The following is a 142,384-nucleotide window of genomic DNA, read 5'->3' as shown; positions in this document are numbered from 1 at the left end:
TAAATATTGATGATTATTGCCTTTTGACTAAAAGAGAGTGTCCAATTGATGAGTAAATTAAAGATAATGACTCATCAGTCCAAAAGAGATGGCTTTGTGTCATTTATCTTTTCCTTTGGAACATCTTTGGCTTTAGAGAAAATGGTGTTGTGAAGCTTTTTATTTTCTTTATTTCCATCAAAGTTAGGCTTGTTTTAATCAAAGAAAAAGGGACATGGGGGGAGCATCTTTGGAAGGTGGCATCTTGTTTTGGGTCCTATTTGTTTTGCCTTTAGTAGTAGCAAAAGAAAAAAAAAATGGAAAATAATGTGTATCTCTAAAAGAGAAACCTTATATATAACTGAAAAATTATAGGCAAAATTAAATTAGTCCAAAAATATTTTTAACATGATATAGATATAATATTATACAATTTAGTTATGTTAAGTCCGCGTGTTTCTTTTCAAAAAAAGGCCTTGACCCATTAAAGAAATATGTACCCTTATATGTAGCTCTTTTTTCTTTTATTTTTTTCACTTACATAAAAAATATATATATAATTTGTTTGTTCGAATATCACATATTACAATTTTCACCTCAAAAGCTCGAATGAAGTTCCATACGGCCAATCGCTAAAGTCTTTTTTTCTCACAAAAAAGATGGACCATGCCAATGTGACAATTCTTTTTAAGATTAAAAAGAGAGGAATCACCACCTAACGTATTAAGATGTCAACACTAAGTTCATATGTACTCATCAAAGTCCTTGAACTAAAATTTACGCTTAACTCATTATCAATTGAAGATTTATTGTGTGTCATCTATTGTTCAAACCTCACTTCTTCTAGTGTGTGTCACTCCAAACAATTGGTAAAAGATAATAAATCAATTAAGCTACATGCTAAGTCGAGCGCTAACATGCCATCATTTTAACATCTATATATTGTTTTTGAATTAAAACCTACGCTCTCATATCATTTTTTGGGCTAAAGCAATCCTCAAACACTTTTAATATTATGTGATATTATTTGCTTGGACAACATCTCATAATTTCTTCTATTCTATATAACACTCTTTCATTTTGATATACCATATATATATAAATATATATATATATATATAATATTTGTTCGTACGTATAACAACAAACTAATAAAGCTAAAAAGAACTTTAGTAATTTTGATAAATAAATTAACGATATTGCGGATGACGATAGAGATTATCCTTATCAGTTTATCCGGTTAACTAGTGTCTAGTAGTGATTAGTGAATGCGACAATTAACATTCATTAATTATAATAATTAGCAAAATAAACCAAAATAATGAATCAGGAATCCAATATTAATCATCGATAATCCAATTAAATTCTGTAGTGACGTACGTTTGGTGCAAATGTGCAATATATATTAGTTATATATAATTGGCCAAAGTCATCTGTAGCCCCTTAAAGTTGTCCGCATAATTCATTTAGACACCTCAACTAGGGGTAGTACCTATTGAACACTTTAACCTTAAAAAATTTATATCTATTAGACACAAAATGTCAATCAGTTGAAAAATAAAATTGCGTGTAGCTCAAACGCAAATACATAGCAGGTGTACCAATGAAACAACGACACGTGGCGGTTGAATTCAATTTTTTAAGAGTTCTATTTAAATAATCCAAAAGGAATTTTAAGAATATAAAAATTAACTTTTTTAATTAACGCCCCGCACCCACCCAACCCAACCCTCTCATCTTCTTCTTTACCCCTTTCCGCCGGCGTCGACACACAAATAAAACATCTCCCCACTCTTTCATTCCCTTTCATCGGCATCGACAACACCTCCTACCCATTGCCTTCATCTTCTTTCGATAATAAACATTTATCACAGTTACAAAAAATAATAACAAAGTTTTGTCGAAAAAAGAATTGATTCAGTTTTCTTTCATCAAAATAAATGGAGTTTCGCCAAAATATTTACAACCTGAAAAAAGAGGAAAAAACTGAAGAATAGTTGGAGAGGGTGAGAGAAAGAGAGAGAGAGAAAGTTGGTGGGGTGGGATGACATGGGAGGTAACCGGTTAGTACAAAGATGGTGGATGGAAATCGTTGAGGCTGTTCCTAGGAAGAAGACGTCCTTCTTTTTTTATTCTTAGTTAATTGTTTTTGGTTTCTTTATTAATTAATGTCAAGGTCAATAAATTTTAAAAAAATGTACTTTTTTTAGGAAAAATAAAAAGGAAAATATTTTTTCGGCATCTTCACGCGCCCATGGAAAGTGATTCACAAACGATTTGTCATGTAGGCAAAAAATGCTTAGACGGTTCAAATTTGGGATGGTAGAGGTGTTCAATAGGTACTAGGTGTAGTTGAGGTGTCTAAATGAATAATGAGGACAACTTTGAGGGGCCGCAGATGACTTTGGCCTATATAATTTGATTGTGATGGACATAGTCAATGTCACAATTTATGGAATATTAGCATGCATATGCAAATATTCAAAGAGTTGATGATAAATATATGAATGTCATTTTCAAGTGGAAAGCTACCATTTTCTTTTCTGATTTTGTGAATCTTTAACACTTTGTCTAAACGGTCCCTAATTACTACATATATCCCACTTTTAACTATTCCTATAAAAGTTAAATCAAGTGATTAACAAATTGATTGTGCTCATCAAAATTGCTGATTTTTTTCTTTCATCATGCTTTCGTTGTGGTTATAGCAAAAGACAAGAAAGGTTTGTTCAGGTGGTAAATTTGATTTTCTACCTTCAATCTTGAGATTGCAGGGGTTTATACACTATAGAAAAATAAGAAATTAGCTACGGTTAAAAATTTATAGCTAAACAACAAAAATCTTATATCAATCTCATTTAGAGATGGATAATAACAAAATTCAGAGCTATTTAGCAACGGAATAGCTAGGAATTACCGATACATGTCATAGCTAATTTCATATTTTCCAGTAGTTCAATTTGAGTCACAAAGAAAGTGAAAAGATGAGAGCTCTAATTAGGAGATCATACATATATTTCGGACAATTTCCATTATTAAGATAATATCCTATGGCAATTAATCTTTTGTTATCGTGTATACATCCATAAGTAACTTAGTGTATATTATACATAAAAATAAATTCATCTGGAACAGTACAAGGAAAAAGAAATCGGTCAAACATCATCAATATGTGTGAGAGATTGTCATGTATGTATATGGAAAACAAAAAATTCTTGCTAATGAGTGTCAACATATATACTTCACATATTTAATTTCTACTTTAAAATTATATTACAAGACACAACTCCAGGTTGAAAGTTGAAACAGTAAGCTGCTCAACATGGAAATATGTGTGTACAAATTATAATTAACTATATATAGTAAGTTGCTCAATATGGAAATATTCATTTTTGTTGAACTTCATTGTATATGGGAAAAGTTTAACGGGGATATTTTGGTAAAATATAAGGTCATTGAGACGCGGTGATACTCATGATGGAGGTCGGAGGGTACACATTACACCTTAGACTAATTTCACATCGAAATGAGAGGATAAAATTAACGATCTTCTTATAAAAATGAATAAATCTCAAAAATAAATCTATACGGACCTGTATTCAAGTGGACGTGGTCATTATTATCCTATTTTCTATGTGAAATTATGGACAAGCGTGCAAACCTTAAAGTCAGAAGTTTAGACTACATTTATGTGAACTTCATTATCATTATGATAACATAACTAGGCCCCAATTTGACGATTACCTCACATGTATCCCATTGTTATGACTAAATTTTGCAGAATATCTTTCATTTTCTATAAAGATTATTATAAATAAAAGTTAAAATATATGTGAGTATAACTACTTTATTATAACTTAATTTTATGGTATTTCGTCGAATTGATTGGTTAGTCAAGATATGCATAATTGTCAAAAGTGTTACTTAACTATTTTCTGAACTATTTATTATTTTTGTCTTTCATATGAAATTCAAAAACCCTTCATTCACTTAACAGTAATAAAGGATGCAATTGAACCCCTTCGTCAAAAAATTATACTCCACAAATAAACTTAATTGTAATCAACTACACGTGTGCATTGCACACAAAACTTAAATATACATGAAAAAACAAGATTATTACTGTCTTAAAAGGATCACATTATTGGTAATTTTATATATGGCTACAAGACAAAGATTCATGTCTTTGATGAAAATCTCTTTAAGATTCTTGTCGTTATGTAAGCACTATCTCATAATCGTAGCACATAAACCTCTGCAAAATCTTTGTCCTATACTTGTATGCAATTCCAATATTAATTCGATTTATCTTACTTTATCTTGATAAAGGTATTTACACATTTGATCACTCGACAAAAATAATTACATTTTCTAGTCAAATATACAGTGAATATATACTACTTCATATTAAAAATGTATATTTTACGTATATCATATAGTAATATGCATAAAAAATAGGGAAAATTAGCAATCTAGTCAACATACCTAACATAATTAGTCAAAACAATTACACTTTAAAATATTTATTTAAAATGTCAAAATGTCAATACTTTACAAAATAATTGTATTCAAATATTATTATTTATTTTACCCTTTTTTTCCCCAAAATAGTCCATCATTGGACCAAATTCTAAACCAATAACAGATAAAAAAGGAAAAAAGAAAAAAAGAAAAAAAAAACTACCGATTAATCTTCTTTCCCCATCATTCACGTTTCTTTTCCCCCATCATTTAAGTTTTATATTTTCTCTTTCTTTAAATTTCTTTGCAGGTCAAGAAATACAAATTATGAATGGTTCTCCTAATTTGTTCAACAAATCTCTAACTTAACTCAAGAAATATCTCAATTGTTAAAGGTAATTTCGATTATTTAGTGATATTTATGTTGATTTTGTTTTTAAAATCACCGATTATCTTGTATTTTGGGTTTTATATATTATGAATTTTCTGTCAATTTTTTCGATTTTTATGTGAGTTTGGTTAGATAATCATCAAATATTTATGTGTTTCAGATTTTTAGTCTTTTAAATAAATTTTTTTGATTTTCTTGTGATTTTGTTTTAATATTTCAGATTTAGTAGAATGTGAGTTTGGTTAGATAAATCATCAAATATTATGTATTTCAGATTTTTAGTCTTTTAAGCATTTTTTTTTATTTTCTTGTGATTTTGTTTTAGGGCTCGGGAGGTTTCCCTGTCGGGTTCCAGATCTCCGCCGCCGCCGCTCTATGGATGGTTCCGAAAAGACTCTTCTTGAATCTATGGAACTTGATGAATCAATTACCGGATAGAAGTTCTTAATTGTCCATTCATTCTCAATTCTAAATTATCAAATTATAGTTTATTTATGTATTCATCCTAATTGCATATGTAAAACAATGTTTTTATCTTATTTTGCTTATTTTGTATTTACAATATCACTTTGTATACCAAATAGTTTGTATTTAGATTTGATTTTGTATTCGTCCTAATGGTATACCATCAAGTTTTGTATTTATATTTGATTTCGTATTCATTCTCATCTAAATAACCAAAATACAATTTATTTATTTTATATAGGTATTCATCCTAATTGCATCAATAAAACAGATTTTGTATTTTATTTTGCTCATTTTGTATTTTCAATATCACTTTGTATAGCAGATAATTTGTATTTAGATTTGATTTTGTATTCATTTTCAATTCTAAATAACCAAAATACAATTTATTTATGTATTCATTATATACGTATTCATACTATTTGCATTAGTAAATAGATTTGTATTTTATTTGGCTCATTTTGTATTTTCAATATCACTCGCAATTATATTTCAATTACATTTTAAAATAATGACACACAAAATCATATTTAAAGAAGTCCATCCGAATGCATTTAAGATAAAATCGTATTTAAAAAAGTTCAAACAAGTAAGGATAAAAAACTAAGGAAAATATTTTTACTTTTTTTGAAATATTTTTTCTCCCATGATTCTCTCCATTCTGTTATTAAATATTAAAAAATTGTATTCTTTCAAATTAAATAAATACAATCAGCATTATAACAAACCAAAATATTGACATTTTCAATAAATATTGAAAGTGTTGACAATGGGCCCTATTAGATGATAAAATATTATTGTTTTAAAAAAATTTCCTAAAAAATATATATTTACTAATTATAATATTATTTTGGTGAGCGACTATTATGGTCAATTTCTCAACAATAAAAGGTGCTTATATTACCTCCAAATTATTAAGACATGTGTGCAAAATCATACCAGGAAGAAATTAAAGAGTATAATGTAGTAATAATCATTACTCGATGCAATAACAAAAACATCAAGCCGTCAAGTGTCTATTTCAGAGTACAATAATTAATTTAATGTTTGCTTCTAATTAATGACTAGAGATTCTGCTGTTTTGCTTTTCGAAACAACTTTAAATATTTTTTAAGGAAAAAAAAGACTTTGTACTAATTTTTTATGTCCATTATAAATGTTCCATTTCAAGAACATTGTTTATTTCTTCACGTCATAAGTAAAGATAGAATATATTCGACTAGTAGAAAAAAAGTCATGAATATTGAATAGTGGGGATAAAGACTAAAAGAAGCTTAGCTATATTCTCACAAGTCATATTATTACAACAATAACATACCTAGCCTAGTTTCACGAATGAGGTTTGGAGAGAAAACATTTTATCTTGGTAGAATAGAAATATTATTTTCAATAGACCCTCAATTTAAAAGTATTAAAATCAAAGTATTATTATATTAAAAAGAAAATAACGATAATAAAATAGCAAGATAGACAGTGCAAAAGAAGCTAGAGATAATAGTATGTAATAAAATAAAATGATGAGAATACATATTGTCCCCATTTGACATTATGGAAATTGACTTTGGTTTTTGTAGGGTTCATTAGCCTCTGTCATTGGTGGAATTCCAACTCATGTTCAATTGTTTTTGTCTACTCCTTGTCTTTTACAAGTATCATTGCCACTCATATCCCCCATTCTCCACTTACCTTACACCCTCAATTTTTTATATATTTTTTTAAAAAAATTTGTCCCAAATTATCTTGTACTATTGTTTTACATAAATATGATTTTCTTAAATTCTCACTCTAATTTTATCTTTTTTTTTATGGATTAGAAGAATATTGTGCAAAATAATCGTCTATTACACGTCTCAGTTTCTTATTACGCTATGTAAGTACCTATAGTACATTCATCAACTATACAATTTTTATATAATATATGTTAATTTGATTGAAAATCTTTTTATCATCTTCAAAAAGTGAAAAAACTATACAATTATAAAGGGAATAGGAATATTGACTTTAAAACATTTCTTCATCAACAAAGCAAGGAATATATTCACTAGTCTTTTAAATTGCTCAAAACTTTTTTCCCTTCTTTTTTCATCAAAGTTAATGAGCAATACTCCATAAAGAGTAAAAGAAGAAAATAAATATAGGGGAGGGGGGTGGTGTCTCCTTTGAAAGTTTTATCAAGTGGAGAGAATAGTATCATCAATTAAAGTACTCTTTTGTAATATTTCTTGGCTATTATTGCAAAGTGGATGACTCAAATTTATTTAGTCAATGCCACTTGTTTATCCTACAATTTTTAATTTGCCATATGGTTTAAGATGCAAATTGCACATGCTTTATAATTATCTTAAATTACTTCTCCACTCATTCAAACAAGCATCTCTATGAAATAATAATCATACCACGAGTATCTTGGTCTTTTATTGAGTAAAGAATGTCAGAGAATTCCTTATTAGTTGAGATAATTATTAGTCCAATTTCTTTAGGAGTTTTAATTTATAAAATAGCCAATAAATGTATAAGTTTTGTATATATTTCACTATAATATATATATATATATATATATATATATATATATAACCAATGTATGAGTTTTGTATATTTTAATCATATTGATAAACAATTTTGTTCGAACGGTACTTATTGATTAAGTTCCCTATCAACTATTCCCTCTATTTCTCTTGTTAGAAAAAAAACAATGGGAAATTTGATTGAAGAAGAAGATTGTTTTGAGGCGTGTAACCACTTTCTTTAAAGAGACATTGAGATGTGAAGAAAAAAAATTGCATGTATAAATAAAGGACTCTGTTGTAAGAAAAATATGCATGTATAAACAAAGGATTTTGTTGTATCCTTGAAGAGTTTAATTTGTTCTTTTACTCATAAATGGACTTCATTTAATTCATTTAAGTTGCCATTTCTTTAAAATACAAGTTCCCTAGGGTAAGATTTTATCTATAACCAAAACTAAGTGTTGATAATCAATTGAGCATCTTTTTCGAAGTAGTGAAATTGTTCGCGCTACACGCAAGATTTATAAATTTATTTAATTGGTAAAAAATTACAATTAAATATAAATTTAAGATATACATACGTAAAATATAAAAATCAACTGATAAACATATAAGAAAAAATACATGTAAAAAAACAAAAATGAAAGTGTCACATAGTTCTTGAGGAAAAATCCTTTCATAGGAAAAAGAATGTGTAACATACAAGTCTTGTAGCATGTCCTTTGTTACGTATATTTTGTCCATAAATAATTTAATTATTAAAAAATATAACCATTATTTAGTTAATATATTTAGACGTAATTTTATTTTTACATAATAAGAGACATTTGGTCTCAAAAGAATTTAGAGAATCTTATTGATTTTTAGTCCAAGAGAAGGCAATCTTAAAATCAAAAGTAGCAATTAGGGGAAGATTAGAAATGGAAGAAAAGAATTACATGTCATGTTTAAATAAAATCATAAAAAAACTAATATCATAGAAATCTATACTATAAAAAAGAAAATGGAAGTCCGGAGATTGTTATAACAACTAAATCAAAGTTGTGTTAACGAAAATAAGATGTAGATTTAGTGATCACAATAATAATTTATACTTGTAGTCATTTTTTAAAAAATTAGATATTCGTTCATTCAATTATAGATATATGTCCACGCATTAGCTAATTTGTATTGTGAAATGCCTTTTAAAGAAGGAGATTGAATCAATATATCATGCTCCCACCATAGTCCTTGAAGAATTGTTTGGATTGTGGATAAAGTTATTTTGAAATTATAATCCTACCTAAATTTATATCTCAAATAAATAAACTATAAATCTAATTTCAACTTTGATCCTAGATATATATTTTACCTTAATCTTGTAACAAACGAATGATTTATAACAATTGTCAAATAAGAAAGGAGAGTGAAATCCAAATTCTCCAACTTTGCACTTATAAGAAAGTCTAATCAAACATAAAACTTTACACATTAAAACTAATTTACACATACAAAGAAACATATTAAAACTAAAAAAAAAGAGAGGAGAAAAACAAATCATAGCTAACAGTTCATTAATTACAAAGGTAAAGATTAAAAAAAATGTATATAGATTTCTTCGCCACGCTAACTTCAAAAATTTATATATCTAAACAAAAGGCTTAACTAAAATGCTACTAAGCATAAGAACTACGTTTGTACCATATTTTTTTTTATAAAAAAAGCATAAGAACTACGTTTGTACCATATTTTTTTTATATAAAAAAGGCATAAGAACTACGTACAATAAATTTATTGAAAAGGAGAAAAGAGCTATCATGAGAATAACGACTAAACATTTAGGCATGTAAATATCAATATTGAATTAATGTGTATAACCTACTTCAAAAACTACCTTAAAATTACTTGTACTTGAATTGAAACAAAAAATAACCAAAATTATCTCAACCACATGAAATTCATTTTTTCATGTTTCTGGAAAAAAATTCAAAGAATAGGAAAATAATCCACAAGTCCTATTTCACTAAAATAAATCTGTGGAAGTTTTGGTTGAATTTATTAACTTTGAAGAGCTTCTCGGCCCTTCGCCTCTTTTAACATAACTCTCAGTCGTTTTTTTGTCAAATACTAATCAAAATCATTGTTCGTCGAACAAAATCACTCTTTCTTGATCGGAGATTGACTCGCACAATAAAGATCTAAAAAATTTAGCAATATGAAGAATGTTGTTATGAATTTGAGTTTTGAATAGTGACCTTGCAAATTTATGATTTTCAAAAAAAAATATATATATACACAATTAAATACCACTAACTCTTAATTAAAAAATGAATAATTAAATATTACTATGTAATACAATAAATAACTGTTAGTCCAAGACAAAATAAAACGGTAGAAGGTGATAATTAAGCAGGTAAATGTGTTAATTGGATTTGGGAGAAGACCAAAATACATGTCATAATTGGGTTGTTACAAAGAAGGTGGCAAGGGGTTGTTATAACTTATGATGTACCGTTTTAAATTAAGCAATGAATATGTGGTAATTACTTTCAATTAGATTAGATGGTAAAAATAGTTATTTTATTTGATTGGAAAAACATTTAAAAAAATGTTAAAAAAAGGAGAAAATAGATAAGTAGGTTTCTTGGCCTTAGAGAGCGTCACATCAGCATGTTTGATATCCACCTTTATATATATATAGATGTGTTGAGTTTCACCATTTTGCGATCCCTTCTTTGCTTGAAAATTGTTTGAAACATAATACTAATGAAGAGATATAGAGAAAATTAAATATAACATAAGGGAACAATTTTTTATTTTTCAATAACTCAATTAATATTGTGTAAATGCTTTTGTGAGTTGTTAGTATTTTCTTGAGTGATTTGGACAACACTGGGCTTAGGCAGATTATGGGCCCGCCATTCACATGATTGTTATCGGAATTGTTATTTGTGTTGGGTTGAAAAATTGGAAAAATGGGCTCTACCTTATTTGGGCTTTCCCAAACATAAATCTAAACTGAAGTTCATTTTTCAGATCACCAACTCAACAACTGGGCCTGGCCCAATGTTTTATGAAAGTCGTCAAGTAAAATGACCACATCCAATCCAAAATTCTTTCATAGTTAAAGATTTTCTTCTCTCTTTTGGGATCATTGTTATTAGGATTTTTTGCACGAATCTAAAGAAATAAATTCAAGTTTATCGTATTGACTGTTTCGTTTTTTCAAAAAAATAGCAATAAAAACTATACACATACATGTAACCTCCAACATGACTACTAAATTTGACCTATGTCATCGGCCTTTGCATCACAAATAAAATGCCAAAGCTTCACTTTCATATCTTTTTTTCCCTCTTTAACGGACTTTACCTTTTTAAGAGTTCTCTCCCGGTGTTTTTCCAATTTCTTTTCTTTATTTATACTTGTATAGCGACATATGTTGTATGTCAATTTATATACTTCATATACACGGGCTCGGTCAGTAGAAGGGACGACTTTGTCTCCCCGATATATACAATGACATATACTAACATACAAGACATACATGTGATGTATATGGTGATATACACATATGAGTGTGAGCGGTCATGTATAAGACATTGTTCAAGTATCAACTATTATTTTATAGTTATTGTCCAACTCTAATGATAGATGTTGTCAATGTCATTTCACAAAAATATATATGGCGTATTATATTCTATTAAAAGTAAATACTATGGATACTAATATATGATGTATCAAATGCGACTCAAACATATTTTGGTATGTATACACTAAAATGATGTCAAGTTTAAGAATATCACATACAATCTCAATACGAGTTCACCATCTTAAAAGCTAATGGAGTATCCATTTAACTTCTTCTTCAAATCATGAGATCAATTTCTATCTATCTAATATTTATATTATGTGTTAGTTTGTTAAATTTATCGATAAAAAAACTTATCAATTATTTATAAGATTAAGCTTTTCAAAACAAGAAGGTCGCATTAGTGTGGTTCTAATTCTCTGAAGCACTAGCATACCGTAAACATATTGTTTTAAAATACCTTTTCACATTTTAAATGTAATAATTCCTTAACTTGTGGTTAGATTTTTCAATACTAAGCAACTAAGTTTTAGATTATTCACTTAAAAATTACATGTCAATTTCACTTCAGAACCTGATTAAATTTAAAATAGCTTTTAAACATCAAATGCCAAAAAAACACTTTTTAAAGTATTAAAACTTAATTTATATTAAATAAAAATAGGATAAATTACCTAACTACACAATCTTTCTTTCTATATTTTCTAAAATTCCCTACCATTTCAAAATATTTAAAAAATCTCTCTTTTTCTCTTCTTTTCCGGATACATTATTCACATCCCTTCCAATCCAACGATTTTGTTCCTATTTTACGCCTAAAATCACTCCCATATATCAACAGTTACATCAATCACTCAATTTTTTTAATTTTAAATCTATTCTCTCTCAAGTTCATCGATTTCAAGTTCCTAAAGAGGTAGAACTATTTTTTCATCATTTTTTTTATTACAGTTCTTCAGATGTCGTTTTTTTTTAAATTATCTTTTTCATTTACAATTTTCTGATACATATGAATTTTGTTCCCTCTTTTTAGTATGGTACCTTGTGTATTTGATTTTGATGATGAAAATTTTCATGAAAATAGATCTAATCAACTCATTATGATTCCGACGATGATGATAGGGCTGAAAATAGATCCAAAAAGTTGTAGGATCCATTAACAATGGCAAATCACAACATTTAGAAGACGAAGTCGAAGAAGTATGTAACTTCATCTTTTAAAGTTAATGTGGAACCCCCCCCCCCCCCCCCAAAAAAAAAAAAGGGTAGAAGAGTTGTATCTGCTATGTGGTGTGTTATCTTTGAAGAAAATGATCTAGGATTAACAATCTTTGAAGAAAATGATCTATTGGTGGGCTCTGGTAAGGACTTCGGATCGAGACCCATGGGTGACGTCATTGTTAACAGTGAAAAAATGATATAAGAGTGAATGTTGAGAAGGAGAAGAAGGATGTACATTCGTCTTTTGAAGTGAATGTAGAAAAGAATAGATGTACATCCGTATTCTAAAGTGAATGTTGAGAAGGAAAAGTCAAAACATATTAGATTGTTGACTTTTTTTTTTCAATTTTTTCTTGTTCATATTTTTCTGATATATATGGGTTCAAATTGTTAATGTATCCAGTTGTTTTTGTTTCTTAAATTAACGTATAATTCTTTCGTTTCAAAATTATGATACATTACAATTTCATCATGTACAATGTATCGTGTTCAAATTACCAAATTATATTACAATTATAGTTTGGGATACATTAACTAGATTTTATTGTATTAAGTTAATTTTGTTTCTTAATTAATGTATAATGTCTTTCTTTCAACACTACGATACATTACAATTTTATCATGCATAGTGTATCATGCTCAAATATTAGTTTTGATACATAACCTTAATTAGTTTTGATACTTGATATAAAACTTCTACCAAATGTATCATTTCTCATGTATCTAGGTGTGGTTATGTATCTTCTACCTTATTCAAATTTAGAAAGATGTGTATTCGTACACACTACCAAATCATATGCGGGATACATAAACCTTACTATTTTCATAGCTAAATATGTGTGGTAAAAATATTTGTAGCTGAATCCGTCGATACCGTCTTTTTCTATTATAGATAGATATTTAATAAAGTGATTAACAAATTGATTCATAACAACGTGTCATAACTGCCTAATAGTGATCTTGGCACACAACAATGCCTATGATACTTATTATCACTTATATATGATATATCTATTAAAGTGCCATAGAAGTTTGTATCAAATTCATAAATGGTGATACAAAAATGTTATTATCAAAAGTTTGTTTAGTTTGAGGCAAATTGTGAAGATCTTGCAGCTATGTATCTGATACAATAAATATGAAGCACATTGATACATAAATTAAATCTGTCCAATTGATATTAAAAAGAAACACAAGTGTAATTTATGAGATTTAATTAAAATTTCAGATTTATTTCCTATTTTAGCGCAACAGATTGACACTTATTGTAAGGCAACATTAATGTATCCGGACAATCAATTATGTATCCGAATGGCTGATATTTTAGGAAATTTTTGTAAAATAGAAAAGAATAAGGATAAAATGTAATTTAAGTCTTACGAAATTTATGTAAGTTATACATAAAAATAAGGGAGGGTCAAAAATACCCCTCAAATTTAGTTTATTGTTTGACTTTACCCTCGCCGTTAAAATGAAGTTAATTTTACCCCTCCCGTTACTAATTTCACCAAAATTACCCCTCATTTGACAGAATCCCCAAAATTGACCCAAATTGACCTGAATTTTTAAAAAAAAACCCTATTCCCTATTTTTAACCCAATGCCCAGACCTGCCTCGACCCCTCTAACCCGTTGTTCTTCATTTCTCTTCCTTTTGATTGTTCTTCCATATCAACTGTGCCAGCGCGTTCATTTTTCGGCAAAATTGACCAATTTGAAGACTGCACTGCTCTTCACCACTTAAAATCATCTACATTCGACCAATTCCCTGTCTCTTCACCAAGATTAGCTTCCTCAAGATCCTTCTCAATCCCTTCATACTTTAAGCAATATGGTGCAAACCTTACACCATCACTATCCTCGATGATCGGCCTACTCCTCACTCGAAGATAAAAATCACATTTTTTAGCTTGATGAATCCGAATCTGATGTGAAGCCATAACGAACACACAATTCGTTACTTCTTCAATCAACACTGACCCAAAAACAGGTCCAACATATACCTTACAATCAATCAATTTATGCACAAACAATGCCCTCACACTCCCCCATTAATCTCACATCTCAACCCTTTAAATCTGATAAAACAAATTCCTTGATCTATTCATCATTACCCCTACCGAATTCCTTCACTAATACCTTATTTTCTTTGCCCCTAAACCTTGGCGAATCCAAAACTCTTAACACTGAATCCTTTGATTCCATATTTGAAACTTCTGATATGATGTTGTTTTGCGTTGTGATTTTCTTCGTTGATTCGTTTTTGAAAGAGAATTTCTTCCTTGGGATTACTTCGCACGTAACCTGTTCGACTAATTATTTTAGATCGGTTATAGTTTTGAGGCATGTACGGACTTCGTAGGACGGTAGGGGAATGGGTTATCCTCTAGAGGGTCGGGTCATTGGGTTAAAATAGGGAATAGGGTTTTTTTTAAAAAATTCGGGTCAATTTGGGTCAATTTTGGGGTTTCCGTCTAATGAGGGGTAAATTTGGTGAAATTAGTAACGGGAGGGGTAAAATTAACTTCATTTTAACGGCGAAGGTAAAGTCAAACAATAAACTAAAGTTGAGGGGTATTTTTGACCCTTTGCCCTAAAAATAATTAACAAATTAATCAAAACAAATTTTAAGCCCATTTAACCCTTCTTCATCATTTAGCGGCACACAACGGGGGCATATATGTCAAAAGACAGCAACTAGGGAAACCCTAGTTCTATCCGTCCGTTACTATATAAAGTGTCATAGGGCTGAAGCTCATACCCATTTGTATCCGGCCGCCGATTCCGTCAGTTCTCTGAGGTAACATCGTTCAGTTTCCGATCGGTTAATATTGGCAAAGTTCTCTCAATTATGTTTCCTTCTTAGCAAATTGTTAGCACTGTTGATTATACATGTTTGATTCTAGTTATCACATATAGAGTTAGAGTGATGTGATTAGCTACGTCTGATTAACAAATTTTGTGCAATCGTTCGGCAATTTAATGTTTTATAACTGAGATTTGTTCATCCTCATCTAAATCTTATCCGTTTAGCTTTGATTGCTCATACGTTTTCAACCACTTCTGGTAAACGTTTAGCATGTTTGTCCTTTTTTGAATCTTCAATGGAATAGTTCCGACTGGTCTGTAATTGATTTAAATGTTCCGTATAATCCTATAGTTTTAGTTTGGTATTGAGGTTTGGTTGATTGATATACGTTTTCCAAATTCAAGTATTTTTTTTATCTCAAAGAGTCCTCGTTTTAATCTTATTGATGTAAATATGGATTGCACTAAATTTTGAGTGATTTAGGTGCTTATTTCCTAAAAATATTTTTATAAACTTTTTTCCGGTGTTGTTTACGTTGTGGTACAAGTAGGTATGTTGGGTTTGTCCAGAATTCTTAGGAGTGATAGAAATGTATTCCCTTTAACAACTTGAAAAAGTAATCAAGGCTGGAGTCTCAGAAGGGCTCTTTCACCAGGACACCATTAATTTGGGTTTTTGGAATGAATGACAGTTGAGTCCTGAGAATTGGCATGTTCTACTTGCCATAGGCCTTTGGTCAGGGAGCTTTTCTATTCATCTTCTAGAATTGGTGTTGGATCCACATATCTTACTTGACTAGAGCAATACAATATATTTTTTTCTCAATTTGTATATGTTACTTGGTCTAAGGTTTATTTATTTTATTTTTTGAAACAAATTACTTCTATGTATACCTTGTGCACTTTTTAAATAACCCTTGAAATATTTATACTTTTTTATTGTTCTTCACTTTGTTTTGATATTTAATTTACATTTTATTAATTTTTTGTATTTCAAATTCAGTTCTTTTCTACGTTGCATTTTCTTTTTGTTGTTTTGATTGATATTTTCTTTTAATGTTTATTAGTTAATTATCCGAAGTGATTTTAAAGATGTTTGTAGATTTGTGTCTATTTTATTGAATTAGATTACAGACAGCCTGTCCTGCAGAGATATGACATTTATCGGTTATTGGTTTTCCCTACGGTAAATATCTCACTTCATGTGGAGATTCTGATTTAATTGAAACCAACTTTTTGTTTGACTTGCAATACTTTTTTCCATTTTCTTAGCTACAAGTTTGTACTCCCAGATGTTGTCTCTTGCACTCTCCTTAAAGGTTGAGGCCACTTAGCCTTTTATTTTTCTAGCTATTACAGGTAGGAAAAATGTCGCATCGTAAGTTTGAGCACCCAAGGCATGGTTCTTTGGGATTTCTTCCAAGGAAAAGAGCTGCACGACACAGAGGAAAAGGTTTTAATTCTAATCCTTTTCTTTACTAGTTAGATTTGCATTATTGCTGCTGATAACAGTGTGTTACTTATTTTGGAGGTAAAATATGGTAGTGTGTTTTCCCACTTGATATTTGTCTCAAAGTTTTTGAGTTTGTTTAATGTGAACTAGTAACACCATTGAAATTCAACTTTTGATTATTTAACAACGGATTGCAACTTCAAAGCCTATTCATATCTTACCTACTATGTAATGGACAGAATTCTAAGAATGTGCTGTCTTTGGTTTTATTCCACAACTTTTAGCTCTCTTGTTTTAGGGGTGACAGACATTTCTGATCCAACAAGTCTATTTATCAAACAACCTTTAAGTTGGGAGTGGATGTAATGTTTAAAATATCTTAGTGGAACCTAATACTTTGATCAACTTTGTTTATGCAGTGAAGGCTTTTCCCAAAGATGATCCAACGAAACCTTGCAGGTTGACAGCTTTCCTTGGATATAAAGCTGGCATGACCCATATTGTCAGAGAAGTTGAAAAACCAGGGTCAAGTAAGTATTGCTTACAACTTACAAGATTCTGCTGTCAATATGCCAATGCAGTACTGGCATTAGGGTTAAGAAAATTATGTGTCATTAAAGATCTAGGTTTATACATGTTAGATGTTTCTCGACGCTACAAATCTTAAGTTATATTGTGAATGTCTTGATAAGTAACTATGTTCGTATGTTGGGCTACTTGGAAAATGCCCACATTGAGCTTTGTTAACTGTTGGTAGAACTTTAGGCAATAACATGCATCTTTGAATATACATGTCTTTCCAAGTAAGCAAATACAACATATATCTGTCATTTATGAGTTGCATTTGTGCAGAGCTCCATAAGAAAGAGACTTGCGAAGCTGTTACCATAATTGAAACACCTCCAATGATTGTTGTTGGGGTTGTCGGTTATGTGAAAACACCACGTGGCCTTCGCTGCCTGAGCACTGTCTGGGCTCAGCATCTTAGTGAAGAAATTAAAAGGAGGTTCTACAAGAACTGGTGCATGTCCAAAAAGAAGGCCTTTGCCAAGTACTCAAAGAAGTATGAAACTGATGAAGGCAAGAAAGATATTAATGCACAGTTGGAGAAGATGAAGAAGTATTGTTCTGTGATTCGCGTTCTTGCCCATACTCAGGTATTTGCTCTTTTTTTGTGTCATTATGTTTACCTTATTATACTCTTTTGAGACACTAAGGATCCTCTATAATTTTTTCTTTGCAGATTAGGAAAATGAAAGGTCTCAAGCAAAAGAAGGCACATCTGATGGAGATTCAGGTTAATGGTGGGGATGTTGCCCAGAAGGTTGATTATGCTTATGGCTTTTTTGAGAAACAGATTCCCATTGATGCAATTTTCCAGAAGGATGAAATGATTGATATCATTGGTGTGACTAAAGGTAAGGGGTATGAGGGTGTGGTTACTCGTTGGGGCGTGACCCGGCTCCCACGTAAGACTCATCGTGGTCTTAGAAAGGTGGCTTGTATTGGTGCTTGGCATCCAGCTAGGGTGTCATTTACTGTTGCTAGGGCTGGGCAGAATGGTTATCACCATCGTACTGAGATGAACAAGAAAGTCTACAGGCTGGGCAAGGCTGGACAGGAGTCTCATTCTGCCATAACTGAGTTCGACAGGACTGAGAAGGAAATCACTCCAATCGGTGGATTCCCTCACTATGGTGTTGTGAAAGAGGACTTTCTGTTGATTAAGGGCTGCTGTGTTGGACCAAAGAAGCGTGTTGTGACTTTGAGGCAGTCATTGTTGAACCAGACATCTAGGGTTGCATTGGAGGAGATCAAGCTCAAGTTCATTGACACATCATCCAAGTTTGGCCATGGACGCTTCCAGACTACACAGGAGAAGGCAAAATTCTATGGACGCCTTAAAGCTTGAGAATTTGTCAAGACCATATAGGCACTTCTTTTTTGTCAGAGATGAACTACATTTATAAGTTGCTATGTCGTTTTTTATTTATTCTGAATACTGTGACAATTTTGTGAGATTAAAGTTAATGCTTGTTATTTCAATAAGCATTTTTTGGACATGTATCTTTTTTGTGTTCCATATCTCGCTAGCCTACTGCCCAATATTCACTGGGTTGCTTCCTCCTTTCTCTATGATCCTTCCCTTTTAGACACATGCTTTACTTGAGCCGAGTTTCTATCTTTATCTTCACAAGGGCATTTCCCATGGGGCATGAGTGAAATTTATTTCCTTGAGCTCTCATTATAAGAAGGATTTCCGTGTTAACCCGTTTGGCTCCTCTCACTCTTGAGGCATGTAATGGTCTTGGTGATTCTTCTTCTGTACTGAATTGGTGTTGGTAAGCAATTACACAATTCTCTTTTGTTGCGTCTAAGCTATTCTTGACATATTATGAACGATTTATAATCAGTCTGGAGACCAGCATGTTTAATGATTTTCATATTTAAAGGTACATGTACTCATATACCATTAAATTTATTGATGTGTTGATGGTTAGTTTTTGTTCATAGAAAAATGGGATCACACGTTAAAGCTCAAGATAATAAAGGCATCATTTCACATGGGAAGCAAGAACGTCAACATAAATATCATTAGAAAAGAGAAAAATGGAAGGAGAGTGGGATTTTATGCCCCCCTATAAAGCTAACAAAGGAAACCTACGATGTGGAAAAGAAGCAATTGATATGAATCTCTCTTCTATGAATAATAAAACAACAATAACTTCCTCTTGGTTTACTAAGATGGTTTGGAGTCACTTTTTGTACATCTCAACTATTACATCAAATACTATATTTCGCTAATAATACGCTGAATATCTCAATCCATCAAGACTCGAGCAAAGCTTTTGTACACTTCAAGGTAAATTGTACTACTTTGTAAGTGACAAGTTTGTTTTATTGGAAGACTTGAGATGAAAAATTAGAGTGGGGGGTGGGGGCACAAAGGAGAAAAACTGAGAAAGCAGACAATGTCTGAACATTGCTTTATTCTTCTAAACATGGGCCAACTGGACCCCCCCAAAGATGTCTTGTAGTAAAAATTTGTGCTCTTTCCTTGAAATGACCCCAATATAAATAAAGCAGAGGCATTATAATTTCAAAACCAAAATGAAAAAAAACATAATCTAATTTAGGTAGTAAAATCCCCCTCTCCTTTTTCTCTTTTTTTGTGGGCTGTTTTTTAACACTATGGAAAAGATCAACTCGATAAAAAGCAAGAAAAAAATTAAAACAAAATGTTTCCTTCCCCTCACTTCCTATTGTCATATTTTGAACCGTACCTACATGATGCGAAATTAGATTAGTCTGACTAATAAATATGAGATATCATAAATTTGAGCGTATTTTGCGAGAAATTAAATTAGTAGAGTCAGTGAGTGTGAGATATAGTACGATTGAGCCTATTTAGTGAGAAATCAAATTAGTCAAGACTAATGAGAATGAGACACATGTACTATTAACAAAAAAAGAGAAAGAAAAACTTTTTCATTTTTTTTTTCATTTCTGCTTCAAGTAAATTATCATATTTTAGACCATTCTCATAGAGAGGAGCCAGAATTGACGTGGGGTGGATGGATATAAAGCTTCAACATAAAAGTGGACTTTGTGCAAATAATTCAAGAAATTTAAGCTACTATTAGTGCTTCTGACAAAAAGTTTGTGGGGTTTATAAGACAAAGATTTTGGTAGGTAAAATTGAGGAATAAATCAAGAAAATGGTATACCACCTCAAAGATGTGGTGGAGTGTATGTGGCCGCTTCTCTCTTAACTAGATATTTTGTGTTCGAGCTCGAGATATGGAAAAATTCTTGATAGGTAACCTTTCTCCCTGAATAGGCCCTACGCGGTATAAAACCACTCCAATGCAGATACCGAACACCGAGTGGGGCAATCAAGAAAAATGGTCGCAATCACTAACTTTTTTTTCTAGCTTTTCTCCTTTTTGTGTTGAGAGATAAAAAAAAAAACTTTATTTTTCTTTCTTCAATTGAATCATGGCTCTTCTGGTATAGCATTAGCTGTAAGATTGTCAAAAATTCCACCTGCTGCAGCTTTTTTTTTTATTATAAAAAAATAAAATTGTTTGGCAGCTTTTGCTTATCCTGACTATCTAGTGGGAGATCATGTTTTTTTTGTTTGTATGTTTTTTCTAACTTTGAATAATGAAACCTCATATTTGTTTTTTGTCCATCTATTTCTGTGTAAACTTCATAAAAAGAGACTTTAATTGACTATACAATATCTTCTTGATTAATAAAATTCATAATTTTATGCCTTTTATATTAGATTACAACTTCTTTTTTGGATGTCTTAATTTTTTGAAATTAATAAAGATTTCTATCTATTTCACCCCTCTTAATTTTCATTCTTGGAAAGCTCGAGCTTCTAAGTGAGATAATACTTACTCTCAGCCTCTTTGATTAATAGGCGACTACATGTCTCAATAAAAGGATAATAGTGAAAGAAAATAAAGAAGTCAACCTATCATGATACGTAAAATTATACTAGTGGTATAAAAAAATATTTACGCTCTCAATAAAAAAAAATTATATTAGAATTGAATTTAGCTTAAGAGAAAGCCATGAATTATGGTATCTTGAAAATGAATGCTTTTGCAAGCATCAAAGAGGGGTCACACTTTGCTTTAGGCTCTACAGACAAAGAGGGCCAACACATTTGATTTCTTTAAGTTTGCTTCCCTAAATGTACAAACAAAGGTATAGTACTGATTAAGTTTGGCATCAAGATCATGTACAATAAACAACATAAGGCAAAAGAAAACAAAAAGAGTTCAACTTTTGTGTACTGACGGTGTATAATTTTTTCTTATATTATTATTTTAACGTTACATATAACACTATATTTAAATATACTGATAATGTAAAAGTTTTTTTTTTTTTTGTACTTATATCCAAAGAAAAGTCTACTAACTAAGATTATCTTATAATTTTGTCTTTATATTTCTTTCCAACTAGGTATAAAGCTACCTAGTTTGAGCTGTGATTTTCAATAAAATTGGAGTCATATGTCTGTCTGTTTCTTTCATCACATGAAACTATAGAATATATAAAGTCCTTAATATTGGGGCTTAATCTTTCTCAGGATTAAATTCTCTTTCAAATTTATGTTTATTCATCACATTCTTATTTCCAAGTAGATAACATCACAGAGCAAGATTCAAGGTATTTTTTCCTCTATTTTTGCAGCTCATGATTTTTACCTGCATTTCTTATCTGATATTATTTTAAGTGTGTTACAAAAATGGGAAACTGATATTGCTTGATGATGAAGTGAAATTGTGTGTGTTGAACTGTTGATAAATGTTAAAGGTATTCATAGTTTTTATTAAGCTATACTTGTTTCTTGGAGATCATCATTTGTATAATAATAAATTAATAAAAACAAGAAAACATGATCATGATATATTCAGAAGCAAAATAAACCTGTTGATTTCTCTTCACTTCAAAGCTAAAAACACAACTTTTGCTACCATGAAGTTGTGATAAAATAATGAGAGTTGTAAATTCCAAAGATAGATATATTTGTGCATCACTTGTGAGCTGTGAGCATTCTTTCGTAGTTTGGATTTTTTCTAATGAGTCTTTTAGTCCTATTAGAGAACTTGTTGTCCTTTTGTTTGTTGTTTTGATTTGATTTTGATAAAATATTGGACTGAGATAAGCTTATATGGTCTGACATGGACAGTGAGGATTCATATAAACTTGGTTGATATTGATCAATGAAACAAGTGGATACGAATATGAGTGAGCTTGGTTCAGAAAGATCAAATCCATGGAACATTATTCACACAAGTTCAGAACCTAGTCCTTCCCAAACACAAGTAAACAGAGAAGGACAATGGAAGAATTTCGGGACATCAATGGATGCTATTTCTTTTGGCTTTGTTGCTACAGCTATACTCATATCAATGTTTCTCATCATGGCCATATTTGAACATCTCTTCAAGCCTAGCCCCCCTTTCTCTTCGCCTCTAGGTAGTAGTAGACACAGTTCCTTGGAGTTGGGGCCTATTCAGAAACGCGCAAGTTCACAAACAGTAAGTGTCATTTCTTTCTGTAATTGCATTTTTTTTTTGGTTCAAACATCATTCCCTCCACTTGATTTAATCTTAAATGATCATCTTTTGTATGAACAGGTACCAACGCGATATTCATCGGATTATACAGTTATGATGCCAGGACAACAGTATCCTACCTTCATTGCCAAGCCAACCCCACTGGCTTGTCCAAGGGAAGGGGTTTATTGGCATTCCCATGAGCATAGTTTTCCCTTCTCTTAATGATCCTAAAAGACTAATTATTGTATTATCATATTTATGAATCCTAATGTGACCATCAAAAAAGTTCACCAATTGCAGAATCTATTACTCTCTCACCATGCTCAGACCTGTAAAATTAGCTGTCGGGCTAAAACTGAAGTTTTGCACATTGGGAAGAAGGAAAATGAGGGGGTGACATTCATTGTTTTTGTGTGATATATTTGTTTTTTTTCTTTGTATATTGACTGAGTTCCCCTCTTTCTGTATTGTCTTTTCCAATATGTGAGATGTGGGGATGATCAGGGAAGTTCAGTAGGCTAAGTTTTAGTTTGTTGCTTTGAAGTAAGCTTATTTTACCATGTATTGCTTTACCAGTCTTTTGACTATTGAGCTATGCACTTCTTTCTACTTCCCGCAGTTTTATGTCACTTGATGCTAATTCTAGGAAATATGGCTAATGTTTTGTGCATTAATCTGAGATATTCCAACAAGGTGAAAATTCAAGCAATTACCCGTGGCTTGACTTTTTTGGAGCTAAAAACTCCTGTTCTCATATAACCACTCAAGATTCTTGCTGGAGTTGATCTCAATCAAACAATTGTGACTTTCCCTAATTGGTTAAACATCACAGTGAGCATAGGACATAGGCTCAAAGAGATTTTTGGAGAAGTGAGAATTATATTACAACCAATATTGTCATGATTTACATTAAGCGCAAACAAAATCAGAACAAAGATTAGAGACATCTCAAAGTACAGAACAGTTGCTTCATCCCCTTTTTTGGCACTTTCGCCAAATTTTGTACAACAGGTGTTTCAACATCAAGAAAACTGAGCAACAAACTACACTGCAACTTCTCCCTGTAGCTTTTGCATTGTTTTGAGTATAAATAAAAGAGAACCTCTTCTAAATTACTCTGATATTTCATCATCGGGTTGTATTACAGTTAGCAAGGAATATTTGACCCTCACAGAGATCCTTCCTTTCTCAACCATAAGCCTTGCACCTGAAACAACCCAATAACCAGGAGGTTCCTGTGGTCCTCGAGTCATCTCAGTAGTATCGACAAATTTCAAGAGCTTAGGGGCTTGCACAGGAACTGGAGGACCACCAGGGTAAATGGCAGAATTTATGTTCACATCATCTGGCCGCGGAGGTGGCTTCTGAACTGATGTGAAGTGCTGGCTAATGAGAGTTGATATCAGGCCAGATTTGCGAGCCAACCCAGGAGAACCATCCCACTCAGCGTGCTTTACCATAGTAGCTCCCATGACAGTCGAGAAACGGAGCCTCAGAAAGAGGACCTTTTTAAACCCATAGTCCCCTAATTCCAATTGTGCTCCAGTAACTATGTTAAGATCTTCATCAGATTCAACAGGTGCGGTGCAGACGTGAGAAAAGTTCTTCCATTGAACTTTTTCATAGTATTTGCGATCATATGATTCTCGGCGAAAATTGCCATTTGGATCATCTTCAAGTTGGAAGACTTTAGGAAGAGATGAAAGATGCTGTAAATGGACAGCTAAGCGGTTACTCCTTCTACCTTCAAGGTACAAACGAAGTCCAGTCACCGGCCTCTTGCCAACATCAACCTGCAAGAATAATATGAATCACATGGACGGCTGGAAAGAAGGTACTAAGCAGACTAGTCAGCAATATTTTCCCCTCCTTTTACTTCCTTCCCTGATCCCGAGCATTTGGTGCAAGACCAAAAGAAGCTAGTGGGAGTTTCCATCTCATTTTGCACAGTGAACTCAATTATAAGCTGAAATGGAAGTAAATGGAAACAGTCTTCCTAAAGATCGAAAACAGTTAGCTATGCACTCCGAGCTGCTCCTCACCCATAATAATTCACAAGGGCACACATTGTAATTTAAATGAAGAAGCAAAGATGTTATTGTCTCGCATCCTTAGCTGAAAACATTATTTTAAGGATCATGTGCACAAGTATTTGGAGAAATACAGCCAAATCCTTACAAAATCCAAAGACGGCATGGTATGAAGTCAACCTAAGTAACATACCCACAAATAGCATGTCTTTTGTTTTATATTCCATGAATTGTTGCAAACTAATTGGAGATAATGATGAGAGATTTTTTGTTATTAGGAAAGAAGAGGGAGAAAAAATTTCATTTGGAAGATTGGAAAAGTATAAAAACCCCCAGTTCATTTGGAGATAGAATTTGGATTGTCCTCATTTAACATGGTGCTGCCAGGAGCATAATTAGATTTGTCTGAGAGGAGAAAACTTTATGGAAAAAGATAATAGCTATTAAGTTAGGAATTTCACAATAGATGTTCTATCGGGTGAGGTGACAAGCTCTCATGGGGCACATTTACTAAAAAAGAGCAAGAGATGGAAGGAAAAGTAAATAGGATACACTTCAGGGAGGATGTAACTGATCCTTTCAGAATGATAACTTGTTAAAAAAATGTATTATTTAAGAAGGATGACAAGGGACCACATGGATAGAAGCTTCAGAAAAGACATCTAGGGTTGAAAATTAACTAAGGTTGAGGAGTATCGGACGAATACTATGATAGCTAGTAAGGTGAGACTGGAAGACAAGATGATATAGTAAGGGTCAAAAACGGAACCCTTGACTATGGGATCATATTACATGGAGTTAGCTGAGATGGGATAAAAGGCGGCGTGGAATAATATATGGAACACCAGCCCCAAAGAAAAAAATAGATCTTCCCTTGGGGTGGTGTTATATGCAATGTTAATGACTTCAGGAAGATGACGGGATTGCTTTGAGTTGGTGCCGCTACATAAGGAGCACAAGGAGAAAATAAACCACCTTTTGCTCCATTGCAGGTCTTCTATAGAAAATTGAGGTGTTAAAATTAAGGGAGCTCACCGGAGTGGTGTTCACATAAAGCCTGGGACCCAGTAAACTGAACTGCAAAGACGGAAAACTTAAATGCCTTCTCTGTGGACCAAGCGGAAGATCACCGAATACTGGTGCCCATTGCCTTGGCAGCTGAAATTCCAAAAACTGGTGAAGCTCTTCAATTGGTGGTTTATCTGCATAAATAGACAACACTTCCATATAAAAGTGAAGATTTAAGGACAGAATTTCCAGGTAATTACATAATAAAATATCACATGCAATTAATACATTATCAAAAAAATCTTGATAAAGGATATCTGTTTGGACAACATTTGAGTTGAAATTGGGGGGAGGGGAAAGAATATTTAAAGTTGAAGTCAAAAGAAAAATGTTTGTGGAAGTTGAAGTTGTGGACATGAACTTCACTTGGAAAATAAATTTACGAGAGTCGAAGATTTGTGGCTAAAAGTGAAAGCTAGTATTTTCATTTGAAATACACACCTTCAAATGAGCACAACAGTAATTATGCCCAAACAGGCCAGCCTAACCCCCTCTTTCGAAAAAGTTTTTGCAAGATTTAAAAAATATTCCAAGATCAGACAACACATTAATATTTTGAGAAAATGCAGACATATTTAAATCAGCCATCTTCTTTTAGACCCATAATTAGCAGGGCTCAGTAAAGGTGCAAAATACAAGAACTTAACAGGACACCTCCTCCACCTTATATTTTGCCCAGAACTATTAATTGTAAAAGGTTCAAAATTAACATGAACTCAACAGGCCCTCCTCCGTCCTATTGTTTGCCCATAATATATGTTGCTCGGACTCTTCAAAATTGACAACGGGTGCATGTTGGATGCTCCAAAACTAGTGTATTTTTGGAGGATCCGACACAAGTGCAGCAACATTTTTGGAGAGCCTGATGTCACATCCCGCCACTTCGCAGTAGAATTTTGCGTCCGGATAGGGGCGGAAGGGTCTAGAGTTGTGGAGAGGTTTCCGGAAGATTCTAGAACCCTTTAGATTATTCAAGAAGGCTAGAGAATTCCCTAGAATTCTCTAGAATAACTTAGAAGGCAATGGAAGGTCCTAGATAGTTTCCAAGAAAGAATTCTCTAGAATGTGTAGAGAATTCTAGAAGAGGGACTAGATATTTTCTTGGAAAGCTTTAGAATTTCCTAGAATTAGTAGAAGATTCTAGGGAGGGACCAAAGTGTAAATAATTTAGGGACTTGTAAAGTAAATATTAATTACATTTTAGTCCCTAGGAGTTAGTATAAATAGGTGGTGCCATTCATTTGCAAGGCATCCAACCAAGAAAGCAAGCAAGCAAGTTGTAAGCATTCTCCAAACAATACAAAAAGCCTTCTTCCAAAATTCTCTAAGTCTTCCTTTTCATTCTCTTAGCGATCCTAGTTTCAAAGGGCTAACTTGAGCTTACAAGATCGTGAAAGATTCGTGAGTAAGTTGTCAAGTGCCGCACGGAGCATTAGTGAGACTCTAAGTCCGTGACACTGAGCACCATAACTATTAAATGGAAATGTTACATTTAGCAATGTGCATTGTACATGGAAGCTTAAAACTTATATCACATACAAGATAGAAGAAAGAAAATAACAAATGATATGCTCTAACTTACAGCGTAAGTACAGATTTATAGCATGACTTAAAAATCCACTTCCTGAGATGCCATTCAACAGTGAAGTTATAGGAATGAAGGACATTGAGATCACATCAGGCTCCTGATCAACACTTTGTAACCACTGATTATGCATCAGGCCTCTGCTATCACTTCCACCTCTCCTCTTGCAAATACAAACAGTATCCTGCAATTTCAGTAGCCAATGGGCAAGTTGACAAACTTGTTTCAGAACTCTAAAGTGCACAAAATTTAACAGACCTAATGAAAATCCTATACCACCTACCTCCTTATGTGCATATGAACCTGATATATTGGGATCGGCGAACCTCAGTCGGTGCTCCCTGATTTCAAACTGAGGCAACATTATCAAATTAGAGACAGAGACAATAGATTCATAATAATTGTGACGTAATAAATAATATATGTCATGAATTTTTTCTCTAGTAATCTAATGGTTATGACAAAAGACGTGATATAGAACTTGACAGTAAGGATTTCAACTAATACCCAATTGTAAGACAAATGACCTACAGAGTAAATCCATCTGCAGATATTGATTGACATTGTCTATGCGGCCATAGAAGATCTTATAAGCCTTTCTGATTCAGCCAATATTGCAGAGATTTTAAAATAACAATTCAAGGAGAGAGAAAGGACTTTGCAAAACAACCAGGAATAAGGAAGGTTGGCAATTATGACCATTCAAGCAATAGCGATGACTGATGAGACATAAAGACCCTAAATTGTTTGGGTCAGAATCCCTTCTGAGTCATAAAGGGATAAGAGAAACAGAAAAACATAAGCTTCAGATTATCTTGTTTCTGAATCCAAAAGGGTTGGTACATCCATCAATTTGGCCTTCACCATCCCTTTTTTAAAATCGAAAAGTGTAATTAGTGCACAGGCTCCAAAAGCTTCATATAAGAACATAATTCATGTGTTTGTGAGTGTTTGTCATGATTATGGAAATTGGAGGGTCAGATGATATCCTTTACCTTCTCATTCTGATGTGCCTGCTGCGATTCTATTCTGCCTTGTTCATTTGCACCTGAAAACCTCTTATCTGCCATTGTCTTCAAACGTTTTTGCACGTCAGCAGGCAGAAGCGATGATGAGTGCTGTTGTTTCATATATATTACATCTTTTCCCCCCATCTTTATACCAACAATGACATGAGTACCAAATTTTTCAATAAACCTGGAGAATGAACACAACTTCAGAACTAGTATGACAAAGTCCTAATAGACTAGAACTTTCCAGTAAACAATGTGTTGCTTGTAATTGACCAGTTTATAAGTAAAATGAAGGTGGATACCAGATAGTGTCCTAACAAGCAGTTGCTTCAAAGCCCAGAACTCAAGTTTGTAACTTGGAGAGCTCTAAGATTCTGATCAACTAAAATGCCTCGCGTAAATAAAAAGGAATACACAAAAAACTCAAAAGACATTGACGTACAGTTATTATTTGAGGTGTCAAGCAGTTGCATCAAAGCCCTCTTACTCAAATTTGTAACTTGGAGAGCTCTATGATTCTGATCAACTAGAATGCCTCAAGTAAATAAAAAAGAACTTCGCGAAAAACTCAAAGGACGTTGACATACAGTTACTACTTGAGGTGTCATTAACTGTTTACTTTCCCTTCCTTTCTCTCATATAAAAAGGGAACAAAGTCAAAAAGTTGATTAGACAGTAAGGGAAGTAAAAGCGAGAGCCACATAGAGTATGGATCTAAAGTTGTTTTTAAAATTGGACCTCCTTCAGACAATGGAGACTATCTTGAAATAGGAAGGAAACAGTTGCCAATGTTTAAGAGTTTAAATATGCAACAAAATATTACCTTGCTAATGCTGCAGGATCCCATGTTGACGGAACTTCCTTTTTAACATAATCACACAGCACCATTTGAGATTTTTCTAGAGCAACAGAGTACAATGTGATGAACACACCATCAAAAGCGAGGGTTTTAGTGTATGCAGCATCCTTCTGCCAAGAACCAGAAAACTCGAACATAGTATTGAAGATCCCTGAAGGAATTTTACCATTCACGGATACTTCCTGATTGAACTGCTCTGACATCTGCAGGTAAAAAAGGAACTCTTAGATTGACACAAAAACAAGATGGGAAAATTTGCAGAGAATAGCTACTCTGACCAACTTAATAATCAACAGCAGAGGAGAGATTACAAGTACATGCACAAAAGTGAATTATATTCACATATATGTTTTCCTCAAACTCTTCATAGTGATTAAGGAACAAAAACCCATTAACATGGAGATAGCATCATTCTTCCTACTGTAAGAAATTTTACATAAATATATTCCTAAACTCTTCATATAGAAAACAGTTGGCATCATAAAATACAGATAAAAGAACACATCCACGCGCTACGGTAACCAGAAAAGATTCTAACCTCTTCATATTAAAGCAAATAACATAAGCAAAATGATATCACTATAGCAGCTTAAAGGTGTAGCAACATAAGACCCAATGACCAAAGAAAAGTAGAAACAAAGATACCTGCTGGAAAGAAAGAACATCAGAGCGAAACCGTGTGTGTTCTCCTTTATCACATTTGATAGATTTTGACACATTAGGTATTGAAATTCCACCAGGAAGCACAACCTCCCGACCCTCATTTTCATCAATTTCAATTAAACGACTATTAGATGGGTGACTTTTACAATACTTGAGCCTCAAATCCAAGGATATATCATATCCACATCCTATAGACTGAATCGCAACCTTAGCTGCTTCAGCAGCAGGTAACTTCAACGCCATTCGTCACAACATCCTTCTTCTATCGAAAAACGACTTAAGTTACAGAAATGTTCAACATTACCATACACGCAACCTATAAATGAACCATGTAAAAAAAAGTCCCTCCGTGTTCCTAGACTAGTCAAAATACAGCTGTAACTAACAGAAGAATAATCAAAACTTTGGAAGTATCAATCTAGAAATTTGAAAAATTATATCCAGGATACTCGATTTCTCGTTTTCCACCAAATCAACTACACAGTATAATCCTAGAATCACGCAAGTACTCGAAAAACCTCCGTCATGAATCGGCGAGCATTTCAGTCTAGTACGGACTCGAAACCCTAGCTGAAGTGTGTATCGAAATGGGGAGTTGGAGATCCGAAGATTTGGTATTTGCCTTTGAAGTGAAGTGAAGCTCAGATCTAGAGAAGAGCTTCGAAGACGACGGCGATGAATTTCAGAAGACGATTTTGAGGTTAATGCGCTTGATATGGAAACTCTGTATTTTAATGTTTTTAACTCTTTTTAGGATTTTTGCTTTTTGTATGAGAATGGAGATTTTAACAGTGACAGGAGTTGAGTGACGACGTCAACCGAGTTGACTAACATTCTGCGGTCTAAATACAGCCAATCAGCGAAAGAAACGTGTCTGGACTATAATCTTCCCAACAAAAGAGGGAAATTTAGCATATACGGCAAAATGTTTGTACTACAAATGATAGTGAGTGTTCGTGATTCGGTTTAAATCGGTTATTGGTTAAAATTAAAATCAAATCAATTTAGTTGGTTTTTAAAAATTTTAAAATCAATCCAAATCAAACGAAAAAAATAACCGTCAATTTGGTTCGGTTTGATTCAATTTTTCCGGGTTTTTTCGGTTTAAAAGTAATAATTTTTTTGAGAATATACGTATCTCGATAGACACAAACACCTAGTACATGAACAATCTACATGAAAGCTAATGTCGGTTCAATTAAGCAATACTAGAGTTAATTACACGAACAAGGTGATTCAATTAAGAGAAAATGTGACTATCTTATGTGAGGTAGAATAGGTAAATATTAAAATAATGAATTTTGATGGACTTGGACTTACGAATGTAATAATTGGACTAAAATTTAAGTGTTGAATGAAAAAATGATAAAGTTAAATTTCTTAAGTTAATTAAAATTTAACAAAATTATTTATATTATATTAGTAATTTATCGACTCGATTTGATTATTTTTGTAGTTTTTTTTAGTAAAATCAAATAATATCGGTTTTCAAAATTTAAAACCAAACAAAACCAAATATCAACTTTTTTAATCAGTTTGGTTCGGATTGCAGTTCGATTTGATTTTTTAACCATAACCATGAACAACCCTATTGACCATAACTTCATAATTATTGCAGACACTTAAAATTGTCGTAAATGATACACCCTTTAACTCGTTCAAGTTTAACTTGACACTAACAACTATTGAAGTCTAGTATTGAGGTGAGGAGTGTGCTAGCTAAATGAATTTTACTTTCAATACTACTTTTTTTCCTTTCTCTCTTTGCTATTATTCAATCTGAATTGCTCACAGAATAATTGACACTCAGTCATTCACATCTCTATCATTTAAGTGATTTTGCTAAAACTTAGTAATACATTCCTAAACTTATGATTACTACATTAAAGAAGTGGAAGTTAACTTGTTAACTGAATTCCTTAAAAGAATCAATGTTGGAGTGAGAAACCAAAATACGGAAAAGATCGTGACCCAAGATCCATGATACGAAAATCAAAATCAAAATAACGAAGAAAAAGACATCGTGATGTAAGTCTGTTATTCCTTGCATTATAGGTGTTGCTGCGTCTTGAGATCCTAATTGTCATGGTTCCGCTGCATCACAAGGAGCAATTGTAAAAATATCTTTGTGAAATAACTCTGACGAGAAGAAAAAATAAGGCATTGAGAGACATTCCCATTGAAAGAAGAAAGAAGAGAATTTAATGATATCACTCATATGAATTATTGTAGTTATTTTAATATTGAAAATTAATATTTAATAATAGTACTAAATTAACTAAAATAATAAATTAATTTTTATTTTTTAAAATTAAGCAAATAAATTAGATAATTAATTTTAGGCAGAATGACCTGAAACGCCCCTATACTTGACTTTGTTTGTCAGTTGGACCCTTCTACTCACCACTTTGCCAACTAAACCCTTAAACACATTAAAATACAACATTTTAAACCCTTTTCGGATGGCTAAGGGTGCGTGTATTACAATTTATTCTACGTCGATTCCACGTCAGTTCCACATCATTTAAAAATGCCACATAGAAAATTACATGTCAAAAGTCTAAAACCTCCTATTTCTTTTCATTTTCTCTTTGTTCAAATACACCCGTATACTTTTTTCACCTCAATTTTTGCTCTTCACTCCCATGGTATTGTCCAAAGTCTTAGTGCGATTTTTAATTTCTCTTTTTATTAACCTTACCTTAACCTAGAACAAAATCTGTTTTGTTTACTATTTTTTGGTATGATATTTTCGTGTATCTCGAATTTCATGATTATGAAATTAGAAAAAAATAATTCTTTATGGGATTTTTTATGCAATCTGAGAAATCTAAAAAAGAATCTAGGTATCTGATGAAAATTGAGCTAGATTAATTTTTTTCTCTTTTGGGTGTTAGAGAAAATGAAAAAAAATCTTTTTTTTTTGCTTGCTGCGTGTTTGATGGAATTGCACTAAGAGTATTTTTTCTCTTTTTGATGTTTGATGAAATTGGAGAAAGCTTGTTGTATTAAAGGGAAATTATTGAATAGAAAATTTTATACAAGTGATGGAGAATATATATATACAACAACACAATTATACAAGCAGCAAAAATTAAAGAAAAAAATCGACTGATAATGTAGGATTTATAGGAGTAAGAAGAAAAAAAAGAATGACAAAAACAAAAAAAAAGGAAAATTTTTGAAAGAAAATTTGAGTGAAAGGCCAGAGAGAACTAAAATTTTAGTTAATAATGGTGTTGAACTCATTGGAGAAGAAGATACCTGCTATAAAGGATAAAAGTGACTTTTTTAAATGTCTTACACCCTTAAAATGTGTGTATTACACGCACTTCGGACAAAAATGTCACATAGGATGACACGTAAAAAAAGAGAGTTTAAAATATTGTGTTTTAATGAATTTAAGGGTTCAATTGGTAAAGTGATGAGTATAATGGTCCAACTGACAAACGAAACCAAGCATAAGGATCTCCCATATCATTGTAAAAGTCTACAAAGATGATAATCATTATACAGTGTCCTAACAAAAAGAATAGAAAATTATCATACAAGAGAAAAGGGAAAAATACATACATACTACTATTTATGTAAAGTTATTATTACAAACGATAGTGATCATACAACATTCCCAATTAAAAAAAGAAGTTATTATGTGAGGGAGAAGGATGAAATATGTACATAGACATTTAGAACTTTTTGCAAAGGCTTAAGTCATACACAATCCTTTAAAGTTGTCCGTATATTTCACTTGAACACCTTAATTAATTAAGTCTTGTACCTATTGAACATCTCTAGTGCACACCTATTTGACATTTTTTTGACAGTCAACAAAAAATATTAAGTGCGTGAGACACACTCGCTATGACATGGCACTATGACGAATTAAGTTATGACATATGTCAGTGGGATCCAAAAAATTATTAAAAATATAAATCAATATGAGTGAAAAAATATTTTAAATAATAAAAATAAAATAAATTTTTTGTAATTCCTGCACAATTCCCCCACCCACCAAACCTTTCCCCTGCAACCCATAAGAATCAACCCCCCACGTCTCTTTCTCTTTTTGTTTTCTGTTCTTCTTTATCATAGATTAACAATGGCAAATCGTTCAGATTCAATTATTTTAAAAAAAATAAACTTTAATAGTTACCATTGTTACTAAGCCCACCCAAATTCTTTCCTACTACCTATAAGAACACTACTTCTTTTTTTTTTTCTAATTTTCTAAATCAGCAATGACAGATATAGATTCAATGGTGATAGAGGAGGTGAATAAGTGACTGTAGAAATAATAACAATAAGAAGAAAAGGGATATAGCGTTGAAGAAAAAAAACACGAAAGTGTCGATGTAAATCGTAGAGGTGATGATAGTTGTTGCTTAATAGAAGAGGAAGAAATGTATGTATTGATTGCCATAATAACAAATTTGAAAAAATAATATGATAATGATGATAAAGGAAGAGCAAAAAATGAGGAAGAAGAAGAAGGATGTTTATAGCAACAAAGGCGGATGCGAGTGCTAAGGTGGAGAGGTGATGGCAACAAGTCCAATGAAAAAAAAAGAGATTTTTAAGTTTAAAAAATGTCTAATTTAATTATTTCACGCGCTTGTTATTCGTGAATTACATTCAAAATGCCATGTAAGTAAAAAATGCTCAATTGGTATCAATTCAAAGTACTAGAGGAAAAAAAGAAGTACTAAAGGTGTTCAATATGTACAAGGTTTAATCGAGGTACTCAAGTGAAATATGGAGACAACTTTAAGAGGTTGTGTATGACTTAAGCCTTCTACAAATGATAATAATCATATAAATATAATGGACTAATTTTTTTAGTAAAAGTGTCTTAAAAATATTCTTAAACTATTATTCTGTTGATATATCTAATGAATAAATTAAGTAATGAGAATAAAAAAAAGGAGTCCTTAATTTTCAAAAACATAAGTAATTTTATATATATTTTTTATAAAAATAGAAACAAAAGAAGAAAAAACAGACACCCACTTCGTCGCTGCTTGCTCCGGATCCTTTCTTTCTACCTGTCCCCTCTCTTTAGAAATTTTTTTTTGTTGCTTATCGCTACTCTTAAGTTCTGATGCACATTTTATGAGAAAAGGACCAAAATTGTCCCTTATCTTTGCCTCAAGACTCAAAATGATCCTTATCATTTCATATGGAGCACTAATAGTCCTCCTTCTTTGTAAAAATAATACAGTTTTAGTCTATCAAATATTTTCCATCTATCATCAACGGAAGTTGCTTATATGCGTGTCATGCATTAAATTAAATAAATTTTTTTACCCTAAAAAACTAATTGTTCTGTGTATTTCCTATTCGTATCATTCTAGAGGGTAGATATATGCCCTAAATGGAGTCAAAGCTATAGCAACAAATCATAGCTTGTATATAGAATTTGTTACTTCTTGTTGTAAGCACTTTTCAATTAACAGATCCAACCTTCAATTCTTTTCATGCACGATAAAAAAATTTCTTCGATATCATTATCTCCCTGATATTATCAATTCTATAAGGATGTATGAATTTTCTTAACGAGTAATCATAACCCAATAATAATTATTAAATTATAATTTTATACTTAATTGATACTAACAAGCTCTTGTTTTAAACTTGAAACGTGTTTCTGGAATTCTAGACAAATGATTTAGTATATCTATGCAACCAAAGGATGTAGTGTAGTGGATAAAAATGTTTATCTCTTAACCAAAGGTTTCAGATTCGAGCTCTCGCTATATGAACCAAATGGAGCCCTACGCGGCACGATTCTAACATAGTTGAACACCAATATGAATATCCTGACATCAAGTGAGAATCTAAGTATTTTTTTTTAGTAAATTTGTAAATGGATAAATGGAGCCAATATATGAGGGTGATATTAGTTGTGAATACAATGGATCTTGCCACTCAAAATTAATTCATTTGGTGGCCTTAATAATTAACCTTCACTGTTGCTTAATGAATGGACAAAAGGAGCTAAACGTTGTAAATTGACGAAAAATGTTAGAAAGACTAAAACTGCACCATTTTTACAAAGAAGGAGGACTATTAGTGCTCCATATGAAATGATAAGGATCATTTTGAGTCTTAAGGCAAAGATAAGGGACAATTTTGGTCCTTTTCTCCACATTTTATCATGTTAATATCACGTATAATAAATATTAATTTTTATTAATAAAAGAAAATCTATTCAATTATTACAAAGTTAAAATATTTTATATGATCGTTAAATAATAATTTTAAATATTTATTTATGTATTTTATCATAAAAACATAAATATAAAATGAACATTTGGACACAAAGAAATGCGTTGCAAATTTGCATCTCAATATTCTTCTACTTGCCCAAATAGTTCTTCTTACTATTTTTTTTTTGATTCCACCCAGTGTTCGATAAACTCTTGTTGGTTCTTCTTACTATCATGTTAACGGGAGCCACGTATCCTAATAAATTAACGTTGCCTAGCTATTTAATCAAAGTTCACAATAGAAATGACATGATACCATCGACACATAGAACTAGTTATATTGTTTACTGGCATTTCAAGACATTTGAACAAAATAAAATTAGAAAAAATATGATGCACAATGGCATTTACTAGATATTGTGTTGCGGAAATATCAAAAACTCATGAAAAAACACAATTCATGTCAAATTTTTAGTCATATTACAAGCCTAAATATGAAATAATAAACTAAACATTGAAAGTAATGAATTAACTTTAAAAATACTTATAAAGTAGATTATCATTATTATTTGATTTTTATATATATATATATATTATTGATTTGATTTGAATTCGATTTTGATTTTTTTTCTGATAAGAACAAATCAAATCAAGAATAGTAAAAAAAATTTCCAACGTTAAAACTTAAATCAACTAAGTTACCAAACCACAAGTCTATCTTTTTATTTGACTTGATATATCGATTCGATTAGGCCTGACGGTTTGACCTTTACGCCACTAATTTTGAGTTTTGACATTACAGTAATATGTCCTAAGAAAAAATTACTACAATATATTTTTTAATAAATTCTATATAATAAATGTAAAATTGCAAAATTAGAAAAAGCTTTCGAGCTTTGCTTCAATTTTAATTAAAAGGGAGCCGGGAGGAAAATAAGTAGTGTCGTCGCACCGTAAGATCTTGAACTCCCGGGTCGTATATAACTTCCTGGAGCGCCTATATTCTCTTCACCATCTCATTACTCTGTAAGCATTCTTCAATCTTCAATCTTCAATCTTCAATCTTCAATCTTCAATCCTCAGTAAGGTAACTCCGATTTCTCTGAATACTTCTTCTCACTATTTGATCTTTCGGCAACTTCTTACTTATAATCTTCATCGTTAGATCTAGGGATTTGTTACTGTCGGATCTGATTTTTCAATTATTCATCTCTCAAATCTGTACGAAGATCCGATCATTTTGCGTGGATTTCACCGTTTTATGTTGTAATTTTGGTGAATTTGTACAGTGTATGTAGTATTTTATTGTTTCTAAAATTTATCGCATTGCCGATGTCTATGAAGTAAATGATGTTTTAATTTCGAATATACTCATCTGTTTAACAATCTGTACAAAGATCCGAGCCATTTGCGTGGATTTCACCGTTTTGTGTTGTAATTTTAGTGAATTTGTACAGTGTATGTCATATTTCGCTGTTTCTAAATTTTATGACATTGTCGATGTCTGTGAAGTAAATGATGTTTTAATCTCGTATATATTCATCTGTCCGTTGTTTGGAGGTTTTTTGATGTTTCTTACTGTTTTGAGTTTGCATTCAAAATCCAGGTGGTATACGATCTATTGCCTAGGATCTGATACAACAAAATCTACCAAGCAGCAAAGATGGTAATATCTCAGCTGATAAATTTGTATCGACATAGTTGTGTAGATTTGAATGATTTGTCATTTTTTTTAAAAAGCTGGAGATTATTAGCTAAGGAGAACACTGCAATGATAACTATACTCCGTATATGCTGTGCAGGTTGTTCTAGCGGCTTCCATAATTTCTAAATCTGGCAAAGGTATGTCACATTCTACATATGTTTTTGGAATTATCTGGTTTGTGGAGACTAGTGCGATGTTAGTTGATGATTTTTATGGCGGAATTCTTCTGAAGTCAGAGCATGTACACGCAAAAATTGCTACTCCCTCCTTTACATTTTATGTGTTTGATTGGAAATGAAGTTTAAGAAAAGCATACTTACAATGGCAAAATGGGAATGTTAAGATTAAAGAGTTTGTGGATATAAGAAGTGTTCTCTTCATTATTAGTATTTTTTTTATTTTGTGGAAGAATGTTGTTGGAGTGTAAAGCTCGAAATAACATTTGACATTAAAGACGTTGCTGTTTCATTCACATTAATATGTAAGACTTCTCGAGTCAAATTTAAAAATTACAGTAAAGGCAGAGGAAATAGTTCCATTAAGTTATAGCTAGAGGCACAAAGTATAAATAACCTCTAAGAAATGTGATTTTGGACATGTAAAATGCGAGCTTGCAACAAAGAATAGGCTGAACAATTTGCAGTGAAGTACTCTATAAAGGAGTTGGAATGTCTCAAGTTAATCATCATTTGATTGAGAAGAGTTTTTCAACATTTCGCTTTTGTTTAACCAGTTTTAGTTGCAAAGATGCCGAAGTGTTCACGTTGGTATCATTGTGTTTGATTATTTGTAATGGTTGACACTTGTCTTCCAAATAATATATTTGTCATTATAAACAACTGTTGTTTCATGGAAAATTACATTTTTTTTTTTTTTTTTTTTTTTTTGATAACCGAGAAATCCGTCTGTGACCCGCCCTTTGGACCAATCACAGCCTTCTAAACTCGGTGGATAATGGGCCCGCCCCTCTACCCTTCTCCACTTAAATACCGGGCTTCGCTTTGCATGGTGTGGGGCTTGAACCTGCGACCTAAGCCACAAATCCTCCACCTTTTGCCACTTGAGCTAGGCCTTGGGGGCATGGAAAATTACATTTTTGGCGTGTTACTTCTTCATATGATGCTTTTTGGTGTGTTACTAGTGTATGTAGTGATTGTCGTAATAATTGGTGGATTAAAAACATCCATTCCAAGAAAAGTGCGAGAAAAAAATTATAACGCCTTGGACTGCTTTTGGAAGTAGTAATGTTTTCTCCTACTTAATTAGTTTGGATGTTACAAGACTATCATTAAAAGAAATGTGAGAGGCTTCCGCCCATCAAAAAAAGAAAAAAACAATGTTGACAGGCTTCCTGTGGTATTCTTTTTTTTAACAGAGGAAGAAAGACGAGGGAAGAGAAAATATAAGTATTTGTGCCGCAACTGCTATGTTCTTCTTTAATAGTATAGATGTGACTAATAAATATAAAATAATATTTTCCTAGAAGGAGAGGGGAAGGGAATGAAAGTTATGTAGAAGAAAGCAATAAAACATGAAATGCAAACTTAAACTAGAAAGTAAATGGCAGAAAAGAGTCTATGTCAACCTTCTAAAAATGAGAATATAGCTGTAACTGTTTGTCTTTTCTGGCTGCTGTGTTTGAGCGTAGTGGTACAATAATGACAGCTGGGGAAGGTTCAAATTGCTGCAACCACAAAGGGTCCTATTTCCTCAGTTTGGCTTTTCACTTAACTGTGATGTTTCCATCATCTAATTCCATAGGTCTAGGTCAGAATTTTATTCTTTCTTATATTTCCATTTGAAAGGTGTAAGAGCTTCTGTCCACTATGATATCCCTCTTGTGGGGTATCAGTAATCCCATGACACTGTTTTGCTAGTTCATTTGATTTTCTGCTCTTACAGAAGAAGCTTCTTTTGTTTGTTTGTGTTAGGACTGAGGATGTGTTATTCAACCATTTCTTGCATGTTGATGTCCAATATTCTTTTATTCATGTAATAGGATGGATTTGCCACCGACCAATATTGACCGTATCATCTCATTGTCTTCTGCAGCTCTTGTCTCGAGGCAATTTGTTGATATGTCTCGTATAAGAATTGAAGGATATCTTGCAGCTTTTCCTAAATTGGTTGGTATAGGAAAGCAACATACATATATTGAGACTGAAAATGTGCGATATGTTTATCAGCCGATAGAATCTCTGTACTTGCTCCTTGTGACCAACAAACAGAGCAACATTCTTGAAGATTTGGAGACACTGAGGCTGCTGTCTAAACTAGTATCCTTTCTCTTCCTCTGATACTGAAGTTAGATTATCCTTTCTTCTCAGCATTAGATTGTCTTTATCCGTCTCTGTTCATAGAATATTGCTGCTTTTAAAAAGAATAGTTTTTAATTTCTCTAACCTGCAAAATGTAACTCCAAATTCAATCCAAATAAATCTAAATAAGCAAGTTTTCATGTGCATGCTACAAGAGATTTTCTGTAAATGGAGAAATTTGGAATATCCTTGACCATTATTAGGTGCCTGAATATTCTTATTCACTAGATGAGGAGGGAATTGGCAGGACAGCTTTTGAGCTTATTTTTGCATTTGATGAAGTGATCTCTCTTGGGCACAAGGAAAATGTTACAGTTACACAAGTCAAGCAGTACTGTGAAATGGAGAGTCACGAGGAGAGATTACACAAGTTAGTCTTACAGAACAAGATAAATGAAACTAAGGATGTCATGAAGCGTAAAGCCAGTGAGATTGACAAAAGCAAGGTAGTTCAGAAGGCACATGTCAGCTGTGCTAAATGTTAAATTTATTATCTTATTTCATGTCTTGGGTCTATTTGATTGTACTGTTAACATAATTTTCTACACATTTACTTCGCAGATTGAGAGGAATAGAGGTGACAAAGGAGGTTTCATGTCACTGCAATCCATGGGTTCTGGAAGAATCGATACTGGCTTTGGCAGTGACTCAGGCATATCCAACACAGGAGGCAGTGGTTTTGGTAGTGGTTCTGGATTTGGTCTAACCCCTGAAGTGGACACATTTTCCACCAAATCCAAAGGTTTGTATTTGTTTCACCTTGTCAATGTGATGTATCTTTGGATCGTTGCTAGATCTCTGTAGAGGGGGTGCATCAACCCTTTTTGCATGTTTGCTCGTGCACTTCTTTTACATATGTCTTTAAGCTGCAGACACACCCTTTTGATGTTATAGGTACATATACTGTGTAAAGAAGCAGTGCACACAATTTTGATAGGAAGGAAAAAGCCACCCTTTTAAATAAATGTTGAGTTGGGTATATAGTGATGACCCAAAAGAATATAGTATGAAAAAGATATGCTGTTGTAGGTGATTAAGAAGAATGAAAATGAAGGAGAAGGAGAACACACAACTTTCTTCCAAAAGTTTTCCTTGCAGAATGTGGAAGGTTTTGATAAATATGACACACTCGAGAAAACTATCTAGAATTCCTACGAAACCCTCGCCTTAAATCTCTCTTAAGGAAGAAGGGAAAACGGAACCTCCTTTTGTTTGCCTTCTTCCTTTTAGTTGTGAGAGTTGTATATTTCCGACTTGCTGTGTTTGTGACAACTTATTGAGGTGATCTTTTCTTGATATCTGAAAAGTTTTGCATCTAGATGGGGTTACTCAATCTTGGTTGTGAAGCACATTCCCGTTTATCCTTTGAAATATCAAATTTGCAGGTTCTCTTGGAGAACCATAGAGAATTTTTTGGAAACCAATTATGAAGATGTATCTTCTGACAATTTTGTGTATCAGGTCGTCCAGCTGCATCTGCTACTGCTCCACCGAAAGGTCTCGGTATGCAGCTGGGTAAAACACAGAAGACCAACCAATTTCTGGAATCCCTAAAAGCTGAGGGTGAGGTAATTGTCGAGGATGTGAGGCCAAGCGTTGGTCAGGCCAAACCAGCTGCTGCTCCACTAACTGATCCCGTCACATTGACTGTTGAAGAGAAGATAAATGTAACACTAAAGCGTGATGGTGGTGTCAGCAATTTTGTCGTCCAGGGTACTTTGTCTCTCCAAATTCTGAACCAAGAAGATGCTTTTATCCAAGTGCAGGTTCTCTCTCTCTCTTCAAGTATGCTGAGGCTCCTCTGAAAAATTCATTGTGGAAACTTGTGTCAATGTCCAATGTCAACAATTTTAGTTATATTCCCTTTCTATGCCAAAAAATAAAATAAAAAATAAAATGATGCAGTGTGCATGTAGATTTCCTTGGTTTAGTGGAGTGTATCATTTATGTCCTCTGCAGCCAAACACTGTTTCCAGCTCTACTCATTTGATTGCATTTGATATGCGACTAGCAATCATTTGAAATTTGGAAGAGGGTAAAGAAGAATCTAAATGTTTTTTCTGCATTTCCTTGCAATACATGACTTCTCTAAGAAAATTTGTAAAACATTTCCAGTATGCACTCTTTACAATATAGCTGAAGACTCACTAGGCCTCTTTCCATTTGAAATGCTTGTACAAACTGGACTCTCTAGCTCTGCATTTGGAAGTCTATCTGACCTTTAGAAGGCATTTGTATTTGCTTTGCTTGTGAATTTTGTGATCTTGTAGTTTACTGCTCATTCCATACTATATATGCAGATTGAAACCAGTGGAAATCCAGCAATCCTCTTCAAAGCACACCCAAACATGAACAAGGAGTTGTTTGCAAATGAAAATATTCTGGGCCTTAAAGATCCCAATAGGCCATTTCCCACAGGGCAAGGTGGTGATGGTGTTAGTCTTTTGAGGTGGAGAATGCAAAGCACAGATGAGTCAATTTTGCCTTTGACAAGTAAGCTTCATGAATTTCAGTTGACACTTATCTAAATCTCAGTGCTGTCTTCTGTGTTTAATTAATGTTATTCTTTATCATTGATTTCAAATATTTTGTCTCAGTTAACTGCTGGCCTTCAGTTTCTGGAAGTGAAACCTATGTGAATATCGAGTATGAAACCCCCGCACAGATTGATCTACAAAATGTTGTAATTTCTGTACCCCTTCCAGCTCTCAGGGAGGCTCCAAATGTACAACAGATAGATGGAGAGTGGAGGTTATCTACTTAAACTTAAGCTTTTGTTCTTCTGCTAGGTTTAAGCGATCACCCTTTTTATCAGAGATCTATTCTCACTGGATTTTAAAACTGAAACTTACATAAATCTTCTTAAGAAATGGCCTTTGCACCGAAGACCATGCTACTTTTAAGATGCTAATTTGTTTATTGCTTTTAAAAATGCCCAGTTTGCATCACTAGTTTACATTCACTGCGGTCAGAGCGAAGCAGCTGCTTCATGTTTATTATTTAATGTGGTTGCATATCAATAGGATTTTTGGAGAATCATTGGTTTGGAAAGTTCACACATGATGTGGTTCTTCAAAGGGAGGGATGAATGTCACACAGTTATTCCTTCCGATGCTAGCTTTCAATTCTGTTTGTTTTCCTTGAAGAAGAAATATGAACTCCTATATTCATTTTGGTTGCACCTCGTAAGAACTATCAAATAAGATTGTTTAGTAGCATGTCTGTAGTGCTTAAGAGAAATTGAGTGGAGAGAAAAACTGACATGAAAAAGTAAAAAATGGTAGTGGGGACACTGGCTGTAGTTTTAAACTATATTGTTATACTTGTGTGGTACGATAATATTGAGGAAAATGGTAAAAGTCAGTCAAAATGCAGTGCAGAATGTATGATTTCATCCCTTTATTCATAGACCTTATTGATAGACCTAATTGTAGTTGGTATAATCTTAAGTACTTTTTTGAGGCATAGATGATTGACTGACCTTTTTGACTGGAAACTTGAATGGAACTGCTGGATTTGTGCTGTACAGATTGTCATATGTTCTGGTAGATTTTAATATTTTTCATCCTCCAATTGCAGGTACGATTCCAGAAATTCTGTTTTGGAGTGGTCTGTTCTTCTCATTGACAATTCGAACCGCAGGTTAGCTAATGTTAAAAGTTTGTTCGATTGATGCACACAGCTATTAAGGTTGTTTGTCTTTCAGTCTTTCTAATGTGAAAGTTTGGGAACTTTGCAGTGGAGCACTAGAATTTGTTGTTCCAGCAGCTGATCCATCAGCCTTCTTTCCAATTTCTGCACAGTTTACTTCCTCAAGAACCTTCAGTGACGTGAAGGTTTGCTCCTAATCTTCCATATGATATTGCTCGGTCATTTTGGTGTTTATGTGGTGTAGCTCTAATTTTCCCCCACTCTATGCTGACCATTAGCAGTTAGTGTCTGGAGATTATCTGATGCTCTTGCTACATGTTTGTTGCTATTTGCATGCAATCATTATATCTGACCTGCTATTATACTTGTTCATTTTCGTGAGAGTGTCTTCTTCTTGTTGCTGTTATGGTTTACTCTCTTGCTATCTTAACTGTTCAAACAATGTTGATGGAATTTGCTGTGTTGTGATTCTATGCAGTTGATCTTTTGTCCATATAAAATTTAGAAGCAATTGTTTTGCTGGATGATGATATTAGTAACAACAACTTTAAATATAGCCCCCTAATTTTTTCCCGGATTACTAGGAAAGAAGTATTATTGCTGTATAGAAATCTATACTGAATATCAAAAAGGCTCTGAGAATTAAAAAAAACTAGTCTCGTTTTTCCTAGATTCGCTTCACTGTCAGCTGATACTTTTGTAATTGAAATTGGTGTGTTCCTTTGTTTTCTTCACTGTACTCCATCTCCATGTGCTGCCTGGATTAGGTTGATTATCTGGTAACACGAATTGGTTTAAAAATTCCAGGTTGTCAACGTGCTGCCTCTAAAAGGTGGGGCTACTCCCAAGCATGCTCAAAGAACACTGCTGGCCACGGAGACTTACCAAGTTGTGTGACCACAAGGGCATCATCAAATTGTGCCCCTATAGCAACATTATAGGACTTATTTTATTTCATTTTTGTTCAGACTTTTGTTTGCCTTTTCCTTGTTCTCCCTTCCCAAAGTTTTTTCACAACATGATCATGTACGGAGATGGAACAACTTTGTTAGGTTGAACTTAGAAAGTCTTGTGCATTTATAGCGTACGCCGATCAACTTTTGCGCAATTGAATTGAACTAAAATTTGAGCATTCACTGTTTTCTTTATTTTTCTATTATTTCTTTATTCGTTTTTTCTCACGTCACATGAGATCTCTCTTTGGTCATTGAAAATGTTTTTATATTTATATTTGGTCACAACTTACTGGAATGCCACCAGCAGAGATACTTGTCTTAATTACATTTCTTTTAAGATAGTTTGAATTTGTTGCTTTCGACTATCTGGAGCTGTTAAATTTAGAGAATGCTTCGGATAATTCAAAACCTATTAGAAACATATGTTTGAAGAAGTTTCCTTTTGTTGGAGAAAAAAAAACGAAAATGTGTTACTTTATTTTTGAGAGTTCAAATTTGAAATAAAGAATATTGCACCAAGTGCACTATTTCTTTAACTAAATTAACTCATTCTAATTGCATATGCTCATTTTATAGAATAACAAAGTTTTGGGTTAATGATATGTCGATCTTTTAGGGAGCAATGTGTATATATATATATATATATATATATATATATATATACTAGAAGGACATGAGCACGGGCCCAACAATAGATTTTTACATTTAATGGTTAGTAAAAATAGTGGCAATGACTACTACAACAGACATCTAAGAAGTAGTTGCATAAAAAATATACTACAAGTACCACAAACTATTACACTGTATCTTATTCCTAGTTTGAAAATGAAATTCTATCATAATACCATTCACTTAAATCCATAAGCCACCCTTACACTTCACTTGGCTTCATGACATGAGCAAAATCCAACTGTCTTATCCAGAGAATGATTCAAGCAAATTCTATCAAGAAAGAGGTTTAAGTCAATTTACCAATGCTAGCAAAGTGAAGAAAGAATATGAGATTGTAACATAATTGATCACTCTTAAGGTCGTAATAAATAAGCAACAAAGTGGAGATCAATCACTGCACCTACATGGCTCTCCCATCATCTTAAATCTAATATAGTCAAGCCATACCTACAACACTGAATTTAGAGCATAGTGTGCTGAAATTATATGCAACAAATGAAACTGCTTGAGATTATTATTATTCTATAAAAATGAATCAATATTATTGTGCATAGACATTATAAATGGAAGATTCAATTGAAATGAAACTCTAAAAAGACACCTGGTTAGAACAGGTTCTGATCAGAGACCTACGTAGCAAGAAGAATAGGTGGCTCGATCAATATAAGCACCACATTGTTGAACATTTTATTATATTGTTTCAAACCTACAGAGACCGTTTCATTTATGTTCTACCTTAATAAAATAGAGAAGCATCAAGGTTTAAATTTCAATAAAAGATGTCTACTAATGGTCTGAAAAATACTCCAACTTTGGTCGAATTTGCTGTTGCGATACTAAACTTTCATGAGGACCTCAAATATATATGTTTAAAATACGGTATTGAATAGGTCCTCATGAAAGTTTAGTATCGCAACAGCAAATCCGACCAAAGTTAGAGTATTTTTCAGACCCTTATCCCTCTACTAATCATCAATTAGTGTTATAATTAAACGATATGTATTTCATTCAATTACAAAGGGATGCAATTTTATAGACATCTTGGAAATATGGTCCTGAATTAATTGCTTGTTCATCAACTGATTGTTCTATTTAAAAGAACAATTATACTGTATTCCAGAAATATAATTAACTGATGTAAAATTTACTTTCAAAAGTTTATCTTTTCAGATGCAACAGAATTGTTCATAATAATTGACGGGAATTGAGGTAAAGATTAAAGAACACATGCAACTAAAACCAACATAGTTGATAAAAATGAATCTTACAACTTACATTCCTCCAATTTTTCATTAGCACATATCATAAAATTTTTAAGTCATGCATGGTTTGAAGCTAAAAAATAAACTACTACAAAGAGGAATCCGTAAAGTAGTACATTGAAAAAAGAATTAATAAAAGGAAGTGTGAATTGACCAACAAAGTCCAATTTATGCTCCACTAATCCTACAGCTCTGTGTACGTTTTGATTTGTAAGCTTATGGTAATATCCTATTAAGGCGTAAATAGTCGATCCAAAACGCTCATGAAGTTGGAATTTTCTATTGCATAGTTGGTTTCTAATTCTAAATTATTTGTGCTTTCGTTTAAAGATATTTTCCAATTCAACCTTTGCATTAATTCATTGAGTAGACATATTATTAGGATATGAGAAAATATAACCTTTCAATTGCCAAGAAGTTGTCAGATTTCTTGTCGGTTTTTCCTCCTTTTCAGCATATATTTTTGTTGCATGTGTTTTTTACTTTCTATGCTATTTTTCTAACGATTTGAAGCTTCTTCATGGTGAACTCGATATTCAATTTGGCTACTGCAAATAGAAAGGAAAAACTTCAAATCGTTAGAAAAATAGCATAGAAAGTAAAAAAAATTGGAAATTACCCAATTAATCCTTCGTATCTAAGTTTAAATACACTTCACCTTCTAATACAAACATCCAAAAAATATTTTGACAAATTGCAAAATTATAAGACCACAAAAATTCAATCGAAATGCAAGAACAAAGAGAATTAAAGTAATAATGTTATTATTGCACGTAACAAAAATGATACACGTGTTCATTTACCAATAAAAGAACGCCAAATTTATCATATAACTTTCTCAACGTTTGGTACAAAAAAATTTACAATTATAAGATATGCACTGTTCCTACACGTGTACTAAAAAGGTAAAAATAATGGTTTCACTTTGAATTATAGAATACATGTATCTGTAATAGAAGAGCAAGGAAACCAGTAATCCAATAGCATATGCCCACGTTGACAATATACCTTACACTATTTGTTACTTTAAAAGTACAACTTATGTTGCTTTCTGTACAACTATTTGTAGCTGCGTTCGTCCTCATCCTTCTTGGCTTCTATAATAAGAGAGAGAATATATATAAAATAGAATATCTTAATAAAGGAAAACAATAATTTACCCAATACTTTATTCTTATCTTCAAGTGTCAGCCTCAACCATGTGTCTTTATAGATACTTGTACACGCACCAAGAGAAGTGATACAAACCGACATGCATAAATTATTGAATTGAAATAGTAGTAATATACTTTCACCTTTCACGTCTCTTAAATGAACATAAATTTATTTGTTTTAATTAATTAAATTGATCAATAAACATGAATTAACCATTTAATTTTTTTATATTGATCAAATTCATATTTTCAAAGCTAATAACGCTCAAAGAATAAAATATAAAAGATAATATTATTTATTATTAATTATGTAAAATAACAAATATTAAAAAAGGACATAAATAGAAACGGACTAATAGCATGCATCAGTCAACTTATTTAAAAATAGAAGAGATAAGAAACTAAAAGTAGAAGACAGCTGGTGTGAAATGATGATTTTGACTCTTCCCATTATGATTTATGGGCAATAACTTGGTCCGCCCGCCCTATACTCGCTTTGATGTGCTATTATAGGATCCTCACATTGATTACCCTCTCTTTTTCAAAGCTTGATTCAGAGCATCACTATAGAATTAATTAACTCTAAACTCTCACGTTGTATTTTTTTCAAATAAATTTTTTATATTTAAAAACTAAAATACTACAAAGTCATTAGTAGTTAATCATTCATAAACATTGAAAAAATAACAACTAAAAAGAAATACAAAAGTGCTAAGGCCGGATCTACTCCAGAAATAGTGGTGCAGGTCAACATGTTGTCTCTCAGCCAAACTAGGTATAAAAATTGATCTAATATTATTTATTGGCGCACACATGCTTTAAATTTAAATATGAATGATACACTTAATTAAACGTTGAGTTATTTATCTAAACCGGTGAATACAATTTTTTTTCTTTAGCGGTGTACCCAACTCCCAAGCTCTTGAAATTTAATGTACTGTCGAAATAGTAATTAAGATAAATAATGGATTAACATTATGTATAAGATCTTCATGAAGCACGCCAAGTGGTGTAGTAATATTTTCACGCGCTAAATTATTTAATTTGAGGTAAACATTAAATAATTTTGCCTAAGCAGCATACATGTGCAGAGGCAGAGCTACAATTTTTTTAACATATAAAAAAAACCAATGGTAAAATAAGTAAAATGTATTTTACACATACTACTTATTTAGTGAATTTTTAAACACATATACATAATTCGAGTCAAATACATCCATATCTAATTAGTTTAATCTTTAGATGGTGACATAATAATATGTTTGTCACTTTATGTGAAGGGTGAAAAAATCTATCTCAGCTTACCTTCCAATCAACTTCATTTTTTTTGTCCTGACCATACTTTTCAACTCTTAAAACCCATCTCTACCTCATTTCCCACATCATATTTATACACACATCTTCTTGGATAGCTTCTAGTCAAAACAGAAAATGGATGGGTACACAAAGATCAATGGATCCAACAATTTCGCAGATCTCCAACACCACAAAACCAATGAGAATCTTAGCCCAAATCACACTGTTTTTCATGATGTGATAGATATTGAATCCATATCCAAAAGCCAACAAAGCAAGAACCAAGAACCCCATGATGAGAATGAGAATGAGAATGAGAAAGAGAATCAAGATGCCATTGCCAATGAAGAAAATATGAAGGGCAGCAACAACAACAACATTCCTAGTGCTGTGAAATTGAGCAGGGCTTGCTCTGTTTCATCAGCAGCTTCAGCAAACAGGTTCAGACTAGAAAGACAAGGGAACAAGAATACAACTACATCATCATTTGAATCAGTGAAGAGAGCTTTCTCAATGAGAAGATCTTCATCAGTGTCTGAGAAGTATTGCAGGATTCATGATCAGGGATTCACCATTTCGTCTCCGATATTGGATGATGTTGCTGAAGCTCACGAGGATAGTAGGGAGAAGAAGAAGAAGAAGAAGAAAAATGGAAGTGGCAGAATCCTAAAAGCCTGTAAGCGCCTTTTTGGAATCTGAACATATGGAGTATTATTATATTGTTCATTACTCCATAGTCCCCACACCCACCACTTTGGCCTAGCTCATGAGTGGAGAGAATTCAAGTCCACAATTTCAGGACGGATGTGAACTAATATATATTTATAGTTTTATTTTCTTTTGCATATGCATATATAGTTTGAGTCGGACGGTGTGAGTTCAGTTCAATTTGCTCTCAATCTCCCTCTGAATTCACTGTCATAAGAAGAAAAGTTTGTATGTGCATGTACTCAAGGGAGACACTCCTACTTCTATCTTGAGAATGTTAAATCTTTGGCATTTTATCTTTCTCTTTTGTTATATCTTATGCTATAATAATAAGCATAAACAGTGAGGTCTTATAATCTTTAGAAGTTATAAGTGCAAGTTGAGTATTGAGTTAATTTGTTCAATTTGGTATTCAACAACAACAACAACATCCCAGTGTAATCCCATAAGTGGGATTAGAGAGAGTAGAGTGTACGGATACCTTAACCCCTACCTTTGGTTGTCATATAAGTTTAAATTTTTAGTGTTCTATTATTATTTTGATGCTTAATTCCTAATTATCAAACTGTCGAAGTCAAATTCACATGTTTGACTATGAAGAAGCTTATTGAGATCCAAATCTAGGCATAAACTAATGACTTTTCAATTCAAAGCCTTGCCAGTAGTTATAATAGTGACATAACAATTGTCTGGGAACGTGAGGTGAACTTCTGAGGGAACATGGGTCCAAAAAAAAAAAAAAAGCAAATAAAAGTCTAGATACTGAACAAAAAAAGGAAATGAGTTTAAAATAAGTGTAATATCAACAAGCATGTGGACATCAGACAATGAAGACAAAAATGGAAGTACCAAGGCTTCAATTGGTTTCACACAGGATCCATTATGAGGCCATAAACTATAAAGCACAAAACAATATAATAACACAATCCTTGTGTCACAACTATCAAAATCAGACACTGAGCAGGTAATGATCAAGTAGTGGAGAAGGATAACTCAACCCAAGACTCTTTTATAAGATCACCTTTTCTACTCTTCACTCTGATGGCGCGCACCCGCATTTGATCCTCCAAAAAATGCACTACTACTTTTGAAGGATCTGACATGCACCCAATGTCAGAGTCCAAATCAACATAGCATATCAATACTGTTTGATGAATAAAATGTTTCAAACCTGAATTACATGATCCCTTTGAAACATTGTTATCTAATCGAGTCTTAACCCTTTTGCCATCCTAGAGGTCTAATACAAATATACCAATTTTGACAAATCATTCTAAACAATAACTAAAGCAAAATAATACGACAATCGAAGTACAAGAAGCAACAAATACCATTACTATTTACAAAGGAACACAAAATGATCTCTCTCATAATCAAGATGGAATGGTAGGAAACTAGAATCAACACAACATAGAGGAAATTGTTTCATACGCACACTTACAATATGAGTAGAAGAAAACGATAACTGGTGTATTTTACTTACATATTTTCTTGTGATACCCACTCTTCTAATACCAAGCACTTAAGACCCTCCCAACTTCAAAAGAAATATAAGCATCAATGCAAGCATAACATATCTGTTTACGGCTAAGCCAACGCTGATCCCAAGCACTGGTTGTCACACTCTTGGGCTTCTCAATCTCTATTCCCGCAATTTTCTTCCCCAAATATTTGAGCCCCGAATTAAGAAGCTTCTTATTGTTCAGTTCCTCTGCCGCCCACTCCCGGAGATCAACAACGTTCGACACTTCAAGATCATAGTCCTCCCACAGCTTGTCCACGTCACTACGAATACCAACTCCAACGAATCTGTAGTCGTCGTTGTTCAGAAAGTTTCGGAGTCGGCGGGGGATGTGGTTGGAGTGGAGAACTTGGTAGATGATGCAGGACTCTCCGACACACAGCTGGATAGTGGCGACGGGGTTTCGGTCGACGACGGGACTGAAGTTTGGGCGCCACTCGATGTCAAGCCCTACAATCAAACGATGGAGACGGGATCCGTTTTCGGTTTCGATTTTTTTGATCCATGAGGAGACAGTAGAAGGATCAACAGTGACGCTGGTTTGGATTTCGGTGTCGTCCTCGTCCAGAATAACATTGTAGAGTCTGTAGTTACAATTGCAGGCCAATTCGTACTCGATTAACTGCACATCCATGGCGTTCAAAGGCAAGAACCGAATCTCTCTACTATTGGTATGAATTTTGAAGCAAGAAATAGAAGTAAATTTAGGGCAAGTGCCTTGTGAAGTTCGCAAAATTCCGAATATCAATCAAAGATGTTAGAGTGGAGGTGCCACTACCGACTATCTATTTTACATCAGAATGCTAAATGATTATAAAATTTGGCCAAAAAAATTTAAAAATTATAATATTTTTTTATTTTAAAATAAATCGATCTTTTTTTCATTTTTTAGTTAAAAAATATTAGAGTTAAAATGGTAAAAATGTAAAATAACATAGATAAAATATCATTGTGGCCAAAAAAAAAAAGAGTCCATTTTTTATTATATATGGAATGAAATATTGGCCGATTAAATGCTTTTATGTTTAGAAATTGAAAGTTTGGATAATGAGAATGTTGTTGGGGTAGATGTGTTGATATATTAAAAGAGATAAAATTTGTAATAAAAATTGAATTGGAGTGATCTTAGTGAAAGATAAAATGTAGGAACTGAAATCAGGATGATTTGGACTTGTGATGATGAGATGCACGATGTATAAGGGCGGGGGCTTGAAATGTTGACTATATGGTTACATGAGAGGTAGAAAAAGTATTAATAAATGTGATTAGGCATGACGTGACATAATTTCATGTTAACGAGGACATAATTTTAGATAAAAAACAATGGAAGACATGAATTAGGATAGAAAATTAGTTAGGTAGTTGAGAGTTTGTCTCGTTTTGTCTTTCATACTAGTAATCATAGTATTACTTGGTAAGTTTCTTGTTATTCTGATTCTGTTACTATATTCCGTGTTTCTAGCACTTTTAGAGTATCCTATTATTTTAGAATGGTGACTGTTCATCTTTTTTAGCATTTTGTCTTGATTTCTTTATTTTTGATCCTTTTTTTCCAAATCGCTTTGTAATGTTTTTACTTGAGCTACTGGTGCATGAAATAACCTTTCTACCTAGTGAAATTTACTACAAATTATTTTTCTTAAATTTCAGTTATAAAATTATATTTAGTATATTGTTGTCGTTGTTATTCAAAGATGTAAAAATGTCATCACGGCTTGATACTATTACCCAAAAATTATGTACATGTTAAGTTGACAAACAAATACACCATGCTAATCGGCATCCTAATTGGGTCCAAATAATCAACGTACCCTATTTTTCAACTTAACTTGTGCTGTAATATGACATGACTTTGGATAATACATGATAGAAGGTTAGTATTAGAACAGTGTTATGCTCTCTTTAGTATTCGCTTTAATATGAATTAATCATGATTAACTAATACATATACGTATTAAATTATGTAATTATAATAAAGTTATATAACTTGGCGTAAATCCAAATACAAATTTATCGTATTAAAGGATATGTACACATAGTAATTTGTACATGACCATTTTGTTTTCCGTTGTTTCAATTTCATCCAATAAATCCTCCGTGTAAGTAACGTAACATAAAACATCTTATCCTCTTTGATTGATATTCCAAAATAGGTGCCATACAATTCTCTTTAACATTATTATAAAATACCACAATGTCACTCAATGAATGTAGGGAAACTCAATTAAATTATCAACCTTGAGTATCCTGAATACAAGGAAACTTTTAAATCCATTTTTATCCCCTCAAAAATCGAATCAAAATGAAAGAATCCTTAGAATAATACGAAATACCATAAAAAATACACAAATTAATAGCCTATATACCAGAAAGTCCCTTCTTTTTTTCCTGCTATTTTCACTATTGTTAGAACCAGACAATCAAATCTGTGGCAATAAATAAATAAATTGAAAACCAATTTATACGTATTATTATTATTATAAACATTCAAATACCTGAATGTTCTTGTCTTTGTTATCTGAATTCTTGAAACATAATATTATAATTCTAATTCTTCCCTTTGTGTATATTAAATTTTTTGTTGTTGGGTTTTTGGCATTTGGTTTGATAATGCCAATAGAAGGTGTTTCCATGGTGGAGGAACCTGTTTTATGTAGTTCACCACTAGGGTCCAGCCCAACCTCCCCTAAGAGTAGGATTAAATTTCTGTGTAGCCAGGGAGGAAAAATTCTTCCTCAACCAGCTGATGGCCACCTCAAGTATGTCGGTGGCGAGACACGTGTTATCTCTGTTCCTCGGGACATTAAACTTTCAGGTAAAAATATGCTTTATGCATTGAGCAATGCTGTCCGGTTTATATGAATATGTTACATTGAATCATGAATTGATTTATGACTGTTATGCCACCACATTGCAGAACTGATGAAGAAGCTAACTCCTCAAATTGAAGGTGATATGGTTCTGAAATATCAACTAGTACACGAGGAGCTTGATGCCTTGATCTCGGTTAAAACAGATGAGGATCTACGCCACATGTTAGACGAATATGATCGTTCTGAGAGTGCAGGGATCCCCAGACTTCGTGCCTTTCTGTTCCCAGCAAAGCCCGTTGTGGTGGATCACCACACAACGCCACCAGAACCTCTAGAACAACGATACATCGATGCTATTAATGGTATAATACGTGCAAGAGATCAAGCAGGGATTAGGATACAACAACCTCTAAGCATAAGTCAGGCCTCTTTTGGGTTTTCCTCTGCTTGTTCTTCACCAAGATCTCCTGACAGTTGCACTACTGATGGTGTTATTCATGAGTCATTGCTACAAAGTATTTTTCAAAATAGAAGTCAATTGCACAAAGTTCAGAGTTCCCCTAGCTTTTACAATGTCAGTAACCAGCAGCAACATGGGTTACATCATAACTTGCACCAACAGCATCACTATTACAACCATAGACAACAATACTACAATGGTTACCAGTTAAACAAACCTCCTCATGGTCCTGGTGATCCAGTCAAAGGGCCAGACAGGTTGTTTTCTGTTAGGTCTGTTGGTCGAACTGAAGGGTTAAGGTATCAAATGGATCATAACCAACATTACTATCAATCACCCTCGAGGCACAGCCGTGGTGGTGGCTGTTGTATAAAATGTACGCATTTTGATGACTATGAAAGGAGAAATGGAAGTATATCGCCGAGCAGTTACTCTATGGAAATTGGAAATGGTTGTGCTTCTCCAGGAGGTTATTCTGTGGAAAGAAGAACCAGTAGTCTTTCTCCCAGTCCCATACCACTAAGCCCTCGCTTCTCCAATATGGCTGGTTTAGGGGATACTTAAAAACTCTTTTGGCAAGAGATCACAGCCCCACCCTATTTGGTACAAGTTATTGTACAGTAAATAATTATTTATTTATTTTTATCATATAAGAAGGGATGTACATTCGTCTTTTGCATTTTACCATGGACTTTGTATAATAAAAAATACTGAAATTCTGATGGGTTCCTCAGGAACATCATTTTGTACTTGCAAGGCAGGAGTTCTTCTGTTAGGATTTGTCCATTAATGATAGCATCAGGATCAGGTATGACATTGAAAAGATAAATAGAAATGTCTCAATATCAGTACTGAGAAATAAATTCAAATTCATTCACTCCAATAATAGCAAGTAATCCAAAAACACAAGGAGCTATAGGGAAGGATCCACAAGATCCCCCTACCCATAGAATTGTGGAACAGTAGGGTGAGAGAACCAGAAAGAGCAGTTTCTCTAACCTATGGGTTTGAACCGCTAACATTTTTCTAAAAATATTCATGGGTAGACACTGTTTCATTTTGCAATCAAGAGTAACCCCACCTACCTCAACATTTCTAACCTCTAGTTCCCTGTATGAATTATCTTTTTCGCGCACCCCATTCCACCAGAAATTGTCCCCCAAAATCGTAATTGTGCACAAAGTTAAATCCCTTATACACAACCTAAGCAAGAGTATAAAAGCTGAAAATTAAATATAGCCTCAAAATTGCTCTTCTATGTTCACTTGCTGTCGGTGAAATCAGCATCAATTACGTCATCTCCATCAGGTCCCTTCCCAGATGATGATTCTGAAGGTCCATCAGAACCGCCAGGTGCTGGACCAGCACCTGGTGCAGCACCAGGCTGGTTGTAGAGTGACTGACCAAGCTGCATTACTTCTTGGTTAAGGGCAGCCATAGCATCCTTCATGGTCTGAGTTGAGCCTCCTGAGATTGCTTCTTTTAGCTCTCCAAGTTTAGCCTCAACCTTCTCTTTTACTGGCCCTGGTACTTTGTCTCCAAGTTCCTTCAACTGCTTCTCTGTCTGGTAGACAACAGAATCGGCCTGGTTCTTTGTGTCTATGGCATCTCTCTTCTCCTTGTCTTCCTGGGCAAATCTTTCAGCTTCTTTAACCATTCTCTCGACCTGTTTCCATGCAACCAGAAATCCCATCACATATGAGCAGCAAGGGGAGCTAAAATGGAATGATACACAACATATTGCTCCATATACAACCAAAGGTATTAAAGCCAATATTAGAGGAAAAATTTTAAAAAGGCAAATTCCAGCAACTGATAAACACGAAACAACTCGTCGCACAACTACCTAGCTAGAATTGCTAAAGAAGACAGTCCCTAGTAGAATTGGAAGTCAAAATCATACCTCATCACCAGGCAATGTGCTGGCACCTGTAATGGTGATGTCTTGCTTCTTCCCAGTACCCTTGTCAATAGCAGTCACGGAAAGAATACCATTGGCATCAATGTCAAATTTCACTTCAATTTGAGGAACCCCTCTTGGGGCAGGAGGAATTCCATCAAGCCGGAAGCTGCCTAAAGATTTGTTGTCCCTAACAAATTCTCGCTCCCCTTGGAGGACATTAATTTCTACACTTGTCTGACCATCAGCAGCGGTAGAGAACACTTCTGATTTGGAGGTAGGCAATGTTGTATTTCTTGGAATGATCTTTGTCATCACACCACCAAGTGTTTCCAAACCAATGGACAATGGTGTGACATCTAAAAGGACAATATCGCTGACATCTCCAGCCAAAACTCCAGCCTAGAATAATGAAGAAATTGAGATGTGCACCAAAATACTAATCAAGACCAGAATACAAGAACCGGGAACAAACAAAGGTCTTACCTGCACTGCAGCACCAAGAGCAACAACTTCATCGGGATTAACTGTAACATTGGGGTCCTTTCCAGTCAATTTCTTAACAAGTTCCTGAACAGCTGGAATACGTGTAGAACCACCAACAAGGATGACCTCGTCAATATCGCTGAAGGAGAGCTTGGCATCTCTCAAGGAATTTTGAACAGGAGTTTTAAGCCTAATTGCAGAACAAGCACAAAAAAGCTGACATCAAACCCTCATATCTTGTAAAAGCCAGGCAACTTAATCATTAAAGTGTATAAGCTATAAAAGAAAGTGTGTTATATTTCTGTTACCTGTCAAGCAGATCTGAGCATAGTTCTTCAAATTTCCCACGTGTGATAGTGGTCTCAATGTGTTTAGGACCATCAGCAGTGGCTGTAATGAATGGCAAACTACACCAGAAAATAAAATTTCAAAATCAACAGACAACAAAACCCCAAAGGGCAAAGAAGTAAAATGAAGCTTGAAAACGTCATACATACCTGATGTTAGTCTGGGTCAGTGATGACAGTTCCATCTTAGCTTTCTCAGCAGTCTCAGTCAGACGTTGAAGAGCTTGTTTGTCCTTTAGAAGATCAATGCCTTCATCCCTCTTGAAACTTGCAGCAAGCCAATCAACAATCCTCTGCATGAGTGGAATACTTCAAAATTACTTCTTCTAGCAGGTACTAGTGATTTAGAGGTAAATTGCTCAATCAAGCGACAAATACATTCTTGTTAAGGGGACAGAAAATAAACCTTGTCAAAATCATCACCACCAAGATGGGTGTCACCAGAAGTTGACAACACCTCAAAGACACCGTCACCAACCTCAAGAACTGCAAGTAAAAAAATTGTTACAATTGCCACAAGCATGAGTTCACAGAGACATGGATAAAGTCAAAACATTAAGTCAAGATGTTAAAAGACATTCTATAGTGGTATCCCCTACACTACATACGAAAGATACAGCATCAAAACCCAGCACAGAGGACATATAATATAAAGAAACAACAGTTAAGAGTTACCAGCTATAAGCCCATTCCTAAGAACCTTTTCAACACACAGCTCAAGCTCAAAAAGTTATGGGATAACCAGCAGTAAAGCGCAGCTACTAGCTCAAACCTTTTATTTTAGTTTCTATAAAATACCCCTACAAACTTGTTTTTAACCTATCCCCTCTCGTATAAATTGTGCTGAACGCACAGCATGATTGTTGGAAACTCAAAGTATGAAAATCACCAAACTGGTCACAACAACATAGCCATGCACAGAAAGCAGGGAACGGTTTCAAGACACAACAGAGCTAACACCCAGGAGGGAACCATAGTGCAATTATTACCTGATACATCAAAAGTACCACCTCCAAGATCAAAAACCAAAATTGTTTCATTATTTTTCTTTTCAAAACCATAAGCCAAGGAGGCAGCAGTGGGTTCATTAATTATCCGAAGAACCTCTAATCCAGCAATGCGACCTGCATCCTTAGTTGCTGTCCTCTGAGAATCATTGAAGTATGCAGGAACCGTGACAACAGCCTTGGAAACCTTGTCATTCAAAAATTTGGATGCATCATCCACCAACTTCCTCAGGACCTAAACCAGAAAAGAGAATAAAATCATTAGTAAGTCAACAGAAGCATGGAAGCAAACTCATAAACAACGGCCAGCTCACTTGACTATGGAACTAAAAAATAAAAATCCAAGAAAAAAGTATCTGGTAGGATGCTCAAGTCTCTATATGCCCTCTTGTCTAATCAACTTTGCAATAGTGTCACATAACTAATGCTTTATTGGACAGCAACATCATATTGTTCACACTAACTTCAGCAAAAGGCATGTGAATTAATGAACTTCAAGATCTCAAATTGTGAAAACAGTTACACTTGCCGGTGTTTTTGACATGGAGTAAAAGACTGTCTAAAAAAATGCACACCTCCTTCTGGCATATGGAGGAATATTTTCCTGGACTTGAAGTCAAAATTACATTAAACTGTGGACTATGTTGTCTTATAGGAAAAATAATGTTCTTTTACAATCCCCAGAGTTCTACTCCATATCTCTTACTTCAATCAATACTTAGATATTACTAGGTAATCAATATTTAGATATTATTGCCAACCTTAAACACAAATTATGCTAGAACGCTATCCTTATACCTTTTCCTACACCCTGCAATATCATCCGTTATCAACTTCTCTACCTATTCCATACCAAAAGCACCCTAAATGTCCAGACTTGCTCAAGGACCACAATTTCCTAGTCAGGACGGTCAGAAACACCAACTGCAATCTCATTCTAAGCATCCAACTAATACTAGTCTCGACATGCAAGTGAAGACAAATCTTAAGCGTGTTTATGAAGCAGAATACAAGATTGCATATACCTGAGCTGAAATTTCTTCAGCAGCGAATGATTTGCCAATGGCAGGGCAATCAAGCTTGACATTTCCATTCTCATCTCTGATGACATTGTACGAAACCTGCTTCGACTCCTCATCCACCTCATTCATCTTCCTTCCAATGAATCTCTTCACTGAAAAGAAGGTATTCTCCGGGTTCACCACAGCCTGACGCTTCGCAATTTGACCAACAAGCCTATCCCCACTCTTGGTATAAGCGACCACTGAAGGAGTTGTCCTCTGTCCTTCAGCATTCGTCACTATGGTAGGCTTCCCTCCTTCCATAGCAGCCACAGCTGAATTAGTAGTCCCCAAGTCAATTCCCACTACCTTCTCCGCTACCACACGCATCGGTGCATAACCACCGTTATTCCCCCGGTTTGAACTGCTCTTCTTCTGCTTCAATCCAAAAGCTAGGGTTCTATTGTTCAATTTTTGCCCTAAAAACAGAGACTTTGAAGGTTTTCTAGTGGAAGAAGATGAATTAGCGAAATATGTAGCTCCAAGAGCGTGAATTTGAGCAGTTGAAGACGCCATAGTAAACCCCTACTAACCCTAGAAAGAAACAAAGAAGAATTGAGAATTTGGGGATTAGAGGAAAAGGCGAGTTAGGAGGAAGAGGAGTTGAATGAAGAGTAGAAGAAGAGAAGATAAGGAGGAGGGTGAGGGTTAGGTGAGTACACGTGGACGGTTCTAGAATCATCTTTTGGCTTTGCACGTTTGTGATTGAAACTAAAGCTTGTGATTGGCTCATTCATTTTGGGCCCGCTCTCAGGCCCATTGGATCATCTGTAACCTATATAGGCCGGCAATGACAACTTTTCTGTTAATTTACCAATGCCCATTTTAGTGCCCCAAACAGTAATTCTTTTTTAAACATATGGTGGAAAATTGTCAATATACATTAAAATAATAATAAGTATCTTTCTTTCATATTTGAAATTCGAAAATAAAATTTTAATTAATAATGTATTTAAAAATCAATTATACTTTCCATATATTAAGGACTGTATAACTACACTCTAACAGGATATTGATTCCTTGATTTTCTCTAAATCAGTTCCTTTTATTTTTCATTGTTTTACAAATTTGATTTCTTTTTAATTGTTTTGTCTGTTGTAGGAGAAGATCAGGAATGGTATATCTTGCCAGTTACAAAACTCTATATTTAAGGAAATAATAATGTTAATAAATTGGTTAGGAATTATTTTAATTCATTTATTATTTGCTAGGTATTGTTAGAAATCTAAAATCAACACAATATATGTAATTTTCCCTTATGTATATGCAACAGGACTTCAATGATTTATAAAATGCTTTTAATATTTTAAAGCATCCTGTTTTAATACCTATTTCGTACCTTATTGACAAAAAATATGTATTGCCAAAATGCATACAAAATTGAAAACTTCATACCAAGTACATACCAAAAATAACCATAAATGATGTATATAATATGTATGTAAATGAGCTTCAATAGTTGAATAAACAATATAAATACAACTCATTTTATGTGTACAATGAGTATAAATCTAGAATTTCAAGATACAACTAATATGAGTGCAAAATTGCAATCTTTATACCAAAATCATACCAACTTATTATTAATATTTTGTGTATATAAATTATGTATACAACACTAAGTATAAAATAGAAATAAAGGACACATCTCAAAAAGTCATACTACATTTAAACCAATAATAATAATAAGCAATAATCGCATGCTTCAGGTCAATTTCATACAAATATGTGGGGTGATTTTTCAATTATTATTAAACACATGGTGGAAAATTGTGCATTGGAATAATAATAAGTATCTTCCTTTCTATGATTGTTGAATTTTTTTAATTTTTAATTTGTAGTGTGTTATATAACTACTTTTTAATCATGTTCTTATTGACTATTTTACAAAATGTTACTTTATCAGTTCCGAAATAAATATCACTTTAGCAAAAAGAAATATCATAAAATAAGTGTCATATTAGAAATTCAAGATAAAAATTAAAATGTTTTTTTAAGTCTATATGTAAAGCTCAATATCAAGAAACATATAATATAAAAGTAATGTAGTAAACTATACCTTCTATTTATTTTTATTTTTTTCTCTAATAGACATGAAATGAGCTAAAGTGACACTTATTTTGATAATAATTTAGTCTCATCATTTGACAAGAACTAAATACCATTAGACATACATTGACAAGAACTTCCAAAATGTAACTTCAAAGGCAAGGAGAGAACTTACTTACGCCACTACTCTAATGTATTTTCACACAACAAATTGCTTTTGTTGAAGATACAACATACTAGGATTCTCCTAATCAGAGTATTTCATTTAAACTGCAAGGGGAACAAGAAGAAAAAATAAGGATACAACAGCTTCTTTTTTCTAGTTTTATCAGCAGCTTTCATTAGGCAATATAGAATCACCTTGTTAGAAAGTTCTACAGTCAATTCAGGACTTTCTATCTATTCCTGGACCCTTTCCTCACATCCAGTATTACGTGGTTCTCGAAAGAGCCATGCCATGCTTCAGTCTCTCCTTAAAACATCATGCCAAATGAGTTCCCGAATATAGTCAATGCCAAGCTGATAACCATGTCATGCTTCCAAAAATTTTATTACGGCCCCAATGAAACGGATGATTGTAGGAGCATACCTTTAAGAATATTGTTTTTGAGGTAGTGCTCTCCAACCAATATCTCGTCTATAAAAACCACCAGGCCAATTAATTTGTTCAACGGCTTGATAAGTTCTATCCCGAGCCTCTTCAAGATCCTTTCCTTTTGCTGTGACTCCAAGAACACGTCCCCCAGTAGCAATGAAATTTCCATCTGCATCAAAAGCAGTTCCAGCATGGAATACTTTGACCGAAGGTGCAACTTGCTCTGCTTCCTCAAGCTTATGGATAATTGTTCCTTTCTGGTAGTTGCCAGGATAGCCATTACTTGCCATTACAACCACCATGGCTGATCCAGGGGACCAGTCCAAAGACATCCCATGTAGCTTCCCACGGCAAGCTGCCAGCAAAATTTCAACCAAATCAGACTCTAACCGGACCATCAATACCTGCAAAGGACAAGAAAAAGACTTCAAAACTATTTTATGGGATAGAGTAATTACACTGAGCACAATGAAATCCCACTCCTGTATCCATTACATGTTTCATCAGGTACCACGTAAAACCTACGGGAAAAATAAGTAACCAGAAAAATTTGCCAAACTATAACTGAATAGAATAGACATAAGACAGCATCAAACTTCTACTCTTTCTGTGACGAATATTGCCCTTCCTACAATTCTGCCTTTCCGAATACACAACGCAAAGGACAAGCATATAGGATGAACTAACTTAATTACTGTTGCTTTAACAAAGCAAATATGCAAAACTAACTAAACACAAAGCCATCCGTAAATTCTGAATCACCTATCTCACTATACAGTAATTGATTTCCCCCGTTGTATACATAAAAAAAATGTTACCCACTCTTTGGGATAGTAATTGCCTTAGAAGGCTCAACCAAATGTTCACTTAAATCCCAATTCAACTACTCAAATTGCACCACAGATGCAACTAAATAGGACCAATGAGGGTCCATAGTGAGCTAATTCTATAATTTAATACTGCCTTTGAAAAACTTTATAGTTTAAGGGACTATAATAGCCTCCACACTCCGATAAAATGTGATGAAGGCATGAAGCTACACTCTAGGAGAGATGTTCTAATGTGACAACAGTAACTTGTCATCCAAGATAGAATTCCAAAACCAAAAGATTATGAGTCTGTATAACAGATCAGATATTTCTAAGTTCATAACTGAAATGAGAGCACCCGTTTATTTAGCAATAACACCTCCAATTATCCACCTTCTGGAACAAAAATGATCTTGAACCAATTTAACAATATTCTTCACTTGTAGGACATGACGGTAATAAATCTCTTTCACAAAAAAAGAAAAGAAAAAAAGAGTACATGTTACTTTGGAAAGCACCTAGCATTCTATTGCTTCTGAAAGACTAAAACCTCGTGCACATAGCAAATGCCAAATCATGTAATGGATAAAAAGCAGTATGTTTCACATAACAAATTTATCATATACCAAAGTGAAGAACCAAAGAGTCTGATGCTTTCCTAAGCGTAATTTGAAACTAGGATCAATGGTACTAACACAAATTGCAATATGAAAATAAAAAGTTTGATTGCACCTGGCAAGTCAAATCCAACTAACCTGACACTCTGGATCTCCAAAGCGTACATTGTACTCAATTAACTTTGGCAAACCAGATTTCTTCTCGATCATGAGCCCAGCATACAGAACCCCAACAAACTTGCAGCCTTCTTCGGCCATTCCCTTCACTGTAGGGAAAATTATAGACTCCATGACCATTGATTGCAGTTCCTTTGTCAAGACAGGAGCTGGAGAATATGCCCCCATCCCACCAGTATTTGGTCCTGTATCGCCATCCCCAACTCGTTTGTGGTCTTGAGCAGATTCCAGAGGTATGGCATGCTCACCATCTACTAGAGCAAAAAATGATGCTTCCTCTCCTTCCAAATATTCCTCTACAACGACTCGAGAGCCAGCAGAACCAAAAACATTGTCTACAAGCATAGAATCAACAGCCTCATATGCTTGCTCCAATGTCATGGCAACAATCACTCCTTTACCAGCAGCCAATCCATCCGCTTTAACAACAATTGGGGCACCTTCCTGTTTGATGTACTCTTTTGCAGCGGATGGGTCTGTAAATGCTTGATACTGCAGATATTCCACCGCAGATAAAGTCAAGAGATGAAGTGAACCAAAAAATTTAAAAGCCAAGCATCACAGTACGTTTTATTATAAGTAAAACAAGTAAATATAGATGAAACTAGACAGTACGCACAGACCTTTGCAGTTGGAATTCCATATTTATCACATAAGCTCTTCATGAAGTTCTTAGAACCTTCTAAAGCAGCTGCTTCTGACGAGGGGCCAAAGGTAGGAATTCCTTCCTTGACAAGGTCATTAGCAAGGCCTGCAACAAGCGGAGCCTCTGGTCCAACCACAACTAGCCCAACTCCCCATTTACGACAGAAAGCAATCACAGCTGAACTATCTAAAACATCAAGGTCTGATATGCAAGTTGCATCACCTGAGCTGGAAATTCCAGCATTACCCGGTGCACAGAAAATAGCGTCACAAGAAGGGGATCGCCTCAAAGCATGACAGAGTGCATGCTCTCTCCCTCCTCCTCCAATTACCAAGACAACCACCCTTTCCTCTATAATAACAATTAGAAAGGAATCAATAAATAATGCGAAGGAACTTGTGAATTGTATAATATATATCACAGAGCAACAGCTACTGTATCTGTATGTGCCAGATAATTATTAAAAACACCAAAAGACAAAACTTTATATTGAAAAGGACAAAAAGAAAGGGTCTGCCGGCATTACACGGCAATTCCAAGCTATTGAATAACAAACTCAAAATTCATTCTCTACTCTAAAGGGAAGTGAAAATCAAAATCCAAGAAAAGAAGCAGGTATTAACATATCCCTTCAGTGAGAGGAAATATAATCACTTTCGAATAGGCAGAATATTTGGGATTCCAAAATTCCCAAGACATTTTTTACCCAAACAAAGGACAAAAATTGAAGGGAAGCAAGCAGAACACCGAATTTCTCAGTTTTTCCTATTCTTACATACACATAGAAAGACAAAATTGGTGTTGTAGTTCTTACTGGGGTTGCTATTATCCACTGGAAGGCTGTTGAAGACGGCGAAAGATTTGTGTGTATCAAAACGACGGCAAGAACTCCGACGAACTCGAAGATTGAAACAACCCCAATTGCTGGAACTGAAGTTGGAACAGCGTTGTTCTTTAGCCGAGAACAGCTTTACTGAATGATTCTGGCAATTGCTTACAAACTTCAAAGCAGAAGCAGCTCCTATATTGAGTGACATACATGCCATTTTTTCCTCTTTTCCTTTACCAATTCACCTCCTTCTTTTCCCTTCTCAAAACAAAAAAAAAGGTTCAAGAACAATAGCTATGTGATGATGAAGAAGAAGATGAGCAACTGTAACAGTGTGTTTTAGGTTTAGTGATGTTTAACAAAGAGACAGACTACTTACTTTATAATATTTCTATTTGGGGTTTTAGCACTAAGCCCTCTTTTGTTAAGTGACGGCGAATCAAATGGCTTTACGCAATCTTTGAGAAAACTTAACTTACTTGTTTTTTAGAAAACGTTTGACAAGTTTTTAAATTGTTTCTTTGTCTGCTGTTTTCAATTTAGTTTCTTTTTATTCAAGACTAGATGATTTCTTCTTGAATGTTCAAATTTTCATAGATAAAATTACTTTTGGGTTGGGTTATGACTTTTCTTTATTTCAATCTAAGTAAATTTTGAATGGATCAATAATCGTTTTAACTTATCTCATTTTGATCTATTCAAATTCCACCAACTTGACAAATTTAATTGCACAATTTGACTTCAAATGAATCGGTCTTTAATTTTTAATTTTATCAATCAAACTTATGCTCGCAAGTTCAATTTACTTTTAATATAACGATAGGAAAAATATATATTTATGCACGTGAAAATATTATTTACCTTGTGAGGCAAAATTAAATACCAACACAAAATAGGAACAAAAAGTGCAAATGCCACCTATAAATCTATGTTCTAATTTAAAAAAAAAATAAAAAAAATTAAGAATAGGGGAAGGGGATCGAATTGTCGAACTCCCACCAAACAATGAAACGAAATTGCTACCCCTAAGTCAAACTTTCTTAGGTTAGACACTAATCCCCCAATTACAAAAAAAAAAAAAAAAAAAAAAAAAAGGAAATTAACTTTGTACCAGAAAATAAATAAACAGAGACCACATATTATCTGTAACTTTAATATTCCCCGAGTCAAGAGGTTGCTCACTTCAATATGATCATTTGTCCATATGCTCATCGCTTTTGAACATCTTCTTGCTTTCTTTTTGTTGAAAATCCCCCAGGCAAAACGAAGTTATGGGCATACTGTTGTCAGTTTACACCTCGGGAGAGCCACATATTCTGTTCCTATTTTTATTTCTTGGATGAAGTAAGTGATTTCATTGATACCATCAAGAAATGCAAATAGTACAAAAGTGAATCTGTTAGCTCCGTTACAGGGGTTCCTATAGGGAGCTAACAAAGTCCAAAAAGGTGCCAACAGATTTAGTTTCTTTAACGACTATAAGCAAGGAGTTTAAAGAAACCACAATGTGGGTAAGCCGATAAAGATATTGAAGCAACTGAACTGACAATGGAAAGAGTACTTACAACTTCTCATCTCACGACTCAAGAGCAACAAGGTATATATGTCCATGCTCACGGTATAAGACCTTTGAAGCACATGACTCTTGGCCACATGAGATTAGCTCTTCAAAATGTAATGCCAACAGTTAATTGAAGATGCGATTATCAAAACCAACAATAGTCCGATGTGCTGAGAACAGCTCTTCCGGTCCCAGATAAATAGTGCGTATGTGATCATGTTTCACTGAATAACACATGCAAGGAAATACCAAAGACACATATAGCTAGTATTGTTCTTTTTTATCTGAAAATCAACTATTAATGCCCATGAAGCAAATTGGTGCTTAAAGAAAAACTGAAATGATTATATAGAAACCCTCAGCTTTTCTTCATCCAAACCTAAATCTCACAGTTTTCGCAAGTATACAAAACGTGCTTTGACATATATGCACAGTATTCGTACCAGCTATTGGAAAAATTACAAGATGCTCTCTCACATACATGGAACAGCAAGTCTAACAGCGTTGTGAACTTGATCTACAACCACATTTAGCAAGCACTCACAGATGAGGTGCAAACACTTTTGTCATTTTCTGCTTGGGGACAGTGGCAGACCACAAAATAGTCACTAGGGTCGTAAAGCCATGAATAAATTCTGCCTTCGAGCATGTTCTGGAACAAGGCGCTGGAGAGTTTCAGTAGGAATTCCAGTGAGCTCTACAAAGGTGCATACCACAATAATGAGGATACATATATCAAAAGAGCAAGAGAAAAATTTAGGGCCATCAAATTGAGAAATTGAATATTCAGACATTTGTAAGATATTGCCACAAGTGGCAAATGTTGAATGCTATATGGCTTAATCACTAGAAGCAAATATGAAATTTAAATATGAACAATTGAGTTGAAGAAAATAACCAGGTACCATTTTGGAGATCGAAGGTATATGAGTAGGGACTAGGGACTTCCATTTTTCATCTGTTTCTTCACACTTTTTCGATAAAACTCTAAATCTACTTGTTTGTGGTTCAATCAAGCATAGACACTGAACAGTTACATGATCAGGCAAAGATTAAAATACAACACGACTATGACACAAAAATAAATCTACTTGTTTGTGGTTCAATCAAGCATAGACATTGAACAGTTACATGATCAGGCAAAGATTAAAATACAACACGACTATGACACAAAAATAAATACGTTTCATATCAGTCAAAAATTGAAAAAATATACCAATAGTTAATTTTTGTCTATTATTATGAAAATGCTATATGTGAAATATCAATATCAAAACATATCAATGGTGTCATATCACAATACTAATAACTAATACCATCACATACTATGAGGAGCTTGTCTAGATATTGCAAGGTTGTGGGATTATCTGCTTAGACATTCATTAGGTTCCATTACAGTCATCTATCTACAAACAAATCATCTAGTGTTTCTTCTTCTCCTATTCTAGTTTTTCCTTTGTTTTGAGATTTTCTTTGTCTAAACAACTTAAACCTTTTTTCTGAGACTATGATTATTAACTCAGAACCTCCTTTTCTTCTTTGAGTTCATTTTTTTCTGAAATATTTTTAAGTTTAAAGATGGGTAACTCTATCAAGAGTCGGGACACTTTGTTTACAGGAGTTAGGACTAGCTTATCGGTGATAGAAGTTAAGCTATTTTTATTTTTGAATGGTTGGACATGTATGGTAGTTAACTACATTCCTTAGAAGTGTACGTGCAGTATAAGTAGGCAAAGTGATCCCAGGATCAACCTACACGGTGAATACTTGATCAAAAGCAGTAAGAACTAAGAACCATGCATGTGGTATCGAGTTATGCTTCTGTTTTTTTTTTTTTTGGATAAACAAAGTTGTGGTTTAACTTCCTTCATAATTAGAGAACATCATCATAATTAATCAACTACAGCTCAATATAAATTAGTTGAAGCCATATATGTGAATCCACTGTAACAATTCAGCCCTATTTAGGTAGCCCCTCCTCTCTTTCATCTTTTTTCTTTCTCTTATGTGGTGGCAGTTGAAATCAGGATTATTCAATTCAAAGCCTCAGTCTGAAATAAGTCGTATCTAATCTAATAAATCACCCACATAATATGCTTACAATGAGGTGGTCAGTCTGGAGGGAGAGAAATGGAAGGTATTTTGAAGACAAAATCAGATCAGTCCATGATGTGAAATGGAATTGTTTGGTGGCTTTATTTTTTTGGTGTAAACAGAACTGTATAGAGGAAATAGAGGATTAGTAGAATTTCTAGGAGCTTTGTAAAGCTAGAGTCTACTTGCTTTGTAACTTGTTTCTGATAGTGGCCAGCATTCCCAATGCTGATTAATACAACATTACTAATCCTTTAATAAAAAAAAAAGCCATTTTTGGTGTACGTTACCTTGGGGCTTGAAATTGTAAAGTGGTGGAAGAGGGCGACCATTGGGAAGACGAGTATTAGGATCCCTCAATTCATCAAAGAATGGATGAATACAAGCCTCTAACTGCACGATCAAAGCAGAAATCAATAGGCAACTACAGCCAAACCTTAAGATGATGAGATTGAATTAATTCAGAATGAATGTAGACTTACAGCAGTGCATCTCAAATAAGGTGAATACTGGAAAAACCGACAAATCAGGTCAACTGCTTCTGGAGGCAATCGCTTCTGAAAAACCTGCAAGATGCATTGTGAGATATAGTTAGACTTGTATAAAGGAAATAACTTACGGAAGGGAAACAGACGACTGAGAAATATGAACTCTCTGTATATGACGGAAAACAATCCGGAAAAAAGAAGCACAATTTATCAGGATATATGGAATAAAAGAAGATAAATGAGAATGTTCACATTCACTGGACTAGTTGATAGCAAAAGTTTCTAGGTGCATCACACGGAACGCCAGTTTTTTTTATGAAGAAAAAAATAAAGGCTCATCCAGGCTTGGAAGCATCTCAAACAGCCTCGAATAGAAGTATTTATATATGTAAGACATGATGAAATTAAGGCTCATTGTAAAACTCTTCTAAGAATATTTCCAATTTGGTAGTCTTCTCTGTTTGTCCCCACTTAAATCACTACTCACATTTTGTTCTGTATAATTTGGATCTTACAATGTCGTACCATCAGACACATGCGAACCAATGGGAAGAATGTTAATGTTTTTCATGGTATTTGACAGACTATGATTTTCAAGCATCATATTAGGGAGGAGCACCAATATACCACCACCCTATCAGATATTCTGGATCCAAGCGCAAGATGTTTTCTATCTTTTGCCAACAGGTTCCAATTTTTGACAGAGACTGCTCTCATTCTTAATTCCTGATTTCCAGTGTCCCATCTTTCCACACCATGGAAGAGGGTGAGTAAAAAAGTCACCCACCAGTCCTACTTTTTTCTCCAAAGCAGGCAGCAGTTCTCCACTTGCTTTTAGAAATTTCTAGATGTCATTTACTATCGTAGCCAGCAAGAGAGAGGGACTCTCTTCGAAGAATTTCATACCACCGACTCTTGCCTATAGATCGTCAGCCCAGATTCAATACAGCAATAAAATGAGGCAAATACAACCTAAAGGAAAATTAAGTTATCAGATTTATTTAGACACACTTCCGCCCATACTTATTTTTTTAATCTATCTTGCTCCCTTTTTTGGGCGCAAGTACTTTATCCACCTTTGGACTTTTAAGTTGTAAAGCAGAAAGAAGCAACTTCCAAACCTGTCCTTCACCAACTTAAATTAATTAACATCAGTACTTCTAACGTCATCCTTCATAACTGATGTCAGGAAAAAATGAATCAAATCAAGTAGCCAGTATTTTCTAGTTACCTACATCTGACTTTCAGTAGAGGGAAGAGTAAAATAAAAGCTATGATCATAACCCATTTTTTCATCAAAAAGTAGAAGTGATGGAATGACGAAGAGCACATAAGCATGATGCAGTGAACACCAATAATCAACCTTTATATATTGAATTTCAGCTTTACTTGACACGGCATACCTTATGCCAGGGGTGTGGCTTTATTTGTGGAAATTTAAACTCAGTGTAGTTTGGATTCATACATTTTATCTCCTCTCTAGTAGGTGTCCCCAAAACCTGCATAAAATTTGAAGTAGAATAGGGAATACTTATTATTGAGGAAGATGGTCCATAAAAAATACTGACATAAGTAGGTTGACAGATAACAATCCATCTTTTTCTGTCAACATGTACAGATACATTATAAACAAAAGTCCTCAAAAAAATAGTCTCAAGGTATATACAAAGAGGACTCCAGCCCCCCACCACCCCACGCCAACTCTCTTCCGGGTGGAGCATAAAACAACACTTTAAAGTGTATGACCGCACCAGAGACATGAGTAATGTGTTCATCAACAAGAACCCCTAAAACTAGCTGGGCATTTCAAAAGTAAAAAAGTGGATGAGCAAAACTTCATTGACTCAAGGAGAGATATCTAGTATAGAAAAAAAATATATCTTCTTCTTTTTAACTGGTACAAATAGAACAAAAGATATCCAATATAGGTCAAAAGCGAATGAGTGCAAGTTGCACAAATTTCAACAAATGCAAAATCTAATATTTTTGCTTTCTCTGATTTGTTGCCCATTGAACTAAGAAAACTGGATATTTTTCATATACACATTAGGTATTAACATCACATAGATAATTTGTCTACGATCATACTGTGTAAGCATGCTCTCTTTCTTTTTTTTTACAATTGGCTGTTCCCAAAAGGAGACATGCTCTCTTGTTTACTGAGGCAACAAAGGTCCAACTGAATTGTAAAGGTAAGAAAATCAGCAAAGTAACTTTTGAGAAGATGAGATCAAAAATAGAAAAGTTTCTAAAATTCACCTTTATAATCTCTACTAATTGATCAACCCCACTCTCTCCAGGAAACAATGGCTGTTAAACAGAATTGTTAGAAGTATTAGAATAAAGAATACAACATATGATTAAGAATAGCACAAAACAGTAAGACAGGAACTTACCTGTCCAAGAAGTAACTCAGCCATCACACAACCTGTAGACCAAATATCAATAGCTGTTGTGTATTCGGTGGCACCAAATATGAGTTCAGGGGCACGATAATATCTCGAACAGATATATGACACATTGGGTTCACCTTTCACCTAACCAGTGGTCACAGAATTAAGTCGGAAAACTGTAGCGAGTGTGTGATTCTTAAATTCAGAGTGATCTTTGCAGAGAGAAATTACCAAAACTTTTGCGCTTCCAAAATCACAAAGCTTCAGCTGATGTGTGTGTGGATTTACCTAAGTATAAACAGTAATTCAGTTTAGTGAGAAAAAAAATCACAGTGATAATCAGCAGACACCATCAATAGCAGTACCATAACACTTCCCAAAATAAGCTGACATCATCATGGATTCTACCATAAGATTATACTATGGCATCTCTTTTTCTTAAAGGTGTAAATGTATAGCCTCTTAGACAGTTCAACTTAAAAAGATTTGTATTCTTATCTGCTAGGTACTAAGTTACTTGGAACTCTAGAGTCTACTCAGTGGCTTGTTTAACATATAATAGCAAGTTAAAGAACTTTTCAATACCCTTTACCACTTCACTCGTAATGATCTTAAGAGTTTTTCCAAAATTGGAGTATTTTACCGGGAATAACATATCATTATACACACATCATAAGACCCTAAGGGGTCGTTGGTGTGAGGGATTAAAAATAATAGTGATGGGATAAGGAAATAGTGATGGGCTAAAAAAAATTTATCTTGTTTGGTTTCCATGTTTGGGATAACTTATCCCACCATTTATATCATAGTGATGGGATAAGTTATCCCATATACATGGTGGGATAAGTTATCCCAGTATAGCTAACCCCAGGATAAGTTATCCTGGGATAACTTGTTCCCAACCAAACGACCCCTAAATATACAATTTGCAAGCATATATGCAAAACGGTCAGGTGTTCCTCTTTTCAATCCATTTCCTACTTTTTGCTTTAGAGTTTTAACTTTTCATTAAATAGGACATTATGTGAGTTCTTATTTTATTATATTGCTTTCTGTGAGAATTTCTTATGAAGAATAGGGCTTTCTATGAGATGAAGTATGGAGTTTTGTTCACTCAGTTTAACCTTAAAATATCAAAATATACAATACAGAATCATATCAAAGTCTATTATGCAAACAAAAAGGTACAGTTGATCCAGCTAGATTATTAAGTTACAAAATCACATGTGCACATAATGCATTTCAGCTTATCATACTCATTCAGAAAAGAAAAGAAAAACACACCGACTTATCTAATCATGATTAGAGGACCTTTTATCCAGAAAAGAATACCCAAAGAATGAGCTCCAGAACAAGAAAAGAAAATTAACAAAGTATGCAGTCGATAGAGCAGAAATCCACTGTCATAAAAGAAACACCTAACCAGTAAATTCTGAGGCTTGATATCACGGTGACAGATGCCAATACAGTTATGAATATAAGCCAGCGCCCTGCATATCTGAGACAAACAAAGGAAAAAGTTATAGTAAGTGAGACATTACATGGCCTCAAATCAATAACTGGTCCAGCATTAAAGTTTGAAATTTCTGCAAGTAGTTAATGGTAAATTTTCTAATAGAATAATTCAAAATATTTTAAGCTAGTGTATAATTAAAAGTTTAAAACCACCAGAAAATGCCACATGCCTGATAGGTATAGAGTTTGACGTATATCAATGGCATCCTCTGGTTCATTCTGCTGTATTGTCTCGCAATACGATTGACAGATTCTGGAACAAATTCAAGGACAAGGTTGAGGTATACTTCCTCCTTGTCTGTAGTTGAGAAGAAAGAGTGTTTAAGAGCAACAATATTAGGATGATCCAACATTTGCATAATCTGCAGTTCTCTGTTCTTGTAGCGCTTATCTTGAAGAACCTTCTTAATTGCCATAATCTCTCCAGTCTCTCTACATTTCGCCTGTTACAATAGCAAATTTATATCACAATAATACAGAACACTGTAAAGAAAAACAGAAGTAGATAATCCAATAATAGTACACACACACACATATATATACATACTTAATGATACAAAGATAACTCAGAAATTATAGCAGTTCTTACTTGGAAAACCACACCAAAAGAACCAGTTCCAACCACATGTTCTGCTATGTAACTTACATTCTGTGAATCCAAATAAAAATAGTCATTTTTCATCCCAAACACATGACAAGTAATACTTCTCATAACTAATTAGAACCTGCTTAGGTTGACCATTTCGACCACCAATACTGGTTCTAATAACATGCCCTGTTTCTGCACCCACACCATCAATTATATCTGGTTCACTGTCCTGCATGATATTACACAAAGATAGAAATAATGATGTTTTCAGATAAATGAACATTGAAGCTGTAATGCTCCAATAAGCTGAGCGGGAGAAGTATTCTTGAGAGACACAAATCAGCATATATGTATACTAGAGCACCATAAGCAAAAACAAAAAAGAAGCAAATTTACTCGTTGAATCTAACAATGAAGGGAAGAAAGCAAGTCTCAGAAAGAGACAGCTGCAAAGAGAGAGACTGCAGCACTTAGGGGGGGAGGGGAGAGAGACAGAAGAGAAACCCAGGATTGTTAGAGAAAAATTCAGTTATAGAATGAATAAGTCATACAGTGATAACAATAGAGAACTCCTTAGGAATATTAACTTAAGGCCCTTAATTATAATTATCATTAAGATGTGTGTACTTACAGTTACCATGTTTATAACTAATCATGCTTCTATGGCATCGAACAGAAAAAATCTTTATAATACATCTTTGTTGATAGGTTCATCGGGTGGGAGACATATGGATTTGCAAGGATTCAACACTAAATCAAGGTTTTCAACTTTCAAATGACTTGTTATCAAGTTCATTTGAATGAATACAACATAAGGTTGATATGAACTGATTTAAGTAAGAAAATTCAAATCCTGTCTATATCCAAAGAGGTGTGGGGTATTTAAGCCTGCGGATTTGAATTACATAGGACCAATATGTCTATCCAAGGACCCTAGAGTAGATACTGAAGCATTAGCAATGTCAGGCAGACTATTCCTGAGAAACAAATGTCAACGAACTCCAGTAAACACGTAACATGGTATGTTCAACTTATTAGAGAACCTAGTAATTGCTGTAACTAAGACCACAAGTGATAAGGTTAACTATGCAACATTGACTAATTGGTATAGTGAAAATTTAGAAGCTCACCCCATCATCATCATGGTCCGCCCTGTCTCTCAACCTCATCTCAAACATCTCTCTTCCCAACCAGTCAACTGAACTAGATGAACTCTTGAATCCATTCGCACTTCTAGAACTGCCTGCTCCTCCGTGGCCAAGGCCAGTGGACGCCATAAATGAACCTTGCAGAAGTCACTGACACTAATCTCTGCACCTCTCTGCATAATTCCTTCTGGTGCAGCCCTCCATCCCGTGGATGTTCCTGTCTACCTAGTTTGATGACAAGGTCCTTAACTCAATATAGTTGAAGAGAAATTCTGACTAAAATTAAGCAAAATGAAGTTAGTTGGTATGAGATAAATAAAAATGCTGCAAATAGGAAGCAAAACACAGTAATAAAAATATTGATTCATTAAGCATCAACCAAATTGAGAAGACCAGGTAAAAGGAAAATGTACAAACCAGCCAATAAATGCCACATTTAGTGCATTGCATTTATATTCCAGTTTTTATTTGGGAGTGGGGGGTTCGGAATGAACCATCAATCAGGGTGCTGAATGGAAGAGTCAAAGAACTTACCTCATTATGTTAGTCTTAAATATAGAGTTCTTATGGTTCTTATCGCTGTATGCCAGGTTCTATAAGTTCAAACATCAAGAAACGAACTAGTTTCTTCGGCCGCCCCTCAATGGCACTTATAAACACATAAGTATAAGAATGTTTGTTCTACCAGGCGCGACAGAGTACTCAACCAAGCATTCAGCTCGATAGATTACTCCCACACCAGATAGTTCTCAGGCGCAAGATTGTCAACATGCCCCAATGAGAAGGTACTCTCAAATTGAATATCTTGTGGCACCACATCTTTAGACAAAGGGCAGGTTTAGCTATAGCCCAGTCAATTGTTGACAAAGAAAAAACAGAAAAACCGAGTACACTCCATCTCCAATGAATCATCTGACTAAGTTTTCATGAAGTCAACACATACGTTTCACAGCTAGGGACTTACGCAAAGATTCAAGAGGTTAATACCTAAGAGAAAGGGCAAAATACGATCAAATATTCCTGATAAATAACAAATTTCTGTTTTGCATAGAAATTTGATTGAGAAGACAATGCAAATATGGAAGTCAAACAGCAACAGAAACACAACTACTTCTCATTCTATTATAAAAGAACTATATATCAATCAATCACTACGCCTCAACACCAAACTAAGTCATGTATCATTATTTGTTCCATCTAATTCAAGTCCAGGTATTCATTCTATAACCAGATATACTTCGGCCGAAAGTAAAATAAACAGATCTATATCCAATATGAATAGTCCTTTATTAGATGAAATGAGAGTGAAGAAAGTATTTTAGCAGAAGTGACCGCAATTGCCCAATTATGTTTAGCAAAAACAGCTCTCTTGTAACATCCTTAAGTCTTCTCATCAATGCGGAACCTCTCTGACTACTATTCACAGCTCACCATGACAAACTCAGCTGCTCAAATTATGAACCTCTTCTATTTGATATTGCTTAAGAATATGAACATTGATTTCAAACTTCCATCTTCACAACTAATTTCTCTCCAATAGATTGCAGTTTACACTAGATCAACTCCTTCATACACACACTGATGACAAAACGTGAAATTACACAAAATTTTCAACGCGTAATCCGACGAATTACAAGTAACGGAAAGAAAATTAAGAATAAATCCGCGTCCAAGCAGTTACGAAACGATCGTCTAAGAACGAAAATCATATATTGTAAGCTCATAATGTAGATAGCAAAACTAGAACTAACCTCGATGAATACAAAGCAGTATCGAAGCATTTCTTCTTCAACGATTTAAGCAAATGGAGATTTTCAATCAGTTTACACTACAAAATGCATATTAAAATTGTGGCAATTGAAGAGAAAAAGCCAGTTGAAGAGTCAGATCAAACGCAGGCGAATTAGTTTTTGAATATTTTTTCTGGGTTCGTGTTTTGGTTCTTTCTAAAATGCGAGAAGTGTGAAGAGAGAGAGAGAGTGTTTAGAGGTTTTCGATACTTTTAGAGAGAGTGACAGTCTTCTCTGACAAGTGAAATGAGTATAAGATGACTCTTTTTCTTCAAACATTATCTCTCATAAGAGAGATATTCTGCTGCTTTCACACCCACTAATGGTGGTTCCAATCACCCAATCAATTTATTCCTCTTTTTTCTTTCTCTTTTTATTACGGGCCTCACGTAGATTTAGTTGAAACTTTAAAAAAAAAAAAAAAAAAAAATTGTGTTGAAAAATAGCTTTTGGAATTCGAAGTTGGATTTGCACATATATTTTGCTTGGAAAATGAAAAAAATAGTATAAGTGAAGGTGATATTTCTCTGAAAACTAATCTAGGTCAGTTTTTGAAATTTGAAAATTCATAATACACAAGAATTAAATTCAAACACTTATTCAGCTAAAGCAAAGACCTCAGTAATAGTTTATTTGGTATTTGAGATGTTTGAAATCAGACAATTGATAAGAAATTGTTCAAATGGCAAACACACTTCACTTCCTCTTCGAAGTTTGTAAGTTCAAGTTATCAAGAAAGCAAATAGATGGGATAGAGATGTAATTTTTCAAACCTCTACATAATGGTTCAGTTTTGGAAGTAAATTTCTACGTATTTAAAATTAATTATAGGAGAAGAAATAGTATTCATTTTACAGTTGTGAGTTTAAACTTAATCAAGAATCCATAATTCAAATCATTAGATGTAATCCCATTCTTTTGTAGGATTGGGCATTATCATACCTTGAACAGAGAGGTCCAATAATGCTTCCGAAGTCGTTTTCTTTCCCTTTCACCTCCCCAATTAAAATAATTCCAATATTTGTCAATTCTTATTAAAGTAAGTTTTCATTAAAATCACTCCATTGATTTTATTTAATGACCAGAGGGTGCTCTTATGAAACTTTTGTTAATTATCATAGTCAAAAGTATTTACTAGAAAAAAATAGAATAAAGGATAATTCATTGTATCTATTTCATTTTTACGTAGGGTTCAAAAAAAAAATCATAACTTTAAAAGTTATGATATAAACAATTTACCCTAATACAAGCATGAGTGTCTGATTCCATGACTTAGAATTCAAAAGAAAATCACAACTTTAAAAGTTATGATATAAATAGTTTATCCTAATACAAGCATCAGTGTCTGATTCCACTACTCAAATTCATGACTTAGAATTCAAAAGAAAATCACAACTTTAAAAGTTATGATATAAATAGTTTATCCTAATACAAGCATGAATATTTGATTCCATGACTTAAATACATGACTTACGAAGTCCATATCACAATCATACATACAAGGTTGGAATTGAGAATTAATATAAAATAGATATACATAATTGCTAATATAGAAGCAACCAAGGAAAACCAAACAATCATATAACTCCAAAGAGGTGATCCAAGTTTTCTTTTTCTAAAAAAAGCTGTTTTAATTTGACTATTTGAAATGATGCCATGTATAATTTTTATTATTATTTTATAAAAACAGGATTCATACCATTCGAAGTCAAAATACATTTCTAATTTACCTTTCAATATCTTTTTCATTGATTAAAACAAATTGCTTGTTTTTCCTTTTATGTTTGTTAATTGTTACCAAACAAAAGGGGTCTTCTTTTGAAATTACATATATACTTGAACTCGAGATCTCTAATTAAAAATGAATGAGTATTTATCACTTCATTACCATCCTTATTATAATAAATATTGATAACGATTATTAGGGTGAAAAATATTTCTTAAAAAAATGTTAAGATCCCAAAGTCTAAAGTTGAAACTTGGAAGTATCAATTACAATCTTTTTTTTTATTATTTTTATAATTTAGAGGCAAACAGATAAGGCTGTGAAGCAAGTGGTTATAAGTTTTAGAATAATAGTGATGCAGACATTTTTATTCTTTCTTGGTGACCAAATGAAAATGTTGTTAATTATTTAAACCAAGGCATGTCACGTGACCCCACCCCTTAAACATCGGATTAAGACAGGACCTCTCACGTGATAAAGACACGTGTCATCATTTTGGTCCAATAGTTTGCATTATCGACAATCTACAGGGCTAATCATAGCGATAAACGATAAGTATAACTTGTGAAAACCGATGTTAGACGAAGCAAATTAGGTGTATTAATTTGTCAAATTAAATAATTCAAAATACTTTATTTATTTTATTTCTAGATAAAAAATCAACATTTCATCTTACTTATTCATTTAGCAAATTAAAAGAATTTTATTATTATTTTAATCGTACTAGCTTTATAATTAAATAACTACATAGAGTAGAATTGTAGCAACTAATTTAGAGTTTCAAAATATCTTTAAAAAATTTAGTTTAGTAAAATAAATATATAATTAAAATTTTTCTTTAGGAATGTGTCCGATTAATTGGGGACAAGTGATATAAAATAACAGAAGTATTCCTTCCTTCCACTTCTATTTGTCTACTACACTAAAATGTCAATTTAGAAAAAAAAAATAAAAATTTATCACTTCATTCCTAATTTATTCTTATTAATTATTTCATTTTTTTACTCGTATATTCATTCTATACTTAATTTTCTAGTCTGGGCTATGTCACTATTGTAAATATTCTTCCTAGAATATGTTTGATATATTTATTAGAAAATAAGATAGAAGATGGAATAACTATGCATGAAATGTCATGCTGCAACCAACAAGCTAAGCAGGTAAATATGATGAAGAGCACACAACTGAAGCACACATGTTGACGACCAGCTATGTGCTCTAACCTCTTCTATATAGTGTATATATATAAGTAAAATTGAAAAGGAAGTTGGGCCCACAGGCTTCAAAGTTCAAGAGTACAAATTTTCTGGGGACATATGAGTCATTATGTTAATGTTGGCTGGATTTTTTGTCTAACAAGGGAAAGGTACAAATATCAAGTAGCAAAATACAGATTGTTTGAAGAATAAAACATAGAAAATCTCAAAACTATCCTTGTCATCATGCCTGCTTGTAGACTCTTATATATATAGTAAGTACTAGTAAAATAATTCAAAGGGGGAAACAAAACATAAAAAAGTAAACATGGACCCATCCCACATTGTTGACTTTTATCTCACTTTTTAAATATTTTTTTGGGAGTACTATTCTTTCTCTACTTTCAAAAAAGTAAAGCCACCACATACCTAGGGTACTAGCACAGTAAAAATAAGTTTAATTATTTCTCGAGGTTTCATTATTAGTTTACTACAAAACAGTAATATAATTATAACTATAAAAAAAAAAAACATTTGATTAGAAAGATTGTGATAGAAAATGATATTAAGAAAGCACGAGTTAGAATATTTCTTCTTGAAGGATCAGTATACATTCTAATTTGGAATTTTTCGTACAATAATTTAGTGATTCCCTAAATCATCCTACCCTACATGTGTTTGAACATTTTAGTCTTACTTTTAGAAAAAAGTTTACTTTTCTTTCATTTCTGTCATATAAATACTATACTTTTGAATACATGCATAATTATAATGTGAATATGAATAGAAAAGTTGAGTGTGTATATATATACTTTTATGTGCATAATTTTCTGCAAACCAAAAAAAAGAAAGAAAAGGGTAAACCATAACATAGACTGGTTATTTTTAAACGAAGGAGCACCTAGGAGGGACTAGACAACATGTCAATAGACCTATAACTTCTTTTTTTGGTGTATTCATTGGAATTATTGGCCCTATTAATTTAGATTCGTAGCAAGTAAGATCCATTAAAGGGGAAGCATTGCCTATTATGAATTTCTCCATTTATAGGACTCGAATCTAAAACATCTGATTAATATAAATGGATAATCATCATTCATCTAATCACACTCCTTGATGGGGTCAATTAATTGACCTATACCTATTCCCATGCTAGTGAGATTTTCAAATCACAAGAAATAATGGCCAATTTATGTGAAAGAAAGAAAAGCAGTGGTCCAAGCTAAGGTGCATGCGGCCAAAGAAGAAGCTTTTCAACAACCATCAAAACCAATACAAAGAAAATAAAAAAGTGAAGGCAAAAGCATACCAAATCTTATGGCCTACTAGAGGCTGGTGATCCTAAATCCTTCACTTTTTCATCTTTTTTCAAGTTCTGAGCACACAACAAAATATGTTCTCTCCAATTCAGGGAAAGAGCAAAACTTGAGAATTTAAGTCAAACATCATTTGGAGAATATAACCAGTCTTTTAATCAACATGTAACCATTGTTGGTATAATTGTTGCTATATGGCAGCAACTGTTTTAAGCTTGGGTCATTCGAAGGTATCAAAACCACATCTTTTTTTTCTTTCTTTTTTGCATCTTCACTGGGTGTAGCAAGTTGCATTATTATTTTTTAGAATAAGGTGCTTTTTTTGCCAGGAGACCAAACAAACAAGAGGAAAGTAACCCAGAAAAGTACAACAAAAGTTAATCTACAACCTTATAACTATCTTTTTTTTTTGACAGTCAGATCAAGATGCTCTTTCATTTCAGCAACACACTTTACACTAGCATACCCCCAAAATCCAGACACAAAACAAGTGACTATCACTTTGAATCCATCTGTTCAATGCCTTGGCAATACCACCTGCTTAGACGACTATAATAAGCCTCCACAAAGATGGCAGAGCATACTCCAAGCTTTCCTTCTTTGACAGTCTTCAATCAGTCGAGATTAGAACTAACATGGTGTTATCAGCATATGTATGGGATTAATGGGCGCACTCTTCACACAATTCCACATTTGTATTTACAGTATAAAAGGAAACCTTCCATCTACAGAACTATATTATTTGATAATGAGCTGATCACAGGAACAAGGATACCCACAGCTCCGACAAAAAGACTCCAGAAGGTACACCAGCTGAAAATTGTGGTGTATTTATGTCACTGACACGACTTTCTTCCTTCTTGCTCCTACTCCAGCCATCTTTGATTTAGTAAGTTCAAGGCTACTTTAGCAGTATACACCAGTTTTTATATCACCCTGGCAAGTAAAAAATTCCATTAAGGCCTTCAAATCCTTATCTTTGCTCCATCAACTTTGCTCATACATGATGTGTCAACAAAGAGAGCTCCAGCCACTAGACATGCACACCTTATATGGTAAAAACCAAGCATTTCGCTGCAGAAAAAACAGATAACACAGTTGAAGACTCCACCAAAAGAAGAGTTCCATAAGTTAATTTCTTAATTAAAACTTTCACATGGATGTTTTTAAAATACCCTGAGTTCATTGCCCTTCTTAACCCCCCCCCCCTCCCAAAAATAAAATAAAATGAAGGCAGTAATCGCTCAAGAGTCCACAGTGTTTGAATCGATTAACCTGCTAGATTGCACTCAGGCAAAAGATATAGGCCAGGCTTTTACCACTAACACTTTTAGGCAAAACCAAAATAAGTAGATAATAAAGTATATCCTTGTGACACTATAACATTCAAATGACTGACTGCTGTGGTAATCCACAACACTTTGATGCCAATCATTTATTCATCTGTTAAGCAATTTCTTGGATACATATTTTCATCTATCAAATATTTTCGTGCAATATCAGGAAAATGAAAACAAAGAAGTTCTTGACAGAAACGAACAGCCAATTTTAAAGCTTACCGTTAGAGACAAAACTAAGTACCAGAACTTGACTTTTGGACCCACACTTGTTTCTGCATTAAAATCATATAACCTATGTGAGCAAATTAGTAAATACACAAAAGAAAACACAACCGCATACACTAAAATATGGAATGTTGTAAAACAAAAGGCATACCTCATGGGTACCATAGCTAGAAGGACCTCCCCTTCTTAAGGGTTTTCCTTCCCCTACTGAAATTCCATCGTCCCTCATACCACGACGACCACCATGTTTATAAGTACCTAGATCCATCGAATAAAGCAAAAGTGATCAAACAGGTCCCACTGATGACAAGAGGGAAAAGACTATTGAGCATATCACTTCACATAAAGCAAAGAATCACAAAATTCCATGAACCATAAACATAACTAACCATTGTCAAAAGAAGAATGAGAATTACGCCCACTTCCCATGGGTCTGAACTCCGCACCACGAGCATTTGGCAGACCATGTTTGGTTTCACCTTGACTTCCTAAAGAAATAGTAAAAAATAGAAAGGTTTCCCCAAAAGAAAAAACCAGGGAAAAGAAAACTTAGTGAACTCCAATACATGTCAATTTTAATAAAGAGATTTTTTTTTTTTGAGGTAAGTACCACTCTTAATAAAGAGATATAAGAAATGACAAATATACTCTTTCCTATCCTGATAGAGATGAGAGATGAGAGATGAGAGACGAGAGAATAAAAAGCAGAAAAGTCCCCTTTCAACCAAGATCTACCATCTGGCGGAAAGGTCAAAACAAACTAAACATGACTGATACTAGTGAACAAACCTTCAACAAAATCTGGCACTTCGGAAGATTGAGAGGCAGATGAAGATAAAGACTCATCACTAGCATGTAAACTATCAGAACGACGAAGAGGAGTCCAAACACCACGATCAGGCCTATCCCTGATCCTAGTGCGTTTTTCCTGTTTCTCAGTGTGGACAATATGCAAATCAGCTCCAAGAACCTTATCTTCATTAGCTCCATTAGTTTCTCTCTGAAACAACTGGACACATGGTGGCCTAGGAGGCTTTTTGTCCTTATCCACCCTGTGTTTTTCTTGTTGGGATGCAGATGGGGCCTGATTTTGACGAGCATCCTTGAGAAGAATACTTCTAATGATTCTTCCACTTGCCTCACGACGCTGGTTCTGTTTCAGAGCAGATGAAGTTATTGTAATAATAAGTGCCACATTGTCCTGAATCAATGAACCACTACAAACCTATGTACGAAAGAAAAGTCTGGCAAGTATAAAGTTTTTTTTGATAAAGGTAACTTTATATTCACATCAAACTCATCAGCAAAACCTGATGAGGTGGAATTTACAGCCCCTAGGGGGTAATTTCAAAAGCCAAAACTGGGCAAAATCTTTACAATTGAGCTATAAAATCTGCTAAACTATCTACCTCTCCCCACCAAATCTTGTTTACACCAAAAATACAACAGACTCAAGCTCTGGCAAGTATAAAGTTTCAGAAATATAAACTGAAAATAATCTCCAGGATACATTTTTCGGGATGAACAAATCCATATTATTGATTAAGACCAAGTTGGTGTTAAATATATTTAAGTGGTGAATACAAACTATTGTTACACATCAAATGAAATCAGCTAACTATACACAACAAGGGACTCCCCTCTACATCAGAAAACAGATGAAATGACAGAACTTTGTGACCGCTCAATAGACAATAATAATATTAGCAAAAAATAGCAAGCCATAAGCACTGGGGGGGGGGGGGGGGGTGAAACCCTAGACAACCATGTATTAAGACGCAGAAATATTTCAAGGCCACCTTTTCTTTGTCAAGGTAAGCAAGATTATTCTGTCACGTGCATTACAGCATTAAATTATTAAACAAACGTGTCGACCGGCAAAGAGTCAGTTTTATATTTACCAAAAACAGCCTTACAGTGGCTTAGAAGTACATCTATCGCAGTTTAGATCACCTAAAAGGGTTTGATGGACCAACTTATATGCACAAAAAAGTTTCCACTGATCCTGATAACATCTGTCCGGAAGTTTGGGAGTCAAGAATATGAGGGATGATCTGGACTGGTTAGTTAAAGAGATTAGCCTACATGTCTCTCACTTCCAGAGCTTATGAAAGTAAAGTTACCCAACCCAAGGTGCACAGGAGCTAATTTCATTTTCAGTGTGGCACCCCACCCACCCCTTTCCCCAAAAAAGGAACTATAACCAAACACAGATAGCTTGTAACCAAAAAAACTACTGTCTGTAGAAGGTGAAGCTTACATTAGGATTTTCCTTTTCCTTCAAGAGCAGGATTTTCTTCTTCCCAACATCAGCAGCTCCACCTGGAACAAATATAGAGGATCTTAGACATTTTAAACAACGTACAAAAATAAATGTCAAGAATGGGAAGGAAAGGAAGTCAACAATCCAAAATTTAAACCCTCACAAAGGAAGGCACAGTAAAAAGGTCATGTATTATTCTCAGTGATTCAATTCAATCAAAAGTTAGAAGCCACTAAATTAGACTATCTTCAGCAACAGATCGATCTAGTATAATAGATAAAAAATAGACCCTGATGGAATACATCATGTCTTACACTTGGTAACTCAATTAAATCAACAATTACCCATCCCCCTTAGACAATTTTCAGAGCACATATGCTGATTGATCAATATCACAAATTATTCTTTTTGAAACTGGTAAATGTGAAAATTTTCAATCGATATCATAAATTAAAATGTAAAAGATTGTTATCGTTCATAAGCTTAATAACAATAAAGAATATAACACAACAAGAAAGAAAATCCTTATGAAGGAATCCATTTCAGGTTTTGAGTCATCACTCAACACAGGCAACTGTAAGGAATAGCCTCTCATTCCTAGTTCTTTTTAGTGCACCCATGAGGTTCCAATACTGTTGTTAGAGAATCATATTATGTTGTAGCTTCTCTACTTTTTGGTATATTACTTGCGAATGGGAGATTATTTTAATAAAATTAAGCCAAGGACATAGATAGACACATAAAGTTGACAGAAACTATCAGATAGACAACTTAACTTTGCAAATAACCAGATAGACACCTCTTCTTGGCAAAAGTGTCTCGGAAACCCATCAATCCGTTAGATCTCCCGTGTGTAATACAATCGCCAATGACACGTCAATTGACCAAATGTGAAAAAATGGCAGGGTCATTAAATAAAAGCCACCTTTTAATTAGAAAGAAAAATGGTTAGGACCAGCCCTCACCCCCATTTTTATTTTAAAAAATTTAAGCCTTTCCATACTGGTAAACGATAAATACACCTTCAGAACACTTGGAATCCGACCACCTCCTGTGACCCCTTCCCTCTTGTGCCATCTTCTACGTCAGTTCATTTTTCATAACAAACGAACTCAAAATACTACAATTGTTAAATCTTACTTCGAGACATTCACCGATTGAGGGTCATCAGAAGATCTGACAGCAAGACTTTGTGGAAGTTCAGATATAGACTTTTGAGCTCTACTATGAGGCTCTGTTATCGGACTGTCAGCAACCCACATTCTTTCTGGCAGATGACAACTTTGAGGCCATAGTCCCATTTTGAAGCCACCTAGTCAATCTGCCTGCTTCACTCTCATTTAGACATTACACCTCATTTTACTTCTTTTTTTTTTATAAGGACATTGCCTCATTGTACTTTGTTGTCTCACTTGTTAGTTGTTACCATACATTGATGGAAATCACTGATAGAGCTTCCATCATAAACCCAAAACGTGGCAATGGGCAAAAGATATGTAATAGTAGTACCTTGTGACTTCATAATGAGAAAGGAGAAAAGTCCAGGAGTTGGCAGGTAGAAGTCTAATTTCTAACTGTCCGTTAAACAAAAAGACTTACTAGTTACTAGCATAGGTATCAATAATCCATGTTATGCTTTAGGGAGAAAGAATGAGGTATGGATTTCAAATGTTCTTTTCAGTTTTATGCAAATATTTGTTCTTTGCCTCATATAGTTATTGGAAAACTGGAAGAGGCACGCGGGGGTGAAAATGTGGGGCCCATATAATTTTTTAAAAAAAAAATTGAAGGACTTTCATGTGCTCAAATTTGAGCGTAGACATGCATTTTGCCATGTCAGTGTGAGGTTACAAGACACTTTTGCCAAGAATACAGGGTGCATCTAACATTGACACAGTTAAGGTGTCTATTTGACAGTTATGCCAACTTTTAAGTGTCTATCTATGTATTACCTAACCCAAAAAATGCAGCAGAAAGATCTAGATTAAGAACTCTCACCCCCTTGTCACCCACCGACCTTCCATTTTCCTCTCATTGTTTCCTAGAGCAGCCATCTTGGGTTCTTTCAAATTTCCCTTAACCACTTTCTCTCACCACATTAATGGAGTTGATATTCTCTTTTACTTATCAAAACATAAACCAGCAAAAAAGCTTCTTTACTTCCAGTCAAAATTCTGTGAGACATGTCAAGTGGACAGAAGATCATTGTCTCGTTTACACTAGTTATCCCTCTAGAATGGAATTCTTTTTTCTTTTTTGTGGAATAAGTAACATCTGCAGATGAATTTCAAGAACATCATCAGATATTTATATAACAAACCCCAATTGTTTAAATACTCCGCGAAAACTCGGTAAACTCATTCCAGCCTTCAACAATTAAAGATTTTCTTTTCCATTTGAGCCATCCTAAACATATCGCTCAATTTCCTTAATAAAGAATATCAGTATCATCTAGCATAATTTTATCTTGGAACAAGTTCTACCTAATAAAAACACGTCTTTGATCTGCTCAGGATTAAGGAATGCTGAATCTTCAGTTCATATGAATGAACCTTTTTTTCATTTTTATTTGCGTGATAGGTCAAAACATATGCAGCCAACATGAGAGTGCTGGTGAAACCCCCCACCATTTCATACTGTCTAACCAAAGCAAAAGTAGAAGTCCACATTAAGTAACTGAAAGAGCACCATTACAAAGAGAATCTACCTCACGTTAATAACTCCATCCACTTTTTTTTGGGAAACTGGTAACACATTTAATAAACAACAGTACAAACTCTTTCGCCACGATTAGAGTTCACTCTGGTCAAAAGGCATTCCATGAAATTTTTGTTACAAGAAAGGTTAGATGACCCATGATTGGCAGCTAGATAATCTAGATACTCCCACCAGACTATACACACACACACACACACACACACACCCCAAAAAAAAAAAAAGGAACAAGGATTGCTAACTGGTAAAAGTGTCAAGAAAGTTTTAGCTTGCTGTTTGAACTGTTAGCAGGCCCTGGTAAATGTTATGGAAAACCAGAGGCCTGAGTAAAGTTGCATGTGTGATTGGATTGCCTTGAATGAAAAGTTTATTAACTCAATATAACTTGGATTCTTTTAGATAAGGTAAAATAATGTCAATATAACTTGATCAAAAGTGGAATAACATTAGGCAGGTGTTGTATTGTGAAGGGAGATGAGAAACCCCAATATCTTCCTTTTGCATCACCCCGTAGCCAATATAACTTGATCAAAAGCGGAATGACATTAGGTCGGTATTGTATTATGAAAGGATATGACGAACCCCAATCCTCTGCTTCATCACCCTATAGCATCTAAGATTTGGAGTATGTTCATAAATCTTTTCGACACCCATCAAGTGATGATACCAAAGACACTGAGATTAACAATACAAAGCTGGAATGGGAGAAAAGTCATGAATATCCAAAGTATTCGAAACACTGTCACACACTATATATTGAAAGAAAGGAACAGAGCTGTTGAAATTTTGAAATTGGAAGGGCCTACACATAGCTTGAAACCACATGTTTAGAGCTGCTGTCTTTTTTGGTGTGATGTTTTTGTCAATTAAAAAGATGCTACGATGAAATTTTTTAGTAAGATTTTCTTGTACTATTATGCAAGTCCAGTGCTCGCACTGTAGAGGTACAAATAATATATTTTTACTTTGTCATTATCAAAAAAGTCCAAAACCATGTCAATTTGCTTATGACTTATGATTGTTCCTTGCTTCAAAGAAGAACATGTAAGAAAAATGGCAGACCCCAGTGCCAGAAGGCTCTCCATGAAGGTTCGGTGGAAGGGGAACGTAGACAGCCTTACCTCCCCATTGGAAAGGTTGGCTCCAAAATTAGAACCCTGGTCCCCCGTAGAAACGCAAGCGCTTCTCTGTTGCTCCAAGGCTTGCCTTCATGGGATGATAATAGACAAACAAGCATGCAAACATGTGATTACAACCGACAACTAAAGTGTAGGCATACCAGTTTCCTCTTCAACTGCATTAGCCACAGATCCAGGAGCAGAGGTACCAGACTTCTCAGCACGCTGCTGATCATCACGTTTTGGAGCTAGAATATATGTTTTGTCTTTGCCACTCCCAGCCTTAGAACTATCTCGAAGAACATACTGTACACGATCAGACAGTTCCATAAGCGACTAGAAAAAAGAAGTGACACTAACCACATATCCATCAAAAGAAATATCCCCAGAGTAAAAGTTACTGTCCACATCAAAGTTGAAAATATAAAAACAGACATGCATACATGAACATTAGTACCATACCAAGAATAATTCAATTAAAAGAATATCTCCAACCAATTATCAGAGGTAAGGAAAATCAACAGCGAAAAACTGATACAGAAGTCGAATCAGGTATATTATTGTTTTCACAAGCGCATAGATCACAGATGTTGTGACTGAGAGAAGATCAAACACAGAATATTTGCATGAAATAGATAGACAGATCTATAACCAGGAGTACCAATTGCAAAAACGTTGGATTGGAACATGACAGTATGACACCCTTACCATGGTAGTGGAAGCCCGTCTCTTTTCAGAGCTTCGTTTAGATGCACTTGAGCTAGGACTTCCTGCAGATGTGCCACTCGTTCTTCTGGTTGGTCTCCCATTAGCTATAGATTTCTGTCAAGGACCAGGGATAAAAACTTAGTACTGATCTTTTAAACTTGGTAAACACAAAATTGAGAGTATACTATCTTCCTGAGAAGTGTAGCCAATGTAAAAGATGGTTAATGGAAAAGCTCATTGCCAACAGATCCAGTCTGCTCACAGAAATCCTGGAACTCTTACCATCTTTTGTCACAATAAATTAACCCAGAGCGAATTTTGTAACAGTTTCTGTACTTAGTCTAGTTATCACTGTACTTCTAAGTTCTGTCCCTAATTTACCGTATTACATTTTAAGCATAAGTAGGTAGCATACATAGTAAATTCCTCAACATCAAACTTTTGATTTGCTTAGATCTATTAATGTAATTACAGAGTACACAACATGGAAAACTGACCCAGCAACTTCAGAAAGAAAGGGAACTTATCCTAATTTTCAAATAATTATTTGATGCATCAAGGGTCCCACGAGTGAATATTTCCGCCGCTATCAGCAACTTGTTCATATCATCTTACCATCCTCTCACATTATTTATGCTCAAAACTTATGCGGCTTGTGACCCTTTTCTTTCTTTCTTTTTTTTTAATTAATGTCAAAAGAACAGGTTCACATTCATCATAAGTTTTTTTAGAGTGAACTAGCTATGTACCACCGCCAATGGTGCGAATGGATGGTAAATTGCTTGTAACCCAAACAAAGCCTCCATTTGCGAGAATATACAACTGATGTCCATAGCTTAACAAAGAAATTGAAAGGAGACCACAGATCAAACATATTCATGTTTTTCCCCAAGAAAGTAATTAACCATCAGGCAGCATAGGATATAAAATTGCAAGCTTCTTAGACTCTCTTGGAGCACTGATCTCATGACGAAACGAAAATATTGAACAAAAGAGGAGGTATATTAGGATAATTCAACGCGGAATGATGAAATGTATTTTCTGTTCCTCGTGTGGTCATATTATACACCGACAGAAAGCAGGAGCATTCTAATCATTACAAGACCCATTTATTTTCTCTCACTAAGGGAAGGGAAAACATCCTTTACCAAATAACGATTAAGAAAATGTAGAAGGCGTACCCTGTGCAAGCAGACCTAGGCAAGCTTGGGGAAAGGTGAATGTACTAAAGAGGGGGTAAGAGAGAGAAAGAGACCTCAAATGAAAATCCAACAAGTTAATATTTCATAACACGAAATCTCCTACCCGAGCTCCACTCTTGGCGGCTCTTTTCTGACGTATGTAATCCATCAAAGGAGTAACTATAGGAGCATCCTTTGCAGAACCTAAAAACCAAAGACGTGAAACTTAAGTTCAGAGAACATGTAATCCACCTTTATAGTTTGCTATCCTACATCTCTCATTAATAGATTAAGCCTCAGTTTGATGCAGGAGGACAGCGTATGCATTCGGTAAATATTCAAACTAACCAGCGCGTTCAGCTTCCTTTCTTTCCAACTGTATTTCTGCACTTGGAAGATTCTCAATAGGCTTTGAGATAAATTCAAGGAACTCCAGATATTCAGGATCTACAAGGGCATCAACTTAACCATGAGTGAAGACTAGAGGAGATAGCGGTAGGTCAGATGCAATTAGCGCATTGATTTAGTACCTTTCAAGATGGTTCCTTCACGGCCATCCTTCTTGGACCAGTGTTTTGGAACACGCTGTGAAGGAGCATACTCAACAATAGTTTTGAACTGAGTGCCTAGTACAGGCATACACTAGGGTAAGAAACATATTAATATACTTGCAAAACTGAGAACTGTCAGGACCCAGATAAAGCAAGGGCTCAAAATTTTCTTGTTAAAATTAACAGGATAAGAACTTTAATCCTGTAGCAAAATGTCCGTAAAACAATTTTAAACATCATATGGTAGGGAGAAATACCGATATAGGCCAAATTTTCTATACCTTTCTCGTTTACAAAAACGTGTCCATCAAAGAACTCTGCAAACTCGATAACATCTTCTGGCCTCTTAAATTCAATATAGGCTCTTGAATAAGTTTGATGCTTCTGGCTGCAGGAGAAAATTTGAGGTAAAGGAAACTATGAGGGACACTAACCTTGAAAAAAGAAGTCCACTTGTGACAACCTAAAGCATAGTACATTCATGTTGTGTAAAGAACGTGCTGGGACAATTATTTTTAAAAAATTGTAACATAGTTAAATAATCTTACCAACAGAGTAAATAATAAAGAAAAATTAAAATGGACATAAAGATAAACAAAATAAAATCCATCAAGGACATTGATCCAACTGAAACTTCAGTGAATGGCAAACTAGGATAATCATCTATATAATAACATACATACTATCAGTTAAAAAAAAAAATGTATGTACTATGTACACAGGTTAAACACACGTGAGTAAATGTAAATAGGAAGTACCAATAAATGGAGATAAAGTATCCCCTAACAATGTTTTCTAAGATGTCTAAGCATGCATTGATGTGGATAAGAAGTTATAGGATTATAGCAATCCAAAAGATCGCCTAGAAGGAAGAAAACAAAGAAAAAAGGGTGTGTGTTTTTGTGTATTTTTTTTATTTTATTTGTGGGGAGTAAAATAGACTAATAAAGGGTCCTTTGGACCAAACTTGACAAAGATAAGAACTACAATACTCACGCAAAAGGATGTTACATTAGACCAAAAGCAGTTGTGGGCAACCCATTTACCCAAGTGGCAGTATAATCTAGTTCAACATTCTCTTTAGAACAGCACCTCATCAATTTTAATTTTTAATCAAAACAATAGAGTTTGCCCAAGTGGCAGTATAATCTAGTTCAACATTCTCTTTAGAACAGCACCTCATCAATTTTAATTTTTAATCAAAACAATAGAGGTGAGATCATCCTTCATTGATAAACATTCAACCCCCTATTTCAAGCAAATTTGAGGAAGGCATACCATTCAGAAGAAAATGAGATAGAAAGGATAAAATCACATATAAGGGACTTCAAAATCTGCTTTCCAAAAGTGTGAACCCCTCTTACGGTGGCAATCTAGTTCAGCATTTTCTTCCAAACAGCACCACAGCAGTTAGTATTTCTGACTAAAGTCTAACAAGTCAAGGCAGTAAAGATGATCTCCCTAATTTGCAAAACAATTCAATTCACTATAGATTCTGAAAAAAGATCTACCATCCAACAAAAAATCTCCAACTAGCAAGGACTGTGGTAAATGAGGCGAGCTAGGACAAAAACGTAAATTCCGGTTAGTTTTCTAGATAAGGCGATAAATTTGATGAATCAATTTCCAGAAAACCCGTATCAACACGTATCCGAATAAAACAAAATAAGGAAAGAACGGACTGGACAAACTACAATGCTTTAAATTAGATTCAGAGGTGTCACTGAAAATCCCTCTCATACAGGTGGCAATCTAGTTCACAATTTTCTTCAATATGCAGCACACCGGTCATTATCCCTAACAAAAATACCTATACAAGTCAAGGAAATAAAGGCTATCACCTTATCTGGATAAACTGCTCAATTCGTATTTGTACTAATTTTGCAAAAAAATTTACCATCCAAAAGAGATCTCCAAATAATGAGAGACATTAAAGAAGGGAAAATAAGGACAAAATCATAGGTACAGGTAAATCAATCCAGAAGACCCCGGTCTCTCACCAGAGAAAACAAGCTAGGAAAGAATGATAGTACAATACGGATAAACTACACCGACAACGATCTCATTTGCAACCATGCTCTTTTCATGCAAACAAAAGGGGAGGGAATATTTATTACAGTACTGTTTTCTTTTCTTTAAGGGGTATTCAACTCCTCAAGCGTGACCACTTTTTAACAGGATATCTGGTATTTGTGTAACCATTTCTACCAAAACCATACCTGTCTCTCCAATCAACAACAAATAACAATCAATCAGTGACACTGCTGACAATCTGAAACCTAAACGAACACATACAATATAAAGGAATACTTATAAAGCATGCTTACATAACATGACTTCTTGCATCTTTGGTTGGTGCTGTATTTTTTCAATAATATCCAATTTTATCCATTCAAGAAATAAAAATCTTTAAAAAATTCGGAAGTTCACAACCTATCAAAATTCTAAGTGAACACACTTGCTTCAAAATCAACAAGAAGTCAAGACTCCTGATAGAATCTTTGATTTGCTCTACTTCCCTTTCTTTATATATTTTGTCGGGTTGGGTTATTATTACCTATACAATCTTAATCAGACCCAGTATTATGCATAAGTAAAATGACAGGAGCCAGGAACCATATTACCTACACACACAAAATTTTCTTGAAAATCAAGAACTCGAAAATCAAGAGTCTTGATATAATCTTTGATTTCTTTTCCTTTTTTTCCATAATCGGTTATTATTACCTAGACAGTCAGTCCCAATAAGTAAAATTTGTATTTAAAAAAAAAAGGCCAAAATTTGTTTGAAAACCAAGAACTCAAAACCCTAACCTGGACTTGCCGGGTAGAAAACAGAACCAGTTGTATCGACCAGCGAATCGGGAATCAACTTGGTCAAGAAGCATGGACTGAGAAATTGTCGGCGGCAAGTGCCGCAGCACTACTTTTGATCGATCTAACGGGCCCTTCATGCGAATACTTTTTTCCTTTGATCTTTCACACCAAGAAAACGAAAATAAAGAAAATCGGAAATCACAATTCACATCTTCCCTTAGAAGTTCCACAACATCGATTGACGAAATTCACAATTGCTGTGCCCTAATTTTTCCAATTTCATGGTGGTTGTTCATGCATGAGAAAACCAGAGAGAGGAGAAATTTTTAGAGAGAGAAGAAAGAATTATAGAGAGAGTGACGAAAGAGGAATTTATTTATATTATACGAATACGGATACTCGACGCAGTGCTGTCAAAAAGCCTTTTATTTTCCTTAGACTCCTTTTTCTCTCCGTCGTTTGAGAATCGGGAAATAAATGTAAATGTTAGTAAATTAAAAGAGGAAATAGTTTTAAAAAAAAATTTATTAATTAATTAAAAATAAAGAAAATTGAGTACTTGATTTTTAATATTTTTATATTCATGAAAAAAAAATAGAATATATATGAAATATAACGACGACAACAACATGTCGTAAAAAGAGATAACAGGTGAAGCTATTTTTCACAACAAAAAAGGTAGAAAATAAAATAGATAAATAAAAATAATTGTGAGAAAAATCAGGAAAAAAAACTTAAATTATAAGCATTAGGATATATTTAGACATTATATTATCTATATAAGTTTAGGTTTAGGTTTAGGTTGAAATTAGATGTTTAAGCTCCAGTCGCCTAAAGCCTTGTGGATTGATTGTGGGGGATTTAGGCGTGTCACGCCAACCATCTTCCAGTTCCTGGATAATCGTTTGTTGGTTGATACGAAAGAATAATTAAAATCAATAAATTAAAAATAAGCAGAAAAAGCCTAAAGTAAAAATAAATAATTATCTAACTCGTGAACTTTATATTAATTTGAAAAAGTCACTTCAACCTCGTTAATTCAACACTTGGCAGATATAATATTGTTTTTATCCATAATATACGAGTGAATTATTTATATGTTCTTTATTAAGTTCAAATCATTCGTGTTAGTTGACATGTACTTTTCCATATTTATAATAACATATAAGTAAATAGTTATTTCTAATGACGTGTGGATAAATTTGATATATTATTCTTGCTTATCAATATATATATAAAAGTGTAAATGCAATAATGAAAAAAAAAAAAAACAATGTTAGTGGTAGAAAAACATTGAAAGAAAATTACAAAGCAATAAAATTTTGATGCATTGTAACTACAAATAAAACAAACACGGTTTGTACAATTACAAAGCATGGACATATTTGTACAATCAACTCAAATTTCTTACTTTCGATAAACAAACCAAGTTATTTGGGGTTTTACTAATAATTTTAGTATATATGCATGTATATGGAAGTAGTTCATTTAACTGGATTATCGTATAACAATACAGTTTTTATGTCATTGAAAAATCATTTTTTAATTATTGGGAGACTAAATGAAAAGCATGTGTCAAACATACATGATTACCATATTTAGAATTATCGAACACCGTTGACAAATATGATTCAACATATCAACAATATTATATATTATTTTTCTCGTTGTATAAATATAATTTTAAGATATACTGCACATAAATTTTTCTTATTTCTTTTTAAGTGCATAAAATTTACCTCTTATCTAGGAGTGATGGGTCATTTCGGTTATGATTATTTTTATTAAAGCAATCAACTAATTTTATCTTGGATTGTATTTATTAATGAAATAAAAGTGATTCTACTGATTTTTGGATAGCTATTGCATAATTATAAATAGTAACGTGTCCACGTGGGTACATATATACATTTAAAATACACTATTAAATAGTGCATGGGTAAAAGGTCCTCCATAAAGTTTGATATCGTAACAATAATTTCGACCAAAATTGAAGTATTTTTCAATCCCTTTTCTCTTTTATTTTTAATTGCATGTTTGATTCCATCACAAAATTCATTTTGATAGTTATAAATAAAATATTTACGTTTTAATAGATGCATTAAAGATAATTCAGTGATATTAAGCAAAAAAAATGTTAGTTGTTTGAAGAATTAATAATTTTTAAATTGTGTAAAATTATATTTATCGTTTATTCTTCTTCTTCTTTTTTTCGTAATTATGTGTTCTCTGTCACATAAATTATTAGAAAAGAATGAAATAGACAACTCAGGATTCACAATTTTTTTTTAAAAAAAAGGAAATAACATATTTCAGATAAAATTCTGTTTTATGTGTCTGTATTTTTTTTCTTCTACTAGTTCATTTTATGAGCCTGGTGCACGAAAGTTTTTCTATTTGTGGAAAAATTTATACATCATATATAATGAAAGAAATGTTTATTTATATTTGATAAAATTATGTGTTTTCAATTAAAGAATTGAATTCCTTGCTATCAGTGCAATTTATTATAAAACTCTTTGAGTTATTCATTCACTCGTAATTCTTTTCGAGTCTCAAGACTCCTCGATCATCATAAAGTAGTAGTTTTCTATCCTTCTCGATAGGGATGTCCCTCTATACAGAGATATTATCAACTTACGGGTCGACTATTAAAAAAAAAGAAATTTCATAGACTCGATCGAGTCGCTTATAGAATGCCAACAACTATTTTTCACTTAATAAATGAAGGAGAGAGGGAAGCAAAACTTAGCGGATTCGACACCGATCAGTTGAGATTCCCGCGCAGTAACAAACTAGGTTTTCAAAAATATTGCGTCAAATCAATAATTTTTTTTATATATTTTTCCACATTGGTCAAACCAATGATACTCTTCTCAAAGTAATAAAGAAAGTCTTAATTCTAGTATAGATAAAGACATTATGTGAATGGAGGAAAATTATGTGCTGGTGCAATCGTCTAAAGAGTTTCAATAGGTCAAAAAATTATTGCCGTTAATTTTTTCTATTGTAATTTTTTGGCGGGTAATTTTCTACTACAACTAGCCCGAAGAAAGAAGGTTTTCAAGGGGTAGACTTTCATGCTATCTCTTATATGAGTCTCTCTCCTCGAGCAAAAAGAAATACAATATCGACTGTGATCATATGATGAATGTAAATTAAACTGAATGCAAATTCAAAAAAAATTATGCTTCAACATGAACAGAACAAAAGTAGTTATTTGACACATTGAAAATAAGACAAATTTAAAAGAAAAGGAAGAATATATGATTTAATAATATGATAACGATAATATTGAAGAAAAAAATAACAAATATCAACTTTGTGTATACATCGGAGTTTAGTATTCCACAAAATAAATAAATTATCAAAGGGATGTGCTATAGTTAAACATTCCGGTCAAATTCATTTGTTTCAAAATTAGTTTGAATGTATCTTTAATTAAATGCTTACTATTAATTGAAGATTTTGTGATATTATAAAATTTTATGTAGATAAAAAGAACAAATATATGTGATGGTGAAAAAAGGTCTACTCCATTGGTACACCCTTTTGTGAGTAGCAGCCATTAGTATTTATAGGGAGTTTTCCCACTAATCAGTCTCTTTCTCCCCCCCACAACAACTCAAGGTCCAATAAGGGGGGAAGCAGACTGAAGTATCTCTTCCCCACCTTCCCCTTTTTGCCTTGCCATCAACAGCTGTTCACAGTAAGACCCCCTTTTGTATCTTTGTATGTATAACAGACATCATCAAAGTTTGTTTCTTGACTAAAGATTTTATTGTAGAATTGGTTTCTTAGATGAATTTGGAGAATAGAATACCCCATGGGAGTTACTTCCAGTACTCTCCAACTCGAATCCATGGTCCACTTCAGAGGTCATCTTCTCTTACAGATCGTGAAAGGTCAAATCTTGATTCTTGTTTCAGTAATTATATTCTTGTTTTCAATCAGTTTTCGTTAGTTACTGCTTTCTTGGAATGTTGGGTCTGGATCTGTTTTGTTGGCTTCTTGGTTTTCTTGGCTGTCTTTTTCTGTTAATTGTCTCTATAGGCATCTTGAGTCAACAAAACCTTGATAATATCGTCTATATGATTGTTGAATATTGGTTTCTAGTTGTTCTTACATGTGGTGACACTTTAGGATCCTTTTCTGTGGTACAAGATCCAAGATTTTAAGGCAGTGGGTGCAGGGTGCCACTGAACCCACAAATATTTTAATAATTGGTTCAAACTTTATGTGAATATACAATTGTAATTTACTTCAAGATGAAAGCAGTGGTTGTGCCTGCATCTACTACCTTCAACACACATCAGGCCTTAACCAGGTGGATCCAAATATATTACTGTGCCACTTTCCCTATACTCTATTAGACTCTAGGCTTGGCTGATCAATTGACTCAGGTTCTTTTTGTTGTTGACTCAAGGTTTTCTTGGTTGTGTCATGAAAATCGGGTTGAGTAGTTGAGTTTTCTCAATTGAATAGGACATTCTGATGATAACTACTCTTTATTTGATTTAAGTTTATTTAAGTTCTCATTTACCAAGGAAAATTTCTCGGTGTCAAGCTGATTTTCTCAGTAACCTCATGTACAAGGTCAAGTAATGTTTGCCGTAAGATTGTTGTATGTTTAACCACAGGTTAAGTCCATCTTTGCTGCCCGATTAGCATCTACATCGGACTCTTTATTTCAAGCAGTCAATTTTTATAAATAATTGAAATAGAGTATACCCTATTACCATTACTTTCTGTGTCAATTCTAGATACATCTCTCCTTATTAATATGTGATTTGGCTGATTGCGAAATGACAGATATTTGGCAGAGTTATTGGGGGAGAGGCAAAAATTGGGGCCATTCATGCAGATACTTCCTATATGCAGTAGACTTCTAAACCAAGGTAGTAAATTGTAACCACAAGAACTTTTTATAGTAGTTCTGGATATCTTATGTTGGAGCAGAAGTTTCTTTCTTCTGTTGAAAGCTTTTAAAATGTTTTATCCAACAAATTGTTGAATTGTTTGATGACGATAGCCTGAATAGTTCATGTAAAATAAAAGAGGTAAAAGATTGCATAGTTCGAACACCAGTCGCGGGCGGGCTTATCCTGTGTACGAAGTGCTTCTGGCTGGTGCAGGTGAGTGGCGATTGGGCATATACTGTTTGCAAATATTCCCATGCTGTTTCTGCAAAGAGGCAGTTTCCACCTTTGAACATGTATCTACAAGTTACAAAAGGAGCAACTCTACCGTTGCGCCAAGGCTTGCTCTCATAGTCAGAACACTCTTGGAAAATTTGACGTGTTGCTACACAAGATTCCAAGTGAGTAGAGGGTCTTAAGAGTTATTATTTCTTTTTTCCGTTCCCCACTTCTCCACCGACCAGCATGAAGAAGAAATATATATAACCCCAAAAAGTCAAAGTAACAGTCTCCGTTACACCTTTCTTCAGTCTCACCTAGATATAAGTTTAACTTCCAGCAATTGCATGTTCAGCTGCTACACATCACAGTCGATGTTCCTTTTTTGTACACACATGCTTAATAGCCCACATGGAGAAGGATTTACGGTCGAAGTATACAAAGTTTTAATAATATAACAGCACAGATTGCACTCTTTCGTGCTTTCTGATCTCTCAAATGTAAAGAGCACGTAATTCAAGTACTTTGGAGTTGAATAATTTGATGACAAAGATGGAAACATTTGTTGTTTCTGGAATGGGTTTTTTTTTGTCAACAACCAATAATCTCAAAACAATATATGGCGAAGAAAGTTCTCCTGATATGCTTAAATTGTTGACTTTAATGGTAGAATCATTAATAGATGTTATTTTGTTAAGTTTAGTGTCTTTTATTGTCTTGATCAGACTGTCTTATGCTACTACTCTGATAAAATTGAGTTTTCTTTTGAATGTTTAAATATCAGCAAACATAAGAGTTCCCACATATTTGTTTTGTGGTCCGTAATCTTACCCCGTTACACATGACGCCTTATTGGATGTCCAATTATTCTGACTGCATCATAGCCAGAAATCAGTCATTAATGGAAAATTTTAAGTGGCATGATTTTTTGTGATAAAAAATGAAGGTGATAAAGTGCAAGTCGGAGGTTTTTAAGCCTATGATTGGGCGGTGGAATCTTAGTAGGCTAGGAACGATTTACTTATCAAGAGGAAAAAAAGAAGAAGCTAAGGACTGATTTGTATTAATTTGGAGTTTTTGATTTGTATGGAAACAAAACAAAAAATCATGAATTATTGGTGCTACAAATAATACTTTACAAAGAGGGAGAAGACTGAGACATAAATAAAGGATATACTGTTCTGGGAGTCCTTTGTAATCTCCGGGCACACTGCTCTAAGTTTAGTATTTATTAATTATTATGCACTAAATTAGCTAGAAAAGCTTCACCAAAGAGAATCAGAGTGTCCAAATCTATTGAATTCAAAGAATCCGTCAATTTTTGTTTACTTTTCTTATTTCCTATTGTTTAGAGGTTTTAATATAGGAATATAAGGCAACTTCTATTGGTTGACTTCTGAGACCGGGAGGATTCTAAAATCTAAAATAAGATGCGGTCACTATCATCTAATTAACTAAAGAATCAGTAAGTGGAATGGGAAATAATTATTTACCAAATGCTAAGTTACCAAACAGAAGTCTCTAAGTAGCTTTTCTGGATGCAACATCAATAAGTGTAGAAATTCAAATCTACAAATCATAGAATTTGGTTCAAAGCCTGACCTGGACAAGTGTCTGATTTCCACTTTCTTCCACTTGTCTTCGGCATCATTATATAGTCCTGGAATACTGAACTTTTTGCATCAATACAATGTTTGATGTCGAATTTGACCCTGTAGCTTAATAATTTGCTCTCTAACTCGTGCATTTAACTGTGGATGAAGCTTGGGATGGTAGTTCTAGGGAAAGTGATCCATTTGGGTTCTCTTTGCATGTTATTTTTTCAAACTTAAAATATGGGTAACATTATTATGTGTTCAAAAGGGATGAAGGTGAATTTGGTTAAAATGAAGCTAAAATGGTGTCTTATGGATTGCTTGGTGAATCCACCACTGACAGTCTTTGCTGAAATCTTGTGAAAGGTAAATTGAGGGAAGCATTCAATTTAGTGACTGAATAAGGTTTTGGATTTCTTACTTCTGCAGAAATCATGCGAGCAACAGCTTTGTTGTCAAATCAGTTCATGGATCAGGAAAGGATGGGACAAGAGAGTCCACATAGGTCAGTCAGTCAACATATGAATGGAGGTCAGATAAATATGGGGGCATGGAGTGCAATGCAAACTGAGGTATGATAAGCTTCTATACTTCATGGAGGTTAGCTTAGGTATGTATGGCTGTTATGGGTCATACTTTGGAATGTAATTATGTCACGACTGTTGTTCTTAATGTGGTCATACTCTTGCAGACTTGTTCTTATCACGTAACGAGTATTAACTAAAGTTATTAGTATAACATTGTTGAATTCAGTAAATTGATTGTTCCTGATTCTCAAAGTATGCATTTTTATAGAAGTTAACTATTTTTTTTGGTGACTAACTGATTGTATTACCAAAGTAGCAAAGAAGTACAGAAGTCTCACAGTGTTGGACAACAAGCCCCCAAGCACTGATGGCAAAATAATCTAAATACATCAAGAGATCTGCATTAACTGTCTAACGTAGCCTATGAATAATCGTTGAGTATAGCCAGCCTACTATTCAATCTAAGGAATAGAGATCCCCTCAATGGATTGCTTGAACAGCCATTCTTACTAACGCATCAGGTCCTCTACTCTTCTGCGGAAATGACCTCATGTTTTTTTTTTTGAAAATGGTAATGGTGTATTCTTCAGCATTTAGGAGATGCCGGTGACCTGCAAACAGAGGGGAGCAAAAGAAGAGAAAAATAAAATAAAATAAATATTTACAAGGGACCTCATGTTTATTTCATGCTGTACCAATTATAGACAGCATGCTAAATCCAATCTGTATAGGATAGCTTGCACTGACTTGCCACTAGCATGTCTAACAGCCTACATCACTTCTTCATGCCAATCCAGAGATACCCTTTGAATGGCCAGCCATGAGAGCAGCCTATCCCAAACGGCAGCTGAGTACTGGCACTTGAAGAACAAATTGTCCAGGCTCTCATCAGTGTCGGTGCAAAGAAGGTAGGGCATGTCAGGTAGAATACTCCATTTGGCCTATATTTAGGTAGGAGTCTTCTCCAAACAGCCATCTAGGTGCCCCATGGTTGTTGGATAGTAACTTCATCCCCTTCACTATAGTGTAGTGTCCCCCCTCATCTTATAATGGACAGTTTCTGTGCTGAATTTAGTCATAGCAGCAACATCCTGCTCCTCATAGCCAGCTGCTTCCATAGTTCTTTTGGCATTGAGGATCTTTTTGATCATCCATGAGGCTTGGTTATCATGAACATTCCATGTACTGTCTCCTTTAATGAAGTAGGTATGGAACCATTGGATCCATAACCTGTCCTTATTCAAACACTGAGTGCTTACAAATGGCAGCTCTATTCCAATCAATCATATCTAAAAATTCAAAACCACCCGCTGTCTTTGGGATACATAACTTTTCCCAAGCTATCAAAGCCTTTTTGAGGGCTCAGCACCCCCAGCCCATGGGAATCCTTACACAAGGACTCTGCAAAGTGAATCATTTTCTTGGGCAGAATAAAAACTTGTAACCAAAAGTTTTGGACAGAGAACAAGACAGATTTGATTAATTGTACCTTACCAGCATAGGATAGGAATCTAGAGGCACAAGGCTTAGCCTTGTCCATCATCTTATCTATAAGGGGCTTGTACTGAGTCACTGAGGTTTTCTTTTAGGTGAGGCCGTGAGGGGTATACCTTGGTACTTGAAAGGAAGAGCACCTTTTGTAAATCCCAGAAGCTGTAGTATAGCTGCTTGGTCAGCCACATTTACACCTCCAAAATAAATGAAGCTCTTCTCAGTTCGCAAGACCAGAAGCACTAGAGAAGGCAGTAATACAGTCACATAGAGACAGATTTAAGGTCACCCCTGCAAAAAAGCAACAAGTTATCTGCAAACCCAAGGTATGCACAATTTCTCACACTTGGGATGAAAATTAAAATCAGGTTGCTTCTTCAAGGTTTTCAGCCGTCTATTCAAGTATTCCATGGGTAATACAAAAAGGAATGCGGACAAGGGGTCTCCTTGCCTTAGACCCTTCTTGGCATGGGAAGGGGTGCCATTAATAAGTGTAAAATGTGAAGCTGTGGTAACACGGGTCATAATCCAGCTTATGAGCTGTGTGGGAAAGCTCAAAGCCTTGAGAACCTGTTGTGGGAAGGTCCATTCAATGGATTCTTAAGCTTTCTTCATGTCAATCTTCAGCATACACCTAGTTAGATCTTTTTCTTCCCATACCATTTAATGAGGTCACGGCACATAATAATGTTATCAGTAATCACACTACCACTCTACCAGGGATAAAATTGCATCCACCAATCCATCCATCACCTTCTGCATCCTGTGGGTCAGTATCTTTGAGATAAGTTTGTATAAGATAGTACAACATGATATTGGCCTGTACTCAGTGATCTTAGTTGGGTTCTGCACCTTGGGAATCAGTGTTACTGTAGTAGGCTTGAACATTGATCCACTAGAGAAGAATCCCAAGACTGCATAAGTGAACTCTCCAATAACAACCCCCCCCGCCCCCCCCCTCTTTGAAAAAGCATGCATTGTGGAACATCACAACCAGGAGCTTTTGAGTCCTTGTCCCTTGTTTGGACAAAACAACTCCCACAGCTTCATTGGTCTTTTGCTGGCTTGGCAAAATCTGAACTGCACTAGGCGAAGCAATCTTTCTTGAGCTCGCCGAGCTACTAGGTCCTCCCACCACAACAGGCATATTAGTATGAAGATGGATTCGACAAATCGTGGAGGCCAAGCTTCAGTGACAGAGCTTCCTTGGTCCGGTACTCCAGTGGAACCTTACCATTCCCTTTTCCTATGGGTCCTTTCGCACTGTTGCCTCTTTCCCAAGCCTGCATGTTCTTCCCAGGTCCAAGATCGTTAGGTTGCCCTTTGCGTGGCCGTCCTCTGGGCATTTCTGGCCTAGGTGCACACTTGCTCGCGTGCTCTGAGAGATTTTTCTTAGTACTTTAGTTGCTCTATCTTTTAGCATACCTTTAATTTTAGATATCAATTGGAAGTGAATTACCTTATGTGCTTCCTTGGAAACCAGGTCCACGACACACACTATTAGAGCATTATAATTGACGTTTCTCCTTTACAGTAAATGTGGAAATCCAAGCACTATAATTGATATTTCTCCTGTAAGGGAGCAGTTGTAATACTAAATGTGGATAATCCTACATACTTATACCCTTGTGCAAGTTTATGTCTTGAATCACAAGAGTAAACTTCCTCAAGATTCTATGTGAATTCTAATTTGTGTATTTGTAGCTCAATAAATATATGTGTTTGAGAAACCATATTTTGTAGCTTACTTTTAAGAATTATTCTAAGTTTGTATCATTGTCCTGTTACTCCTTTTGACAATTACTTAGCTAGATAAAATGCTTCTGTATTCAGGAGGATTCACTTTCTTAAGCTCAGGAAATATTGTGCTCAATTTTGTAGTTTCAATAATCTATGTAGCTTGAGCCTTAGAACACTATGCTTGTTCGCAAATGTTAGAAAGAAATGTAAGTACAGCAGGTGGAATTTTCATGCATCATTATCAATAATAGTAGCTTTGTAGAGGATGGTATTGCCAACTCTGTTCAGAGTTTAAGCATTCAAATTTACTGTTTTGACCTGTGATTTTATCCTTATATGCCATCTAATAAAATTCTCAGATGTTATTAAGAACTTCTTGCTCTTCCCAGAAATGTAATCTATCCTTGCCACGTGGATTACTTTAATGAAAATGTAACCCCATTTTTCCTCGCACTTGTTGCTTCCTTGTCAAAGCACAAAGCATAACCTAGTTAGATAAATAGAAAGAAAAAAAAGCTTAGCACTTTTTGTGGTGTTAGTCTTAGTCAGGTATTGTAGGAGTTGTACTCCTACTCCGCATTACAGGTATTGTAAGTAGCTTTTGATAATATATTTGTTGAATCCATCTTCATACCTTGAAGGAGTTTGAATAACTGCTCGCGGACATTGCTGGAGGATTTACCCCTTGATGTTTTTACTTACTACAGGAAAATAGACTTCTCCAGAAAATGGCGCCATTTCAACCTTCCCCTCTGGATTGGCATGTTGTGCCGGGAACTGCAACCACTCCTGTTGTGAAGAGAGTCATAAGACTGGATGTTCCTGTGGAGAATTTCCCAAATGTATGTGAACCTTATGAGGGTGGTGTTTCATGTTGCTCTTTTTCTTCCTAAATTTTGAAACAGATCTTGACCAAGTTAAAACCATGCAGTATAATTTTGTCGGTCGAATTTTGGGACCACGTGGGAATTCCCTAAAGAGAGTTGAAGCCATTACAGAGTGTAGAGTCTACATCAGAGGACAGGGCTCAGTCAAGGACTCTATCAAGGTATTAGGCCCTTTTATTCTTCTCACTCAATGTTTGTTGTAAGAGCAAGCTTGAATAAACTTAGATTTACTATGACTTGCTTCATGAGGGCCTATAAGAGAAGTGTTTTCTGTCACACACACATACATCCTTTGTTTTTGTCTGAAAATGACGACTACGAAATGGTTTGTCAAAATAATGCTTAATTCTTAAAGTGGATTTTTTGAGTTTTGGTTGACAAACCTACCTGGTACTTGTGTTGGTGGAGGTAACAAGTAGCTTAAACTTATAAGTTAGTTTTAAATTGCTTTTTTGCATTGCTCTTTTTTCCCTCCTGTAGGAAGAGAAATTGAAAGATAAACCTGGGTATGAGCACCTCAAAGAGCCACTACATCTCCTGGTGGAGGCTGAATTTCCGGAAGACATCATTGACGCCCGCATTGATCATGCAGTGTCGATCCTAGAGAACCTGTTAAAGCCTGTGGTACGAGTTAAAACGATATAGTTGCCATTTGCCATCATTTGCTTCCAACTTTTATCTAGCCCTTTGACTCTTTTCTCCCTCGTTTTTCCTGTATCAGGATGAATCTGTGGATGTTTATAAGAAGCAACAACTAAGAGAATTGGCCATGCTAAATGGCACACTAAGGGAAGAAAGCCCAAGCATGAGTCCCCGAATGAGCCCTAGCATGTCTCCATTTAGTAATACAGGAATGAAACGAGCAAAGACGGGAAGATGACAACTAATTGCTGAAATGCTGCTTGTCTAGTGATCGACACAGATGATAGCTTATCTGCCCGATTAGGAAGACTTCCCAAGTTTGCTTCTGGCACAGAATGCAGGAATCCTTCAGACAGATTCTTTAGATATAGGCGTAATGTTTATTATTTTCTTTTTCTGTAACCATCTTTCCTAGAGGTATTGACCTGTAGTCTTAATCTAGGTTTAGTGGTCAATGTGTTAAATCAATCAGAATAATCTGTTTCTTATTCGATACTTGTGAGATTCATGTATTATTTTAATTATTGCAGGTCAACTGCTTCAACTTCTGAATAAATATATTGAGAACAGAAGTTTGACAAGATATGCTGAATATTTTGCTTTAAATTATACCAGTACTTCAGTTCCTTGCTTTAGGGTCACTGATGTTAGTTCAATTTTAACCTGCAGTCTTGTTTGTTCAATGGCTTGTCCTTTCGTTGTGAAAAATAGTAAAATTTTCATTGATGAAATGTGACTTCTTATGTAGAGGATACAACATTTAACACATACAAAAAACAACATATATTTAAGGCCTAGTGATACATCAGGGGGTACAAAAGCAAATTTGCACAACTTGAAGTACAGTTTAGCTCATTTGAGCTTTGATTAAAATTATTCCTCAATTTTAAAGCAATCTAACAAGCTGCAAACACCTACTACACAACTATTACAGAGTGAAATTGTGACGGATGAGTTACAATCCTCATTTTGGAGGGTGACGTTTGGCAATATCTGTTATCCATCGATCGCTGTACCCAAAAAACAGAATGCATGATAGTTTTGGTTCTGCTAACACTGATACATATTTCTACAAATTGTGAAATGAAGATTTCTCTTGATTTATGTCAATATTCTGGAATCAATCCAACCCATTGTCATCATTGAATCAAGAATCTGGATTTAAGATATTACTTACATCTGCACACAACGAGATGATATCAGGTAAATAGTAAGTGGAAGCAAAAGTGAGATGCAATAAGCGAATAAGACTGATCGTTCCAAATAGTTGACAGCCTTTGCATATTATCACAGTTTTAGCAGATATTGGATACAAACAAATAACATATAGGCATTCAAAAAAGAAACATCAGCATGACCACTTCATGTCCATACAGGCTGACACTCGAGCCTAAACAGTAACATGATAATATAATAGCCAAATTACAAAAGATTAAAAGAAACTACGTAGAATATACCACGTGCACATCAAACACTTGTCCAGGTCCTCCTGGGGAATCACCCCTAGGAGTCAAAGACCAAATCAAATCATACAGGGAACTATGTTACTGATATAGCATAATAACAGGGTGCATATAAGCTCATGGATATAAAATCTGATACAGGCACAGACCTTAACATTTGTAACGAAAACTATTAGAGCATATATGCCAGTCATTAAATTTACAGAGCACACATAAGCTAATAACTTATAAAATCTGATAAGTTCCACATTCCATAATCGTTTGCCAAGATAGACAACCTCAACACAGGATAACTGAAAATCAGGGTAAAAGAATTTAGTAAAGGAGAAACATAAAATTGTGTTGCAATTATATTTGGCAAAAGAAAGCAAGCCATATATCACTCATCTTGATACAATTTTGAGATTAGCTAAAGGGAACTACGTTACTGATAAAGCATAGCAACAATAAAGACTAGATAGCTTGATTGCCTGCAACTTGGTACAAAAAGGAAATAGAAGAAGACTGTGCAAAAAGATAAAGCATCCTACAGAAATTATGAATGAACTTACATGAAAATATGAGTTAAGACTACCCATATAGCATATCTATACAGTAATAAACATTAGGAAGGTGCACAATGAGTAATATTTGCTCCTTCCTTCCCATTTTTTATATGACAGTTTGGCAGAGCAAATTGGCTGAAAGAGTTACTTTGCTCAGGTATGACATCAGTAATGCTAGATAAAAGCAATTCTCATATCATGCTGAAGTTTTTGTACAAGATTACTTCCAGAGACAGCAGAACTACACAGTTTAAAGTTTAAGCTACAATTTTTCCATGCAGTTGATCAGAGTTAGTAGTTTTGAACATTTTGAGACACTCAAAAAAACCCGAATGATCTTCTTAAATGGTAAGAAGGGTATGTGCTAACAACATTATGCTTATTCACCAAACAATAATTCCAAAATTCCATGTAAAAGCTAGGAGTAGAAAGCAGAGCAACATTTCCAAGAGAGTACAATAAGGAGCCTCACCTCAATACATTGATTGTTAACATCTGACACAAATTTAATCCCGAAGACCCAGCTCAAGCTCAAGCTCATCATCTTCTTCGAACAACTTTAGCAGACGAGCATACTGCTCTTCACGCTTCTTCTTTTGCCAAAACTTGAAAAGGAAAAATGACAGAAGCACTACTGCCACAAGGGCAAGGCATACAATGAGTACAGTTGACCCAGTGTTACTGCTGGATGCAGCATGAGTATCAACTTTTGTTCCATTTTTGGGATTTAAAGAATCGTCTGAAAAGCCTGAAAGTAAAACACACACATATAAAAAATCAAACCGACAAAACGGAAACAAATTCAAGTATACAGATGCTTGTCATAAAACTGTAGCCATAAACAGGTTTGATGGGTGCGTTCCTGGGTATCTTTGAACAAGGACAAAAGAACATAAAATGGTAGCAACACCTATGGGGAGCTAGATTTTCAAGCATATTGATTCCATGTCAAGGACGGACAAATTGTGGAACCCCTAGTTGAGCTCAAATCTTTTCCACAACAACACTGACTCTCCCTTTTATGTCCCAGAAACATAGAAGATGGTGCTAGAGTGAATGATGTGGTGAAGAGAATACAAATGATGAATATTAGACATATAGGAATGGACACTAAATTCACAAGAAGCAAACGATGGAACTGGGAGCAGTCAGGAGTCAAGGTAAGGGATGGACAAATAGAAGTGTCTAAGCCTTACTGGGGCTTACTCAATTAATGGAACCATGTCATGCCTGTAATGAAATCTTCTATTACTTCATCTAAAATAAATAAATAATGGAACCATGTCGGGGCAGTCATTACTAGTGGATGGAATGCACATTACAATATATAAGCTTGAGTGTGAAGAAATCAACAAAGACAGTGGTCTCTTTCTACAACGCCCAGCTGGGACACTTTGATTAAAATTATGGTCTGCTGGCATAGTCAGAAAGCTTATCCTGCAGTGATCTCTCATGTAAACCGGTACGACTAGTTAATCATACTCATTTTCCTTGTAAATTTTGCAACTTCAACAACCTACTGGGAAGTGCTTCAGATTTTTCCTTTCCACAGATAGCCTTTTTATTGGTGAGTGCTTAGGTGACATTATCAGCATATTTGGCAAATTGATTGGACTAATCCTCAAAAGTTTTTGATTGAGAGTGGAGGTCGTGATTAACTCTAGGCAGAAAGGTATAGCATATTGTTCTCACCTACTAGCAATCATTTACCAAGAGCCAAATTATTAACATGATATTTTCATTACCTTTTCAGATCTTTTTCCATTCCTCAGTTTCTCCTCCATTGTTTACAAATTTGAGGTATGCAAGCGGGATCAACTAACAACTATCTTCTTAAAAACATAGTTTTCTCATTGTCCCATTTACGAGCTATAAGGGTATATTCCTAATTGGTTGATATTTGCATGTAGTTCTACCTAAAATAGTAAAGTATACTGCATACCCTTGGAAAATCAGAAATGGTAGAGACATAGCAAACACAAGGAAAAACCTATCTCGTTGGACAAAAGACGACGTTCAACTACCCACTAACCTACCACCCTAAGCTACCTCCTCAGGAAGCTGAGATGCGACATGTCTTGTCTAATCACCTTTCCCCAATACTTCTTCGACCTACCTCTACCTCTCATGAAGCTCACCACAGCCAACCTCTCACACCCCCTCATTGGAGCATCTGCACCTCTTCACATGTCCAAACCACAGTAATTCATTTCACCACCAACCAAAAAAAAAGGAAAAAGGAATCTGAAGCTGTAATTGAGTTGTTGTAACATCAAGACAAGATCATCTTCATTTTCTTGAATTTGTCACAAGACTCCATTTTTCTCAAAACTAGACAGAGACAAATGGCAATTAGAAAATGACAACCTTTTCACACACAACCCTTATCCTAAATACGACAGTAAAAGCAATAGTAAATTACGAATTCATCTTAGCCTATGTACGCAATCTTTATTCTTATTAGTACAATTTTTTTTTGCACATTTTCAATTACAATTCTTGAAAAAGAAAGAGGGTTAATGATATTGAATTGAATCGAGATCGATAATTGACACTCTTATTTCCGAATTCCAAACTCATCATTCTTCCTTAAACACAAGGGATCTATTAGAAACATTTACCAATACGAAATAACCCATTAAAACAATCATATAACAAAAATAGAATCGGAAAAAAAGGGAAAATCAAGATCTGAGTGATTGCATGCAAACCTGTGATGAATTGATGAGACAACGAAAGGAAGAAGAGAAGAAAGGGAATTGATCTCCCATTAGAGACCCCTCTCATCTCCCTGTTTTGCTTTTTTTCTCTATGCTTTCTTTTCTCTCTCGCTATCAAACACCTTTTCTTGTCTAATGGTATTATCGTCCGCTTTTTCTCTTCTGTTTTCTTTCTTCTATTTTTCTGTTATCTAAGACAAATACTTTTGTCCTTTTTCTTGGTACAATATATTTACCGTTTGGACATAAATACTAGTAATACTCTTTTAAGAAATTGCAAATTAAATATTTTTGTTTTATTAAATTATCGTTATTAATGATATTTTGAAAATTCGAAAGAATCACAAGGGTATAGTTAAAAAAAAAGCAATTAATTTGCTCTTAAGAAATAATTTTAACATATTGAACCAGTAAATAAAAGATCATGGACCATAAGTCGGGTGCTTAGAAAAGTTATGATGTACGCATACATTACTTATATCTTCGAGTACGACACGATTAGACTACCTTCTAACGTTTTAATTTAATTTTTGACCTTAATCCTTCCTATCTAAAGTTGTGTCCTTAATTAATTGAAATTGTGTTATGTTTTGTCTAATCACCTCTCTCAATTCTTTGTCGACCCTATCTTTACCTTTCCTAACCCTTGCTAAAATCAACCTCTCACCCCCCCCTCCTCACTGACACATACATCTTCACACCTCCTCTTCATATTGTTGTAAATGAGAAGGATTATGGGAAATTTTCTCTGTGTATTTTATTGATCAGTGCTCCATTCCATTTATACAAGTAGAAGAAAAGGAAAAACAGCTATATTCTATACAGGTGTCCCTATACTATAGGCTAGGTTCTAACAAACTTAAAACAAACTTGTAAGAGAGGAATATTCATATGTACACGTATTGCTATCATCAGCTGGGCCTTTAACAAATGAACCCAAATTCCTTTTGTCCAATTCATTAGTTGGGCCTGATATTCCTGATATTCCAACACCCCCCTCAAGTTGGAGGGTGGTGAAACAATCCCCAACTTGTCTAGGAAAGATCGATGAACTGGCCCAGTAAGGGGCTTTGTGAACACATCAGCCAATTGAGCAGTTGAAGGGATAAAATTCAAAGAAATGAGCCCGGAAAGGTATTGTTGCCGCACAAAATGACAATCCAGATCCACATGTTTGGTGCGTTCGTGGAACACTGGATTCTTGGCGATGTGAATGGCTGTCTGGTTATCCGAATGAAGAGGAACAGGTAGAGGAGAAGGAACACCAAGATCAGCAAGTAAACGAACCAACCAAGTGATTTCTGCCACAACCCTTCGCATGGAGCGATACTCAGCTTCAGCTGATGAAAGAGATACCAACGACTGCTTCTTTGATTTCCACGATACAGGTGAACCACCAAGAGTAATATAATAACCACTGATTGAACGTCTAGTATCTGGGCAACGCCCCCAATCAGAATCACAGAAGGCAAGTAGATCAAAGAAAGAATTAGAAGGGATGAAAATACCCAAACCAGGGTCCATGAGAAGATATCGGAGCCATCGGACAGCCGCATCTAGGTGAGGTTGTCGTGGAGATTGCATAAATTGACTAAGATGTTGAACCGCAAAGGAGAGGTCTGGGCGTGTATGTGTGAGAAAGTTCAATTTACCCAGCAACATACGATAGAAAGTAGGATTTGACAAAAGTTCCCCCTCATCAAGTTGGAGTCTTGTAGCAGGATCCAATGGTGAAGACACTGGCATCAAGTCTGTGCAACCAAAATCATTTAATAAATCCAACGTAAATTTTCTTTGTCCCAAAATTATACCCTGAGGCTCTCTGATGATTTCCATGCCTAAGAAATAATGAGCAGCACCTAAATCCTTGATTTTAAACTCAGAATTGAGAAAGAACTTAAGAGACTCAAGCTCTAAAGGATCATCCCCTGTAAGTAGAATGTCGTCAACATAAACCGCTAGTATAAACACCTTGCCTTGAACTTTCTTAAAGAAGAGAGAATAGTCGTTAAGAGAATGAGAATACCCCTTGAAATTCAAAGCTGCAGTCAAACGAGCATACCATTGCCTGGAAGCTTGGCGCAACCCATATAAAGATTTCTTGAGCTTGCATACATGTGATTGACTAGGTGCTGGCATACCAACAGGGAACTTCATATAGACCTCTTCCTGCAAATCACCATGTAAGAAGGCATTATTGACGTCTAGTTGGGAAATATGCCAATTCTTTTTCACTGCCACAGCCAAAAGACAACGAATAGTTGTCATTTTGACAACAGGGGAATAGGTTTCTGTGAAATCAACGCCTTCCTTTTGAATATCCCCCCGCACAACAAGTCGTGCCTTGAATCTTTCAACCGTGCCATCTTGTTTATATTTGATCTTATAGACCCACTTACAAGGCAAAGCCTTCTTACCCTCGGGTAATTGAACTATGTCCCATGTATTGTTAGCTTTGAGTGCCTCAAATTCCTTTGTCATGGCTAACTGCCAGCCAGGATGTAAGCAAGCTTGAGAGTATGAGGTAGGCTCGGTGATGTAGGAGACTGAATTTAGAAAAGACTGATTAGTACAAGACAGAGTTGAGAAAGAAAGAGAGGGAGGAGAGACAGTAGCAGCAAAACACTGCTGAGTGAGGTCAGTGAGAATGACTGAGTTGCAAATATAATCATTGAGATATTTAGGAGGGTGACGGACTCTAGAAGAGTGTCTGATGGATGGATGTTGTGACTGAACTACTGGGAGCACCATGTCCTGCTGAAGCTCAAGAGGAGGAGAAGATAAATCTGAAGTAGTAAGAGATGCAAGGGAGAGTTCAGGTACGTCAGATGAAGTATCAAAAGAGGAAGAAGGAGTGGGAGAGTAATCTGTAGAAGCGGGAATAGATTGAGTAAAAGGAAAAGTAGGGACACTAAGAGAAGTATAGGAAAAATGATAGACATTTTCATGGAAAACAACATCTCTCGACACAAAAATTCTGTTTGTAGTTAGATCTAAAACCTTGTACCCTTTCTTCCCAAAAGGGTAACCCAAGAAGACACATTTGATTGATCTAGGGTCTAACTTGGACCTATGCACAGGCAGAGTTGATGCATAACAAAGACAGCCAAAACATCTTAAAAGAGAATAACTAGGTGGATGACCAAATAAGAGCTCATAAGGAGTTTTCATGTTTAAAATTCTAGTAGGGAATCTGTTGATCAAAAAAGTTGCTGTTAGGAGACATTCCCCCCAAAAATGTGTAGGAACTTTAGATTGGAAAAACAAAGACCTACAGACTTCTAACAGATGTCTGTGCTTTCTCTCCACCACACCATTTTGTTGAGGAGAGAAAACACAAGATGTCTGATGGATTATACCTTCAGAATTGAAGAAATCAGATGCTGCCTTACTACTGCCCAATTCGAGAGCATTATCACTCCTAAGAATTTTGACTTTAGTGTGAAATTGAGTTTGAGTCATAGCTAAAAATTGTTTCAATATAGTGAAAGCATTAGATTTGGTGCTTAAAAGATATGTCCAGGTAGCTCGACTATGATCATCTACAATGGTGAGAAAGTATTTGAAACCATCATGTGTTTGAGTTTTGTAGGGACCCCAAGTGTCAACATGTATGAGATCAAAAATATGTTTAGACTTGGAGGAACTAGATGCATAAGGTAACTTAGTTTGTCTTGCCTTTGCACAAACATCACAAGGAGAAGAAACTAAAGTAGTAGGAACAGAGCAAATAAACTTCATATTAGAAAAAGGCATGTGACCAAGTCTACAATGCCAAGTGTTTACATCAACAAAAACTGATCCTAAGAACAAAGAAGAATCTGAAACTTGTGCCTTAGCACTTTGATTACAAACGGAATTAAAAGGCTTGCCGGGAAAAGAAAGACTAGGTGTAGAGTGGAGCTGACTGGTCCCAGCTGAGTGCAGAAGATATAGCCCCCTAGTGACTCTACCAAGAACCAGTGGCCTCTTCATGGAAGGGCCCTGCAGAATAGCACCAAAAACAGAGAAAGTGAGAATAGAGTTGAATTGTAAACATAATTTATAAACAGATAGAAGATTATAATTGAAACAGGGGACAAAGAGCACATGATGAATTGTGTATCCAGGAAATAAAGAAACAGATCCTGATTTAAACACAAGGGCTCTTGTAGAGTTAGGAAGATCGACATATATGGGTTTATGAAGCATCTTAACATCAAACAAGAGACCAAAATTAGATGTCATATGCTCTGAAGCACCAGAATCCAAAATCCAAGAAACTGAATTTACTGATACAGTTGAGTAAGATCTAGGTGAGGTGAAGGAGGTGATACCAGCACAATTAGCAGTAGCAACTTCCTCAGTGTTATTCTGAATATCTGAGCCTAGCTTCACATGCTGTAAAAGTTGATACAGGTTATGATACTGATCCTGAGTCATTGGTCTGTCCCCTGAACTGTTTCCAGCCTCTTCATTTGAATAAGCAGCATTGCTCTTAGCTGGAGGTCCCATTCTCTTAGACTTAGTAAACTTAAAGTCAGCTGGAAAACCAATCAACCTGTAACAATTGTCTATAGTATGATTTGTTCTTTTACAATAAGAACAAAATAAGCCAGATACATTTTTCTTTCCTTCAGTCCCAACTCTCCTATCTGAAGTAAATTTCTGTCCACTAGAGTGTTGCTTTGAAGATCCAGCAACATAGTTAGAAGGACCAGCAATATAGTTAGGAGGAACATCACCATAGTTCTGACCTACATAAGGCTGTTTAGAGGCATAAAAAGCAGCAACACCTGGATGTTGTGAAATTTGAACTTCCCTCTGCTTTTCATCTCTGATTAGCAGAGAATAAGCATAGTTCACTGACGGCAGAGGGGACAACAACAATAAATTGCTCCTAGGTCCTGAATAAGCTTCATTCAATCCCATGAGGAATTGAATCAGCCTACCATCCTGTTCAGATTTGTGAGTTTTAGCCTTACCTCCACATGAACAATCACAGGTGCAAGCTTGGCATATATCAAGGCTGTCCAGCTCATCCCAAAGTCTCTTCAGTTTTGTGTAGTATGTAGCAATGTCTAAATTTCCTTGAGCTAATTCACTGATCTCCTTTTGCAGTTGATAAAGAAGAGGTCCATTTCTTTGGCCAAACCTTTCCTCAAGCTCCTCCCAGATGTGTTTTGCTGTTTTTGAGTATAAGACACTTTCAGCAATCTCCTTTGAAAGGGAGTTCAAGAGCCAAGAAATAACCATGTTGTTGCATCTAGACCAAGATCTGTGAGATTCAGAAGTGATACTTGGGGGAATGATAGATCCATCAATGAAACCAACCTTGTTTTTAGCCGATAAGGCTATCAAGATGCCCCTACGCCAACCACCGTAACCTTTACCATCAAAGATGGTGCTAACAAGGATCATACCGGGAGAATCTGAGGCATGAAGAAAGAAAGGATGAGAGGTGTCCAAAACAACCCTTTCAGCTGAAGCTGAAGCAGTACCAATGGTGGTTGGTGTGGTGGAGCCATCAGAAGGAAGTGAATCGCCCATGGAAACAAAGCAGATTACCAAAAGAAATGAAAAGAGCAGAAATGAATAGGATAAGAACCCTAATGCTCTGATACCATGTTGTAAATGAGAAGGATTATGGGAAATTTTCTCTGTATATTTTATTGATCAGTGCTCCATTCCATTTATACAAGTAGAAGAAAAGGAAAAACAGCTATATTCTATACAGGTGTCCCTATACTATAGGCTAGGTTCTAACAAACTTAAAACAAACTTGTAAGAGAGGAATATTCCTATGTACACGTATTGCTATCATCAGCTGGGCCTTTAACAAATGAACCCAAATTCCTTTTGTCCAATTCATTAGTTGGGCCTGATATTCCTGATATTCCAACACATATGTTTAAATATCAGTCTCACTTTCCTTATTATATCGGTCACAGACACTATTTCCACCTATTGTAGTTACATTTAACTTTGTTCTTAACCATATTCCTTCTAATATGGCCACACATCTTCATCTTCTAAACATAAATATTTTTGATTCACACTTTGCCTAATATAATAGTAACTTTGTACAACTTACTAAGCCTTAAAAAAAAGATAATAATACAGTATTCTTATAATTAAGATAATTTCGACTTAATGTAATCTAAACTTAAAAATTAAATTGGATAAAGTGTGCTATTTATCGGCAAAAATAATCTCAATTTTATACGTGGGATTTTTGTCGAAAATCTTAAAGGTGAGAAAAGGAGTAACTGCAGCAAACTTGGCATGCATGTCAAACGACTCGGTAACAATGGCGTGGTGGAGAACTGATAAAGGAAGGCTGTTGGTTCTTAAAATCGCACGCAAGTGCACGTGGTCACTTTAGTAGTACAACGATTCTTTCGAGCCGAATTATCGAATCCAAGGGACTTCCAATCACAGACAACAACGTTGTTAGGTTTAAAATAACTTTACTTATGTGTTAAACAATTTTAGAAACTGGTTTATAATCACTAAGTTGAACAATCTCCCACAGTAAGTACTACAATCAAACAGTTTTACATAAGCGAATTTCACAATATGGAAAAGTAATCTAGGGTTGCAGCATAACTCGATTACTGGCATAAAATTACTTGTATCCTAGCATTCGACAAACTAATTTCATTATGGATTTGCAAGGTTCCTTTTACGATCATGGTCTCCCAACCTCTAATCGCCTACCACCATTGACAGCCTAACTACATCGTTGAGCGGGGATAGACATGAACCAATGGCGGAGCATTAAGCTATCTTCTTGCATATTAAGCAAGTGCGGTATATAGGTATAAGACTACCCTATATGCAAAACACTCTAATTTCACTCTAGAGTGAACACACTTCCCACATTCTTTAGCTCTATCCCTCCATTCATCTCCCGAGTTCAAGAGTAGACAACAAGTGTATCTTAATGTTGATCATGCATTAAGATAGTTAAACAAGAATGTAAGCATAAATCACAAGAAAGCCCATCTCATGCTAGAAACAAATACTAATATACCATAAGTTGTAGCTACAACCCTAGAAAAAGGGACTTAGCTACTCATAGAACAAATAATCATCAAGCAATATTTATGGATTATGAAAGAGTTTACCAAAATGGAAGAGTAGAAGAAAAGCCCTAGAAAGGGTTTTTTCAAGTCGCCCAAGTCGCTACTCTCTCGTTTAATTTCGAACTCCCCGTTTATGAAATAATACACTTAAACTATTTATAGTCAAAATAAAACACGTGGCCGATTTCTGGTGTCCAGGTCCGCGACGCGGACCTGTTCCCTCGCCTATAGTTGCACGCATATGAACCAGGTCCGCGACGCGCCCCCATCGCGCACTCTTCTGTTAAGTGGAATTCCATCTCTGCCTACGCGTTGTGGCTCCGCGACGCGGATATTCTCTCGCGTGGTGTATTCTCCAGCTTCTATTTTCCGACCTCTGATCAGGTGCCCTATTTTGGCTCATTCTTCTTTGTTTTTCACCCTGAAACATCTAATCATATTGGTTCGACGAAGCTACATCAAAAGACCCTCAAAATATAATTCCGACTACTAAAATTGCTCTCAACTTAGCTATATATATGGGATAAATTGGTCATTAGGCGCATAAATACGCCCAAGATCAAAGGCCAATAATGGTACTAGCATTTTCAGTTTCGGATTTGAGAAGTGCTTCTAACTATGTCTCCGGAGCTTGAACGGAATACCAGATCCGGGCACCGGCTAATATTTTTGGTTTATAGCTCCTTCAGGCAAATGGAATTCTTTTTCAGGTAATTTTTTTTTTTTTGATAATTTTGCAATGTTCCAGTGAGAAAAAATAGAAGATAGAGGGTGTGTTTGGTATGAAGGAAAATGTTTTCCTGGAAAACAAGTTGATTTTTGACTTATTTTCTCATGTTTGGTTGGTGAGTAGAAAATATTTTTCGGAAAAGATTTTTAGTGTTTGATTTATGAATGATTTTATTTTTTTGAGAAATATCTTTTATTTTTACTAGGGTAGAAAATAATTTTTGAAATTGAAAATATTTTTTAAAAACAAACTTAAATTTTTTTGGGGGTGGGGTGGGGGGTGGGTAGAGGATAGGGGTGAAAAATTGAAATTTTGAAGTTGAAAATATTTTTTAAAAACAAACTTAATTTTTTTTGGGGGATGGGGGCCGATAGGGGGTGGGTGGGGGGGGGGTCGAGGATAGGGGTGAAAAAATGAAATTTTGAAATTGAAAATATTTTTTAAAACAAACTTAAATTTTTTTTTGGGGGGTGGGGTGGGTGGGGGGCTGGGTAGGAGGTGCGTGAGGGGGGGCCAAGGTAGGGTGAAAAAATAAAATTTTGAAATTGAAAATATTTTTTAAAAACAAACTTAAATTATTTTTTTTGGAGTAGGAGTGGCGAGTAGGGGGTGGGTGGGTTTGGGGGGGGATCGAGTGTAGGGATGAAAAAATAAAATTTTTGAAGTTGAAAATATTTTTAAAAAACAAACTCAATTTTTTTTGGGGGGCGGAGGCCGGGGAGGGGGCGTGGGTGATCGAGGATCGGGATGAAAAAATAAAAAATTGATGTTGAAAATATTTTTTAAAAACAATAAAAAAAATTGATTTGGGGGGGGGGGGAATATTTTTTTGGGAGGGGGTGGGGGTAGGGGTAGGGGTGAGGGTGGGTAAAAAAATTGAATTTAAAAACAAGCTTTAAATTATTTTTTTTTTGGGGGGGGAGGGGGTTTGGTTGGGGGCTGGTTTGAGGGTAGGGACAAAATAAATTGATTTTTTTAACAAAAAAATAATTGTAGTTTGAAGTTGGAAGAGAGTTTTGGAAAATGTTTTCCTTAAGTTTTGAAGGAAAGTCATTTTCCTTAAATTTGAGGAAAATGAGTTGATTTGGAAAAACATTTTCCAAAACATTTAACCCAACCAAACATGAGAAAATTGAAAAACATTTTCCGAAAAATGTTTTCCATCATACCAAACACACCCAGAATGCTTGTTTGTTCTCTTTTATGTTTTTCATAAATTACGATTTACGGCCTAAATTTACAAATTACAACATTCTCATTAATCCCCACAGTTAGGGGTTAATTTCTGCTCAACTCTGGAAGTCACGTTTTTGAGTGACCATTGGAGAAATTAAATCTACAATTAGGGCAAAGTTAGTGCATTCATAATTCATTTGATTCCTTAAGACCACATTAAGTAGAATACAAACATGCTAGCTGCACTATTCTAAGCTTGACCTGTACCAATACCTCATTATTGCAATGCAGGCTCTGCGTGTTAGATTGTTTATGGGTTTTGACCTTTGGTGATGATCAGGTGCAAATTGCCTATTTTTTGGGGGCAAAGTAAGTTATTTTAAATCATTGACCACACATTCATTTGCAAGTTGCCTATTTTTTGGGGGCAAAGTAAGTTATTTTAAATCATTGACCACACATTCATTTGCAAGTTGCCTATTTTTTTTTAAGAGCAAGCCATTCTTAATCAACAACAACATATCAAGTGTAGTCCCACAAGTTTGGTCTGGGAAGGATGATAGTGGCGGAGCCAGGAATTTCACAAAAGGTGGTTAGAAATAGCACAACAAAAGCTGTTTTCAAAAAGTAGAACTAGTGAGATTCGAACACACAAACACTTCTTCATTCCAAGGAGGTGCTATAACAACTTGTTATGTTAAGGGTGTCCAAAATATGTTATTTAATCATTTCGTGTATCATTTTACTTGTATATACGATATTTTTTCCCGACAAACACTATGTGGCTACGCCACCGAAGGATGGTGCGTACACAACCTTAGCCCTCTAACTTGTGAAGGTAGTGAGGCTAAGTCATTCTTAATCATTGATCATATTATCATATGCAAATTTCCTAGCTTTCAAATAAAGCAAGTTGTTTTTATACATTGACCAAACAATTTTTATTTCATTGTTCTTTCTTTTATAAATTCATAATCATGTAAAACACGCAATAGATTCTTTGGTCAATGACCGAAAATGCTAACTACCCCATATAATTACATAATGGAATATAGTTTTAATTGTCAAGCTGTTTAGAACTTTTAATAAGATTATTCCTAATATTATTTGCTTATCAGCAAAGATATTCATACAGTTAGTAGCTGTCATATTTTTCTATATATTTGGAGGGTATTCTGACTTTGCCTAGCACACAAAGTAAGAGAAGAGAGAGACTTTGAAGATGGAGGCAAATTCTAACTCTGCTGTGCCACTCTGTACTCCTTACAAACTGGGGAGATTCGAACTCACTCATAGGTCAGTATATACACGTCATTTTCATCAGTTACCTTTGTTTTTTACCTTCATATTATTATCGAGCCTAGAAGAATTAGCTCTTTAAACGCAATAACTATCGTATATTTAGACTCTTAACATAGGATATTATAACTCTTGAATATTGCAGAATAGTTTTTCCAGCACTTACGAGGAACAGATCACAAAATAATACTCCACAGCCACATGTAACTGAATACTATTCTCAAAGAGCTACTAATGGAGGTCTTGTCATTTCTGAAGCAGCTGCTGCATCTGATATTTCTAAGGAGTACGTAGATTACCCCTCTCTTCCTCCTCCCAAAATAAGATAGTTTTCATGTATTTCTATATCATATGAAATTGAGCAAAGCATGTTCAATTCTAGTTGAGCACAAAAATACAACTCCACTTAAACGCATATATAAAAGCCAAGTACGTTCTGGGATATCTAACTACACTAGTGATTGATGCCCAGACATTAGTATTCAAACATGATTCTGATCGCAAAATGAATAATTAAGCTCAATTACTAATAATCAAATCCTCAAGAACTATACATGATGTTTTGCACTGCTCTCCCTTATTGTCGTTTTTCCTATTCATAACTATTCTGATTTTGTTGCACTTGAGCTGAGGGTCCTTCAGAAACAACCTCTCTACTTCACGAGGTAGGGGTAAGGTCTACTTACACCCAACCCTCCCCAAACTTTACTTGTGGTATGTTGTTGTCATCGAGAATAAAACACGAGATACATACAAGTTTTTTCCATGGAACTCTGGATTTGTTTTAAAGTTTCACTGATAATTAGCAATATTTCAATTTTCTTAAAGGTGCCCAAACTTGCCTGGAATATGGAATGAGGAGCAAGTGGAGGCATGGAAACCAGTAGTGAAGGGTGTTCATGAGAAAGGAGGTGTCTTCTTTTGTCAAATTTGGCATTCAGGCCGCTTATCTGTCCCTACAATTAGTGCATTATTTTTCTCCGGCCTTGGATGGTCCACCAGTAAGACTTACAATTTGTAGTGGATAAACATAAACAAAGCATGCAGTAGTCAAGGAAAATCATATAGTAGTTTCTGCTGCTTCTCTCAATTATATGCGGTTTCTGTATTCTTTTTCACATGCAGGACCTGATGATCAAGTGTATGAGAAACCAACACCTCTTCCTCTGAAATCTGATAAAATTCCTTGCATTGTCAATGATTTCAGGATTGCAGCCCGTAACGCGATTAAAGCTGGTAACTTATATTTTACTCAATCCCCATTTGATAACTGATCAACTGCAGGTGATTCAATATTTACCAATTACAAGTTTGATGATGGAATCCAAACATTATAATGAAGATTGAGAAGTATTCATTTACTCAATGACACACCTATAGTTCATTTTCCAAGCATCTGATAGCTTAACTAGTTTCCCATGATATATATGAAGGATTTGATGGAATTGAGATCAACGCTTCAAGTGGTGGCTACCTGATTGACGAATTCATGAATGATCAAATCCACGGTAGGACTGATGAATATGATGAAAGTATTGAGGACCGTTGTCGTCTTGCCCTGGAAATAGTAGAAGCCATGGCAAATGAAATTGGAGCTGATAAAATTGGTATAAAACTATCTCCTTTTGATGGCAAAAAGGACTCAAATTCAGAAGCACTAGCAACTTACATGGCGAATGAACTAAGCAAGCTTGGCGTTCTCTATCTTCATGTGATGGAGCCCAGAGAAACAGCTAATAGAAGTCTTCTTCCCATTAGGAAGGCTTTTAAGGGGACACTTATTGCTTCGGGTGGTTATGGTAAATCTGATGGGGACAAAGCCATCGATGAGAATTATGCAGATTTGATCTCATTTGGACGTATGTTCTTGGCTAATCCAGATTTACCAAAGCGTTTTGAGGTTAATGCTCCACTTAACAAGTATAATAGGAGCACTTTCTACACTAATGATCCAATTATTGGTTACACTGATTACCCATCTCTTGAAGTTGCTTCCTAATTATTCACATGTTTATTGGTTATGGAAAAAAGATCACGCAGGAGTTGTGTCTACTACTTGATTAAAGCACTATGTAATTAATAAATTCACATGGTTATGGAAAATGATCATGTTGGTGTTGTGTCTATGATGAGAATTCTGTTGTATTATAAAATAAGTTCACATGGTTATGTAAAGAATCATGTAGAGTTGTGTGTACATTTGATGAAAACACTGTATGGTCTGCTTGTGTTGAAATTGAGGTTTTATTTGTAAGTTTTCCCTTTAAGAGTTCAATTGCTCCTTTCTCATTTAGCACTACACATACATGATCTTAAAGAACAAATTCAAGTCGAGGATCTATCAAAAATAATCTCTCTTCTGTGTACATCTCATTTTTTTGGACCCCACTTATGGAATGGTCTATCATAAACAATCTTTCTACTCCACAAAGATAGGGTTAGAGTCTAGATACCTCTAAATTCTCATCCTTTCTAGATTTCACTTATGGTATTAGACCGATTTGTTGTTGACTTGTTGTAAAGAACAAGTACGAACTCTTTTAATTTCATCCATGTGGTCAAGTTTCAATATTTGTTGTTGTAGACAACACTGAGGAAAAAAAAAAGCTTCCATGAGAGCCTTTAGAAATTACTTACTCCGTCCAATAGCTACAAGTCTACAACTATTTAGAAAGATTAAGAGGATTACATTAATATCCCCCAACAATTAAATTTGATCGTAGTATATTTTTTTAACTATAAAAATTATAGATTCATAATGGATTTCGTAAACTTTATGTAAAAATTATAAAAGTATGTCTGCATTTTATAAAATTTATACATTTGATTTTACATTCCGTCATTTTAAAATGAGAAGTAGCTTTGTTTGAGGTATCACATAAGAAAGATAAAAAATTAATTTTACAATTTTCACATGGTTATAAGATACGTATTTGACAAGATCGAAAAATAAAAGTATTAGTAAAAAAAAGAAGTGGACTTTTTCCTTCTGTAAAGAAATGCGGTTCGAAGAATTGGAAATTTAAAAATGCGAAAATTTCGGAGGTCAAAATTTGAAAAGCACATCATCTTTGAAATGTCACACAGCTTCAAGGGCAAATTTGTAATTAAATACCAAGAATTTGGGGGCATTTGCGTCATAAGAAAATTCTCTGTTTCCCTCACGCTTCATTGTCATCGTCATCAACGATCTTCAATCATTCAGATTTCAGAGAGAGAAAGAAATCGATCCGAATCCGAAGGCGTTTTACAGTATTTGAGTAAATCTGAATCGGCAGAAGGAGCGATTCAACAGGGCGAGGAAATGGCGAGAAGAGCGGAAGAGGAGTACGATTACTTGTTCAAGGTTGTATTAATCGGCGATTCAGGAGTCGGCAAATCCAACTTGCTTTCCCGATTCACCAGAAATGAGTTTCTCTTAGAGTCCAAATCCACTATCGGCGTTGAATTCGCCACTCGTACACTCCAGGTCCCTCTTCTACTCCTCATCCTTTGTTTTTGTTCGTTTCCTCAAGCGCGCGATTTTGAATAATGCATTTCTGTATACCCGACCTTTGCATTAAGTGACAAATTGATGTATTAAGTGCTAATACTCTATGCGTGTCTCCTTGACCTGTAACCAATTCAATTGTACCATAAGAGTTAATGTGCTTCTTTGTTGAGTTTAATGGGAGAGTGCTAGTATTATTTATTGTTGTGATCGCGTTGATTTTATATTTCTGGGCATGTTGATATGTGTACAACAACATGTTTATATTTCGGATACACCCATCACAAATTTGTTCATCCTCGACCTAGAGTCGGCCACCAAGTGAGGTGCATACTTGGAGAGTTGGACAAATTTGAGGGCATACTCTCTCACACTCATAGCTCCTTGCTTCAAGTTCATGAACTCCACCAACTTTGCCTCCCTAAGCTCAAGAGGGAAGAACCTATTAAGGAAAGCAAGTTTAAACTCCTCCCACAACACCACATAGCCATTACCTTTCTCACCCTTCCATTGATCAAACCAAATTTGAGCAACCCCCTTGAGTTGGTAGGCCGCCAATTCCGCCTTCTCACAAGCACCAACATCCATAATGGTCAAGATTTTGCATACCTCATCGATGAACTCTTGCGGGTCCTCATCCACCTTTGAACCATGGAAGACCGGAGGGTTCATCCTCATGAAATCTCTCACCCTTTCCCCCGGGGTGGTAGTTCGAGGAGCTTGGGCTCCTTGTTGCACTTGGTTAGCTACCACTTGTGCAAGCATGGTGAGTGCATCACGGAGCTCACCATTGGTGGGTGGCTCTTCCGGTGATCGGGCCCGTCTTCCCCTCATGTTTGGCATGATGATCTAGCAATCCAAAGAACAAGCGTTAGGGAGGAATCACCTTATCGCACTCTAAGCACGACATAGAACATGAAGAAGGGAAACCTTTCCTAAAACGTTTTGTAGCCTCCCATTCATAGTCGTGGCGCGCTTCACAACCATGATTAGGACTCTACTCAACGCGGTGTGTTGGACTCCGAGGATTTAACAACCTAGTGCTCTGATACCAAGCTTGTCACGACCCAAGCCTAGGGCCTAGACGTGACATGGCGAATGAGGAACCCGAAGGAACCTCAAACAAGCCTCTCAAACTTGTCATCACACTTCATCGGTCGCGGAAGTACATTCAACATTAATTAACGAAAAATAGGGACTAAGGGCAAACCATTTCAAAATGACATCATAGAACAAGAGTCAAGCTCATTTACAAAATACTTGTCCAACGCATACCTCTACATACATAGATAGGACGGGGCCATGACATACTATCGGCTCTCCTCATAGTCAAAATACAATTGCAAGCTAAAGTCTCAAAACATAGGAGTAGGAAACATAACATAGCCCTCGAATCATTGAGGACTCACCAACAACTCGGATAAGCACAGTATTAGCCACGTGAATGGAGAGAAGGATCAAGAGTAGCTCCGGTCCCTACATGGTGACATCATGTAGGCAAAATATGCGTTAGTACTTGGAATGTACTAAGTATGCGGGGTGCAACACAACAATAGACAATGACACAATCGAAATACAAGAAATAGTTTCATAAGCATTATGAATAACAATATGAGGATGCATGATCAAAGTGAAGTCAAAACATGTTTAAGTAAATCTATACTAATAGTAGATATCATATGTGTATGCATGATCCAACCAATCTATAACCCCAACTTAGGATGGGGGATGCCGTTCACACCCGGACACCCTGGTGGCAAGGTATAAACCCCTCACATGGTTGATGTTGGTCACACCCCAAGCATCCTAGGTGGTGAGCTATAAACCTCTCACATGGTTGATGTTGGTCACACCCCAAACATCCTAGGTGGTGAGATATAAACCTCTCACATGGTTGTCCGGTTCTTTTCCCCCGGACCGGGCATGGTCATGCAACACTTTATATAGGAAATTCCCATTAGGCTCTAATGCAATCTCACGTATGGAATGAACATATACACAAGCTTAGTTTGTCATCAACACATCTCTGGATTTCCATACATCTCATAACTTAAGCTTTAAAGCATCGATTCATCAATTCTCCATAGTTGGACATTTTGTCAAACACCTTGAAGGCATGTAATGAAATCAAAGAGCATGGAAAATAGGATAGTAATTATGCAGCCAAGCCAGTGAACAACCTACAACAACACCTTTTTAACACTCACAATACCACATGAAAATCTCCACATCAATTCCAAATTTAGGTTCAAGTTCTAGAGTCACAACATGCTCAAAACAATCACTTTTCATGTTTAAAATTCAATGTGCAGGAAATTATTACAAAGAACAAGACTAATTTATGAATCTTAACTTAAACCATGAATTAGTGAGTAGAATAGAGTCTAGGCACTATGGGTGGAAGGACCCATGAGTTCAACACCACATACCTTGAGTTTTTATGAAGGTCTTGAGAGTGTCTTCAATGGAAGCTTGGAACTTGGAGCAAGAGTCTCTTCAATCTTGAGAAAGGTTTTGGATTAGGGTTCTTGAGAGAAAATGTGTCTAAGTATAGGAGAGGTGTTTTGGGAAATGTTTTAGAGATGGGAATTGAACTAATGGTATATAGGAAATAACATATGCCCTTTGGAAAAATGGTCCAACACTTAGAAAAAAAATGAGGCGGGTGAACAGTAAAAACGCTCACTGGAAATTGTCTTTCCTGCCGGACAGATTTTACGAAAATGGGCATAACATCTTCGTCCGAACTCCGAATGAGGTGAAACGAAGTGCGTTAGGTAGCTAACTCAAAGGGCTTTCCATGGATATGTTATTGACCACCCAATAATTTGTGTGCTAGGAGATATGACCCTCTAAAGTAGACCCTCGAAAAAGGCTTCACTTGGAAATTCGGATTTTGATACGGTTGCTCTAAAATTTGGGTTAGACCCATTTCCCACTCAATTTGACCCCCTAAACAAGAATATGAAGTCGGATTTTTGAAAAACGAAACGGATTTTTTTTAAAAAAATATATAGCTAAACAAGTTTCCGGTAACTTTCGAAACACATTTTAAAGAACTTTTTGGGTCATTTCAATAGCTTGTCACGACCCAAGCCTAGGGCCTAGACGTGACATGGCGAATGAGGAACCCGAAGGAACCTCAAACAAGCCTCTCAAACTTGTCATCACACTTCATCGGTCGCGGAAGTACATTCAACATTAATTAACGGGAAATAGGGACTAAGGGCAAACCATTTCAAAATGACATCATAGAACAAGAGTCAAGCTCATTTACAAAATACTTGTCTAACGCACACCTCTACATACATAGATAGGACGGGGCCATGACATACTACCGGCTCCCCTCATAGTCAAAATACAATTGCAAGCTAAAGTCTCAAAACATAGGAGTAGGAAACATAACATAGCCCTCGAATCATTGAGGACTCACCAACAACTCGGATAAGCACCGTACTAGCCACGTGAATGGAGATAGATGTGCTTCGGAAGTTACCGGAAACTTGTTTAGCTATATATTTTTTTTTTAAAAATCCGTTTCGTTTTTCGAAAATCCGACTTCATATTCTTGTTTAGGGGGTCAAATTGAGTGGGAAATGGGTCTAACCCAAATTTTAGAGCAACCGTATCAAAATCCGAAATTTCCAAGTGAAGCCTTTTTCGAGGGTCTACTTTAGAGGGTCATATCTCCTAGCACACAAATTATTGGGTGGCCAATAACATATCCATGGAAAGCCCTTTGAGTTAGCTACCTAACGCACTTCGTTTCACCTCATTCGGAGTTCGGACGAAGATGTTATGCCCATTTTCGTAAAATCTGTCCGGCAGGAAAGGCAATTTCCAGTGAGCGTTTTTACTGTTTACCCGCTTCATTTTTTTTTCTAAGTGTTGGACCATTTTTCCAAAGGGCATATGTTATTTCCTATATACCATTAGTTCAATTCCCATCTCTAAAACATTTCCCAAAACACCTCTCCTATACTTAGACACATTTTCTCTCAAGAACCCTAATCCAAAACCTTTCTCAAGATTGAAGAGACTCTTGCTCCAAGTTCCAAGCTTCCATTGAAGACACTCTCAAGACCTTCATAAAAACTCAAGGTATGTGGTGTTGAACTCATGGGTCCTTCCACCCATAGTGCCTAGACTCTATTCTACTCACTAATTCATGGTTTAAGTTAAGATTCATAAATTAGTCTTGTTCTTTGTAATAATTTCCTGCACATTGAATTTTAAACATGAAAAGTGATTGTTTTGAGCATGTTGTGACTCTAGAATTTGAACCTAAATTTGGAATTGATGTGGAGATTTTCATGTGGTATTGTGAGTGTTAAAAAGGTGTTGTTGTAGGTTGTTCACTGGCTTGGCTGCATAATTACTATCCTATTTTTCATGCTCTTTGATTCCATTACATGCCTTCAAGGTGTTTGACAAAATGTCCAACTATGGAGAATTGATGAATCGATGCTTTAAAGCTTAAGTTATGAGATGTATGGAAATCCAGAGATGTGTTGATGACAAACTAAGCTTGTGTATATGTTCATTCCATACGTGAGATTGCATTAGAGCCTAATGGGAATTTCCTATATAAAGTGTTGCATGACCATGCCCGGTCCGAGGGAAAAGAACCGGACAACCACGTGAGAGGTTTATATCTCACCACCTAGGATGCTTGGGGTGTGACCAACATCAACCATGTGAGAGGTTTATATCTCACCACCTAGGATGCTTGGGGTGTGACCAACATCAACCATGTGAGGGGTTTATACCTTGCCACCAGGGTGTCCGGGTGTGAACGGCATCCCCCATCCTAAGTTGGGGTTATAGATTGGTTGGATCATGCATACACATATGATATCTACTATTAGTATAGATTTACTTAAACATGTTTTGACTTCACTTTGATCATGCATCCTCATATTGTTATTCATAATGCTTATGAAACTATTTCTTGTATTTCGATTGTGTCATTGTCTATTGTTGTGTTGCACCCCGCATACTTAGTACATTCCAAAGGGAGATAGAACTTGGTATAGACCTCCTTCCCGATACTCAACCTATTTCTATCCCCCCTTACCGTATGGCCCCGGCGGAGTTGAAAGAGCAATTAAAAGATTTGTTAGAGAAGGGGTTTATTAGACCTAGTCATTCTCCCTGGGGTGCTCCGGTTTTGTTTGTGAAGAAGAAAGATGGGTCTCTTAGAATGTGTATTGATTATCGACAACTTAATAGGGTCACCGTCAAGAATAGGTATCCTCTTCCAAGGATTGACGATTTATTTGACCAATTGCATGGGGCTAGTCACTTCTCTAAGATTGATCTTCGGTCAGGGTATCATCAAGTGAAGGTGAGGGAGTGTGATATTCTCAAGACGGCCTTTCGTACTAGGTATGGGCACTATGAGTTTGTGGTGATGTCTTTCGGGTTGACTAATGCTCCGGCTCTCTTTATGGATTTGATGAATAGGGTTTTCAAACTCTTCCTTGATTCTTTTGTGGTGGTGTTTATAGATGACATCTTGATCTATTCTCGGGGTGAGGAAGAGCACAAGGGTCACTTGAGGGTTGTACTCCAAAGATTGAGGGAAGAGAAGTTGTACGCTAAATATGAGAAGTGTGAGTTTTGGTTGAAGGAAGTTGCTTTCCTAGGCCATGTGGTGTCGGGGGATGGTATTAAGGTGGATCCTAAGAAGACCGATGTTATTAGGAATTGGCCTAGACCTTTGACCCCGTCGGATATAAGGAGTTTCTTGGGTTTAGCGGGTTATTATAGGAGATTTGTGGAAGGGTTTTCTTCTCTTGCTTCTCCTATGACTAAGTTGACTCAAAAGATGGCTAAATTTCTGTGGTCGGATGAGTGTGAGGAAAGCTTCCAAACTTTGAAAGAAAGGCTTGTGTCCGCTCCTATTTTGTCACTTCCGGATGGGTTAGAAGGTTTTGTTGTTTATTGTGATGCTTCCCGTATTGGTTTGGGTTGTGTGTTGATGCAAAGTGGTAAGGTTATAGCCTATGCTTCTAGGCAACTTAAGGTTCATGAAAAAAATTACCCAACCCATGATCTTGAATTGGCCGCCGTGGTTTTTGCTTTAAAGATTTGGCGTCATTATTTGTATGGGGTGCATGTTGATATCTTCACCGACCATAAGAATCTCCAATATGTGTTCACGCAAAAAGATCTTAACTTGAGACAAAGGAGGTGGTTAGAATTCCTTAAGGATTATGATATGAGTGTTCACTATCATCCGGGGAAAGCTAATGTGGTGGCGGATGCATTGAGTAGAGTGTCCATGGGTAGCTTGGCTCATGTGGAGGAAGGTAGTAAAGAGTTGGCTAAGGAGGTCCATCGGTTGGCCAAATTGGGAGTTAGGTTAGAAGGGTGGATAGTGGAGGAGTAGTTGTTGTTGATGGTTCAAGGTCTTTCTTGGTTGATGAGGTGATAGTCAAGCAAGATCTTGATCCTTCTTTGGTAGAATTAAAGGCTTCGGTGAGTAGTGGTAAGGTGGAGGTTTTCTCCCAAGGGGGAGATGGTGCCCTTAGGTACCAAGGTAGATTATGTGTTCCTTGTGTGGATGGTGTGAGGGAAAGAATCCTTGATGAGGCTCATAATTCTTTTTATTCTATTCATCCGGGGTCAACAAAGATGTATAGAGACTTGAGGGATGTGTATTGGTGGGGCGGTATGAAGAAGGACATTGCAAAATTTGTTTCGGGTTGCCATAGTTGTCAACAAGTCAAGACCGAACATCAAAGGCCGGGTGGCCTAACTCAAGACATTGAGATACCTACTTGGAAGTGGGAAGAAATCAACATGGATTTTGTAGTGGGCTTACCCAAGGCTAGAAGAGGCTTTGATTCGGTTTGGGTGGTGGTTGATCGGATGACAAAGTCGGCTCATTTCCTACTGGTTAAAACTACTTACGGGGCTGAAGAGTATGCCAAGTTGTACATTCATGAATTGATAAGGTTGCATGAGATTCCTTTGTCTATCATCTCGGATCGTGGTGCCCAATTCACTTCTCACTTTTGGAAGTCATTCCAAAGGGGTCTTGGTACAAAGGTAAAGCTTAGCACGGCCTTCCACCCTCAAACGGATGGCCAAGCCGAAAGAACAATTCAAACCTTGGAGGATATGCTTAGAGCTTGTGTATTGGAGTTGAAAGGTAGTTGGGATGATCATCTTCCTTTGATTGAATTTGCATACAACAATAGTTATCATTCTAGTATCGGTATGGCTCCTTTTGAGGCACTTTATGGTAGACGGTGTAGATCACCGGTTGGGTGGTTTGAAGTTGGAGAGGTGGCCTTGTTGGGTCCGGATCTGGTCATGGATGCTCTTGAGAAGGTAAGGATGATTAGGGAGAGGTTGAAAACAGCCCAAAGTCGTCAAAAGTTTTATGCCGATGTGAGGAGACGGGATCTTGAATTCAAAGTGGGTGATTGGGTTTATTTGAAAGTTTCTCCAATGAAAGGTGTGGTTCATTTTGGTAAGAAGGGGAAATTAAGTCCTAGGTATGTCGGTCCTTATGAGATAATAAGAAGGTTGGTAAAGTAGCCTATGAGTTGGGGTTGCCCAAGGAGATGGAATTAGTTCATCCGGTATTCCATGTATCGATGTTGAGGAAATGTGTTGGTGATCCTAATGCTATTGTACCTCTTGAGGTTGTGGGTGTTGTAGAAGATAATTTGACGTATGAAGAAGTCCCGGTTCAGATCTTAGATAGACAAGTTAAAAGGTTGAGGAACAAAGAAGTGGCGTCCGTTAAGGTGCTTTGGAGAAATCAACAAGTGGAGAGTGCTACTTGGGAGGCCGAAGCGGACATGCAAAGACGTTATCCTTATCTATTCAACTCCACTCAAGCCTAAGGTATTAAATCAAGTCCTTTGTACTCCATTGAGTCTTACATTTCAGCCCCTGAATCATTAATGTGCATATATGTTTAAATTGATGAGTTATGGATGCTTTACACTAAGTTTTGAAATCTTGAAGTGATGTTTAAATAAAATTTTTGCATTCATGTTGGGGCTGATATGTTCTTACTAAGTCTTGCCTTGTACGTCTCTTCCACATTCGGGGACGAATGTTCCCAAGGGGGAGATATTGAAATGACCCAAAAAGTTCTTAAAAATGTGCTTCGGAAGTTACCGGAAACTTGTTTAGCTATATATAAAAAAAAAAAAAAAATCCGTTTCGTTTTTCGAAAATCCGACTTCATATTCTTGTTTAGGGGGGAACATTAACTAACATTAATAAATGCCTTGTTTCTAGAATTGACTTCCTTGCTTGGTGGCATGGAGTTAGGGTTTGGTATGGGATGTAGATGTATACCATGACCTTGAGATCAGGGTCACATGACCTTTCCAGATCTATGAAACCCTTGCAGTGCTTGGTTCTTGATTTGCACTGTGTAAGTTTTATGCATTGTGATAGTATGAAATACATAAAATAACTGTAGATAAAATTAGCTTTTTCTATGGTCACTTTGCTATGCTGCTAGTAAAACCCAAACATCCTTGGGTCTACTTTTCACTTCCCTTTTCTGTTGGCCATTCACTCCCTTAGTATTTTTTTTTCATATATGGTGAAGTTATCAGAAGTTACTATTCCACTTGAATTCAAACAATTTCTATGTTCTTCCCTGGATTTATTTGGTATTAGAATCCCTTCCTCTCCTTGTATGATTAATCTTCTCTAAAAAACTTATGTGTATTGTCTATGTTTATCAATTCAAACCTTCTATAAGCAGGATATATTAATATGACGGGGGTGGGTGGGGGGGGGGGGGAGGGGGTAGCAAGACTCAAAAGGAGTGGTGGAAGCTAATACCATCATGCATATGGTGGTCAGTGTGGAAGGAAAGAAATGGGAGATGTTTTGAAGATAGATCTAATTCCATTCACAAAGTAAAATGGAATTGTTTGGTATCTTTACTTTTTTGGTGTAAACAACTCTGCATAGAAGATGTAGATCAAATTATTATAGAATTAATAGGGAGCTTGTAATTTCGCTTAGGGCTGTAAATTTTGAAGGTGGCTAGCATGTCCTTAATGCTGAAGAATACAACTTTACCAATGTTAAAAAAAAAAGATATATTAATATGATTACCAGTCCATGTTAGGAAAAACTCAGAACCATTCCTTGATTGGAAGTAATTGCAAGTAAAGGGAAGAAGAAGAGAGCATCTTTACTGCTGAAATGAATACCTTGTATTTGTCCATTGTTATCAAAATTGTGAATGGTTTCATTGTCTTGAAAATCCTCAATTAATTTGAGTGAGAAATACAGTCCTCATCTGTGGTTGGTCGTATCTTGGTCGACTGTATAAGAACCTTGTTAGTAAAAATGACATGAAGGAGACAAAGTGTAATCTGGCCAGAAGAACTTCTAGTTGGCCTTCTCACTTAGCAAAATGATTCTTATCAAATTGTGTTTTTTTTCTTAAGGACGGACTACCCCTATTTCCTCCTCTTACCTAACCAAGGGTATAGTTATTCTTCATGTAACGAAATGACTCAAGAAGCTAGATGTTGCAATTGTTTAAAAAACATATCCTGATCTATCGGAAACAACCTCTCTACCTCACCTCTGGGCACTGAAGTAGAGGTAAGGTCTGCAAACACTCTACCCTCTCCATACCCCACTTTGTGATGCTACATTGGGTATGTTTGTTGTTTATCTAATGGAGCTTCTACTGTAACGAAAGCTCCCATATTTTGTAATTCTTTGATACAGAAAGATATAATGCCAGAGAATGCAAGAAAAAGCTTTTATGGTTAAAGCAAATGTTGTTGCCTGATCATTTGGTTGGTTTTGATCTAGCTGTTTATTACAAGTTTTAAACTGTAGGAAACCTAATGTGATTATGCTTCCATTACCTGTTAAATGTTACTCTTGAAACAAATGAAGAGGTCCATTCTACTATTAATCAAAGTCCGGAAGGACCTAGTTGTCTTCATCCTGAGCAACTGGTTTTCCAAATTAGGGAGTAACAGGCATCTTCCAGGTTCACTGAGGTCAAACATGAATCTGGAAGACCAGTCTAGTGCATTCTATCTTTAAGAGATGCCATGAGTCTAGTCTTTTGAAATAATCCAACAACGATTCACCTTGCCGTACTCCATTGAATAACACCTCTGTTCTTGTTGCTATTGGCGCTGCTACAATTTTTGGTAATTGTAGAATTTATGTTGTATTAAAATCTTTGTTGCTCAAATTTTGATGTGTCTAGGTTGAGGGAAGGACCGTCAAGGCTCAGATCTGGGACACAGCTGGACAGGAGAGATACAGAGCCATTACAAGTGCTTACTATAGGGGTGCTCTTGGGGCTCTTCTGGTATATGATGTGACAAAACCCACTACCTTTGAGAATGTTAGTCGGTGGTTGAAGGAACTGAGGGACCATGCAGATTCAAACATTGTGATTATGCTCATTGGAAACAAAACCGATCTGAAGCATCTCAGAGCAGTTGCTACTGAGGATGCTCAAAGCTTTGCTGAAAAAGAGGGCCTTTCTTTCATTGAAACATCTGCATTGGAGGCAACAAATGTAGAGAAGTCTTTCCAGACAATTCTTTCAGAAATCTATCGGATAATCAGTAAGAAGCCACTTTCTTCAGAGGAGCCAGCAACTGCTAACATCAAAGAAGGGAAGACTCTTGTTGTCGGGGCAGAGGAGCCTGCCCCCAAGAAGGCATGTTGCTCTGCATAGTAATGGTCGTTAGATTTTTAAGCCTCTAAATTGTTCCTTTAGTTAGTGATAATTAGTACTGTTTTTTTCTTCTATATTTTTGGTATAATGTCATACCCGTTTTCATCAGTAGGAAGGTTCATGTGCAATACATGTTAAAATCTTGCTATAGTATGACTCATTAAGAATGAGATCAATTATTTCAATTGTGAAGTGTTATTTCAAATGGCATTAGCAATTATTCCCTTCGTAAAAATTTACTCGTCTTAGTTTAATTCTTCACAAAATTTAAGAAAAAAAAAGAGTACTCTCGAGTCTTTTTATCTTTTAACTAAAAATATGTATGACTACCCAAGTGCCCATACAGCAATTTCCCTTCAGATAAAAGAATTCTTTGGAGGTGAATGGTGATAATTAGTTGGTTACACAGAAGTGTTGGCTGACAATCTCCACTTAAAAACGGTAAGAATGCCAAGTTTAATTTCACACCACAAGAAGATTTTCTTTGAAAAAAAAAAACTCTAAACTCGTGATATATGTGATGCATGGATCGAATTGAGTTAGGGTTGGAGTACCTAGTATTCTGTTCTAGTCTAATACTCAACTAATTATTTTAATCTATTCTAGCGATAATGTTATACAAGCATATTTTAACTTCATCTCATCTCTAGTAGCTTGTTAACTAATTCTCATCAAGTTATTCATCCGAGATCCTAATTGCATCAAACAGTAGTTGTTACATGCACCTGAAGCAAAGTTGGAAATGTATTTCCACTAACGGGAAGATACACAGGAGTCGAGACATTCTAGCTCTAGTAAACATATGTTTTAGTTACAATCTGTTCGACATTTTGCAATTGGAACAGAGGGATCCAGCAATGCAACATCAGCAGTTAACCACAACAGTTGCCCTTCTGCTCAATTGGTTGTCCCTTGATTTGAACAGTGCTACCTGTCCTCTTGGCTCCAGCTGGTTGGTTACCCATTCTGCAAAACAAAATTTCGGTTTAGCTCTTGGATGAAACTATGTGAAGACTTAACTAAAAACTGCTAAGAAATGTGGTTCGGGGCGGAAGAGAACTTTTACTTGTTACCAACATTTTTCACCTCAGTTTAATCCATTCATTTATAGTAAGTTAGTAACTAGTTCATAGAAAAAATAGCAGCAGCAGTCTGGCCATATGACATAGCTATATATATCGACAATTTCATACCCCCTAATGCAACTATTCAGGTAAACTACAAACATGTTGAAATGTATCAGTGTTCACTACCCAAATCAGAAATAGAATCAACAAATTATGGGGGGAATGATGTGACTACACATTTTACAGAAATAAACGTGGAAGGAAATATTAGCCCACTTACTTTTTCTTGATCTCTCCAGCCATCGTTAAGAAAGCCTGCTCCACGTTGATGGAGTCTTTTGCACTCGTCTCAAGGAAAGGGATACCTAGTTCATCTGCCAGAGCCTGAATAAATTTGAAGTGATGTTACAAATGCATAATTGCTTTAACTGGGAATATGACATAACTGATAATTAACTCATATAGCTAAGAATTTCATCCATGTGGTCGAGAGTTTCAATATTTGTTAGAATGATTTGAAGACTTAGAATCGCATGTTTCACTATGTCACTGTCTCAGACTCACAGCGACAGCTAACAATAAGCTAGATTGTAGCAGCTTAAGTATGTCCTCTTCAATTTTCCACTGAGAGACACAAACTACAGACAGTGGTCGCATAAAGTACTCCAAACATAAGCCTACTACAAAGAAAATGTAGCATAAGTGAGTTTACAATTTTTTACTTTTTCAATCTGATCACTTTTTTTCGAAGATTTGTCCAACATCTTCATTGAGAAGAATGTAAACAGCAAAGTAGGTAGTACCTTTTTCAATCCAAAAGACACTATAGTCTAGAATTTAGATGTGTATAAGGAAACCAAAATCCCTACTTGAGCATAGTAAAGAATTAACACGTTTGTGGCACTTCGCTTGAGTTCAAGGAGGGAATTAAATGAAAAGAATATGAGAGAATTGTTAGAAAACTATTTTTTTTTTAAATAAAAAAATGAGATGATTATCAGCATTCGTCAGCAAGCTGAGTTCAACGGTGTAATAGTACCACTAAACTAGGCTTGAACAGTACAAATGCATATGAAACATAATGTTTTCTGTTAAAGAGGCAACACAAAATACCTTTCCCATCTGTGTGTCTACGACCTTGTTTTCAACCAAATCGCATTTGTTTCCCACCAGAAGCTTGCAAACACTCTCATTTGCATATCTGTCTATTTCATTCAGCCATTGCTTGACATTGTTGAAGCTCTCCATTTCAGTTACATCATAAACAATCTACCATAATATAACCACAAATAAGAACACTTCAAGAACAAAAGAAGCCACATGACCATTTTTCTTTAACCAGTATGTTTAATAGACCATAACATTAGGCTAGAAGATACAAGAAAAGAAAGCAAAAAAGTTTTACAGCTAGGGGTGCCATGAATCTCAAATCTATCTGCTCGCAAGAAATCAATGGCACACTTATCTGAGGATTGCATGTATTACAGAAAGGAATGGCATGCAAACTAAGAAAAAATTTAATACTGTACAAACCACACCATTTCCTCCAAACCCCTGAAAAAAGAAGATACATGGTTAACATCTTTTATACCTCAATTTTAACATCCTCTGCTTTTCGAAAACAAAAATAGGACAAAGTACAATTTATCACTCATCCTCCATCTTACTTTATATGACACTCTTTTCATTTTGGCCCATCACAAGAAGTTTGAAGCCTTTATAATTGAGAAACTAACTTTTCTTCTTTTCCAATTCTACTCTCTTCAAAAGTTCCATCATATATTTGGAAGTGACTAAGAACTTGCGAGTCCCGCGACGCATGCCATAACAAGAAGTGAGAGTGGGCAGTTAAAAAATTGCCAGGATAAAGGAGAACCCAAATATATATATATATATATATATATATATATAATAAATAAAAAATAAACAAAGAAACATACAATGGATTCAGAGGGACAAAAATTTGCAAGTAATATTTGGTTTTCTGGTGTTAATCTTCTCACAGTTATATAAGTTTGGGAAGGTCAAACTCCGTGACATAATATGGGTGGTAGGAGCAATATCAATATCAATATTAACTAGGAAAGAAAGAGTAAATGTCAATCAATTACACCTCGGAGCCAACATAAACTATCAGTTACCTTCAGTAAACCTGAAATCAAACTAGCTGTGGTTCAGAATTGACATAACAGGGATCATAGAGTGGGTGATTGACTATCCTAACCTTATAAAGATATAATTAGAGAAGATATGACAATGCAGGTCGTATTTTCAAAAGATTCAAAATCTGAGGTATTATGGATGCAAGAAAAAGTATCATAAGCAATACACAAATAGCAAAAAGCTGCAGACTAAATGAGATGCGCTAGGGAGGTGATGAATTCATATTTAAACTATTGTTCTAATATTTATGGCAAGGGAAAGTTCTCATCAATGTATGTAATATCTCACAATAATCCCATGTGCTCCCCTATAGTAACTGCTTGTTATTGTCCGGAAACGTTCCTGGCCAGCAGTATCCCACTGCAATAAAAGAAGGCAGTGTGGCATTATAATATGTAAATTAGGATAGATAAGCAACAAAGAAGTAGTTGATCAATTTAGTCAGTATGCTTTTTAGCAAATGCCAGCTTCCCACACTGATATCACTAAAAGAGGTGAAGTGGATATATGATTGTGCTAAATCAAAACATTGATTCTCTACCTAACCTTCAATATTTTAGTTTTAGCACACAGTACCAATTAATCAAAAATTGGTAACTGCAGATTTTATTGCACTAGCCTGAAGCTGACCAACACGCTAACCATGAAGAAAGAGAAAACACAGCATCAAAGAATAGCAAAATAATACAACTCAATTTATTGAATAACATCAATTATATCTCTGACATCCATGTAAAGATACAAAAGAACACAATGTAGCAGCAGACTATACCCTACCAAATTCTGCAACCTGGAAAAGGCAAAAGAGAAAGACTAATCAATCAGTTTTCCCTTTTCTCCACCAGAATGACATCCTTTTTCCCTTAACTTTTTGCCTCACATCCAATTTGATCACCCCTTCTTTACCCATATCTTCTCTAAATTTTGATTCAAAAAAAGAGAAAAAAATCTCATATACATACTTGTTAACAAGAAGAGAATCGAAGCATTACTTTCTTATCAAAACAGACACAGATCTAATAAATCTAGCACATGGCATGGGATTTTTGGGCATTGCTTGGGTCAAGCTAGGCTACCTAGTGATTTACAAACATTCATTGCACACTTTCTATATACTTATCTTCATCCAATCAAAGACGCCCATGCCATAAGTATCAGACTCAGCAAAAGCTTAGCTAACATATAGACGAACCCGCCTTTCTTTTATAATCATTAGAATGATTCTGATTAATCATTTTGCTTTAAAAATAACAAGATAGTATTTCAGTAGCGAACAAAGACACTATGGATGATTAAAGCAATAACATGCCCACAAGCCTCTGAAAGTTTGCAAGACTTCAAACTAAGAAATAGACAATTTGAGATCCCTATCTAATTCAAATGATAAAGAATATGGTTAAAATGGCCTGTAAATCAACTGAGTAGCTTCAACATAAGCTCAACATACTATATACTTAACTTGGACTTGAAAACAATCATGTTAACTAAAATGCAACAATCAACTATACTTACAATTTGCAGCTTAATTGTCTTTCCATCCTGCTCCACAGTCCTAATTTTCTACAATCCAAAAATCATTCCAAAACTTTCATAAAAAACAAACAATAAGTGACATAAAACAACTAGAGAGACGAGATTCTTACGAAATCAACTCCAATGGTGCTAATGTAACTGTCAACATACGAATCATCCTAAAACATAATCAACCAAAACAACATAATTATATCCACTAAGCAATAAATCATTATTATCCTACAAAAACATATTTACCGGCATTTTACCCTAACGAAGATAATCGAACCATAACATACGCATTATACAACAGAAAATTCATTCACACATACAAATAGAGTATAAACAGAGGAGATCAAAGTAAAATAGGTGTACATACGGCGAATCTGAGAAGAAGACATGATTTGCCGACAGAAGAATCGCCGATTAACAACAGTTTGAACAAGTAATCGCTGCAATCAAAGAAACAAAAAATCAGTAATAAAAATGAAAAATAATGGAGAAAGATTCAGATGAATATCGTACTATTCGTTGCTCATGTTTGCTTCTTCCCTTGGCTACAGAGGAAAAAAAAGTTTTCTGAGAAGTGAGAGATGATTTCTCTTTTCGTGTGTATGTCTTTATTAGTCGACTCTTTGGATTTTTTTCTTTTCTTTTTATATTAATACTCCTGTCATTTTTGACGAGAAAAAAAAAAAGAGAAAAGAAAATTGAAAAAGAAACGTGTCAATTAATATTGGAGAAAATGATTACCTACCTGTCAATTCATTCCATTACTAGTAAAACTATCCGCGTTTTGCGCATAAATTTAATATCACGAAATTTATAAAATAACACTTAAAACTTATCAGCTATTAAAACTAAAGTATTATATTATCTTACATACAAAATTATGTAGTAAGAAACATTAATAATGTAAAGGAAAATGAAAATTATTACATCTTATAATTTATCTTTAATAACATAAGTATAAATTAATGATTGTAAAAATACATACCAGAATCTGTAACATAAGCAATGATGTTAGTGAGTCACTCAACAGGAGCAAAGTACACAAACATTTAATTGTGAAGAAGAGGTTCAGAATTTTCGTTTTTTTAAAATGAGAGGAAATTCCTCTATTTATAGACAATAAAGGATAGTGTGAACAAATATTTATTGTGCCTTATCAGAAAGGTTACAACTATTTGGAAAAGGTGCAATCCTTCGAAAATGTCACAACCTTTCATAAAAGTCACAATTTTTCATAAAAGTCGCAACTCTTTATTAAAGTCGCAACTTTTAATAAAAGTTACAACTTTTCATGAAAGGGTAAGGCTGGTTTTGGAAATAAATAAATTAACAGGAAATTCTGATTTGTGATGGCGTCACGTAGGCGGGCCCTAAGGTGTATATATATATATATATATATGATTATACCACTTTTCCATTTAGGTGTCATTCGGTTTAAATTATATTAGTACGTGTTATTAGTAATATAAAGATTAGCTATGCTTTTAAAGTTGGATGTTTATCGAAAATAATTTCAATAGAGATAGGGTAAGGTTTATGCTCATCTTTACCGGCGTCCTCAAGTCCTTAAAATAGCTTGCACAACTCTTCATTTCGTAGGCCTCGCTCGATTCACTTATTTTTTTTTAAATGTTAATATCAAAATATTAGCCATCAAGAGAGAGAAAAAACTTGACTTTAGGTTAGGTCGGTCTCATCATTCACACAATTCTCCAGTTTATCGATTGATTATGTGAGTAAGCATCCAGCACATAGCGAATGAAAAAAGTGTTTATCCTGGATTTTCTTTGTCAAGAAAAATGTCTTCCTCGTTGTTGATACCAACAAGACCCAGATAGATGATGCCCTTTGATTGATAGTGAGAGGATTCTTAGTATGTGCATACCCACAAAAGAGGGTGCGGATAAAAAAATAAGCATTTGATTTTCTTTGTTGCTCTCCCTTTGCAGTTAGAAAGGAATCTGTCTAACTTTGGTAATTTCCCCCTATGCAATTCACAAAAATTCTACGAATCTCTTGGTGGATAAGTTTGACGAATCAGCAATCGTGTGGAATTGAGTTTCTTATTTGGTGAATTTGATCTATAGTTACATGACAATCGATTCCATTTGGTGGTACCCTCTCGATGATTATTGATTCAACATTGATTTTGTGCATGAATTGGAGGACTCTCCTTTCATCCATCGAGTCAAGTAAATGCAGTGTACTATTTTCTAACTAAATCGTAAATTCACAAACAAAATAATTTTAATAAATAGTAATAATTATTAGCATGTCTT

General features: G+C 34.9%; 15 protein-coding genes and 1 pseudogene across 18 annotated transcripts; 7 read left to right on the top strand and 9 right to left on the bottom strand.

The window, feature by feature from the left end:
* Window positions 1–14,186: 14,186 nt before the first annotated feature.
* On the bottom strand, window positions 14,187–14,958 carry LOC125814974 (tubulin-folding cofactor C-like; annotated as a pseudogene).
* Window positions 14,959–15,361: 403 nt separating this feature from the next.
* Window positions 15,362–18,917, top strand: LOC125815602 (60S ribosomal protein L3-2). 2 transcript variants are annotated; one of them, XM_049495111.1, is made up of 5 exons: window positions 15,362–15,394; window positions 16,762–16,855; window positions 17,275–17,385; window positions 17,708–18,012; window positions 18,099–18,917. In XM_049495111.1, exons 2-5 carry the CDS (start codon window positions 16,771–16,773, stop codon window positions 18,765–18,767), a joined length of 1,170 nt encoding a protein of 389 aa, XP_049351068.1. In that variant the 5' UTR covers window positions 15,362–15,394; window positions 16,762–16,770; the 3' UTR covers window positions 18,768–18,917. The 2 variants fall into 2 exon arrangements, with proteins under 2 accessions (XP_049351068.1, XP_049351067.1); XM_049495110.1 differs by having other exon boundaries at window positions 16,753–16,855.
* Window positions 18,918–22,585: 3,668 nt separating this feature from the next.
* Window positions 22,586–23,319, top strand: LOC125815871 (uncharacterized). Its single transcript, XM_049495435.1, has 2 exons — window positions 22,586–22,917; window positions 23,017–23,319. Exons 1-2 carry the CDS (start codon window positions 22,600–22,602, stop codon window positions 23,158–23,160), a joined length of 462 nt encoding a protein of 153 aa, XP_049351392.1. The 5' UTR covers window positions 22,586–22,599; the 3' UTR covers window positions 23,161–23,319.
* A 478-nt stretch (window positions 23,320–23,797) lies between these two features.
* Window positions 23,798–30,931, bottom strand: LOC125816834 (MACPF domain-containing protein At4g24290). Its single transcript, XM_049496471.1, has 7 exons — window positions 30,139–30,931; window positions 29,458–29,696; window positions 28,617–28,818; window positions 27,905–27,973; window positions 27,619–27,805; window positions 26,004–26,170; window positions 23,798–24,731 (listed from the first exon to the last, which is right to left on the bottom strand). Exons 1-7 carry the CDS (start codon window positions 30,397–30,399, stop codon window positions 24,051–24,053), a joined length of 1,806 nt encoding a protein of 601 aa, XP_049352428.1. The 5' UTR covers window positions 30,400–30,931; the 3' UTR covers window positions 23,798–24,050.
* A 6,387-nt stretch (window positions 30,932–37,318) lies between these two features.
* On the top strand, window positions 37,319–45,195 carry LOC125816835 (coatomer subunit delta-like). Of its 2 annotated transcripts, none has more exons than XM_049496473.1 (12): window positions 37,319–37,388; window positions 37,969–38,028; window positions 38,165–38,204; window positions 40,120–40,343; window positions 40,589–40,831; window positions 40,947–41,127; window positions 41,847–42,151; window positions 42,686–42,878; window positions 42,983–43,136; window positions 43,965–44,027; window positions 44,125–44,221; window positions 44,844–45,195. In XM_049496473.1, exons 2-12 carry the CDS (start codon window positions 38,026–38,028, stop codon window positions 44,931–44,933), a joined length of 1,593 nt encoding a protein of 530 aa, XP_049352430.1. In that variant the 5' UTR covers window positions 37,319–37,388; window positions 37,969–38,025; the 3' UTR covers window positions 44,934–45,195. The 2 variants fall into 2 exon arrangements, with proteins under 2 accessions (XP_049352430.1, XP_049352429.1); XM_049496472.1 differs by having other exon boundaries at window positions 37,328–37,449.
* A 6,204-nt stretch (window positions 45,196–51,399) lies between these two features.
* Window positions 51,400–52,267, bottom strand: LOC125816846 (Werner Syndrome-like exonuclease). The gene has a single exon (XM_049496489.1). It carries the CDS (start codon window positions 52,238–52,240, stop codon window positions 51,593–51,595), a length of 648 nt encoding a protein of 215 aa, XP_049352446.1. The 5' UTR covers window positions 52,241–52,267; the 3' UTR covers window positions 51,400–51,592.
* A 1,913-nt stretch (window positions 52,268–54,180) lies between these two features.
* LOC125816841 (uncharacterized) lies at window positions 54,181–55,446 on the top strand. The gene is made up of 2 exons (XM_049496480.1): window positions 54,181–54,421; window positions 54,524–55,446. The coding sequence occupies exons 1-2, from the start codon at window positions 54,217–54,219 to the stop codon at window positions 55,441–55,443; spliced, it is 1,125 nt and encodes a 374-aa protein (XP_049352437.1). The 5' UTR covers window positions 54,181–54,216; the 3' UTR covers window positions 55,444–55,446.
* Window positions 55,447–55,728: 282 nt separating this feature from the next.
* LOC125816832 (stromal 70 kDa heat shock-related protein, chloroplastic) lies at window positions 55,729–60,275 on the bottom strand. The gene is made up of 8 exons (XM_049496466.1): window positions 59,645–60,275; window positions 58,602–58,854; window positions 58,019–58,098; window positions 57,763–57,905; window positions 57,574–57,672; window positions 57,266–57,455; window positions 56,783–57,181; window positions 55,729–56,545 (listed from the first exon to the last, which is right to left on the bottom strand). The coding sequence occupies exons 1-8, from the start codon at window positions 60,194–60,196 to the stop codon at window positions 56,141–56,143; spliced, it is 2,121 nt and encodes a 706-aa protein (XP_049352423.1). The 5' UTR covers window positions 60,197–60,275; the 3' UTR covers window positions 55,729–56,140.
* A 1,601-nt stretch (window positions 60,276–61,876) lies between these two features.
* Window positions 61,877–65,784, bottom strand: LOC125816836 (phosphoribosylamine--glycine ligase). The gene is made up of 4 exons (XM_049496474.1): window positions 65,388–65,784; window positions 64,551–64,924; window positions 63,889–64,419; window positions 61,877–62,728 (listed from the first exon to the last, which is right to left on the bottom strand). The coding sequence occupies exons 1-4, from the start codon at window positions 65,617–65,619 to the stop codon at window positions 62,321–62,323; spliced, it is 1,545 nt and encodes a 514-aa protein (XP_049352431.1). The 5' UTR covers window positions 65,620–65,784; the 3' UTR covers window positions 61,877–62,320.
* Window positions 65,785–67,206: 1,422 nt separating this feature from the next.
* On the bottom strand, window positions 67,207–77,324 carry LOC125816839 (shaggy-related protein kinase kappa). 2 transcript variants are annotated; one of them, XM_049496477.1, is made up of 13 exons: window positions 76,942–77,324; window positions 75,173–75,466; window positions 74,179–74,271; window positions 74,043–74,102; window positions 73,624–73,896; window positions 73,362–73,436; window positions 72,170–72,226; window positions 71,942–72,082; window positions 71,805–71,855; window positions 70,949–71,044; window positions 69,540–69,623; window positions 69,348–69,450; window positions 67,207–67,660 (listed from the first exon to the last, which is right to left on the bottom strand). In XM_049496477.1, exons 2-13 carry the CDS (start codon window positions 75,317–75,319, stop codon window positions 67,572–67,574), a joined length of 1,269 nt encoding a protein of 422 aa, XP_049352434.1. In that variant the 5' UTR covers window positions 75,320–75,466; window positions 76,942–77,324; the 3' UTR covers window positions 67,207–67,571. The 2 variants fall into 2 exon arrangements, with proteins under 2 accessions (XP_049352434.1, XP_049352433.1); XM_049496476.1 differs by having other exon boundaries at window positions 75,173–75,415; window positions 76,942–77,247.
* Window positions 77,325–81,448: 4,124 nt separating this feature from the next.
* LOC125816837 (regulator of nonsense transcripts UPF3) lies at window positions 81,449–94,511 on the bottom strand. Its single transcript, XM_049496475.1, has 13 exons — window positions 94,134–94,511; window positions 91,601–91,707; window positions 91,299–91,394; window positions 91,117–91,215; window positions 90,893–90,972; window positions 89,588–89,701; window positions 89,041–89,185; window positions 85,044–85,105; window positions 83,573–83,936; window positions 83,173–83,271; window positions 82,935–83,041; window positions 82,778–82,830; window positions 81,449–82,292 (listed from the first exon to the last, which is right to left on the bottom strand). The coding sequence occupies exons 1-12, from the start codon at window positions 94,271–94,273 to the stop codon at window positions 82,792–82,794; spliced, it is 1,452 nt and encodes a 483-aa protein (XP_049352432.1). The 5' UTR covers window positions 94,274–94,511; the 3' UTR covers window positions 81,449–82,292; window positions 82,778–82,791.
* A 3,163-nt stretch (window positions 94,512–97,674) lies between these two features.
* On the top strand, window positions 97,675–106,739 carry LOC125816844 (KH domain-containing protein At1g09660/At1g09670). The gene is made up of 8 exons (XM_049496486.1): window positions 97,675–97,845; window positions 97,924–98,041; window positions 98,949–99,034; window positions 101,299–101,441; window positions 105,335–105,469; window positions 105,559–105,675; window positions 105,995–106,138; window positions 106,236–106,739. The coding sequence occupies exons 2-8, from the start codon at window positions 97,938–97,940 to the stop codon at window positions 106,392–106,394; spliced, it is 888 nt and encodes a 295-aa protein (XP_049352443.1). The 5' UTR covers window positions 97,675–97,845; window positions 97,924–97,937; the 3' UTR covers window positions 106,395–106,739.
* Window positions 106,740–106,957: 218 nt separating this feature from the next.
* LOC125816851 (uncharacterized) lies at window positions 106,958–111,071 on the bottom strand. Its single transcript, XM_049496494.1, has 3 exons — window positions 110,876–111,071; window positions 108,637–108,912; window positions 106,958–107,335 (listed from the first exon to the last, which is right to left on the bottom strand). The coding sequence occupies exons 1-2, from the start codon at window positions 110,949–110,951 to the stop codon at window positions 108,671–108,673; spliced, it is 318 nt and encodes a 105-aa protein (XP_049352451.1). The 5' UTR covers window positions 110,952–111,071; the 3' UTR covers window positions 106,958–107,335; window positions 108,637–108,670.
* Window positions 111,072–120,938: 9,867 nt separating this feature from the next.
* LOC125816855 (12-oxophytodienoate reductase-like protein) lies at window positions 120,939–123,378 on the top strand. Its single transcript, XM_049496498.1, has 5 exons — window positions 120,939–121,153; window positions 121,302–121,442; window positions 121,985–122,157; window positions 122,282–122,392; window positions 122,590–123,378. The coding sequence occupies exons 1-5, from the start codon at window positions 121,080–121,082 to the stop codon at window positions 123,153–123,155; spliced, it is 1,065 nt and encodes a 354-aa protein (XP_049352455.1). The 5' UTR covers window positions 120,939–121,079; the 3' UTR covers window positions 123,156–123,378.
* A 954-nt stretch (window positions 123,379–124,332) lies between these two features.
* Window positions 124,333–135,521, top strand: LOC125816847 (ras-related protein RABA2a). The gene is made up of 2 exons (XM_049496490.1): window positions 124,333–124,625; window positions 134,872–135,521. The coding sequence occupies exons 1-2, from the start codon at window positions 124,461–124,463 to the stop codon at window positions 135,349–135,351; spliced, it is 645 nt and encodes a 214-aa protein (XP_049352447.1). The 5' UTR covers window positions 124,333–124,460; the 3' UTR covers window positions 135,352–135,521.
* A 556-nt stretch (window positions 135,522–136,077) lies between these two features.
* On the bottom strand, window positions 136,078–140,721 carry LOC125816848 (ras-related protein RABD1). The gene is made up of 8 exons (XM_049496491.1): window positions 140,619–140,721; window positions 140,473–140,545; window positions 140,225–140,272; window positions 140,094–140,141; window positions 138,870–138,941; window positions 137,532–137,687; window positions 136,699–136,802; window positions 136,078–136,317 (listed from the first exon to the last, which is right to left on the bottom strand). The coding sequence occupies exons 1-8, from the start codon at window positions 140,630–140,632 to the stop codon at window positions 136,224–136,226; spliced, it is 609 nt and encodes a 202-aa protein (XP_049352448.1). The 5' UTR covers window positions 140,633–140,721; the 3' UTR covers window positions 136,078–136,223.
* Window positions 140,722–142,384: the final 1,663 nt, after the last annotated feature.

Source organism: Solanum verrucosum, unplaced genomic scaffold (genome assembly GCF_900185275.1).
Source record: "Solanum verrucosum unplaced genomic scaffold, falcon-dt-bn FXZP01000261.1, whole genome shotgun sequence".
In the NCBI taxonomy this organism is placed as follows: Eukaryota; Viridiplantae; Streptophyta; class Magnoliopsida; order Solanales; family Solanaceae; genus Solanum; species Solanum verrucosum.
Note: the sequence above shows the minus strand (reverse complement) of the source record. Positions and strands in the feature narration are given on the sequence as shown.

Bases quoted from the DNA above. Each gene is read 5' to 3' on its own strand.
- LOC125816855 (XM_049496498.1), top strand. From the start codon at position 121,080: ATGGAGGCAAATTCTAACTCTGCTGTGCCACTCTGTACTCCTTACAAA. The intron at 122,158-122,281 runs GTAAGACTTACA...TTTCACATGCAG, and splicing joins CGGCCTTGGATGGTCCACCA to GACCTGATGATCAAGTGTAT. The intron at 122,393-122,589 runs GTAACTTATATT...ATATATATGAAG, and splicing joins CCGTAACGCGATTAAAGCTG to GATTTGATGGAATTGAGATC.
- LOC125816844 (XM_049496486.1), top strand. From the start codon at position 97,938: ATGAATTTGGAGAATAGAATACCCCATGGGAGTTACTTCCAGTACTCT. The intron at 98,042-98,948 runs GTCAAATCTTGA...GCGAAATGACAG, and splicing joins TCTCTTACAGATCGTGAAAG to ATATTTGGCAGAGTTATTGG. The intron at 101,442-105,334 runs GTATGATAAGCT...TACTTACTACAG, and splicing joins GGAGTGCAATGCAAACTGAG to GAAAATAGACTTCTCCAGAA.
- LOC125816839 (XM_049496477.1), bottom strand. From the start codon at position 75,319: ATGGCGTCCACTGGCCTTGGCCACGGAGGAGCAGGCAGTTCTAGAAGT. The intron at 74,103-74,178 runs GTTCTAATTAGT...TTGGATTCACAG, and splicing joins GAAATGGTCAACCTAAGCAG to AATGTAAGTTACATAGCAGA. The intron at 72,227-73,361 runs GTTAGGTGTTTC...GTTTATACTTAG, and splicing joins TCAAGCCTCAGAATTTACTG to GTAAATCCACACACACATCA.
- LOC125816846 (XM_049496489.1), bottom strand. From the start codon at position 52,240: ATGGATGTGCAGTTAATCGAGTACGAATTGGCCTGCAATTGTAACTAC.
- LOC125816832 (XM_049496466.1), bottom strand. From the start codon at position 60,196: ATGGCGTCTTCAACTGCTCAAATTCACGCTCTTGGAGCTACATATTTC. The intron at 57,906-58,018 runs GTTTATTTTCTG...CCACTCATGCAG, and splicing joins GTGGTGATGATTTTGACAAG to AGGATTGTTGATTGGCTTGC. The intron at 57,182-57,265 runs GTAAGACCTTTG...TCATTATTCTAG, and splicing joins CTCTTGGTGCTGCAGTGCAG to GCTGGAGTTTTGGCTGGAGA.
- LOC125816841 (XM_049496480.1), top strand. From the start codon at position 54,217: ATGCCAATAGAAGGTGTTTCCATGGTGGAGGAACCTGTTTTATGTAGT. The intron at 54,422-54,523 runs GTAAAAATATGC...ACCACATTGCAG, and splicing joins TCGGGACATTAAACTTTCAG to AACTGATGAAGAAGCTAACT.
- LOC125816836 (XM_049496474.1), bottom strand. From the start codon at position 65,619: ATGGCATGTATGTCACTCAATATAGGAGCTGCTTCTGCTTTGAAGTTT. The intron at 64,925-65,387 runs GTAAGAACTACA...TTGTTATTATAG, and splicing joins AGTGGATAATAGCAACCCCA to AGGAAAGGGTGGTTGTCTTG. The intron at 64,420-64,550 runs GTCTGTGCGTAC...GAATATCTGCAG, and splicing joins ATGGAATTCCAACTGCAAAG to TATCAAGCATTTACAGACCC.
- LOC125816847 (XM_049496490.1), top strand. From the start codon at position 124,461: ATGGCGAGAAGAGCGGAAGAGGAGTACGATTACTTGTTCAAGGTTGTA. The intron at 124,626-134,871 runs GTCCCTCTTCTA...TGATGTGTCTAG, and splicing joins TCGCCACTCGTACACTCCAG to GTTGAGGGAAGGACCGTCAA.
- LOC125816848 (XM_049496491.1), bottom strand. The intron at 137,688-138,869 runs GTGAGATATTAC...ATATTATGGTAG, and splicing joins GGGGAGCACATGGGATTATT to ATTGTTTATGATGTAACTGA. The intron at 136,318-136,698 runs GTAAGTGGGCTA...TTTGTTTTGCAG, and splicing joins GCTGGAGAGATCAAGAAAAA to AATGGGTAACCAACCAGCTG.
- LOC125816851 (XM_049496494.1), bottom strand. From the start codon at position 110,951: ATGAGAGGGGTCTCTAATGGGAGATCAATTCCCTTTCTTCTCTTCTTC. The intron at 108,913-110,875 runs GTTTGCATGCAA...TTTTACTTTCAG, and splicing joins GTCTCATCAATTCATCACAG to GCTTTTCAGACGATTCTTTA.
- LOC125816837 (XM_049496475.1), bottom strand. From the start codon at position 94,273: ATGAAGGGCCCGTTAGATCGATCAAAAGTAGTGCTGCGGCACTTGCCG. The intron at 91,708-94,133 runs GTTAGGGTTTTG...TTTCTCCTGCAG, and splicing joins TTTCTACCCGGCAAGTCCAG to CCAGAAGCATCAAACTTATT. The intron at 89,186-89,587 runs GTAAGGGTGTCA...GATCGTGTACAG, and splicing joins GACGGGCTTCCACTACCATG to TATGTTCTTCGAGATAGTTC.
- LOC125816835 (XM_049496473.1), top strand. The intron at 44,028-44,124 runs GTTAGCTAATGT...GGAACTTTGCAG, and splicing joins ATTGACAATTCGAACCGCAG to TGGAGCACTAGAATTTGTTG. The intron at 44,222-44,843 runs GTTTGCTCCTAA...TAAAAATTCCAG, and splicing joins GAACCTTCAGTGACGTGAAG to GTTGTCAACGTGCTGCCTCT.
- LOC125816834 (XM_049496471.1), bottom strand. From the start codon at position 30,399: ATGGCGTTGAAGTTACCTGCTGCTGAAGCAGCTAAGGTTGCGATTCAG. The intron at 29,697-30,138 runs GTATCTTTGTTT...TTTTACCTGCAG, and splicing joins ATGTTCTTTCTTTCCAGCAG to ATGTCAGAGCAGTTCAATCA. The intron at 26,171-27,618 runs GTAAGTTAGAGC...CTATTTATGCAG, and splicing joins TATAAATCTGTACTTACGCT to ATAAACCACCAATTGAAGAG.
- LOC125815602 (XM_049495111.1), top strand. From the start codon at position 16,771: ATGTCGCATCGTAAGTTTGAGCACCCAAGGCATGGTTCTTTGGGATTT. The intron at 16,856-17,274 runs GTTTTAATTCTA...TTGTTTATGCAG, and splicing joins TGCACGACACAGAGGAAAAG to TGAAGGCTTTTCCCAAAGAT. The intron at 18,013-18,098 runs GTATTTGCTCTT...TTTTCTTTGCAG, and splicing joins GCGTTCTTGCCCATACTCAG to ATTAGGAAAATGAAAGGTCT.
- LOC125815871 (XM_049495435.1), top strand. From the start codon at position 22,600: ATGAAACAAGTGGATACGAATATGAGTGAGCTTGGTTCAGAAAGATCA. The intron at 22,918-23,016 runs GTAAGTGTCATT...TTGTATGAACAG, and splicing joins AACGCGCAAGTTCACAAACA to GTACCAACGCGATATTCATC.